At 41.2% G+C, this 144179-nt stretch overlaps 2 protein-coding genes across 2 annotated transcripts in view; both read left to right on the top strand.

The window, feature by feature from the left end:
* Window positions 1-53986: 53986 nt before the first annotated feature.
* FIGNL2 (fidgetin like 2) lies at window positions 53987-124829 on the top strand. The gene is made up of 2 exons (XM_070736016.1): window positions 53987-54181; window positions 119893-124829. The coding sequence occupies exon 2, from the start codon at window positions 119904-119906 to the stop codon at window positions 122064-122066; it is 2163 nt and encodes a 720-aa protein (XP_070592117.1). The 5' UTR covers window positions 53987-54181; window positions 119893-119903; the 3' UTR covers window positions 122067-124829.
* Window positions 124830-142748: 17919 nt separating this feature from the next.
* TMDD1 (transmembrane and death domain 1) overlaps window positions 142749-144179 on the top strand; it is a 3467-nt gene continuing 2036 nt past the window's right edge. Inside the window, exon 1 of the mRNA XM_070736014.1 lies at window positions 142749-142804. The gene's annotated coding sequence lies outside the window, so the exon portion shown is untranslated. The remainder of the gene's footprint in view (window positions 142805-144179) is intronic.

Raw genomic sequence — 144179 nt, 5'->3', positions numbered from 1 at the left:
TGACTTGGTTACATTAAATTCATTCACCCATCCTCTACAAATGGAGGCTTTGGTAGTGAGCATAAGATTAATGAATAGGTGCTGGCTAAAATCTTGTGAAACAGGATGATTGATGGCTAGAACCTGAAGTTGCACCAGCCTCCTTGTCATTAAAGCTCAATTTCTGCAGCAAATTAATAATGCCTATTAAAATGGATTGATTGTTCTTGTCAGAGATTTTTCTCCCTTGCTCCCCTCTGCTCCCTTATCAATGGCCCATTAGGTGAACTTCCCAACTCATTTGTGTCAGGGCCAAAGAATCTGCTTCTCTTTCTGGTCTCTGCAGATCCTTAGTTCAAGGGATTGATAACAACCTCGCTCATCAATAGATCTCCATGTGAAAGGGTCTATGGGATTTGCAATAATCAACTATCAATAGTTCTTCTGCCGGTGCCATTACTTATTCCTTACGACAATGAACTCTGTAGTAAGTTAATGCAGCTCTGCTAAAATTATTATTATTATTATTATTATTATTATTATTATTATTATTATTATTATTATTATTATTATTATTTATTAGATTTGTATGCCGCCCCTCTCTGTAGACTCGGGGCGGCTCACAACACAATAAAAACAGTTCATGACAAATCTAATAATCTACAATTTAAAATATTTTTTAAAAACCCATTATTACGCATACATACATACAAACATACCATACATAAATTGTATAAAATCCACAGGGCTGTATGAATTTGCAATCTACTTTTAAATGAATTAAATCTACCATTTGGATTTTACATTTATGCGTATGTGAGTGCACACTCACACTCAACAGAATGAATTGCTGCTCATTCGTGTGATTTTAATTTTAATCTATCTCGGATTTGAGTTGAAAATCATTGTGGGCTGGCTTAAAAAAAATAATAAAACATCCATAGCAGAAGCTATGAACAAAATGAACTTTTCAGCTAAAACAGTTTAGGACAACTGGATTTACTCTCTGCCTGCCAGGAAGCTCTTGTTGACTTTTATGAGAGGAACAAAGATGCAAAGTCAACATCTGGGATCCAAAATCTTTCTCTCCTATCTGTGCTTGTAAAAATAATTAGGTTAGACAAAGACGGTTCTAAAAAAAGATGTGAAACTAAAGTCCCTTTTGAGTTGGTCCTTAACTAATTCTGGCAATTAACAATTGGCAGCTGAAAACAATCCCAAAGGCGAATGTAATGCTATCCTCTTTGTGCTCATAGATAAAATACTATATGCCTGTACAAGAGTGTTAGATTCTTGAGTTCTAGAGACGTCATGGTAGATTGGATCTGATTGTACAATGCTGGGTTTGTCAAATACATGTTCACTGGATGTCCTTTGGCAAGTCTCTCCTCTTTTGTTCAGTGTTCCCCCTTTACACACACTCATTTTCTTCTTATCTTTCATTTCCTCGTTTTTCCTTTTGTTGCTTTGTACTCCACACACCCTTCCTTTACTGTGTGTTGTGTTGAAGTTGAGATTTTGAGATGCTCCAGACAGGAATTTGCCTTAAGTGGTATAATGAGAATTGTGATTTCTCCACTCCAAAATGAGTAGCCAAATTGCCTACATGCATTTGGTCAAATATTAATTGAAATCACACATTGTACAATGATTTGTGGGGGTTTTGTGAGGTGTTGACTAGTGATGGGCGAACCGAACCCGCACAATTCGGGTCCGTACCGAATGTTGCAGTGTTCGGTATGCCGAACATGAACCCAAATTTTTTCCAAACTTCGGGCAAAGTTCGGGGTCGTGTTCAGCGTTCGGAGCTTTGACGTCACCGGCAGGTTGCTAAGGATGCCAAGGTGATCACTTCCTGGATTCCATGCAATCCAGGAAGTGATCACCTTGGCGTCCTTAGGAACCTGCAGGTGACGTCAAAGCTCCGCCTCCAGAATCTCTTCAAGGGAGGGATTCCCTGTTCGGGTTCGAGTTCGGGTTTGGTTCGGGTTCGGGTGAATTTTGCATAAAATTCGGCCGAACTTGCCGAACCCAAACACCATTGGGTTCGCCCATCACTAGTGTTGACTTAGAATTCTCTGAGAATTCAGTTATTCTAATATTGCTTACTTAATTTTGTGAATTCAGCCAGTTGTGGTCTATTCAACAAATAATAGCTAATCAAACCATTAATCTTAGATGAAATATGTGTACTGACTATTTTCTTAAGTGCAAGTTTTACTGAAAATACTTTTGATATGCCTTTGAAATTGGATAATGAGATTCTCTATTATTCTTAAAATGAGATTCTTGCTTTTTTACAGGAAGAATGATTAGGAAAAAAAAAAGCTTGTAAATTTACTTTATTTTCCTCCTTTAAAATTTCACAAAGCGGAGCCTTGTTCCCTGCGTTTCTGACATTTTCCCAGGAAAAAGGCATGAAAAATTTCAGATATTTAATTAGAATTCCTAACAATCAGATATGCCAACTTTCAGAGTAAAAGAACAAATGTTTCCTGCTTGGAGATAAGATATATGAGCGTGTGCATCTGTAACTCTGCAAGATAAAACAGCCTACTTGATCTTATTTATCATAATAACCCCATTATTCAAAGCCTTAAGATGAAAAGGCTCATTCCACATACAACCCTTTCCCATGGAATGGTTAATGGCTTTTGATATATTTCATACAGTTGATGAATTTATATAATTCTAGTGCAAGTTGGGAACTTTAATTGAATCTATGGGCAATTATTTTATTGAATAACTCTACTGTGATTAGAGAAAGGGAAAATGGATTGTTATCATGTATACAACAATGTGGAATCACAAAAGCCAGTTCTTTATCTCAGGGGTCCCCAACCTTTTGTATCTCAGGGACCACCAAATTCATAATTTTAAATACCATGGACTCTGATTCATAATTTCAAGTCCTGCCGACCAATGGTGAAATCTAAATTTTTTTCCTACCAGTTCTGTGGGTGTAGCTTAGAGGTCAGTTGGGCATGGATTCAGGTGCGCATGGCTTGGTGGTCAGGTGACCAAGTGGACACCGCCAACTTGTAAAATGTGGTGAAACTAACTTAACAAAACTTTTGATTAGGAACCAAAATTTTGGGCTCAATTGTGGTCATAAGTCTTTCTTTCTTTCTTTCTTTCTTCCTTCTTTCTCTCTCTCTTTCCTTTCCTTCCTTCCTTCCTCCCTCCCTTCTTTCTTTCTCTCTCTCTCTCTTTCCTTTCCTTTCCTTCTTTCCTTCTTTCTCTCTCTCTTTCCTTTCCTTTCCTTCCTTCCTTCTTTCTTTCTCTCTCTCTTTCCTTTCCTTTTCTTCCTTCCTTCCTTCTTTCTTTCTCTCTCTCTTTCCTTTCCTTCCTTCTTTCTCTCTATCTCTCTCTTTCCTTTCCTTCCTTCCTTCTTTCTTTCTTTCTTTCTCTCTCTCTCTCTCTTTCCCTTCCTTTCCCTTCCTTCCTTCTTTCTCTCTCTCTCTCTTTCCTTTCCTTCCTTCCTTCTTTCTTTCTCTCTCTCTCTCTCCTTTCCTTTCCTTCCTTCCTTCTTTCTTTCTTTCTTTCTCTCTCTCTCTCTTTCCTTTCCTTTCCCTTCCTTCTTTCTCTCTCTCTCTCTCTTTCCTTTCCTTCCTTCCTTCTTTCTTTCTCTCTCTCTCTCTCCTTTCCTTTCCTTCCTTCCTTTCTTCCTTCTTTCTTTCTTTCTTTCTTTCTCTCTCTCTCTCTTTCCTTTCCCTTCCTTCCTTCCTTCTTTCTTTCTCTCTCTCTCTCTTTCCTTGCCTTCCTTCCTTCTTTCTTTCTTTCTTTCTTTCTCTCTCTCTCTCTCTCTCTCTTTCCTTTCCCTTCCTTCCTTCCTTTCCATTATTTCATTACAGCCACTGAAGGTTGCACTCTTTTTTGCATATTGCACCACCTGCAAAGTTGTACCTTGCAAGTGCCACCCCAGGGCACAGATTTTCAGCACCACCATGGCCGGCCCCGTATCCCCGAGTTGTAGTAGTCACACTCACAGGACTTGCCCATTGCAGCTCCTCCACCCAGGCACACTGTCCATTGCAGATGCCCCCTGCAAACTCGTCTCTCGAGAAGAGCTCACTAAAGCAACGTGGGAAACTTTGGCCGGGCTCCTCAAGAAACAAGAGTTTGCAGGAGACTGATCTATTAAGTGCTTTCTCTTGGCCTCCCATCCAGAGGCCTCACAGAAGGAGAGATGTAGGCCCGGAAGGCAGCTGAACCTTCCCCCACCAGGCAGCCGTTTGGTTGAGCATGGAGAGTTCTTGGTCTTACCTTCCTGTACCAGTTCCTGTGGCTCACACTGCTATACTCAAGGTGAAATTTGCACTCGGCCTTAAGAGTGGTGGCGGGCTTGTGGGCAGGGTGATGTTGGGTGGTGCAGCATTGTGTTCCCATGTGCGGGCTGGATTAATTGCTCTTGGCCACATGCAGCCCAGGGACCCAGATTTCTCCACGGACCACCAAAAGTATCTCGTGACCCACCAGTGGTCTACGGACCACCAGTTGGTGACCTGTGCTTTAGCTGATGCAAGCCTTCTTCCCAAAATCTGAAGTAAACAAATTTATTGTTATTGTTATTGTTGCTGTTGCTGTTGCTGTTGCTGTTGCTGTTGCTGTTGTGTTGTCTTTCTGTCTTTCTGTCTTTCTGTCTTTCTGTCTTTCTGTCTTTCTGTCTTTCTGTCTTTCTGTCTTTCTGTCTTTCTGTCTTTCTGTCTTTCTGTCTTTCTGTCTTTCTGTCTTTCTGTCGTCCTGTCGCCCTGTCGCCCTGTCGCCCTGTCGCCCTGTCGCCCTGTCGCCCTGTCGCCCTGTCGCCCTGTCGCCCTGTCGCCCTGTCGCCCTGTCGCCCTGTCGCCCTGTCGCCCTGTCGCCCTGTCGCCCTGTCGCCCTGTCGCCCTGTCGCCCTGTCGCCCTGTCGCCCTGTCGCCCTGTCGTTCTGTCGTTCTGTCGTTCTGTCGTTCTGTCGTTCTGTCGTTCTGTCGTTCTGTCGTTCTGTCGTTCTGTCGTTCTGTCGTTCTGTCGTTCTGTTTTTGTTGTTGTTTTGTTTATTATTATTGTTATTATTATTATTATTATTATTATTATTATTATTATTGCCATCTTTCTTCATAAACAAGTCAAAGTAGTGAACATGCCTAATTGATTAATTCCTTAATACCTAAACGATTGATTAATTAGGTAAGATCAATTAATTGATCTTATAATTGTATCTTCCTTTGGAAGAAAAAAAGAACTGAAACTGACTGTTACTTTGCTGCAACCTTTCTCATCTGACCCCTTACAGGCCATGGTCTGGATCTCACGGCCTCCTGCTGAGTTACTGGGTCCCCATCAAAATCCGTGTGTGGCCAGTGCCACTCTCTCTTGCTCCTGTTTAAGATTAGGAGAGGAATAAATATCCTTCTGGGGCCATAACTGAGCATCTGGTACTGCACGATCATAGCCTCCAACAGCTGACATAACAGGTAAAGAAATTTATTCTACAGCCAACTGGGCATCTGTCTTTTTTACTGGGGAATGCTGGTGACAGGAGTCTTTCTCATTTGGCCTCAGCAGGTGGGCGAGAGGGGGGGCGCCTCAAATGCATCAGATAACCTTTAAAAGTCTCGTCCCTTCAAGAAGAATTCACATTGCTTTATGCTTATAACAGAGGCCATATTTCTAAAACTTTATTCTGTTAAAATGCATTTCTGAAATAGTCTAGGTAGCTCTCCATGCACTAACTGTTTCAAAGATTGCTAGTTAATTCGTTATGATTTCTTAACACAGGGACATGTTTTTAAAAGGTTGCAAATCAATTTTAAAAGGTACCACTCTGTTTGTTTCACTGGATTCTTTTTTTAATATACCTGGATAAAGATTTTAGAACTGGGAACTGACATGTTGTGCTGAGTCTACGGAGAGGGGCGGCATACAAATCTAATAAATACATAAATAAATAGATAGATAGATAGATAGATAGATAGATAGATAGATAGATAGGTGTAAATCAGTGTAAATCAGTGTAAATCAGTGTAAATCAGTGTAAATAAATAAATAAACGACAGTTTGTAATACTACTAATTAAGGGTTGATTAATCAATTGATTGCTAGTGAATGCTTCTAAGGAAATCAGAAAGAAAAGAAAGGAAAGAAAAAGAAATTAAAGAAAAGAAGGAAAGGAAAGGAAGAACATGTGGCCATTAGAAATTCAATAACAGATGAATATTTCAGTAACAGATGAGTCCTCAGACAGGGACAGCACATAAATCCAATTAATAATAAATTTCAAAATAACAAGTTATGAGGATGTCAAACCTGAATAACAAGAATATTCCAAGATAAAGTCCTTCTTTGATCTGCTTTTAAATAGTATCCTTTGCTTTACACTCTGGTGATGATATGTTGCCATCACACACAGATTCCTAGAGACAGAAAGAATGAGAAACTCCGTTCACATACTTGCTGTGAAAGTAAAACAAATGTAGACCATCAACTCCTTGGAGAATGAATACAGTGGATCAACATGAATTATTAGAACCAAGTAAGGGAGCATGGGAATAAGCATGGTTTTAGAAATACAAACAACACAACACAACACACTGTTGGAATTTGAACATGCATGGAGAATGCTTCCAGTCCTAAGGGCAAAACTAAATTTTCTGGCAGTGCTGCCATTCTGTTGCAGTTCTAATCATTGGTCTTGCCTGCCCATCTTCCATCCCTCACTTCTGTTCACCTGCACATTTCCTGGGCCCCGGCAGTCAGGATTCTTTCATGCACAAGAGATAGTACTTTTTAAAAAACGCACTAGACCTATGCTCAAAAGTAGCCCGACAGCTCACAAGCATAGAATGTCTCTGTGCTGGCAATCTCTGCCTTTCAGGTAACACAGCAATCTCTTCCAAGAGTCCACCAAGATTTGCTGAGTCCCACCCTCCTCTACGTGAAAGTGATAGGCGTTTGTTTGCCTACCCACTGTTGATATTTGGACGGGGAGGGGATGAAGTCTGGTGAATCCACCAATCACTTTCTTTAACTTTCCCCATTTTCAAACAGTAAAGGCAGCACCACTCACCAACTTCACCGGTTTAAAAAGGGACCCGGTCATTGGGGCAGCAAGTTTAATGCCAGTATATATATATTTTTCTCTTGACTCAAAAACTGATTTTGAGGGCACTTTACTATAGCCAGGCTAAGGGCTTAGTTCATAGTAGTTTTAAAACTGGGAAAAAGGAACTTTTGGATTTCTTTCATAACTGCAGAGGCTTGCTTCAATACTGATATTAGCTCAGGTCACCAAGTTTGGCTGGCTCCCAGCCTGTCCCGGGGGTGCTGGGAATGGCAGCCCTCTGCTGCTGTAATACTAACTGTACCTGTATATATTACTGAAGGATAGATATTTTATTTTTATTTTATTTATTTATTTTATTTATTATTAGAGTTGAAAGGGACCTTACAGGTCATCAGATTCAACCGCCTGCCTGAGCAGGAAATCCTACAGCACCCCAGCCAAATGGCAGTCCAATTTCCTTTTGAAAATGTCCAAAGTTGGGGAGTCCACAACCTCCGCTGGCAGGCGGTTCCACTGGTTGATCGCTCTCACTGTCAGGAAATTCTTTCTTATCTCCAGGTTGAATCTTTCCTTGGTCAGTTTCCAACTGTTGTTCCTCGTCCGGCCCTCTGGTGTCCTGGAAAACAGTGTGTCCCCCTCCTCTCCCTGGCAACCCCTTAAGTACCTGTATACAGCTATCATGTCCCCCATAGCCCTTCTTTTTACTAGACTATCCATGCCCAGTTCCAGCAACCTTTCCTCGTATGACCTGGTCTCTAGTCCCCTTATCATTTTAGTTGCTCTTTTCTGCACCCTCTCTAGAGTCTCTATATCTTTTTTGAAGTGTGGTGACCAGAACTGGATGCAATACTCCAGGTGCGGTCTGACCAGGGCCTTATAGAGTGGTATTTATTTATTTATTTATTTATTTATTTATTTATTTATTTATTTATTTATTTATTTATTTATTTATTTATTTATTTATTTATTTATTTATTTATTTATTTATTTATTTATTTATTTATTTATTTATTTATTTATTTATTTATTTATTGATTGATTGATTGATTGATTGATTGATTGATTGATTGATTGATTGATTGATTGATTGATTTGATTTGTATGCCGCCCCTCTCCAGAGACTCGGGGCGGCTAACAGCGACAATAAAACAGTGTACAATAGTAATTTGGTATTGATGATTAAAAATCAATTAATATAAAAACCAAACATACATACATACATACCATGCATAGAATTGTAAAGGCCTAGGGGGAAAGAGGATCTCAATTCCCCCATGCCTGGTGGCAGAGGTGGGTTTTAAGTTGTTTACGAAAGGCAAGGAGGGTGGGGGCAGTTCTAATCTCTGGGGGGAGTTGGTTCCAGAGGGCCGGGGTCTTGGAGTGTATACCCCTGTTCATGCAGCTTAGGATTGTGTTGGCTTTTTTAGCCGCTGCTGCACATTGCTGGCCCATGTTTAGCTGGTTATCCACTAAGACTCCAAGATCCCTTTCACAGTCACTCATGGTGAGTGTGGTTTCGCCTAATTTGTATGCATGTTTTGGGTTTTTTTTGCCTAGGTGCAGGATTTTACTCTTCTCTACATTGAACTTCATTTTGTTCGTTTTGGCCCACTGTACAAGTCTGTCTAGATCTTTCTGAATTCTGTGTCTATCCTGTGGGGTGTTGGCCACTCCTGCCAGCTTGGTGTCATCTGCGAATTTAATTAATTCCCCTTCTATTCCCTCATCTAGGTCGTTGATAAATATGTTGAAGAGTACTGGGTAGATATATAAAATGAGATTGCTTGTATAACTGTCCCTACCTCCTGAGGTATACATTTTCTGAGTTAACTACATCCTGATTGTTCAGTTCCTTCAAGAACTGTCCACTTTCCTGAAGAACCTCAACTAAGTGCAGGCGCTAGGAAATTTACTGCAAATATGTGCCAGCCAGCGGTGAAATCTACTTATCTTTCCTACCGGTTTGGAAGTGCATGCTTTGTGAGCTTGCTTCGCTCATGCGTGTGTGTGTTTTTTCACCCCTGCTTTGTTTGCTCTGATGCTTTTTTCATTCTCTGCGCATGTGCACAAGGCTTTGGCATGTGCAAAGGGTTAAAAAAAAAAGAAAATGGTGGCATCTGGGTGAGTGGGCGGAGCCTCGCACTGACGCAACTACTTCTTCGAACCACCAGTGCCTGCCACTGCCAGTATGCCTGAACTGGTAGCATTTCACCCCTGGTGCCATTCTCCTATCTGCTCACCCTCAATATCAGCAATTGCCAATAGAAGAGGTATAGAAGAGGACTGAAGCATGTTCCTAGTTGGATAGAGTAACTAGCCTCCAAAGGGAAGATACCCGGAATATTGGAACTCTGCAGACACTTATTTTGTGTCTCAGCACGTGTATCTTCGCTGCCCCTTGGGTCAAACATTGACCTAAGCTTTGACTTGGTTAATATTTACTTCTCTGGTCAATCAATATTGATGTTCTCTTTGACAGATGTCAATACTTGTTTAGTGTTTGTCTATTTTCCCCCGTTGCTAATTTTCTTGAAAGGTTTTATTTATTCTCTTAAAGTTGAATTAGCAGAAGAGTTCCTTCTTTTTTATTAGACAGGGTGACCTTCTTCTGCTTCTTAAGATTAAGTGGATGTGTATCATTTTGTGGATGGGGTATATCTTTAAGAAGTTTCTCTACTCTGCCTTTTCTCCTTAAATGTGTTTGCCTGTGTAAAGTCCCACTGACTTTTAACAAAGCCGTAACTTAAAAACATAGGGCACTGTAGCAAGTAAAAGAGTATTACTATTATTTTTCAGCAGTTTATAAAAAATCAGCAAATATGAAGCTTGGTAGAACCAGTTTAATGGTTTTTTTTTTTTTTAAAAAGACATGGTATGCCAATCAGAACTATATACTATATTCTGTGATGAGCATCACAGATTTTTGCAGAGGCATTTTGATATTGGCAGTTATATACTGCTCAAAAAAAATAAAGGGAACACTCAAATAACACATCCTAGATCTGAATGAATGAAATATTCTCATTGAATACTTTGTTCTGTACAAAGTTGAATATACACAACAGCATGTGAAATTGATTGTCAATCAGTGTTGCTTCCTAAGTGGACAGTTTGCTTTCACAGATGTTTGATATACTTGGAGTTATATTGTGTTGTTTAAATATTTCCTTTATTTTTTTTGAGCAGTGTATTTTTCTACCATAGGGATGCTTTGCCCCAATATGCATCATTTTATATCATTTTGATTTGTACAGTAGCAAATATACCATTGGGCTAGCCTTTTATATACTTTTAGAAAGCTTTACAATTCCTGTGTATGGTGTGGCTGAGAAAGGGGGAGGGGAGAGAGAGGGAGGGAAGGAAGGAGGGAGAGAGAGGGAGAGGGAGAGAGAGAGAGAGAGAGAGAGAGAGAGAATTTTAAAACAGTCCCCTTTTAACTGAGTTCAACTGTGATGAATATACATCTTCTTATGAAGCTTCCTTGGCAGCCATGGTGATTTGCTTGATATTCTTCTTTTGAGATAATTGGATGATATTCCAGCCTAGCCTCTCATCCATGTCTTAACTGAACCAACCCTGCTTACATAGCTTTTAAGGCCCCATTAAGTTCATCCTGTGTCACTACCTGTTGGGAAGACGAGGCATTTCAGGTGCCACATGTTTCTAAAGGGAAACATCCAGAGGTGGGTTCCTCCCAGTTCTGACAGTGTCTATGGAAATGGTAGTAATCTGATGGCCTGGGTTGCTAGAACTGGCAGGTTTGCCACGCACCTGAACTATCTTGGCGGAGAAGGGGTAGGAGTGATACATCATAGAAACATAGAAACATAGAAGTCTGACGGCAGAAAAAGACCTCATGGTCCATCTAGTCTACCCTTATACTATTTTCTGTATTTTATCTTAGGATGGATATATGTTTATCCCAGGCATGTTTAAATTCAGTTACTGTGGATTTACCCACCACGTCTGCTGGAACTTTGTTCCAAGGATCTACTACTCTTTCAGTAACATAATATTTTCTCACGTTGCTTTTGATCTTTCCCCCAACTAACTTCAGATTGTGTCCCCTTGTTCTTGTGTTCACTTTCTTGTTAAAAACACTTCCCTCCTGGAAGGCCCATGGCTGTCAGTCTGACAGGCCTGTGTGACTATACAGTATAGGGCAGTGATGGCGAACTTATGGCATAGGTGCCACAGGTGGCACGGAGAGCCATATCTTCTGGCCTGCGAGCTGTTGCCCTAGCTCAGCTCCAAAGTGCATCTGTTTGCCGGCCAGCTGATTTTTGGCTCGCACAGAGGCTCTGGAAGGATGTTTTTGGCTTCCAGAAAGCCTCCAAGGGGAATAGGGGAGGGCATTTTTACCTTCCTCTAGCTCCAGGGAAGCCTTTGGAGCCTGCGGAAGGTGAAACACGAGCCTACTGAGCCCACCAGAAGTTGGGAAAACAGGCTGTTTCTGGCCTCTGGGGGGCAGAGGAAGCTGTTTTCACTCTCCCCAGGCATTGAATTATGGGAGTGGGCACTCATGCTCTTTCAGCACCTGAGGTTAAAAAAGGTTCAACATCACTAGTATAGGGACAAGGTGCAGATATATGCTGGAAGATCTACAGCATTCAATTTTCGTTCATTCAGAATTCCCAGCTGCATTTCATGGATATATAATTGTTCATCAAATGTTAGAATTGTTCATGAAGATTAGAGGTCCATCCATTATTATCATTATTTTGCTTAGTTATTAAAAATTCTCTCCCTTGAAATCCCAATCTGGGCACAATCATAGAAGTTTAATAAATTAATGTATTTATTATATACCCAAATCTGTGAAATCACAGTGCTAGTTCTTTGGATTATTGTTATAATTCTCTTTTCATTCCTTCCTTGATTGTTACACTTTATATAGAAGTAGTTCTTTAAAATTCCAATGACATAAACTTTTCAGAGGAAATTTTAATTCTCTTGAATGTATTTCATCTACCTTTCTGTTCATTTCTTAACTGGAATTAACTTTTCTATTTTGAAGTTAAATTTGACTTTGGATATTAAACTTTATTGGTGTTTGAAACAATTCTGGTTTTTATTTCCAAAAAAACTCAATGGTGTTTCAGTCTTACCCTTAATTTAGAAAGTTAGGGTTAGGATTACCTTTAGATGATGTTCTATCACTTAGAAAAATCTCGGCTCACTTTCCCTCTAGTCCAGGGGTCTCCAACCTTGGTAACTTTAAGCCTGGCAGACTTCAACTCCCAGCAAAGTTGGCTGGGGAATTCTGGGAGTTGAAGTCTGCCAAGCTTAAAGTTGCCAAGGTTGGAGACCTCTACTCTAGTTGGTTGCATGACGAACCATTCCAAATCAGAATCACTCACAGATGATCTGTCAGTAAACGTGCCACCAGTCCAGACTACTTATTTTTTTACAATTCATTTAATTTCAAATACGTTTTCATGAGAAGATAGCATACAGCAAAGCAAAGCATCAGCCTCTCTCATCCTGTTTGTTCTCAAGAATGCTTCTGAGCCCTTGGAAAATATTGGCTGGTTGTAGCCAAAGGTTTTGTTTGGAAATGTCCTGTGTTTCCCCGAACATAAGACCCTGTCTTACATTTTTTAAAACCCTGAAATAAGCGCTTGGTCTTATTACCATGCACTCAAAAGCCCAATTGGGCTTATTATCAGGGGATGTCTTATTTTGGGGTAACAGGCTACAAGATCAAACAAAATGCGAAATGATAGAAGACCACCTTGGATGCCAGAAGGAAAGGCTGGGTCTATTCTCCAGTAACTGCATACGACCCATAGCTGAAACTTATTTTTTTTCTTGAAAAGGTTCCCTGATTTCATTTCCACGCAAAGAAAATACTTTTTTCTGGGTCACCTTCATAAGGTAGAGAGGAGGCAAGTCTTCTGCAAGTATACAAGCCTCTCTGAGAACTGAAAACTGCAGCACCAGAGTATTCAAATACAACACTACCAAGTTGAGTTAAACTTGGTTTGTTTGAGCTCCATAAGAATTGCAACGTCATTTCCTTGTTCTAGCATATCGTGTGCATTTTGGTGAGGAACAAGCTGGAAAGTCCCCAATTCAGGGATGAAATCCAGCAGGTTCTGACAGGTTCTGGAGAACCCGTAGCAGAAATTTCAAGTAGCTTGTGAACTGGTATTGGAAATTTTGAATAGTTCAGAGAACCGGTAGCAGAAATTTTGAGTAGTTCGGAGAACTTGCAAATACTACCTCTGGCTGGCTCCAGGGAAAGGAGGGAATGGGGACTTTGCAATATCCTTTCCCCTTGAGTGGGGAGGGAATGGAGATTTTGCAGTATCTTTCTCCTGCCACGCCCACAAAGCCACGCCCAAGTCAACCCAGCCCCACTAAGCCACGCCCACAGAACCAGTAGTAAAAATAATTGGATTTCAGCACTTCCCCAATATATCGCAATATGCAATTTGATTTATTGATTATGAGTCATTGAGTCAATGTCAAATCGAGATAGATTTTCCTTCAGAGCATCTACCCCTAGCTTTCGGATCTTCCAACAATGCACCCGGGGTTCCTGGAACTGAATCCATTCATCTTTTGCTGGTCGTTGTCTTCTTTTTCTTTCCACTTTCCCCCACTATTAGAGCCTTCTCTGGAGAGCTGGATCTCCGTATAATGTGTCTCCAGTAGGATAATTTGAGCCTGGTCATTTGTGTCTCGGTTGAGAATTCTAGCCCCAAAATCTGCTGAGATATAATATATATTTTTTTTGAGATATAATAAAACGTATCCCAGCATATCATATTTCCTACATTTCAAGAAGGAGACACGATGCTTTTAAACCAATAGAGAGAGCAATTTCTAAATACTTAACACTAAAATTCCCTTAATAAGTTTTAATGTATTCTGGGGAAAGCACACACGCACACCCATGGACGCCTATATCCATCCAGATATCCCACCAGCCTCTTCACCCTCTACAGCGTGCTCAATTAATCTCTGTCAGGGGTTAATCAAAAGAAGAGGGGACATGGGTGAATATAGATGTGTTGGCAATTAATCTAACTCAGCTTAATGGGGAAGGGAGGGTGGGTGGGTGGATTGAGGGCGAACCAGAAGGCACGCCTGGATGGCAAAAGGAGGCTGATTTTATTATGGGGAGAAAAGGCGATTATACAATGCAATAAAAGATACACACCACATTCGACTCTCTGCATGAAACCTTCTGAATTTAGGTTATCTTGAAGGGTCGGGTGTGGAGTAGGGAGATGAAAAAGCACATTGCCTATATTTCGGCCTGCCTGCAAATATTTGAAAATAACAAAAAACATTTAGCCTTTCATTAGCTTTAATGTCTCCCTTTCATGGCTCATATAGTAATTAACTCCTACAGAATTTAAGCAATTATTTTTTATCTTTTCTGGCTTTAAACACAGGTATCTTTGAAACGTAAACTATCTGTATCTTTTCTGGATTCAAGCGTAAGAATTTTTGAAACGTAACCTATTTTTATGTTTTCTGGCTTCAAGCATAAGAATAGTCGAAATATACATTATTTTTATATTCTCTGGCTTCAAACGTAATAATATTGGAAACATAAAAACTGTTGGGTTCCATTCCCTCCTAAAAAAAAAAAAGCTTTAAAATCTTGCATTAAATTGATGCAATTTACACATTTGTTTTATCTATGTAATTTCCTTATGTATTGCCTAGATAATTCACGTTTATTGATTACATTCACTGAATTTAGAGACAGGTTTTGGAAAGAGATTCTTTGCTCTTGACCAGCAGCTGGACAAATTTTTATTTTACTTTTGCTGAGACATCAATCCTAATTACTTTAGTAGCAATCGAAATTATGCAAGTAATTGAGCAAAATATAGAAATCAGACCTTAAAGGTAATGGCAGTACAGTGGTACCTCATCTTACGAATGCCTCTTCTAACGAACTTTTCAAGATATGAACCCGGTGTTTAAGATTTTTTTGCCTCTTCTTCCGAACTATTTTCACCTTACGAACCCAAGCAGCTGCTGCTGGGATGAAGGGGTTTCTTTCCCCCCACTTTTTTGAAGAAAGAAAAGGGAGGGGCTGCTTGGAGTAGGAAAATTTTTGCAGAGAACAATGTGCTTGCAAAGGAGCTGAAAGGGTGTCTTTTTAAGAAAGAAAAGGGAGGAGGGAGGGACAGCTTGGGGGAGGAAAAATTTTGCAGAGAACAACGTGCTTGCAAAGGAGCTGAAAGGGTGTCTTTTTAAGAAAGAAAAGGGAGGAGGGAGGGACAGCTTGGGGGAGGAAAATTTTTGCAGAGAACAACGTGCTTGCAAAGGCACTGAAAGGGTGCCTTTTGAGGAAAGAAAAGGGAGGGGCGCCCCCCTTGCCTTTCTTCCTTCCCACTCACCCTTTAGCCTAGCCTTGCTTCTTCCACCCGCCCCCTTTAGCTGCTCCTCCCTGCCCTCTGTTCACCTCCCTTCTAAAGTTTGGGATTTTCCTGAAGGATTTGCACGCATTATTTGCTTTTACATTGATTCCTATGGGAAACATTGTTTCATCTTACGAACTTTTCACCTTACGAACCTCCTCCTGGAACCAATTAAGTTCGTATGATGAGGTACCACTGTACTTTAGAGTACTGTAGGGTACTCAATTTCATTGAAGGCCGCATCAGGGTTCTGTTTTATTTCGGGGGGGCAGGATGGGTGTGGCCAAGGTGAGCATGGGCATTTTGATGGCACTTGTGTTGCCGGTTGTGGTAGCCCTAGTACTCTGCCAGCAAAAACTGAGCTCTGTTTTTGGCTGTGACGACCTTCTGCAACCCTGTGCTAGTGAAACCAGAACTCAGGAGGGCTGCAGATAGCCCTCACAGACTCTGTTTTTGGCTGTGATAGCCTTTTGCAGCCCTCTGCCAATGAAAATGGGAGCTTGGGAGGGCCACATGCAGCCCTGTCGAGCTCTGTTTTCAGCTGTGATGGCATCCTGCAACCATCTACCAGTGAAAATGAAACTGTGAAAATCAGTTCTGGTCACCACACTTCAAAAGAGACATTGAAACTCTGGAGAAGGTGGAAAAAAGAGCAACCAATATGATTAAGGGGCTGGAAACCAAGACTTACGAAGAGAGATTGAGGGAACTGGGCATGGATAGCCTAGAGAAAAGGAGGGCTAGAGCAGACATGATAGCAGTCTACAAGTATACGAGGGGATGTCACAGAGAGGAGGGAGCCACTCTATTCTCCAGGGCACCAGAGGGCCGGACAAGGAACAACAGCTGGAAGCTGACCAAGGAGAGATTCAACATGGAGATAAGGAGGAACTTCCTGACGGTCAGAGCGATCAACCAATGGAGCAACCTACCAATGGACGTTGTGAACTCCAACACTGGACACTTTTAAGAGAAGATTGAACTGCCACTTGACTGGTGTGCTATAGGGTTCCTGCTTGGGCAGGGGGTTGAACTCGATGGCCTTCATGGTCCCTTTCAACTCTAACAATAAGTAAGTAAGTAAGTAAGTAAGTAAGTAAGTAAGTAAGTAAGTAAGTAAGTAAGTAAGTAAGTAAGTAAGTAGGTAAGTAAACTAACTAACTAACTAACTAACTAACTAACTAACTAACTAACTAACTAACTAACTAACTAAATAACTAAATAACAATTAAATAACTAAATAACTAAATAACTCAGGAGGGCCATGTGTAGCCCTCCCAAGCCCCATTTTTGTTGGCAGAGGCACCACGGGCTGGTCCTTCACTGTTTCCAGGGTGGCCCCCATGCCAGATGTAAGCACCTGGCGGGCTGAGTCCAGCCCATGGTCCTTGAGTTTGACACCCCTGCTGCAGAATGATCCACTTTGTAGGCCTCTGTCTTATCTCACAAAGATCTGTTGTTAGTCGATTTATTTCTACTGCAAGCACATCTTCATGAAGCTGTTTGCTCATTGAAACAAACATCAAATGTTTATTCTGCCAATATGATCAGTAGGTTCTGGAACAAAGCAGAGACAAAAACTTCTAGAATGTTGATTTGTAATTGATTGAGGCAAATCAGATTACATTAAAGTGGCATTTCATCAGCTACATCAGTGGTAGGTTGCTCCCGGTTTGGACCAGTTCTTAGAACTCCACTACCCGCCCCCCCAAGATGCTTTTGCACATGCATTACAAACTGGTAGCAAACTAATTCAGAACCTTCTACCGAGCTACACAAACTTATAAAGCACTCTAAAATATTGTTATAGATCTGCCTTTATTCAGGCCAGCTGAGCTTTTTTGCTAAGTAGTGAAAAATAGGATTTTTTTTCTTACTCACAAGACACAACAAAGATGTTGCATATTCTCCCCAAATGTGCCCCAAATAACTGTGCCAAATAGGCTGTTTGGTCAAGGTCAGAGGTATAACCAGAACTTTTTTCCCCAACATCATGGCTGCCCTCCCAAATTTTTTGACTATACCATGTAGGCATGCCTGGTCAAAGAGGGGCAGGTATGGACAGGGGGGAAGCAGGGGCTCCCTTCAACTTTTACAATCGTCCAGTTTTCAATCTCAGAATAGTTTTGTTTAAATAAATATCTTTTATAAATATTTATTTTCAGCAAATAACTCTTTGGATAATTGCTTCCAAGCTTTTGAACTAACATTTGTGTGTGGGGTGTGTTTGTGAGTGCGTGTGTACAGGTAGTCCTCGATTTACAACAGTTCATTTAGTGACCATTCAAAGTTACAATGAACCTTGAAAAATCTTACCCGAGTCCCCCAGGAATGGGCGGAATACAAATTTAATTAATTAATTAATTAATTAAAGAGCAACTCATGACCAATTTTCACACAATCGTTTCAGCATCCCCATGGTCACGTGATCAGAATTCAGAGGCTTGACAAGTGATTCATATTTATGACGGCTGTAGTGTCCTAGGGTCATGTGATCCCCTTTTGCAACCTTTTGACAAGCAAAGACAATGAGGAAGAAATTCACTTAAGAACTAATGTAACAACCGGGCAAAATCTGCTTACCTTTGCTACCGGTTCCGGAAGTGCGCATGCCGACATTAGATTTTTGATGCACTATGCATGCACAGAAGGCTTTGCGCATGCGCAGAGGATAAAAACCTGAAATAATTGACATCCAGGCTGGTGGTGGAGCCTGGAGCTGCTGCCACTACCACTTCCCCAAACCACATGCCACAGCTAACAGCTTGCGTGTGCCGGACAGAACCAGGAGGACCTCACCACTGGTAACAAGTGTGATGCCTCACTTAACAACTGTGGCAAGAAAGGATGTAAAATGGGGGGGGGAACTAAATAATAAATTTTGGGCTCATTTGTGGTTATAATTCGAGAACTATCTTTATGTCCTTTTTTCTCCTTTGGTCCTTCTATTGGCATGCAAAATGCTTTCATTTACAATGTCAGCATTTTTTATTTGCTTTAGTTCATTTATAAATCTTTGATGCTATTATTCTTGGCCATTATGAGAATGATAGCTAAATGATTCTTCCTTTTATGTTATTATATCAGAAATACTAGCACTTTTATTGCCAGCAATGCAATTCTGTTATGACCTTTGCCCAATCCATTCTTACATTTTTTTTATTATTTCACGCTCTGTATTTAAATCTGAGAATTAGGTGGTTATTATTTGAATATTAAAATCTGAAAAATGTAATAGTGCAGTAAAATGCGAGTCCTTTTTCCAGTGCTTTGACCAGTGGATTTATGTTGCTACCTATCTGTACCTACTTAAAGCAAAAAGCCACAGAGATCAAAGGGGCTTACACAAAGTTTGCTAAACTGTAAAGTCCACATGATTCACGACTGCAGATCCAGATGTCATCTCAACTTCTTTCATGTTTTACAGTAATCTCTTTTTGCCTTAAATGCTAGAAGAGCGCTTTGTGTTATTATGTACATTCAAAGTATGCTGATATTTCAGCTGTATTTGAAATTTGATTTTCTAGATATTTTTCAGGGAGAAATTGTTAGTAATATTTAGTATATATATAAAGTAGCAATAGCAATGACGTTAGTCCTTTGTGTTCGAAGAGGACGTTGACATCTAGCAAGTTGTGGGCTGTTTGTGATGTGTCTGCAGGTCACTGGTGAGGCCTATACGAGCACTGTTGTGGTTGGTTCTGGCCCAGCTCCTGCCCCAGGGAATGTGGAGGTGGATGCAGGGGAAACTTCAACATGTCATAGGCCTGTGTTATTGCCGACAGAGTCAGTTCAGAGTTTAGTTTCCTCGGATGAAGAAGAAGGTGGGAGTGACTTGGAAGAGGGGGGCTTGGCACACAGCCCAGGCAGTCAATCCCCATTATCTTCCATTGATTCGGATGAAGATGTCTTGGACCCATGCAAGCGCAGAATTATGCGTAGAAGAGACTAAGTAAGGACTTATTATAGGAGATAAGAAAGGCCACCTGTGTTTGGGTGGGGCTCCAGTAATTAGGGCTGCTGCTATAAATAGCAGCGTGTAGGTTTGGCCGTTGTGGAAGAGTATCTGATCGCAGTTCTTCAAGAATCCTGTGTTGCTGTTTTCTGGACTTTGTTTGTTGATTTTTCATGCCTTTGAAACCAAAGCAGAGCAACGTGTGTGTGTGTGTGTCTCACTTCGTTGGAAGAAGAAGGGGTGTGAAGTTTCTTCACAGCTGCTAGCTAAGTACTTAATGACTGCTTAAGGGAAATTGTACAGACTACCTGGTTGTTTTGGGACGAGTGCTCTTTGCAATACAAAAAGAGTGCTTAGTTTATTTTAAATTTTGTGATAAAGAACATTGTTTTGAATTTTCAAACGTGTGTGTGTGTCTAAAATTTGTACCCCTGAATTTTTGGGAGGCTCTTACCAGAGAGCCCGGCAGAACAGGCACGAAATGTTCTGCCACATGTTGGGCAGACATGTGTGGGCACCATCGTTGCAGCATTTGCAGCTCTGGCTATGTCAAGACTTGCGCGTGAATTGGATTAAAGTGAGGGGCAGGCGCACATAGTCATCCCCACTCTCTCTTCCCATATTCCATCTTGCTCTAATAGCAGGACAAGAGTCGAGACAGTTGGAGATGGTCTGGGTGCAATGGTTGACCAGGGCGTCTTTTGTGTCTTGCCGTGCTCTTAGCCTACCACATTGCTTGCAGAGACTGCCTTCATGATCATTGTCCTAATCTGTTGTGATTCAGCCTGAGGCTCCTCAGGGACCAGCTGGAGCTCTGCCGGCTCCATGCCCAGAGGAGGAGGACAGTGACCAGGAGGGGGAGGACCAGGCAGACAGGGGAGAGGAACGTCAGGAAGAGGAGGAGGGAGAGCAGCCTGAGACCCCCGGGGGAAGCCTCTCCCCAGCTAGTAGCCTGGATTCATGGATGAAGACGCACAGGCAATAATAGACATGAGGCAGAGACGTGCAGCTCAAAGGAGGGGCCAATTAGAAAGGTATTTCCATCCCTGAATTGGCAACAGCTGGGTTTGGGTGTGGTTCTCCTCAGCAGGGTTGAAAAGGCAGGCCCGCCCTTACAGTCTTGTGGAAAGTTATCAACTGGGAGTCCTGCGACCTTGCTTCGATTCTTGGCGTCCCTGATCTTGGCTTGTGTCCTAAAAGGCTGAAAGACTTGGGGGAGGCGTGGGTTTTATTATCTCCAGTGTTGTTTTTGCCAACAAGAATCCTGTTTTATTGCCTGGCCTTCGTGAAACCTCTGTGAAGCTTCATCGTGTTCCTGTCTGTAAGAACAGTTTTTGTTACCTGTGTTTGCTTTCCAGTATATAAACTGCCTTTTCTTTTTACCAGTGTGTCTGGATACTCTTTTTGGTTGGTGTTGGCATCTGGGGGGACCCAGACAGAACATAATCTAGTACATTTCATCCTCTCAGTCCGCTAGAATCTGTCTTCACATGCTCAGGATGGACAAGTCTCTATCTCACTAAAGGTTGATGACCCAACGGCTACTTTCAACCTGGTTTGGCCAGCCTGAAGCTGTTGCCTGGGGTGTGGCCGCTGCACATGCTACAGCTACTAGGAGCCACAGGTGAGAGCTGAGTGACAGGTGGGGACCAAAGGTGAATAAGCTGCCCTAAAATGAGCTGCTGTAAAAGGACACAACATCAATAACCCACCCGTAACAATAGCACTTAGGCTTATATGCCTCTTTACAGTGCTTTACAGCCCTCTGTAAGCAGTTTGAAGAGTCAGCCTATTGCCCCCAACAATCTGGCTCCTCATTTTACCCACCCACCAGGTTGGAAGGCTGAGCCAACCTTGAGCTTGATGAAACCCAGCCACCCAGCAGTCAGCAGAAGTAGCTTCAATACTGCATTCTAACCACTGTCACAACATGGCTAATAGTATGCTAATAGTAACCCTGAATGACCAGGATGCAATTGGATAGAGTGGGAGAGAGAGAGAGAAAGAGAGAGAGAGAGAGAAAGAGAGTGAGAGAGAGTGAGAGAGAGATAGATGAGGGCAAAACTTTCAATTCAAAGTCTACCATTTACATAGTTTGGAGATGTGAACAGGTGGTTGAGTGGAAGTGGAAGTGTTTATTTTTTTATGTGAAATGTTTGTCCCTCTCTCCCTCTCATGATATTCAGTACAGAGGCTGGCAGTAGCACGGAGGAGAAGTGATTACCTTGACTGGACAGTAGAGAGAATTTAGTAACATAGTTTGCACAGGTTTTCGATGTGATGGCCTGGTTACATAAAACCATTATTTATTTATTTATATTTATATATTTATTTATTTATTCGTTTATCCGTTTATTTATTTATTTATTTATTTATTTATCCATCCATTCATTCATTCATTCATTTATTTATTTATTCGATTTGTATGCCGCCCCTCTCCGCAGATTTGGGGCGGCTAACAACAATGATAAAAAACAACATGTAACAATCCAATTTAATAAAACAACTATTTTTTTAACCTTATTATAAAAACCAAACATACACACAAACATACCATACATAACTTGTAATGGCCTAGGGGAAGGAATATCCTAACTCCGCCATGCCTGGCGTTAAAGGTGGGTCTTGAGTAATTTGCGAAAGACATGGAGGGTGGGGGCCATTCTAATCTCTGGGGGGAGTTGATTCCAGAGGGCCGGGGCCACCACAGAGAAGGCTCTTCCCCTGGGGCCCGCCAAACGGCATTGTTTGGTCGACGGGACCCGGAGAAGGCCAACTCTGTGAGACCTTATCGGCCGCTGGGATTTGTGCGGTAGAAGGCGGTTCTGGATATATTCTGGCCCAATGCCATGTAGGGCTTTAAAGGTCATTACCAACAATGCTTTCAGTATCATATTGTGGCCTAACAATATCATTACATGCCTACACACTGAAGGGGGGTGAAACAGATGAGCAGTGATGGTAATCATGATAATTTAAAATAGAAAAGCTATGTGTAGGTGTACTGTATATCTAACCAGTATCAGAAGATACCTCAGAGACAGTTGTTTCTATTCAAGCAGTGGTTAATCTCTTGATCTGCATAGGGCTAAGGTGGAGAAAATGTGGGTTGTTACCTATACCAGTGTTTCCCAACCTTGGCAATTTGAAGATATTTGGACTTCAACTCCCAGAATTCCCCATTCTGGCTGGGGAATTCTGGGAGTTGAAGTCCAGATATCTCCAAGTTGCCAAGTTTGGGAAACACTGATCTATGCCACAACCACCTTATTTGACCCGAATTATTTTGCTTTTAAGTATGGAGATGGAGACTGGCAGACTAATATTTCTTGCCACAAATGCAAAATCTTTTTATAGATATTATCTTTTCCGACATAAAAAATCTCTCCAGAGCAGGATAATATTCTCATGTCTGTTTCTGAAATGCCAACAAATGTTGTCACTGGGCATTGATGATCACCAGCTCTGAGTTTAACTGTTAAATTAAGAGGTGGGAATTTCCTACCTCTTTCCCATTTTGCAGAATACCTCTTCCCCCTCCACCCCACTCTTCGCTTGCTGCTTTCCAGGAAGGTTGCAATAATCCTAGTCTCCCCCTTCACACACACACACACACACACACACACACACACACACACACACACACACACACAAAGAAGTTTGCCAAAGAAGCAAGATTTAGCTCCAATCTCTGAGCTTCTGACTTGGACTTTTAATATTTTAATTGAGTGAATTGGCCCAGAGTAGTCTATTGAACTCTACCTGACCCTTTAAATAACAGGTCAAGGATTTAGCTTTTGTGGCTTTGACCCCTTCCCTTATCTGCTAAGGCTGCTCCTCTCTCAATTAGCTGCCTGCCCCTCACTTGGCAAAAGTTTGAATCTCTTTGCAGGCGCCTGAATGGCTTCCCATCATATGCCACGTGGGCTGCATACAACTGTGACCAGTGCAACACCCATGATTTACAGGGGCCTGAGAGGTTTGCTGCTGCTGTTTCCTAGGCTCCAGTGATGGAACCCACCCATTTCAGGTCTTATCAATGTTCTAGCTTTGCTGCAGTAATGCACACCAGAAGATATAGAGGAAGCCAAACCTGTTCACTTAACTGAGCCCATAATCTTTGGTGTGCAACCACATTAAGTTCCACGCTCTTGTTCAACAGGTTCTTAACTACAATTTATTTCATTTGCAGCCCATCAACAAACCAAAATGAGCTAAAGTGCCAGCCCTGCACCCATGCCCATCACAGTGCCAGCATGCATGGCAATTCAGTAACACGTCCAGCCGCCACTGTCGGTGCCTCCGCCCTGGAGCTCCCGCTCGCAGCCGCCTGCCCCGCTGCCGCTCTGCCACCGCCCCGCAGCTACTACCTGGTGCCGCTGCTGCCGGCACCCTCCCACTCCTACTTCGGCCCCTGTACGTAGTGTACGAGAGAGAAAGAGAAAGAGAGAGCGAGAGCAAGAGAGAGCGAGAGAGCAAGAGAGTGAGAGAGAGAGAGCAAAAGAGAGGGGGGAGAGAGAGAAAGGGAGAAAAGAAGAGATAGAAAAAAGGAGAGGAAGGAAGAGAGAGAGAACAAGAGAGAGAGATAGCAAGAGAGAGAGAGAAAGAGAGAGATAGCAAGAGAGAGAGAGAGAAAGAGAGGGGGAGACAGAAAGAGAGAAAGGGAGGAAGGAAAAGAGAGAGGAAAAAAGGGAGAGGGAGAAAGAGAGAGATAAAAAGACGGAGAGGGAGGGAAGGAGGGAGAGAGGAAGAAAGAGGTAAGGAGGAAGGAAGGAAGAGAAAGAGAGAGAGAAAAGAGGGAGGAAGTGATGAAGAGAGTAAGAAAGAGAGAGAGAGAGAGAGAGAGAGAGAGAGAGAAATATTTTTTGCTAATTTATTTTTAACCCTAACACACAATGGTGTCCCTCTTTCCCAATCTTAAAATCTGGTCACTTTAAGCTAATTTCCAGTGTCTGTACTGCTCCCACCCTACTGGCCTTCTAAAATCCATGAAGACCTGGCTTCTTGCTATTTATATTTGACTTTTTAGCATTGTATTATATAATTATTGTTGTAAGCTGCCATGAGTCCCATGGGATTGCATGGCATAAAAGTCACATACATATACACATACACATAGTTTAATCTGCCTTCTCCTCTGAATACAATTGTGGGTATGTGTGCAGTGCATCTTCTCAGGAAAGCGTTGAGCTCTTGGTAGCAGAAAATGAGATTTTCATAAAATATTAATCAGATTTGCTGGGGGTTTTTTGGTACTGTTATTACAAGTTTTAAAAACAACCAAACTAATACCAACTAATAAAAAGTAAAAAGAGAAACAACAAAGAAAGCTAAAAGTCTGATTTAGAATTTAAATGAAATGTTTAAGAGACAATCATTTCTTATTCACAGCAACATTGCTATCTTCCATGTGTAACCCTCCCATATTTCTGTTATAGGCTTGTCAGAGTCTGGAAAAGGGTAAAACAGTTTGCTAAAATTACTGCCTTGGAACATTTACATGAGAATGAGGACATCTCAAGAAAAAAAGAAATCATTAGAAAACATCTTTCAGCTGTGGCGAGGGGGGCGTTTGCCCAGGTTCGTCTGGTGCACCAGTTGCGGCCCTATTTGGAACGGGAGTCACTGCTCATAGTCACTCGTGCCCTCATCACCTCGAGGCTCGACTACTGTAATGCTCTCTACATGGGGCTACCTTTGAAAAGTGTTCGGAAACTTCAGATCGTGCAGAATGCAGCTGCGAGAGCAATCATGGGCTTCCCTAAATATGCCCATATCACACCAACACTCCGCAGTCTGCATTGGTTGCCGATCAGTTTCCGGTCACAATTCAAAGTGTTGGTTATGACCTATGAAGCCCTTCATGGCACTGGACCAGAATATCTCCGAGACCGCCTTCTGCTGCACGAATCCCAGCGACCAGTTAGGTCCCACAGAGTGGGTCTTCTCCAGGTCCCGTCAACTAAACAATGCCATTTGGTGGGACCCAGGGGAAGAGCCTTCTCTGTGGCGGCCCCGACCCTCTGGAACCAACTCCCCCCAGAGATTAGAATAGCCCCCACCCTCCTTGCCTTTCATAAGCTCCTCAAAACCCACCTCTGCCGTCAGGCATGGGGGAATTAAGATAATCTTTTCCCCTAGGCTTCTACAATTTATGCATGGTATGTATGATTGGTTTTATAACAAGGGTTTTTAGCTGTTGTAGTATTGGATTTTTACATTCTGTTTTTTGTCACTGTTGTTAGCCGCCCCGAGTCCACGGAGAGGGGCGGCATACAAATCCAATAAAATAAATAAATAAATAAGAAATAGAAAAGAAAGAAAAGGGATACAAAGAAGGGGCTTCTGATCTCTTTTTTTTACTGCAGTTGTAAATATGATTATAAATTTATCTCTTTATCTAAAGTCAGGTCATGACTCTCTTTCTATAATATATTCTGTCTGATCATTGGAACCATTAATCCTAAATTTATAATTTTACTGTTTTATGCAAAAAGTCCTTAAGAGGTTTTCAGCAAGAACAATAAATCTCGATTTTATCTTTTCTCTAATCAAACAAATTGATTTGGCCATCTCAACAAGTTTCATCTTCACCAATCATTCCTCTGTTGTAGGTATTGCAAAATCTTTGTGCCTGCTGCACAAAGTAATCTCGCTGAAGTGACACTATACAAAACCAAAATTATTAAGCTGCTTCTTGAAGAACCAGTCAACTTCCCTCTCTCTCTCTGCTGCCCCTCCCCTTCCCCACACCACCCATCGCCACCAAGAAACTCTAAGGATATGTCCTTGAAGTCAAGGTTGACTATAAGGAGACTTCATCTTTTACAATGCACCCCACTCCCAATATTCCTAAAGTATCCATGGCACCAAAAATGCTTCAAAACGTCTAACCCAACTGATGGTGCCTATGACAACATGGTTGGAGCCACCCAATACTTTCTGGTTTGAGGGCATTCCCCGTTTCAGTGGCTTTTTTGTGCTTTGTCAGCCAAGACCCCTCCCACCAATACTGATAGGGAAAGCCACCAGAACAGTGATGGCGAACCTTTTTTTGCTCAGGCGCCCAAAGGGCTTGGGTATCAAAAAGGCTTGGGTGTGGGGCCTCCGGAGGCTCCAAAGCCTGTGGGTGGCAAAAAACAGGCCCAATGGGCCTATCAGATGTTCGTTTCCAAACTTCCGGTAGGTCCACTGGGCATTTTTTTTGCCTTTCGCAGGCTCCAGAGGATTTCCTGAAGCCTGGGGAGGGTGATAATAATAATAATAATAATAATAATAATAATAATAATAATAATAATAATAATAATTTATTAGATTTGTATGCCGCCCCTCTCCGAAGACTCGGGGTGGCTCACAACACGATAAAAACAGTATTATACAGGCACAAATCTAATATTAAAAAAACTAAAAACCCTATCATAATTAAAAACCAAACAGCACATACATACCAAACATAAATTATAATAAACCTGGGGGAAAGGTGTCTCAAATCCCCCATGCCTGGTGGTATAGGGGGTCTTAAGTAGTTTATGGAAGACAAGGAGGGTGGGCGCAATTCTAATCTCCGGGGGGAGTTGATTCCAGATGGCCGGGGCCGCCACAGAGAAGGCTCTTCCCCTGGGGCCCGCCAGACTCCCCCCACCTTCCACAAGGCCGAAAATCAGCTGACCAGAACACACATGTGCACTGGAGCTGACATAGGTTAATGCCTCACGTGCCCTCAGATATGGCTCTGTGTACCACTAGTGGCACACGTGCTATAAGTTCATCATCACGGCACTAGAATGTATAAAATAAGAGCAAGCCTCTCTCTATACTAGCACTGATTATATTCCCTAGTTTGGATAATGAAATGTCTGCAAAAAACCAACCAAGCTCAGGGAGCACCAAGAAGGCCTCATTGTCAGAGACAGTATTGGTTTTGAAGGATGACTCAAAAGAGAGAATTGCCTTCTTGCCACTGCTAAACAGGCCCGACTGCAATTTTTGAACATTATTTCAAAACCCTGCCAATCTTCTTCTTTTTTTTAATACTGTATCTGAAATGGGTCTAGAAAAAGTAAGCCTCACTTAACCACTTCCCTCAGCATAATCTCCCACATGCTGCGTTTCTCTCTTGTGCATTTTATAATCTGACAGTGAGCATAAGCGCACCAGAGTGCCTTCCGTCCCCTGTCCTAATGTTTCTCTTTTACTAGTATCATGTATATAAATATTATTATATCTCTGTATACCAGTGTTTCCAAACCTTGGCAACTTGAAGATATTTGGACTTCAACTCCCAGAAGTCCCCAGCCAGAATTTCTAGCTGGGGACTTCTGGGAGTTGAAGTCCAAATATCTTCAAGTTGCCAAGGTTGGGAAACACTGCTGTATAGAATAGAATAGAATAGAATAGAATTTTATTGGCCAAGTGTGATTGGACACACAAGGAATTTGTCTTGGTGCATATGCTCTCAGCATACATAAAATAAAATATACATTTGTCAGGAATCATGTGGTACGACACTTAATGATTGTCATAGGGGTCAAATAAGCAATGAAGAAGCAATATTAATAAAAATCTTATATATATATATATTATATACCACCAATAGCTACATGAAAAAACAAGCAAACAAATAAAAATAAAATAAATTGTTTCCTAGTCTTCACGCAATGCTCATTTCAAAAGTTGAAGCACCCAGAGGCACGAAAGCTACCCTGATCTTTTAATACATCACATCTACAGTTTATAGATCCATTTAAAAAAAGAAGAAAAAAAAAGAAAACCAAACAAGCTTTGTGAATATCACTTATAAGACTCAGGGGCTGTTCGACTGTAAGCAATTATCACTGCCTTTTTGGTTCACATCTGGAAAACGTAAGAAAATAATAATAAAAAGTGGAGGAGGGGGGGAGCACATCAATGTTCCTCTTAGTTGCGGCTCCTGTGACAAGCTGTAATAATAAATGCTGTGTGCTGATATCCATGACATCTGGGCACCTCTGTTCATCTAGCTGAGATTTTTTTTCCATCAAGGCAACAACAGACCTACTGTGCTGCAAAATAAGCACAGGGGTACGTCTGCTGCAGGAGGATGGGGTGGAGGGAGGGAGGGCGGGCGGGAGGAGAAATCTTTCTCTCCCTTGCCTTGGGCTTTCCAGTCATGCTGCAACACTTCCAATTTTGTCTCCATCGCATTTCTCATTACCGGCAGCTGGCCTGTCCATTCAAGTGGTCAGTGAATTTCCAGGGATTGTCAATTCAGCCTTTTACAGGGGGCGGGAGGGAGAGAGAAGGGGACAGATGCCAGGGGTTTGTAAGCTCCATAAACCTCGCCTGTTCCAGTTTTATCTCTGTGTCAAGCCAGCGAGGAGAGTAGCTCTCGGTCACCCAGGGCCTATTAAATTAGCACCGGGGCCTGCATTCCACAGTATAAATATATGCCATTGTAATGCTCAGGAATGCAAGTGTGTTGGAGTCTAAAATTAAAGAGCCAAGAATAACGCTTCTCGAGTTACCAGAAACAAGACTCCATTGTGTCCCCCTTGGGCTCTGCTGGCCTGATGCGGGAGCGTAGCCTGTTTGAGTTTGGAGACCACTCCAGCTTAGAAGCAGGACACACAACTTTAATTGAAACCCTCTTGGCGGCCATAGTTGTGCTGCTGCAAGAACTGTGTTGCCATTTTGGAAAGCTTGCTCTCAAGCCTGCCATTTCTCACGGTGCGTTCATGAACGGCCATGGAAATGGTGGGTGGATGGATGGTTAAATTAGATAAGGTGCTGGGTGTATTTATTTTATCTCATGCATCTTGCGATTTATATTAATATTGTTTCCTGATTGTTTATTTGGGTTATGACAATCATTAAGTGTTGTACCTCATGATTCTTGACAAATGTATCTTTTCTTTCATGTATACTGAGAACATATGCACCAAAGACAAATTCCTAAAGAATTCTATTCCTATTCCTATTCCTACTCCTATTCCTGCTCCTGCTCCTGCTCCTATTCCTGCTCCTACTCCTGCTCCTATTCCTACTCCTACTCCTGCTCCTACTCCTGCTCCTATTCCTACTCCTACTCCTATTCCTATTCCTACTCCTACTTCTAATCCTATTCCTACTCCTATTCCTACTCCTATTCCTATTCCTACTCCTACTCCTATTCCTGCTGCTACTCCTGCTCCTATTCCTATTCCTACTCCTACTCCTACTCCTATTCCTATTCCTATTCCTACTCCTACTTCTAATCCTATTCCTACTCCAACTCCGACTCCTATTCCTACTCCTACTCCTATTCCTACTCCTACTTCTAATCCTATTCCTACTCCTATTCCTATTCCTATTCCTACTCCTATTCCTACTCCTATTCCTATTCCTATTCCTACTCCTATTCCTATTCCTATTCCTACTCCTATTCCTGCTCTTGCTCCTATTCCTGCTCCTATTCCTGCTCCTACTCCTGCTCCTATTCCTACCCCTACTCCTGCTCCTATTCCTACTCCTACTTCTATTCCTATTCCTACTCCTACTTCTAATCCTATTCCTACTCCTATTCCTACTCCGACTCCTATTCCTATTCCTACTCCTATTTCTATTCTTACTTCTACTCCTATTCCTGCTCCTACTCCTGCTCCTATTCCTACTCCTACTCCTACTCCTATTCCTACTCCTACTTCTAATCCTATTCCTACTTCGACTCCAACTCCTATTCCTATTCCTACTCCTATTCCTATTCCTACTCCTACTTATAATCCTATTCCTACTCCTATTCCTATTCCTACTCCTACTCCTATTCCTACTCCTATTCCTACTCCTACTTATAATCCTATTCCTACTCCTACTCCTATTCCTACTCCTACTTCTAATCCTATTCCTATTCCTACTCCTACTCCTACTCCTACTCCTACTCCTATTCCTACTCCTATTCCTACTCCTATTCCTACTCCTACTCCTACTTCTAATCCTACTCCTACTCCTACTCCTACTCCTACTTATAATCCTATTCCTACTCCTACTCCTACTCCTATTCCTACTCCTATTCCTATTCCTACTCCTACTTATAATCCTATTCCTACTCCTACTCCTATTCCTACTCCTACTTATAATCCTATTCCTACTCCTATTCCTATTCCTACTCATACTCCTACTTCTAATCCTACTCCTACTCCTACTCCTATTCCTACTCCTACTCCTATTCCTACTCCTACTTCTAATTCTATTCCTACTCCTATTCCTACTCCTATTCCTACTCCTACTTCTAATCCTATTCCTACTCCTACTCCTATTCCTACTCCTATTCTAATGCAGGTTGGCGGGGCCGAGGGGGAGGGCCTTCTCTGTGGCTACCCCAGCTCTATGGAGCCAACTCCCCCAATGTTCGCACTTCTCCCACCCTACTGGCCTTCTGAAAAGCTAGAAAGACCTGACTTTGCCATGAAATTGACATCTGCCATGGCCAAATTATACTAAATGATATGCATATGTATTGTCTGGATTGTTTGAGTTGTGGGTTTTTAACTGGGGTTTATAGGTTTAGATTTATATTTGACTTCTTTTTATTGTATATTGTATCTTTTATACTGTTGTACGCCGCCCTGATTCCTTCGGGGTTGGGTGCCATAGAAGTAAAAATAAAATAAAATAAAATAAATAAAAAATAAAATAAAATAAAATAAAATAAAATAAAATAAAATAAAATAAAATAAAATAAAATAAAATAAAATAAAATAAAATAAAATAAAATAAAATAAAATAAAATAATAAAATAAAATAAAATAAAATAAAATACAAGAAAAGAATGAAATGAAATAAATATTCCTATCCCTACTCTATCTTGTAAGAACCTCAATCTTCCAGAAGTAGAATCAAGAAAGCTTCATATCCAAATAATGAAGAGCGCTTAGAGTCTTTATGAAACTGATGGACTATTGTATTTGGCTCCTTTTCTCCATTCTGCGACTTATCTCTGGAAGAGGTGGGGGCTTTTCTTCAGTGCACAAAACTAGCTGAGCTCCGTGCTAATTCTGTGTCTCGTGTTGAAATGGCTTTCCTCCTGTGGCTGGTAGCGAGATAAAATCATGAGATCAGTGGCTACTGAATAGCAACCAACGGAGATCAGCTTCAAGGATGACAAAGTGATGGGTCAGCTCATCCTTGGCCCATGCTATGCAAGCCCTGCTATCACTGTGCTGGCCAGAAGGGCAGCCAAATAATTAGGTCAGTTGACATGTAACTCTGCAGGTCAGCTCAGTTGGTTCCTGTCTGAGCCCATCCAGTGTTTGAAGGGGGACATAAAGTTAAAGGAATCCTTAATCTGTAAATTCTGTTCCTTCACTCTTTCCATTTTCAACCTATTTGTATATGTATTTCAACCCCTTCATCGTAGCTTTGTAAGCATAGTAATTTAGAGAACAGGGGGACTGACACAAAAGGTTACTACTGATTCTTCTGTTGCAAATTGTTGAAGATTAATACCCACTTATAAACACCATAGCACTTGACCCCGCAAGCATCCTTAACTATAAGTGTATGTGTGTATGTGTGTGTCCCTGTGTGCATACATGGATCACTAATTGTCAAATCCACTCACTTAATAATTGCTTAGGTTAACAAATTAGCTTAAGCAGAATGCTTTTATAGAGGGTCAAGGACCACCTCCTTAATTAACACACTCTGCCCTTTAATAAAGAAGGATTCTTTGCCTGCTTGTCCATAATTCTCTCTCTCAGTTCAGTTTGGGAAAAGGCTGGCTGTGTGCATTCTTAACTTTTCCCCATGTGGACCATTCAGGGTCCACATAAATCCTTATTTAGATGCCCAGCGGTGTCTGAAGAACCATCTTGGTTGTCTGGATTTTGCTGCCCAGATTTGATAGTCCTGTTAGAAATCCAAAGAGCTCAGCCATATAGAAGCTGCTGGGGGATTCTAGTGCTCCATCCTGAACATGTACATTTATAAACACCGTGAGCATTCCCAGCACTTCGATTGTCCTAGCTTGTTTCTTCGCACCTCAAGATACCGGGGAATTTTGTTGCAAGTTTATTAATGGTGTAAATTATTATTATTATTTATTATTATTTATTAGATTTGTATGCCGCCCCTCTCTGTAGACTCGGGACAGCTCACAACAATAACAAAGACAATGTAAGAACAAATCTAATAATTTAAACAACACTAAAAACCCCATTATTAAAAGCAAACATACACACAAACATACCATATATAAACTGTATAGGCCCGGGGGAGATGTCTCAGTTCCCCCATACCTGACGGCAGAAGTGGGTCTTAAGAACTTTGCAAAAGGCAAGGAGGGTGGGAGCAGTTCTAATCTCCGGGGGGAGTTGGTTCCAGAGGGTCGGGGCTGCCACAGAGAAGGCTCTTCCCCTGGGTCCTGCCAAACAACATTGTTTAGTCAACAGGACCCAGAGAAGGCCAACTCTGTGGGACCTTATCGGTCACTGAGATTCGTGCGGCAGAAGGCAGTCCCGGAGATTAAAAAGCCATTTGATTGCAATCCCCTGGAATTTGATGGAAATAGACTAGATTCATGCAGGATGGTTAATACAGGTTTGTCCTTAAAGTACGACCACAGTATGAGCCCAAATTGGAGGTTGCTAAGTGAGGAACGTGTTAAGTGACTTTTGTGACTTTTCTTGTCACATTTGTTAAGGGAATTGAGGTGGTTGTTAAATTAGTACGAAAGTGAATCTGGCTTTCCCATCGACTTGGCTTGTCAGGCAGTTGCAAAAGGTGATCAAATAAGCCCTGGAGGCTGCAATAAATATGAGTCAATTGCCAAGCATCATCTAAGTGAGCCAAGGTGGCACAGTGGGTAGAGTGCAGTACTGCAGACCACTAAAGCTGACTGCTAGATCTGCAGGTCAGCGGTTCAAATCTCACCACCGGCTCAAGGTTGACTCAGCCTTCCATCCTTCCGAGGTGGGTAAAATGAGGACCCGGATTGTGGGGGCAAAATGCTGTCTCTGTTAAAAAGTGCTATTGCTAACATGTTGTAAGCCGCCCTGAGCCTAAGGAGAAGGGCGGCATAAAAAAAAAATTGAATGAATAAAAATTGAATAAATAAATCGGCATTTTGATCATGTGACCCTGGGGATGCTGCAATGACCGTAAGTATGAAAAATGGTCAGAAGCCACTTTTTTTCAGTGCTGTTGTAACTTCAAACTGTCATAAGTTGAGGACTACTTGTAATGGTCCATAAGGGTGTGTGTGTGTGTGTGTATGTGTGTGTATATGTGTGACAGAGTCCATGGAGAGGGGCAGCATATTAGTCTAATTAATAAATAATAAATAGATATATACCCTCAAATATATGCATACATATTATGAATCTATATCTGCCGGCTCACAATCCATTGCCCTATCTTAGCTTAGCTGATTTTCAGCTCATGTGGAGGCTCTGGGAGGGCGTTTTCAGCTTCCGGAGGGCCTCGGAGGGACAGGGGGGCATTTTTGTTTTCCCCAGGCTCTAGGGAAGCATCTAGCACCCTGGTTCCCAACGTGGGGCCTATGCAATTAGATTTTTAATAGGGGAAATTGGAACCTTGTTAAAACCACGTTAATGGCGTTTTAGGCTTCCTCCCCATGAATAGGAGTTCACTTTTTGAATAGTAAGAATTATATGTCCTGGGGGATGCCATCAAGATTTTAGAGAAGTTTAGGTCAGTCATGGGCAAAAAAAGGTTGGGAACCACTGCTCTAGAGCAGGCGTAGGCAAAGTTGGCTCTTGTATGACATGCGGACTTCAACTCCCAGGATTCCTGAGCTAGCATCATTGGCTCAGGAATCCTGGGAGCTGAAGTCCACAAGTCATACAAGAGCCAACTTTGCCTATCCCTGTTCTAGAGCCTTGGAAGAGTAAAAAACGGACCTACTGGGCCCATCGGAAGTCAGGAAATGGTCCATTTCCAGCTTCTAGAGGGCCTCCGGGAGGGTGTAGAAAGCCATTTCCACCCTCCCCATTGAATTATGGGTGTAGGCTCTCGTGGCGGGTGCAATAGTGCATGCGCATGCACTTTCCGCACCTGGGGAAAAAAAGGTTCACCATCCCTGATCTGTACTATATGGTTAGCAAGTTCTGCTTTTGAGCCTTTCATGAATTCCTCGGGTATTGGAAGCAAATGTGTAGAGGAATCGTTATTAAATGTACCATTTGAAATACAGTGGTACTGCGTCTTACATTCACCTGTTATAATGAACTTTTTGAGATATGAACCTGGTGTTTAAGATTTTTTTGCCTCTTCTTCCAAATTATTTTCACCTTACGAACCCAAGCCGCCGCCCTGAGATGTCACACTTCCAGACTTCCATTGTCAGCTGAAGCACCGGGATTCCCCTGAGCCTCCTTTCACTAGGAACCCTCACTCCAGACTTCCGTTGCCAGCCAAAGCTCCCGTTCTTGCACTGCTGGGATTTCCCTGAGGCTCCCCTCGCTGGGAAACCCCACCTCTGGACTTCTGTTGCCAGCTGAAGTGCCCGTTCTTGCGCTGCTGGGATTCCCCTGAGGCTTCCCTTGCTGGGATTCCCTTCATTTTTGCCAGTGGTACTTTGAATCCCAGCAAGGGGAGCCTCAGGGGAATCCCATCAGTGCAAGAACGTGCGCTTCAGCTGGCAACGGAAGTCCGGAGGCATGGATTCCCAGTAGCGCAAGGCAAAAGGGGTGAATTTTGGGACTGCACGCATTATTCACTTTTCACATTGTTTCCTATGGGAAACATTGTTTCATCTTACGAACTTTTCTACTTACGAACCTCATCACGGAACGAATGAAGTTCGTAAGTAGAGGTACCACTGTACATGAAATCAGATCAGGCCAGCCTGCTTCCTTCTTCTGGCAGTTTGTTTTGTTTTGTTTTATTATTTTATTTATTATTTTATTATTTTACCAGTGTGCCTTCCGTCCCCTGTCCAATTGTCTCTCCTTATCTCATTTATCTTTCCTTCCTTTCAAATATGTTCACCTATACTTTTATATCTTTTCTTCTATTCTTTTCTTTATTTATATTATTACATGTCTATTCTCTTCAATATGTATTATGTATTGGACAAAATAAATAAATAAATTATTTTTTTAGTCAAGTATGCTTTGATGGTATACAAAGATATAATAATGTTTATAGACATGATACTAATAAGAAAGAAACATTAGGACCGGGACGGAAGGCACGCTGGTGCACTTCTATTTTACATTGTACAATTAGACCTTTAGTCATAAAGTCCTAAACCCAAGTTGGTCATGTGCATTCCGGAAAGGTTCTTGGGCCCTACCAACAATTTTTTGGGGGAGGTGGGGGGACATTTGTTTGTCTGTTTCCCAAAGGCTGCCATTTCTTGGGGATGCATCTGTTCTTCCAGGGCTTCTAGCTTCAGCATTCTGCTCTTTCAGTGTACTGAGAGGTTTATTTCCCTCTTCTCCCCCTCCCCTCCTTATCTGCAAAGGCAGCGCATCCTCCCCCACGAGCTACATGCATTTTAAACACAACCAGATGTGTGAGGTGAGGCCGATGAACCCCACCACTTTCTTGCCTGCTCTCTAAGGAGATTCTTAGGGTCTCAAAATTCTCTTCTTTTGCTTTTCTTTTTCTGGGATAGGCGAGGTGGGGAGGTGGAGGTGTTTAAAATCAGATACTTTATTCATTCCAGAAGGCAATGAAGCCGGGGTGTATATATTGCCCTGACAGGAACAGAATTGGTTCAGGATGTTTTTTAAAAAAAAATGGCTGTGGGAAAAGTGATGGTTTTGGCAATTGCAATAGATACATTTTTAAAAAAAATGAGTTGAAAAGCTCAAACATTTGTTTTATGTACATATTAGAATGTTCCACCAGAGTAAAAATATACCAAACCAAATCAAAATAGAAAGTAAGAAAAAGAAAAGAATATAAAGGAGAAGAAAACATATAGTCATGCTTTCTGAACCTTCTTTCTATCAAATAATTATTTTATTCCTACCCCCATCATCTTTGGTCATTTTAAATGCCCAAATCAAGACATCATTAATTCAGAATAACAACATACATTGATAATGCAGGGGATTTATTCACAACCTTTTGTTTTGCCTCCCCTATTTCAAACTCAACAGCATAGTTTTATTAATGGAAATTCCTTATAATGAAAGGACTACTGAACTATTTTTTTCTTAAAGTCCCCATTGAAAGCTAGCATCTTCGGAGAGGGGCGGCATACAAGTCCAACTAATAAATAAATAAATATATTAGTGGATTGAAATCACACTTGTAAAATCACTCAATATATAAGGTTATTTTTAATCACTATTGCATATTTATAAAGTCGTGTCCATCTTGGGGGGGACGGGACAGAGCTCATCTCCATTTCTTAGCTGAGGGAGCTAAGTGTAGTCCGAAGCCAATTTTGTGGTCATTATTATATGCCAAGGGGCACAGAGCACTGCTACCTTCCCACTGAAATGGTACCTATTTATCTACATGCACTTGCATGCTTTCAAACTGTTAGGTGGGCTAGAGTTGGGACAAGTAATGGGAGCTCACCCTGTCTTGCAGCGTCCGGGTCTCAAACCCGTGCTGTTAGCTTTCCAGCTGACAAGCTCAGCATCTTTAACTGCTAAGCCATCATGCCCACACTTATAATTATATATCTATTTTCATATCAACCACAGTATTATCTATCTATCTATCTATCTATCTATCTATCTATCTATCTATCTATCTAGTTAGTCATTCATTCAATTTTTTAATGCCGCCCTTCTCCTTAGACTCAGGGCGGCTTACAACATGTTAGCAATAGCACTTTTTAACAGAGCCAGTCTAATTGCCCCCACAATCCGGGTCCTCATTTTACCCACCTCGGAAGGATGGAAGGCTGAGTCAACCTTGAGCCGGTGATGAGATTTGAACCGCTGACCTGCAGATCTAGCAGTCAGCTTTAGTGGCCTGCAGTACCCACTGTGCCACAATTTATTTATTTAATTGGATTTGTATGCCGCCCCTTTCCGAGGACTCAGGGCGGCTCACAGCATATACAAAGACACAATAGTACAATTAATCCAATTAATAAACATAAAAAATCTTTAAAAATTCTAACTTTAAAAACTTTCATTAAAAAACTTTCACTAATTTATTAGGTTGTGTTAATACAATCTCTTTGCTTCATTTTTCTAATTTAACCAGCATCATTTAACCATCCCCTAATCCAGGACTGTAAATTTTGCAGCCCACGGACCAGATGCATCACACACTGGCCATGCCCACATCCGGTTTAGCAAAGGAGAGAAAAAAAGTCCCCGCATGTCACGTGACAACGCCATGACACCGTGAATTTGACACCCCTGCCCTAATCTAAGGGGAACTTCACTCAAATCTTTGATGAAATGTGGCACCCTATAAAGATTTGCACAGTTCTCCCAGTTTTTTTTAAACTCCCTGTACAGTGGAACCCCGACATAAGAGCTGCTCTACTTAAGAGCAACTCGAGATAAGAGCTGGGAGGGGAGAGATATTTTTGTTCTACTTACAAGCCCAAATTCGAGATACAAGCGCCAAGGAGCTGTCTCCTGAAGCCAAACGCTAACTTCCGCGTTCGGCTTCAGGAGACAGCTGCGAAGCGGCGCACGTGTTTTAAAAGGTTGCAGCCGGCCTGGGGGGCTCGGGGGGGGGCTTGCAGCTTTCTTTCTTGCTCTTTTTCTTTCTCTCTTTTACCTTCCCTTCCTCTATTTCTTCTTTTCTTTCTCCTTCCCACCTTCTTCCCTCCCTCCCTCCCTTCACTCATTCCTCTCTTACTCTCCCCTTTCATAAGTTTCCTTGCTTCCTTCCTCTGTTCCTGTCCCTTCCCCCTTTCTTTCTTTCTTTCTTTCTTTCTTTCTTTCTTTCTTGCTCTTTTTCTTTCTCTCTTTTACCTTCCCTTCCTCTATTTCTTCTTTTCTTTCTCCTTCCCACCTTCTTCCCTCCCTCCCTCCCTTCACTCATTCCTCTCTTACTCTCCCCTTTCATAAGTTTCCTTGCTTCCTTCCTCTGTTTCTGTCCCTTCCCTCTTTCTTTCCTTCCTTCCTTCCCACCCTCCGTCCATTCATTCACCCATTCCTCTCTTGATCGCTTAAAGCCGGTCCCTGGTGCAAAAAGGGTTGGGGACCTCTGTCCTACAGGATTGGGTGGCAGAGAAGTTGAACATATGTAAATTTAAAAGTTTAAGAAAGTTTACAAGTTAAGTGAAAGAAACTTCATTATTCATTTATATGTACATGTACATTTCTTCATTAAAAACATGTCTTTCTGCATAATTTAGACTAACTTTGTGAGTTTTTTGAGAGCTGGAACCAATTAAAATTATTTACATTAATTCCTATGGGGAAAAGTCGTTCGAGATAAGAGCTGCTCGACTTAAGAGCCCAGGTCCGGAACGAATTAAACTCGTATCTCGAGGTACCACTGTATTATTTATGCCACTTCAATTCTAGGCAATGATAGTATAATAGCAGTTACCGTCCTGTTGTTAGAACATGTTTAATCTTTAAAGGGTGTCCAAAATGTACATACCAAAATTTCCAGTTCTAATTTGGGGGTTTTATTTAGTAGTTAAAATTACTACATTTAGAATGGTGGTGGGATTTGCACCTGATACACAACAATGTAATTTATCTGCTTTTGTCTTAAGAAGTTATGCTTAATTCAATAAAAGATGGTTAAACACTGCTGTGATGTGCAATTCAGCTCAAACATGCTGCCCATGTCATTTCACCCTCTGCAGTCACTTATCCGCAGTTCACTTGTGCATGTAAGAAATAGCCCACTGCAACATCAGTGTTGAAATAAAATTATTTTTTCCAAAGGCAAATTATTTTGCTTGTAATTGTAATGTTGCATTTTACAGGATGCACAATTTATGAATCTCCTTGCATCATTTAAGCATTTTCTGAAGTTTGGAATCATACCAGCTTGGCTTTAATCAAACACAAATGTTGAGCTTGCTGTCAATTTGCACTGGAATGACAGCTGAGTTTCATTTGATTTAGAGAGAAAGGTAATACGAACTTCTTTGCCTGTGAAATGCAGAAGAGTATCAAAATGCGCTTTAAAAAGGGTGAAGGGAAGAGCACATAGTTTAGAACCAGTACTATAATTTCAAAGTCTTTGAATCAGGAGCTCGGCTTCATCAGGCCCATATGTTAACTATTGCTGACGTTGTCAAAAACATGGAAATAAACGTATCCAATCAAATTTGAACGGAGGCAAGATTAAGGAGGCTTTACCCAACCAACCAACTCTTCTTCCATTCTCTCCTTTTTAGAGTCCCATTTGTTTGCTCCAACTTCACCTCACCTACAAAAAGATATTGACAAAATTGAACGGGTCCAAAGACGGGCTACAAGAATGGTGGAAGGTCTTAAGTATAAAACGTATCAGGAAAGACTTAATGAACTCAATCTGTATAGTCTGGAGGACAGAAGGAAAAGGGGGGACATGATCGAAACATTTAAATATATTAAAGGGTTAAATAAGGTCCAGGAGGGAAGTGTTTTTAATAGGAAAGTGAACACAAGAACAAGGGGACACAATCTGAGGTTAGTTGGGGGAAAGATCAAAAGCAACATGAGAAAATATTATTTTACTGAAAGAGTAGTAGATCCTTGGAACAAACTTCCAGCAGACGTGGTAGATAAATCCACAGTAACTGAATTTAAACATGCCTGGGATAAACATATATCCATCCTAAGATAAAATACAGAAAATAGTATAAGGGCAGACTAGATGGACCATGGGGTCTTTTTCTGCCGCCAGACTTCTATGTTTCTATGTTTCTAACTTCCTCGCCTCTCTAGATGGATTTTCCCCCCTTGCTAAATGATATGGAAGGTATGGGAGGGAACGTAAAGCTGAGACTGAGGAAAATGGATTTGCTTTCATAACATGTTCCTGCAGGGATAATCCTTCGGCCCTTCAGGATTTATTCCCATGCATTAAGCCCCAAGTGGCATTCCACAGCATCGTGTCTACCGAAGCTGCGGTAGGGGCAACAGCAATATAATATAATCCCAGCTAGTACAGGACCAACTCCTTTTCATCTTTGCTTTTGGACAGAATTCCAGAATGAAAGACCAAGCCCTCTTTGAGATGTTGGGTGAAGTTTTGAAATGGGAATTTCCCCAAAAGGCCCTGTTATGCCGATTAATATGACAAAACAGGAATAAAACATGGCGGGTTTTAATTTATTCCTATTTTACCTCAAGAATGTGTTTCCTTTCCAAATCATCATTTTGCCATCACACAGCATTCCATTGTGGTTTTTGAATTAGTGCCCAAACATATTTGTCCCCTCTTTAGCAAGTGTTTGATGGTGCAATGCAGGGGTGAGTTCTACTTATCTTTGTCATTGGTTCCCATCACGACGTTTCATGTGCTAGTGCTTGCTTCACTGTCACTCTCACATACGTCCCCTCATGTATTTTCATTTCCACACATGCTCAGTAGCAGGATTCAGCCCAAAACACACCTAAGGAGCTGATCAGCTGTGCTTTAGGCAAAGAAATAAAGGTCAGTATGAACCCAGGGACAGGCGGGAGGGCTCTTTTTCAAGCCGAGAAGCCATCCAAAGATGGAAAAATTCATGGATTTTTTAAAAAAAAGATGGCGGAATCCTTGGACCAGCACCGACTGAACTAGATCTTTGACACCATCGTCATATCATCAGTGGGTCACTAATGGTTCAGGCAAACTGGTCCTAACTGGGAAGAACCCACCTTGGTGCAATGTATTGCCAAACTGGGCTTTTAGAAAGTTGGTGGCCCTCCAAATGTTGGTGATCTATAGCTCCCTGCACCCATCATTACTGGCCATGCTGGCTTGACTGAAGACTCGGGAGTCCTAATATCTGGACCCTAAAGGAGTTTCTCCTCCTCTTCCTTTCTTTTTCCTTCTGGAGCATCCAAGAAAATTAGACATATGCTGTGAACTACCTACATCTCAGCCTGGACCTATTTGTCTATTTGTCTTGCAGGCAACATGAACAAGTTATCACCTTTTGTTTTCTTAAAAACCCTGCTGTTCTGTTTTTAAAAAGTTACAAATCTTCTGTTCCCGGGTCACCCTGACCCGGACCGAAAACTCTTCATTTGCAGTGCTTATGTTTGGTCAATTTGAATACTTTTTTCACTTGGAAAGTAGTCTGAACATTTCTGCACACAATGATATGAAAATTGAACTGAAGAAATTAATCCTTATTGGTTTATTTTGCACATAAATATGCCTCCCCCCCCCGTTTTTGTGATTTTTTTTTAGGTTTATTGATAATTATGCCTGCAAAATGCATTCTATTTTACTAAAGTTGGTGTGGGGTTGGTAGCTTGAACATTTCTGAACATAATGATATGAAAATTGAACTGGAAAAATTGATGCATATTGGTTTATTTTGTTGATGAAATGCACGCCCCCCCTTTTTAAATAGTCTTCATTTTATGGATAGTTTTGTTAGCAAAATACATTCTATTTTACTAAAGTTGGTGTGGGATTGGTAGCTTGAACATTTCTGAACATAATGATATGAAAATTGAACTGGAGAAATTGATGCATATTGGTTTATTTTGCACATAAATGTATGCCTCCCCCGTGTTCAATTATTTCAATTTATATAAAAATTATGCTGTTAATTTCAAACTTACATACTTTTTTTTAGTAAAATGGATTTGTTTCATAAAATTAGTTCTCAGGCTACAATGTGGTTGATTTTCAAAAGGATATTCCAAATATTTCTAGCCAAATATGTATAAAAAGTGACAATAATGGCACACAGCAAGGCCGGGGGGGGGTGGCTCTTTTGTGGCAAAAATAAACCAATAAGAACCATTTTTTCCAGTTCATTTATATTTTTATTATATTCAGAAATGTTCAATTTAGTATATCAAATCTTTTGGGGGGAAATTCCTTAGGGATTTGTAGCCTTAAAAGATAGAAATTGACACGAAATTCAGAAAGGATGGGGGGAGGGGCTTCTTGATCAAAATAAAAATATAAGTCTCAATTTTTCCAGTTCAATTTTCATATCATTATGTTCATAAATGTTCAAACTAGTTTTCCAGTTGAAAAAGTTTTCAAAAAGATCAAATTCAAGTACCTAAAAAAATTATTTTTGGTCCGGTCACATACGAACAGAAACAGACTCGAAGTGATGATTTTTTTTTGCCCAGAAAACAATTAGCCACCACCCCAAAAATATTTTTTGATGATCAGCATTGTTAAATTGAGTAAATGAATGCCTAAGATTTTAAAGAATATTTCGGATTTGGAGCATAAAAAAATAAAAAGTGAAAATGGTTGCAAGCAGCTGAGGGGGGGCCTTATTTCTGATGTTAAAAAACCAGTAAGAATCATTTTTTTCAGTTCCTTTATATTTTTCTTATATTCAGAAATGTTCAAGCTACCAATCCCACACCAACTTCAGTAAAATAGAATGCATTTTGCAAGCAAAACTATCCATAAATTGAAAAAACTTTCACAAAAATGGGGGGCGTGCATTATATCAGCAAAATAAACCAATAAGAATTACTTTTTTCATTTCAATTTTCATATCATTGTGTGCAGAAATGTTCAGACTACTTTCCAAGTGAAAAAAGCTTTCAAAAAGACCAAACATAAGCACTGCAAATGAAGAGTTTTCGGTCCGGGTCAGGGTGACCCGGGAACAGAAGATTTGTAACTTTTTTTGCCCAGCAAAAACTAAGCCCCCCACCCCCCCAAAAAAAATTATCATAGAGAGAACCCCTGAAATGATGAACAGTCATGAAATTTCAAGTTTCAGATATGCAGGGAAAATCTTTTACAGGGACTCAAACGTGGCTTCGGAGCAAATAGACCCGAAACAGAACAGCAGGGTTTTAAAGGGACAGTTTGTAAACTAATGCCTGACCACTAATTTGATGTGAAAAAGTGAGGAGGTCTTGGGTAATTAAGATAAAACCTATTGAAAGCTTGAAAAAGGTGATGTTGCTTTTAAGGAATCTTTTTGTCAAAGACATGGAATTCTTAGCAACCATCTCTCTTTCTCTCTTTTTTTCCTAAACTTGGGAGTAAGCTGAGAAAAACCAAGCTGCTGTAATGAACAGTAGAGAAGTGTTATATTTACATATAAATGACAACAAAAGCAATTTTCTGAACAATCTTTTAAGCAGGCAAGGCATTATTAATTAAACATACTACTGCTGCTGCTACTACTGTATTACCACTACTATTAATAATAGCTAAGGCAGTCTGGCTGGACAATAGTTCCCAAAACAGCAACCTTTTCTACAGGGGGGCAAAACAAGGAGATGTTTCTTAAGAGTTGGTAGCTGCAGCCCCTTTCTTTTTGCAAAGGCTTGTTCATGAAAACAATGTTTAAAATGTTTAAAATCTGCTCTACATTATCTAGGGGTACCTTGTAAGTTAACTAGGCGATTAAATCTGTTAATAGATCAAACTGAGCATTCCTGATGTACAGAAATGGAACGGTCTTGGATTCTTCCAAAGGACCTTGACAGTGGCATCTGTTACCAATCCCAAGGCTGTCCTCCCCCCCTTGAACTCTTGATTCCCAGAATTCCACAACAGACGCATCTGAACCACTTTGAGTTTCATCTCCTCCCCACCCCCCACCCCCCACGCCTGAATAAAAATCAACTTGCAGAAAGGTAATTGATGACAGGTTGGATTCCCACATTGTCATATGCTAAGAAGGTAAATCTATGCATTTTGGGCTTGGGGAAAACAGGCAAATTCTATTGACTGTGCGCCTCATAAAATAAGGATGTGTGATTCAATTGCAAGGAACCCAACCTAGTCTCCTAAATTGCAAGCATCTGGACAGTGGAACATCTAATTTATGAAAATAAGCTGAATGCTTTGGAAGGGTTAAGTGCTTTGTTAAACTGGGGTGGTGCAGTGGTTAGAGTGCCGCACTGCAGGCTACTTCAGCTAACCGCTAGCTGTAGTTCAGCAGTTCAAATCTCACCACCGGCTCAAGGTTGACTCAGCCTTCCATCCTTCCGAGGTGGGTAAAATGAGGACCCATTGTTGGAGGGAGTGTGCTGATTCTGTAAACCGCTTAGAGAGGGCTGTGAAAAGCACTATGAAGCGGTATATAAGTCTAAGTGCTATTGCTATTGCTATTTATGATCAAATGTCACTTTGTAGATGGGAAAAGGTAATAACACATGTTGAATCGGGACTGGAAGTGTCAAACAGGAATCTATATCTGTCTGTCTGTCTGTCTGTCCATCTGCCCCGAGTCTACGGAGAGGGGCGGCATACGAATCAAATAAATAAATAAATAAACAAACAAACAAACAAACAAACAAATAAAATAAAATAAAATAAAATAAAATAAAATAAAAAACAAAAAATAAAAAAATAAAAAACAAACAAACAAACCCATCCATCCATCCATCCATCCATCCATCCATCCATCCATCCATCCATCCTCTACTTATCTACCTGACTATGCACCCTGCCTTTTAAATTACTTTTTATAAACAACTTAAGGCATGAACATATATAATACTCCTACTTCCTCTTCTTTCTCCATAACAACAACCCTGTGAGGTTGTGTTGAGAAAGGGACCGGCCCTAGGCCACATTCCTGGATTTCATCCATTGGCTTTCATCTAGGGCTTTGTCAGGATTAGAACTCATACCTTCCCTGTTTCTAGCCTGGTGCCTTAACCACTAAATGAAAATGTCTCTCTCTACAAGTCTGGTGGAATCACAGTGCTTTGTGTCCATTTGGATGGATGAGATTAAGAACTACAATGGATAAATCCTAAGAGTCTCCTCTATCCTGAATTTTTTTTTAAAAAACCAGAGAGTAAGCTTGCTTTAGGATTTACAGTGCAATTTTGGTCTGTCGCCTATCTCAAAATATTGGGGAAATGTTAATACCATTGTTCAGCAAAAATGTGTGTAGAGGGTGTGGTCTCTTGAGTCAGCAAAATAAGGGGGCTAAGTTGAGAAGCAGGCTATTCATACGCTTACTCAGACTGTGAGGTGTAGATCCGCCCTCACTGATTCTCCATGAACAGAGAAGTCCAAAGTGGAATGGACAGATTTGAGCATATTCCGTTTTTCTAACAGAGAATTCCCAATTCCTCTTAAAAGGCTGTGATGGAACATGGTGGTGGTCGTGATGTCTTTGGCAGGATGCAGGTTGTTTAAAATCTTCTGGGACAAATGCTTTTGGGTTTATTGGAATACGGCTTCTGATCCCCACTTCAGTGTGTTGAGCACAACCCCCCCTTTTTTTGGGGGGGGGGGTAAACTATAAGCAGTTACTCAAGGCCTGTTCTCTGAATAGCTGCACAGCTATAAAGCAAGTCTTAATAGGCCCATCAATTAGCAGAAATGAGTGTTAAGTGTGACCGGTCTTTGACCAACATGTTAGGGACCTCCTGAGCTAAAAGCACTAATGTTTGCAGTTCGAACAGAGGAGTCAGAGGCTGTGAGAATCAAAACAATACGTCATCCTCTTTCAAGCCCTTGTTGTCACTGATTCCGGTGCCCTCTATATGAATAAAGGAGACCCATACTTGTACACGATGCTGTATAAGCAAGGAAAAACAGGATTCTTGACAACTGCGGCCTCATTTTTGCAGGGCTGTCTCGGGCTTTGTTGTGTTTTATTTCCCCTAAGGAGCAAAGATGTTCCTGTCTTACACCCACTACTTGTAGAAATGTAATTTTAAGTTGTTGATGGGACAATCCCATGTAAATCAACATACAGAAAAAGAATTGGTAGTGAGGGGAGAGAATTATTTTACATATGTTTTACTTTCTCTAAAAAGGAAAAAAAATGCCATGTTTTTAAAACCCTGGGTCTAAGATTATCAAATAATTTTACAGTTAAGCCACTAATGGGCTTAGAGGAATGTCAACTTCCCAGTGGGATCAAGTGACAGGTACTCTAACACAGTGTTTCCCAATCTTGACAACTTGAAGATATTTGGACTTCAACTCCCAGAATTCCCCAGCCAGCGAATGATGGCTGGGGAATTCTGAGAGTTGAAGTCCAAATATCTTCAAGTTGCCAAGGTTGGGAAACACTGAAGTAGAAGACCCGGCTAGTTTGCCCAACTGGTTAATGTGCAAAAGGTGAGGCACCAAGATTGTCTCCCCATTATAATTAATCTTAACAACTGCTGGTGACTTGGTGGATATGAGGTTGTAAGCCCACAATCTGTGATGCTAAGTCACAATGGAGTTGCTGGTTCCCGCTTTGGTTGTTAAGTGAGGATTATCTGCATAATGGAGAGATCAGGGGGGAAAATGTAGATGTGATGTATTAAAAGATCAGGGTAGCTTTCGTGCCTCTGGGTACGTTACCTTTTGAAATGAACATTGCATGAAGACTAGGTAACAATTTATTTTATTTTTATTTATTTGTTTGTTTTTTCATGTAGCTATTGGTGGTAAACAGCAGTGTTTCCCAACCTTGGCAACTTGAAGATATTTGGACTTAAACTCAAATGCTGGCTGGGGAATTCTGGGAGTTGAAGTCCAGATATCTTCAAGTTGCCAAGGTTGGGAAACACTGCTCTAACAGGAAGGTGCCAGCCAGATTTCTGCTGATGGTTTCTATCCCTGATCCAGTAGAGAGTAATTAAAGCCCTACATGGCATCGGACCAGATTACTTATGGGACCGCCTTCTGCTGCATGAGCCCCAGTGACCGGTTGGGTCGTACAGTGTTGTCCTTCTCCAGATCTCATCTACTAGACAATGTTGCTTGGCGGGGCCTTGGGGAAGAGCCTTCTCTGTGGGGGCTCCGGCCCCCTGGAATCAGCTACCCCCAGAGATTTGGACCGCTCCCACCCTCCTTGCCTTCTGCAAAAGTCTGAAGACCCACTTGTGCCGACAGTCCTAGGGACATTAGACATCAGCCCCTGCTGATGAATGGAATGTATGTTTTTTTTGTTAGAATGAGAGTGGTTTTGTAATAAATTGCGGTGTTAGATTGTTAGTTTTAGTTTTAAAATTGGATTTGGGATGTTTTGTATTGGTTTTTTTTAATATGCTATAAGCTGCCCCAAGTCCCCAGAGAGGGGTGGCATATAAATCTAATAAATAAATAAAACAAACAAATAAATAAATAAACTAGGAGAAATGTTTTAGTCATTGTTTTGCTTTTGAAGCTGATCGGGGAGAGGAGAAAGCTTTTGCAAATAGAGACACTTCATTCCCTGTGCTATAATGAAATGTTTAAGTGAATTGGCCTTAGTTTAGTCTTACATTGCCATATAGCTACTGACTGTTACCCTCATCTGCAAATTTAAGAACAATATCCCATTCACGTGTAATATGAAAATGAACCATCATTATACCAACTTTTGAACCAGGCCATATTTTAATGCTGTTCTACCATCTTTATGACATTTTCTGTCCTGCTCCCTGCAAATGTCACTTTGCAGTCATTTAAGGAGTCCAGAATGAGACATCCATGGTCCTTTTGGGACTCTTGCCGAATTCAAGATCCCAGAATCAATGCATTACCTTTTTTATTTCATCAGCTTTTAGAGTTGCCAACTATCCCATATCCTGGGAGCTCAGACCAGCAGTTGCCAAGAGCCAGTTCAACATTTAATTCTTTCCATGGGAAGAAGCACCAAAGCTTCGATTCAATACATAAGAGTCAAATAATGATTCATGTTTTGATTGTTTGGGAGAGGATTTCAACAGATCATAAAAGTGACTATGCAAACCTCTGCTTCTTTATGAGTTCTTTCTGGGATATCCTGCTTTTGTACTTTGTCCTCTTACCAGCAATTCCCCATCTTCCACTTCCAGACTATTTTAGACATGCTGCATGCTGTGTCTTTGTTAAATCTCCAGCCAAAGTTTGCTAAGATGCAGATAAAATAGGGAACATTTGGGCTGTGGGGTGAAGGACTGGGATAGAGCGAGATGGGAGTTTGAAGATGGTGGGGTTGGCTGCATTGGAAGAATGGCTGAGGTTTAGCTTGTGCTCTCCTGCATTTTGGTTGGCTTGTTGTTGTTGTTTGTTGTTGGTTTTTTAATGTTCTGAACCAGTTAGAATTGTGCTTCTTAAGATGTATGTCAATAAAATAATAAAAAACAATAATAAAATAAATAAAAAATTGTGATCCCGTTGTATAGAATGCTGGTGAGACCACATTTGGAATATTGTGTTGAGTTCTGGAGACCTCACTTACAAAAAGATGTTCATAAACTTGAACAGGTCCAAAGACGGGCTACAAAAATGGTGGAAGGCCTTAAGCATAAAACCTATCAGGAAAGACTTAATGAACTCAATCTGTATAATCTGGAGGGCAGAAGGAAAGTGGGGACATGATCGAAACATTTAAATACGTTGAACGGTTAAATAAGGTTCAGGAGGGAAGTGTTTTTCATAGGAAAGTGAACAGAAGAACAAGGGGACACAATCTGAGGTTAGTTGTGGGAAAGATTAGAAGTAATGTGAGAAAATATTATTTTACTGAAAGAGTAGTAGATATTAATAATAATAATAATAATAATAATAATTTATTAGATTTATTAGATTTATCAGATTTATCAGATTTATCAGATTTATCAGATTTATCAGATTTATCAGATTTATCAGATTTATCAGATTTATCAGATTTATCAGATTTATTAGATTTATTAGATTTATTAGATTTATTAGATTTCAGGGCGGCTCACAATAATAATAAAACAATATTACAGTGAAACAAATCTAATATTAAAAACATATAAAACCCCATCATTTAAAACCATGCAGCACACCCATACCAAACATGAAATATAAAAGCCTGGGGGAGATGCTTGGAACAAACTTCCAGCAGATGTGGTTGGTAAATCCACAGTGACTGAATTTAAACATGCCTGGGATAAACATATATCCATCCTAAGATAAAATACAGGGAATAGTATAAGGGCAGACTAGATGGACCATGAGGGTCTTTTTCTGCCGTCAGACTTCTATGTTTCTATAAAAATAAGCTAAAAATCTTCCCAGTCCAGCTAGTGGTTAGAAATCTGGCAAAACCATGAATAGGCCACTTAGAAACAGTCCTTCAGGGGGTATCACTCCAATTGCTCTGTTCTATGGCTTCTTCGTGAAATGTAAAATTCCTGTACTTTCTGATCATTATCGGAAATGCTACCCTCAGTATCAATGGGCTCTCAGATTAGGAGTACCCTGTGTCGATTAAGGAACAACTCTTTGCAAATTGTTTGATATCGGTATACAGTGTTCCCTCGATTTTCGCGGGTTCGAACTTCGCGGAAAGTCTATATAGTACCACGGTTTTTCAAAAATATTAATTAAAAAATACTTAATTAAAAAATATGTCATCGCCAAACTTTTGTCTGCCTTTAATAAATATATATTTTAATAAACTTTAATAAATAAACATGGTGAGTAATAATCTAAATGACTGCTAAGGGAATGGAAAATTGCAATTTAGGGGTTTAAAGTGTTAAGGGAAAGCTTGTGATACTGTTCATAGCCAAAAATAGTGTATTTACTTCCGCATCTCTACTTTGCAGAAATTCAACTTTCGCGAGCGGTCTCGGAACACATTCCCCGCGAAAAGCGAGGGAACACTGTACTTGTTTGGCAACTGCTCATGAAACCAGCCCATCTTCTTCCTTATCATGGTCTGTGCTGCTTCATGGATGTCTTCCAGTTTTGCAATATTTTACCCCTTGCTGCTGTTGTATAGTTATTCTGATGATTTCCCCCTTGGCATAATCCTTCCATGCTCTCTCCCCCTGCCTCTCCTTCTGGGGACCCAGTCCTGTTTCTATGGAGACAACCCATAAATATCAAGTCTTATCCTTCATCCATTGAGGCCAGAGGCAAAGCTGCTTCTAATTTTGACTGCAGCAGCATATTACAATCTTTATTGGTGTCCTTCTATGGATATAAAGATGGTTTCCATAAAATACAACACTGATGGTTTCCACGAGCATCATGGACAGTTCACAAAAAAACACAGATGAAATCCAAAGTGTTATTTCACAGTCTATAATACTATCAGTTTCTGAATTGCTCTTTTATAGGATAGTGCAGTAAAAATATTTAGTCCAGTTCTTTCTTTAATCATTTCTATATTTAACACGATTGGTGGGCATGCTAAATGAAAGGAGGGTTGTTGGGGTTTTTTAAATCCCTTGAGGGATTAGCAGATACCCACTTCTTGTATTGCTGTGAAGGGTGGTTAAAAGAGGGATTTGCTTTAGCTTCAGAGGTTACTTTTTCAATCCTTATTCATTAGGCTCCTAAGCATGTGAGTTGTGTGTGCAGTGCAAGCTATAGCCAGCAATGGGGGAGGGGAACTGGAACCAGGGAAAGAGTAAGGAAATAGCACAAGCTTAAACGGCCATCCGTTAAATACTGTATGTTTAAGCAAGCCTAGTTAATACTATATAGTACATGATAATCAGCATTGTAATAAAAAAAATTAAATGATGCAAATACCATTGTTTTTTTGGGGGGGAAGAATACTGCTGGTGGGTTTAAAGTTTGTTAGGGAATCTTTTTTTTAAAAAAATCTATTTTTAATTGGTTTTGCACATAAAGTTACATAAAACAAACATAAAACAGTGCACAGTGCATGTGCCCATCACCCGACTGACAATCCCACCACCACCACCACCAATTGCAGGGGGTTCAAATATTTACTAGGTTTTTTAAATTTCCTTAGCTCTACTTTGCATTTGTTATTATTAAAAGAGTGATTGGAATTTATTTTTCACATTTTCGTCACAGATTCTACTCAGCATATAACCTTTCACCTTATTCCATTGTACCATCAGCTTCTCCAATTTATTTTCATCAAAGTTGTTTAAATCTTATTTCCATGTTAGGGAATCATGGCACAGACTATAGAATAGAATAGAATAGAATAGAATTTTTATTGGCCAAGTGTGATTGGACACACAAGGAATTTGTCTATAGACTATAAACATATTTTTTTGGTGAAATCTCTGTTAAAGAAAAGTCATTTTACAAAATCAACATTTAAAATCATGGGTTGGAACAAGGTTATCCCATCACTGGCTACCCTGGGAATTAGCAGAAGAAAACGGAGCCAAAGGTAATACTGCAATTAATTCCAACTGCGAGTGAGGTATAAATTTTATGTTCCATTCCACCGGGGATATTTAATAGAGGCCTTTTCATCTGGCGCAGCAGATGCTCTGCTAAATGTCATCCATGGCAAGGAATCTCGCCTGATGCAAAGAAAGGAGAAAGGACTCCATTCCTCCCCCACCCTCAATTCCACTTGAACAGATACTGTCTGAGATGATGGCTGGCTTGTCTCCCTTCTTAGAAGCACAACACCTGGAATATTATTGAAGTGGGTACAGAAACCCTTTAATTAACACTCACTAACTGCCCGAGTAACTATCTTTAGCCCTGTGGATTTGACCCCTCTTGAATACATTGGTTAGTCCATAGTAAGCTATATTGGTCATGGACCATCCTGAAGAGGAGGCTTAAAAAAAGTTAAATTATTTTTTTTAAAGGAAGAAAGACATGGATGGATGGATGGATGGATGGACACAGGAAAAAATGAAAAAAAAAAACCATGTCGCTGACGATATACAGTTTTATTAATAGTCTTTATCAATATTTCAATGTATCAATGAAGACAGCAACCAGGATGATAAGGGGACTGGAAACTAAAACATACAAAGAGTGGTTGTAGGAACTGAGCATGGCCAGTCTGGCGAAGAGAAGGACCAGGGGAGACATGATAGCAGTGTCCCAATGCTTGAGGGGCTGCCACAGAAAGGAAGGGGTCAAGCTGTTTTCCAAAAGCACCAGAAGGCCGGACAAGGAATAATGGGTGGAAGCTGACCAAGGAGAGACTCAACCTGGAAATAAGGAGTAACTTTCTGATGGTGAGAGCAATCAACCAGTGGAATAACCTGCCTGCAGAGGTTGTGAGAGCTCCAACACTTGAGACTTTCAAGGGGAGATTGGACTGCCATTTGTCCGGAATGGTTTAGGGACTCTTGCTTGAGCTGGAAGGGGTTTGGACTAGTCCCTTCCAATTCTAATAATACAATAAATTCTCAGGGTGGGCCCTTTGTTTTCCCAGATGGCTGTGCTATATTTCTAGGGGACCACCATAACTTTCAAAGAGGTTATCCATATTTAACTGCCAGGCATAGGATCACTTTGCTGTAATCCTCAAATCTCATCCTCTGTGCTAATGTGAGCAGCATAAAACATGGAACATTGCTAATTCACAGTAAATAACATTGCCTATGCTGAGGTCACAGAAAGTAATAAGGCTCAGAAGGGGGGCATGAGTAAAGAACCAGCAAGAGCCCTGATCTGTAGGGAAGAGCTACAAGATGCAAAACGTAAGGCAATCTTGACTCTAGGGCTGTTTCTGCAGTCAGAAGGAAACCATCATCTCGACTGCGTGCGTGAAGTCTGAATATATTTATTGAAATCATCTTGTTTTAACTGACCAATTTACAGTACACACCCCTAAGAAAAGAGCATGTCAGGGCTGTGGTCAGTATGTATCTCCAATCTGAAGAAGTATAGCGGTGGCTATTTCTTGGTAACTATTTAAGTATAACGCCCTGGTTCCCAACTTGGGGCCCATGCCCCACAGGGGGGCAATTTCATTTTTAATGTAGGGCAATTGGAACCTTGTTTAAACCTAATTAATGGCCTTTTAGGTTTCCTCCGCAGGAGTAGTTCAATTTTTGAATAATAAGAATTAGATGTCATTGTTGGGGAGGTCTGTGGATTTTAGAGTTGCTTAGGTGGTGCATGGCCAAAAAAAAAGGTTGGGAACCACTGGTATAACTTAAAGCACCACAACCCACCTAAACTGGAAATGGAAATTTAAGGACAAGAAGAGTTCTTAAGTTCTTTCTTGGTTCCCGAATGGAGATGTAAACAAGTTGAAAGAATGAAAGGCAGCATCCTGCTAGAAAATGTCCTTTTTGGATGGATCACAACCCCTTCCTTCCCCATACCAAAAGCAGCCGGCAGGAATTCGCGATTTGGGGGGGGGGCGCTCTTTTTGCTTTTAAAGCGCTGACTCAAAATAGCCAGAAGTTTTGAAGGACTTTTTTTTTCTTTTTTCCATGCTTCTGCACAACCCAGAACAATCGGGAGGGTGAATTTAAAAGCGCAGCATTGTTTTCACGGCTCCTTGGGAAGAAATCCGCATCCCCGAGGCGGCCCACATTCGTCACGCGTGGGAGGCTTGGACCAAGTTTCGCGCGTGATAGTGAATTTGGGCTTTCTCCCTTGGGTCCGGCCTTTCGACTTAGGAGGGTCTGACTTCAAACTCAGCGCCTCGGCAGAAGGTTTCCACAAGGGCTCTTCTTCACTAATAAGACCTGGGACGCATTATGGGGGGGATTCAAGGACCCCTCTCTTCGCCGGGAATTGCGAGGGGATGAAGCGGCGCCTCCAGGGAGCGGGGCCAGTGCAAAGGCTTAGCTCACCGAAGGCGGGGAAGGTCAGAGCGGCAGCAAAAACAAGGACCCGAGAGCCGAGGCGGAGGGAAGGGGAGGGAGGTGGGCAGGGCGCTGGAGACAGGGGGAGGATCCGGGGCGGAGGGGAAGGGAAGGGGAGGCAGCGAGGGGGCGGCGCGCAGCCTGGAACTTGCTCGCTCGACCGGCCGAGGGAGCAGCGAGCGATCCCGACGGCTACGCTTGCTTCGTCGGTCGTCCCAGCCAGCCGGGTGGCAAAAGAGGATGCGGAATCCCGCGGCCGCCCACAGCGCCTCAGCGCCCGGCTCCGCAGCTGAAGCGCCCCGGCCACGCGGACCAGGTGGCCGCGCCGGGTTCCGCTAGGGGGACAGGCAGGGATGAGTAGGTGAGTGGCCGCGGAAGCGCTGTCAGGGGGCCGCCCGAGGAGGGAGCGGGGCTGGGTTGTGGGCTGGAAGCCAGCTCGGAGGCGGTGCGGGGATGCGCGCCTGCCCGCCCGGCCGAGGAGGCCCTTCCGCGGGACGGGAACCTTCAGCGTTGGGGCATTTGCCAGGGGAACAAGGCTGCGGGGTTTGGCTTGGATTTGCCAAAAGCGACGGATAAGGAGGGGACAGTCGCGATTGTCTGGAAGGGGCTGCCCGAAATGCCGCTTCCCGCGGTCCCCCGACCCCCTCCACGGGCAGTTCATCGAAGTGGAAACGAGCCGGTCGCGGCGGGGCGGGAGAGATCGGGATGGGTTTTCCGCGGGAGAACGCGGGGATAGACACGGGCATTAGGGAGGGAGGAAAGCGAGGCTTCGGCTGCCAAAGGGCCCACGGGGCTGATTCCTTCGGGTTGGGGAGGGTCTCTGAGATCAGCGTTGAGGAATGCCAGGAGGGGAGAGAGTAATAGGAGCTGAGGTATTGTGTGTGTGTGTGCGCGCGTGTGTGTAGGAAGCTCGGCCGTGTCCGTAGCGTGTGGAAAGCGGGCTGAGGAAACCTCACGCTCTTCTTAAACCGCCCCCCCCCCGTTCCCGAAAGCATAACCGTTATGTGGTAGGGAGACGGGGGCGCGGGACTAAAAGCGTCTCCGGTCCTCGGGAACCCCCACGGGATTCCCTATTGTGCTCCCGTGGAGCTTTTATTTTGGTTCCTCCAAGGCTTTTTTTTTTTCCTTCGGCGCTGGCACGGGCGGTCTTGAAGGGTGGGGGGTTGCGTTCCTGGAGGGAGGGGCCTGCCTGCCTGCCTGCCGCTGAGGCGTAAATCCTGCCCCGCGAGAGCAAAGGTCGCGAGTCCCCTTGCCTGCCGGTACTTTGAAAGGCAGCGCGCGCGTGTGTGTGAGGGCTTCGGGGTGGGTTGGGTGCCTGCCTCCTGCGGGGGGGGGGGGGGGCGGCGGGGCGGAAAGGAGGTTGGGGTGGGAAGCCTACCCCACCCTCTGGAAAAAAAGTTTTACATGAGGGGAGTTCCGCAGGCAGGCGAAGCGGCTTTGGAAAGGGGCAGGCGAGGAAAGCTGGCGTAGCTCCTTTTGCCCGCGCTTGAACTGAGGCTGAGGCGATTATATATATATCGAGGGGGACAACCCGAAAGCGGTAGCCTTTGTTTGATGCGGTGACCCCTGGGGGGCCGGAGGAGCAGCCTCTCTTGAGGAATTTTGATTCGGCGTGGCAATGGCTCTCGCCTTTTCTATGGCCTGTCCGTGGGGGGGTGGGGGGTCTCTATTTTGGAGGCGCAGCGGAGGAGAGGGAGGGAGGGAGGAGGGGCGTTTAAAAGTGGTAGCACCCGCTCCGCGCATACGTTTCCTATTGATCACCTTGCGGAAGGGGCAAAAAAAAAATCCCCCCTCGGGTTGTCGGTTTAGTGAGCTGTCAATTAGCCAAACTCACAGCGGCTTCGGTCCAACCTTGTCAGTTTGAGGCAGCTTCAACCGTGGGGTTTTATTTTGCACGCTCCAGAAATGCAAACTCCCGGCTAAGGAGGACGGGTAGGAAGGAAGGAAAGAAACTTGCTGGGCTCTTGGCCCGGGAATGGGGCTTCTTTGGCCCATTACTCCGCCTCCCCGTGCATAATAAGCCTTCGGAAATATGAGCAAGGTTGATCCATTCACTCTTCAAGATAGGGCGCAAAAGCACCAGGAGGTGAAGTTCAAACTTTTTAAGGGCTTGTGAGAAGAATCCCCAAGAAAACCTTGGTTTGTTTCAGTCCGTAGAAGTCTTCAAACTTGGCAACTTTAAGACTTGTGGACTTCAACTCCCAGAATTCTCCAGCCAGCATAGTTGGCTGTAGAGTTGAAGTCCACAAATCTTAAAGTTGCTAAGTTTAGAAGACTCTGCTAAAGCACAAAATGCACTAGCTTTGCTTTGAATTGGAGGACAGACAGTTCCTCATGTTGTAATAATAATAACAATAATAATAATAATAATAATAATAATAATAATAATAATAATAATAATAATTTATTAGATTTGTATGCCGCCCCTCTCTGAAGACTCAGGGTGGCTCACAACACAATACACAATGTACAAATCCAATATTAAAAAAACAGGTTAAAAACCCTTATCATAAAAATTAATCACTCAACCCAAGCAAACCATACATAAATCATAGTAGCTAAGGAGAATATCAATTTCCCCAAGCCTGGTGACATAGGTGGGTTTTTAGGAGCTTGAGAAAGGCAAGGAGCATGGGGGCAGTCCTGATCTCGGGGGGGGGGGAGTTGATTCCAGAGGGCTGGGGCCACCACAGAGAAGGCTCTTCCCCTTCCTCCCGTCAGATGGCATTGCTTAGTCGATGGGACCCGGAGAAGGCCAACTCTGTGGGACCTAACCGGTCGCTGGGATTTGTGTGGCAGAAGGCGGTCCCGAAGATATTCTGGTTCTGGTTATCATCCTCTTCTAACTGCAGATTAACATGACTGGCGTTTATAAGCGCACCTGTATTCTTAGCAGTTTTCATCTTGACATCTGCCGGGTGCCTTTGAACTAATACTTCTCCCATCATCTTTTAGTGACAGGATGGCCCAAAGACAGAGTTGTTGCAATGTAGCTCAGATTGGCCAGCGCTTTGCTGGGGGTGGGGGGCAACTACATATGGCATCTACTCGGATCTCTAATTCCTTTCTTGGTGAGGTGAGATAAAGAGGGAGCATGAAAGCCAACCTTTAGCATCAAAATGTCTTCTCAAAACAATGTCCAATCTATTTAACATGGGTGTTCCCTGCCACTTGTCTTAGCCATGCCTTCCTGCTTCCCTCCAAAAGGATGGAGAGTACTGAATAATTGAGGGTTGTTAGGGTTTTTTTTTTGTTTAGCAAATTCAACCCACCTCATATTGGGTTAGGTTAGTCCTTGGCTTAAAACCACAAGTGAACCCAACATTTCTATTGCTAAGTGAGATGTTTGCTAAGTGAATGTTGCCCCATTTTATTACCTTTCTTGCCATAGTTAAGTAAATCGCTGCAGTTATTAAGTTAGTAACAGTTGTTAAATGAATCTGCCTGCCTCACTGACTTTACTTTTTGCAAAAGGTGATCTCATGGCTCTAGGTCTCTGCAATTGTCATAAATATGAGTCAGTTGCCATACATCCAAATTTTTATTATGTGACTAAGGGATGCTGCACCAGTTCTAAGTGTGAAAAACGGTCGTAAGTCACTTTCAGTGTTGTCATAACTTTGGTCACTAAACAAACTGTTGGGGACTGAGTATATAGAACTGCTCTGAAATTAAGAGGGATTGGACAGTAGATTCAATCAGAGATTTACCTCCTTTCGCTGTCAGCATCCTTAAAGCACATAATTCCGGAGCAGTTTCTTCCTTTGTTTCTGGGAAAGATAATTACAACTCCAGTCAACATCAAAATCCAGGTTTTCTTCCTGTTCCTGACATGCATTTCTCCAAAGCAAGGAACACTTACCCTTTTGGTACCTTGGTCATTTTCTTGAGGTCATAGCCTAACCCAAAGCAAAATGAAATAAAAGTGATGCAATAAAGTTATAGTGATATAATATAAAATAACAATGATCATGAATAAAAGTGATGCAATAAAGTTATAGTGATATAATATAAAATAACAGTGATCATGAAGCCAATCAAACATGATTAATTTTAAAGTCCATTATTGCAAGTGTTGTAAATGCCCAAGTGAATAACATCATGATTTAAATCACTATTGGATTTATTTTCAAAATTGAGAATCGATAAACATTTAGAGGATAAGTCTCTACAATAGTTACTTAAGACTATCTAATATTATAACAGCAGTTCTGTTGTAACAGCAATCATATCACAATTTGGATTGTTAAATTATGGAACCATTCAGTTAGCTAGCCTACTGATTCAGATTCCACTGGTGGAATCTCTTTAGATTGCTTTCAATACGACCTGTGAATGCGGAATATTTAAAATTTAGGCTGCAAGCTTTAATTCCTTTAATCAGTAGATTGATCCATAAAAGTGTTTTAGTTGATTTATTGGTGGGACCAATTGTAATCAGTGAGACTCGGGGTTAAGGTCACAATTGCCCATTTTTTGAAGTGGCTTGCCTCTGATGCATTACAATTGTGTAATATAAAAATAGTTGAAGATGAATGAAATCGTCCACTGTATATATTAAGTTGAAAATATTAAGTATACCCCAGTCCTTTAAACACATTACAATTATATTTAAAATCAGATTGTTGAAAAGGAGACAAAATATTCAGTTAAAAAACAAATCTTAAAATGACAGAAACATTTTCTTTGAAAACATAGGTAGTTGTGGGCACTCTTACTTGGAAATACATTCCATTGATCTGAGTAGGATTTATGACTGAATAAGCATCCTTAAAATTGTGTTATGAAAGGTGCCCTCTTTTTTCTTTTAGTTTTCTAGAGCGAGAGAGATGGAAGGAATTCTAAAGGACTAGTCAAAAGAAATTAGGCTAAGGATTTACATTTTGAAGAATGTATATCCCAGAGCTTTTGCAGAAAAGATTTCCTGCAATTGGCCCTTTGTTTCTTCAACCCAAAGCATTTTGGGGGGGGGAACATAAATGGAAGCATTTCCCCCATTTTCACATTTCTCTGAATTCAGCAGTGATCAGTATAGTGATACATAGAATGCAGACTATCCTTTAAACTGTATTTAGCTTATATTGTATTCAGCAACGAAGACATTCATCCTTTCTTGTGTGGCTCTTCGATTGTAAGTGGCGACAAATATAGGCTTTGCATATTTTGAAAAGATGTGTGGGCCCTATCTTTCTCCTTGCATGAACACACATGCCTGTGTGTGCCTATGTGTTCACATCCTTGGGGGCAGAAGGAGGGCAAGCATTCCTCTCATGTTGTGGATATTTTAAGACTGTGGTCACACAGTCAAAAGTTGCTCAGTTTGTACTCTTTTTTGGTGAGTTCCATAAAAAATCTTGTGTTTGTCGATATTTTTACATAGGCAAAATTATTTGGGAGGGAGGGGATGTTCACCCTTGGATGTTCCATTGAGAGGGAAAGGGGGACACGCAGCTGTTGTTTGTGCAGCATAAACAGTGAAGAAACAGAACAGGGCAACTCCTTCCGTGTGACTTTAAACTCCACTCTACAGAAATCTTTACTAGCCGTCTTTGTCCTGGCTCCCATTCTCTGTTGGGGACCCCAACCACTGTCCTGCTCCTTCCCCTTGCATTTTCCCCATCCCCCACTATCATTTTGGTTAAACAGAATGGCAAGTTGTGTACCATATGGATCGTGTTAACAACGGCTTATCTAGGAGCCCTCGGGTTTTCTGCCCCTCCCCAGCAGTTCCTTACAGCCTGTCCTTTTCCGAAGAGCATCTTCGGTTGTTGCCTGCGGAGCCAGTTTGGCCAAAGACCTGGAAGAGACAGAAGAGGCGCTCAGGCTTAACTGCTTTCTCCCTGTCTGTGTTTTCTGCCTCTTTCTAGTGGGAGAGATTTGTTTTCTGCTCCTCTGCTTCGCTTTCCATGTGGATTAGCAGAGAATTAGTCTGCTAAAGCGTTCAATTCATCTGGAAGAGAATTGGGGCACCCTAGCATTTTCTTTACTTAGTGCTACATTTTCGGCTCAGAAAACAGCGCAGGACTCTAAAAGTGCAATGTTTAAAAGGAAGTTTAGATTTACAAATGTCACCAGCAGTTCCTGGAAAGGGACAGACTTGGCAGCTCCTGGTGGTCTTCTACTTGTTACCAAGTTTACTGTGTTTTCCCGAAAATAAGACCCTGTCTTATATTTTTTTGAACCCTGAAATAAGCGCTTGGTCTTATTGCCATGCACTCAAAAGCCCGGTTGGGCTTATTATCAGGGGATGTCTTATTTAGTATAAAATAAGTTAAGCCTGCGCACCTCTTCTGTCTCTTCCAGTATGGGAGGGATGCCTTATGCAAAAAGCAAAACATGTCCCATTTTTGAAAAAAAGAGAGAAAAAGACAGGGATTATTTTGTAGGTGGTGCCTCCTAGGGAAAAGGATTTGGAGAAATTTCCCCAAAACACTAACTCACTCAGCTGTGAGTGTGAAAACATTGAAGAACAAGGCAGGAGAATAGAGTATCCGGTGTCATGATTAGACACAGCATGATTGCGTTTAGAACATTTTGCTGCTAATCTCTGCCTGCAACAAAAAAGAGAGAGCGAGAACCTTAAGAGTTAAGAGAGAAAAAATATATACAAAATGCAACTCCAATATCTTAACCCTAGAATTAAAAGAAACAACAGCAACAAAAATGCAGCTGAAATGTCCGTCCACCTGCTTGTTTTTCTTCTTTAAGCTGAAATTTGGAAGGGCTGCTTGCCATCTCGCCAGAGAAGGCTTTTGACAGATGACCAAATCTCATGCTTTCCTCTGCTCCACTCCTAGCTTCTTCCAGCTTGCTTTCTCCCTAGTGATGACGTATGCTTCCCATGCTCAATAGCCCAGTCCTTGCAGCCTCATTCTAGGGCCTTCCTCCCATTGTGATGCTGAGCTCTCCCTCCCTATTCCACAGAACATGTGTTCCTCTCTCATTCGGCCAATGTTCTGTTGTGCAACTCTACTTTGCCCAGATGTTTGATAACAAATGGGAATCCTGGAGAATCTTACTGGCATAGATGTGATATTTGATTCAGTAGCAACTGTCTTGAAGTAGGGTTTTTTAATAGGAAAGTGAACACAAGAAAAAGGGGACACAATCTGAAGGTAGTTGGGGGAAAGATCAAAAGCAACATGAGAAAATATTATTTTACTGAAAGAGTAGTAGATGCTTGGAACAAACTTCCAGCAGACGTGGTTGGTAAATCCACAGTAACTGAATTTAAACATGCCTGGGATAAACATATATCCATCCTAAGATAAAATACAGGAAATAGTATAAGGGCAGACTAGATGGATCATGAGGTCTTTTTATGCCGTCAATCTTCTATGTTTCTAGGGTCTGATTAAGATTGTGTGGCTAAAGGGAATGCAAAGCTGACTGAAGACAACTTAGCCTCAAATTGCCCCATCCTCCTTGCTCTCTTTTCTAACTGCAGCACTGTTACAGATACCCTTGGTTTAACCAGGATGCGGCTTCGCTGATGTGACTAGGTTAATGAATGGGCAAGCCTTGTTTGTTGCACAGTTCATCCTTAAGCAGATGGAGCTGTGACTGCAGCTGCAAAGGGAGCTTTGTTCTCTCCTTTGCAGTGTCATGATCTGAAGTTATTCTGGGTGGCAAAGGGCCTGGAATATCTGGGATGTCCCTCCTACACACACACACATACACACACACATACACGAGCCAGAGATAAGTCCTGTCTCCTGTGATGGAATGAAGCTGCTCTTTGAGGATGGCTCAGTTTAATTGTATCGGTTTTGCTCATGATCTGTGTCTTCCCTGCACTCATCTGAGGGTTGGGGACTGTGGGTACCCCTCCCTGGGATGATGGAGGCTTCAACTTTTCCTACATGGTAAAAATCAATTTAGAAAAACTGATTAGAACAGTTTAGGACTCTACTTGTGGTGGCAATCAGGATTCTCAAAGGAAGGGCTGACTGAGGAATTCTGGGAGTTATCCCATCCTTCGTAAAGTAGTAGAAGTTGAGAGACACTGGTTCAGACAATGGAAGCCCTATGGCTGTGATGGCAAACCTAAGGCACATGTGCCACAGGTGGTACACAGAGCCAAAGCTGAGGGCACGCGAGGCACTGTTATATCAGCTCCAGCCAACTGATTTTCGGACTTGGGGAAAGTTGTTTTTTGCCCTCCCCAGGCTTCAGGAGGCTTTCCTGAAACATAGAAACATAGAAGACTGGTTAGGTCCCACAGAATGGGTCTTCTCTGGGTCCCGTCAACTAAACAATGCCGCTTGGCAGGACCCAGGGGAAGAGCCTTCTCTGTGGCGGCCCCGGCCCTCTGGAACCAACTCCCCCCAGAGATTAGAATTGCCCCCACCCTCCTTGCCTTTCGTAAGCTACTTAAAACCCACCTCTGCCACCAGGCATGTGGGAATTGAGATGCTCTTTCCCCCTGGGCCTTTACAATTTCATGTATGGTATGTCTGTATGTATGTTTGGTTTTTTATATTAATGGGTTTTTAAATCATTTTTAGTATTTATTGGATTATTATTGTATGTTGCTTTATTACTGTTGTTAGCCGCCCCGAGTCTCCGTAGAGGGGCGGCATACAAATCCAATAAATATAAATATATAAAATATATATTATATTAAATACAATATATATTTAAATATATATAAATATAAGACTGACGGCAGAAAAAGATCTCATGATCCATCTAGTCTGCCCTTATACTATTTCCTGTATTTTATCTTAGGACGGATATATGTTTATCCCAGGCATGTTTAAATTCAGTCACTATGGATTTACCAACCACGTCTGCTGGAGGTTTGTTCCAAGCATCTACTACTCTTTCAGTAAAATAATATTTTCTCATGTTGCTTTTGATCTTTCCCCCAACTAACTTCAGATTGTGCCCCCTTGTTCTTGTGTTCACTTTCCTATTAAAAACACTTTCCTCCTGGACCTTATTTAACCCTTTAACATATTTAAATGTTTCGATCATGTCCCCCCTTTTCCTTCTGTCCTCCAGACTATACAGATTGAGTTCATTAAGTCTTTCCTGATACGTTTTACGCTTAAGACCTTCCACCATTCCTGTAGCCCGTCTTTGGACCCATTCAATTTTATCAATATCTTTTTGTAGGTGAGGTCTCCAGAACTGAACACAGTATTCCAAATGTGGTCTCACCAGCGCTCTATATAGCGGGATCACAATCTGAAGCCTCTGGAGTGCAAAAAACAGCCCTATGGGCAAACTGGATGTTTGGAAAAACAGACTTCCAGTTTGCCTGTTGGGCCTTTTTTTGCACTCTGGAGGCTTCAGGGAAGCCTAAGGGTGAAAAATGGACCAACAGAGGCATGCATGCATGGGGATATAGGCAGGCACAATGTGGTGCATGTGGAAGGGTGTCTTGTGCATGCGCATGCTTCCTGTTTTGGCGCACAAGAAAAAAAAGATTCCCCATCCCTGCCCTGTGTCGTGACCATTTCAAAACAGAGATGCCTTTCTCAATTTGGTTCCTGCCCACCCCCCATCCCAGCTATTTAAGCTGATAAGTTGGACTTTAATTCCTACAATTCACAGCCAGAGAGGCCAAAGCTCATGCTGGCTTTGTTGGGCTCTTGCTTGCTTGTCTGAGCCTTTTTCAGGTTGTGTTCCACTTGCTTCTTTCTAGCCATAGGGGAAGTAACTTTCTGGAATTCAGGTTGGGGAAAGGAGGCGTAGTCTTCCTTTTGGTCCTGTTTAAATCTTCTCTCGATCATCTCCCAAAAGCTGCTCTTCATCGAGTGGATGAAACACTTAAGGTACCCAGGAGGAGAATGGATTACTCTTCCCCAGCCCCAGGCCCCTGGTGGGATTCTTCTTTCCGGCTTTTAAATTTCAACCTCCAGGCAGGAAATCTGATAGTGGGTTTCCTGTCATTGGTCCTGAGTTTGTCCAGTAAAAATGCCTCTTGCATGCAGCTAAAAGTCTCTATCCTATGACTGTTCCCATTTATTTCCCCTCTTTTGAGCATGCCATCCTATGGATGATATATTTTACATTTGTTTGTTTTTTAAAATTTATTTTTTATTTTATATTCTTTAATTTTTATAATACCAATATACCAATAAAACATGCACACAACATATAACAATGTGCCCAGTGTTCCAAGTGCCCGCCACCAGACAACATTCATACCCCTCCACCAAAATGGGGGCATATTTTCTATATACCATTTTAACTCAAGAGCAACATATCTATTTAAATATTCTACATTTGTTCCATCTCCATTCTCAGGGCCAGCATTTTTTTTTGTTTTTAACGACATCTGATTTGCTAGCCTAGGTGTTGCTTTATTTACTTTAATTCACTCATTAGGCATATTTCCTCCACTTTATTCACTGGCAAACTTCCTTAGAGGGCATTATAAAAAGAGCCAAATGGCATTAAAAGCTAAAGTAAAAGCCATGCTGATTTCATCAGTGATCAATGGGCAATGGGTTCGTATGGACCCATTTAATTAGCTAACCTAGGAGAGGGGCGGCATACAAATCTAATAAACAAACAAACAAACAAACAAACAAACAAACAAATAACCTACTTTGGATTGGGATCTCTTGGTCAGGAATTCCGGGACCAATCTGAACTCATATTTGTTTATGGGGTTTTTTTAATCAAAAGAAACAACATGTGGTAGTAGTTATGATCTTGCAAAGGGTTGATTAGGTGGAAATCGAGTCAGCCATGAGAGGTCACTTTATGACTTTGGCTAGTTATTACCTCTTAACTCAGCCTACCACACTGGGTTGTGATAGAAGAGAAAATAAGCACTTTTATCACCATGGGCTCCTTAAAGAAAAGCAGAGTATATAAACAGAACTGTTTTGTAATGTGTGTAAGAGTTCTGAGTTCTTCCAAAATTAGAGGATTGCAGGGGTCTTCTTTTCCTGAAACAAGCGTGTGACTGAATCTGGTTCTTTCTTTGAGAACTAATTGATGAACACCGGCAATCACTGTGTGCTTGCAGAGGGAGGAAGAGATACGATGCTAAGACAGGCCTAGTCAAAAATACAGATCTCCCCTCGCCACTTCCCCAAGATGCTCTCTCCTGATTTGGAGACCACATTCTTAAACAACATCCTGGGCCTTGCACAGATTGAGTCTGTTTTCTGAGAGTGTCCCCATGCCTAGAAAGGACCTGGTAGAAAGAAGTCTAATGCTTGGTCACAGCTTTGTGGCAGCCTCTAAAACCAAGAGTCTCTTCAGCTCAGAAGCCTTCAAACTTGGCAACTGTAAGACTTGTGAACATCATAGCTGGCTGGAGAATTCTGGCAGTCAAAGTCCACAAGTCTTACAGTTGCCCTGCTTCAGCTCATCGACCCATTCATGAAGTTTTAAGATTATTCATTGACAAACACCCCCCCTCCCAAATATTTCTTTGTTAACAATTTAACATTTAACTACTAGCATGGATGATGTTATCTAGTTAGGGTAATGAAACATCTGCAAACTTTGGCAAAAAAAAAACCAGAAAAGCTCAGCGAGCACCAAGGACCCCTCGTTTCAATCCAGAGCTACAAATATACTCCTTTTATTGATAACATTTATTGTATGAAAATAATTGAATAAGTACTACCTTAACTAATATCTATATCTGTCTATCTATCTATCTATCTATCTATCTATCTATCTATCTATCTATCTATCTATCTATCTATCTATCTATCATCTATCTATCTATCTATCTATCTATCTATCTATCTATCTATCTATCTATCTATCTATCTATCTATCTATCTATCTGTCACTCACTCCAAAATGGACTCTGAGCAGCAGAGGTGGGTTTCAGCAAGTTCTGACCCAGTGATGGTGAACCTATGACACAGGTGACACAGGTGGCAAGTGGAGCCATATCTGCTGGCACGCCAACCGTTGCCCTAGCTCAGCTCCAATGTGCATGTGTGTGCTAGCCTGCTGATTTTTGCCTCACACAGAGGCTCTGGGAGAGCGTTTTCGGCTTCCAGAAAGCCTCCGGGGAGATGGGGGAAGGCATTTTGACCTTATTCCGGCTCCAGGGAAGCCTTTGGACCCTGGGGAGGGCGAAACATGAGCCTACTGGGCCCACCAGAAGTTGGGAAACAGACTGTTTCTGGCCTGCAGAGGGCCTCCAGGGGGCGGGGAAGCTGTTTTCACCCTCCCAAGACATTGAATTATGGGTGTGGACACGTGTGTGCACAATAGCACATGCTCATGCTTTTTTGGTACCCAAGTAAAAAAAGTTTTGCCATCACTGTTCTGACCAGTTCTGGAGAACTGTTAGCAGAAATTTTGAGTAGTTTGGAGAACCGGTAAATACCATCTCTGACTGGCCCAACATTTTGTTTCTAATTGTGGCCAGCTAGACACTGTTGCGAACTGTACAATCACAGTGTGAAGATGGTAACCCTCACCCACTGTATACCCTCAGCATCTGTAATTTTAGCAGTAGACTGCAGCTGACTATGGTGATTGGATTTTGCTATCGTGGTTAATAGGTATTTGTCGTGTTCTGCCACACCACAAGACCTTTGGTTCCCAATTACTCTTCTGTTTCTGAGTGGCTTACAAAGCCTGAGACTAAAACCCCTAAGACCAGTGTGCAATAAACCTGACTGTTGAAAGAACTAAATGAGCCCACAGCTGCTGTCAACCAGGTCTAAATGATTCTTTAAAGAAGGTGGTTTTCATCAGGGACAGTGAAGATGAGTCGCAAGAGGCATAAAACCTAGTTTCCTCTTATCAGGAGACACTGATCTTTATTGCCTGGCTTACACACACAGACACACACACACACACACACACACACACACACACCTTATCTACATAGACATGGGCTGAATGCATTTTTTCTCAGTTCCCAAACTATAAAGGTTGCCTTTCCTCCTCTTTAAAAAGGCAGCTGTTTCCTTATGCGGACTAGCCTAGGTTTTTTTTTTAAAATCCAGTTCATCTTCTCTTTTGCATGCTTTCTTTCCCTTTTGCTTCCTGCCAATCAAGCATTGCTTCTCCCCCCCCTTACTGTATTTTGGCCCCAAAGCCACTTAATGGCATTACAATCCTCCACATTATTTACTCCAAAGTAAGGCATGCTAGGTTCAACAAGGGCTTAATCCTACAGCACTGGTCTGCAAAAAAACCCCCAAACATTCAAGGTAAGTGCAAAGGAAGTGGCTCTTACGTCTGAATAAACATGTGCATCTCTGTCTCAACAGGACATATACTATGAGTCAGGGGTGAAGTGCTCGTGCCTGTCGGTTGTCAGAGAGCCTGTGGCAAAGGCAATGTGAGACTCTGCCTATTCTCCTGAATGCCGCCATTTGGGATCTTTTACCCTCTGTGCATCCCCAAAGTGTTCTGTGCATGCGCAGAGGATAAAATAACCCAAATGGTGGCATCTGTATAGGTGGAGCATCATGCTACCTTCGTGACTGGCTCTTTGACAACCAACAGGCATGAGCATTTCACCCCTGCTATGAATAAACCTGATCCATCCTGCATGGATCTAGGAGTCTTCCTCCCTCTCCCTCCTTCTCCATTTCTCTTTCTGTGTTTTTCTTTCTCTCTTACGTTTCTCTCTGTTTCTCTCTATTTCCTTCCTTCCTTCCTTTTTTCCTTCCTTCCTTTTTTCTTTCCTTCCTTCTTTCCTTCCTTCCTTTTTTCCTTCCTTCCTTCTTTCCTTCTTTCCTTCCTTCCTTTTTTCCTTCCTTCCTTCTTTCTTTCTCCCCCCCTCTCTCTCCCTCTCCCTCCCTCTTCCCCTCCCCCTCTCTAAAAAATGTACTTTTGAGACTTTTCTTTGGTCCCACTGACAATTTTCACTCATGCTGTTCTTGATGTTTGATCAGTCCCAGAACATGCCTCTGTTTTTTTTCCTGTCAGGGGCATTTTCTTTCCTTTTTTAACTGTTTGTTTACATGCTTAGCAGAAGAAAAGCAAACATTAAACGGCCTTCTGGCCTGTGTTTGTCTGTGTGTGGGGGGGGGGGGGGTAGGGTGTAAGGAACTCTTTAACCATGCCCCTCCCCCTTTCTCTTGGGACAAAGGCCGTTTTCTGGAAAGACCATTGCACCAGTAACCTGGGTAAATCTGGAAAGCCTGGCAGCTGAAGGCCTGGCCCTGCTTTGGATCAGGAAAGAAATTGCGGAAAGAAAATTCTCTCTTGAAAAATAGTGGGATGACAATGCTCCGAGTCCTCAGAGAGGGGCGGCATACAAATCTAATAAATAATAATAAAATAATAATAATAATAATCCCCCACCTCCATAAGCCTTTTGCTCTTTCTAATCATACAACATAAGAAACAAATTGAAGGAAAACTACATTTCTGCCCAATCAGGCTGTCTCTTTCTTTTTAAAGTGAAAATAGGTGACCGCTCCCTCGTGTTTCATTTCTTTATCGATACGTGAATTGAAACTATAGTTCAGTGATGGTAAACCTTTTTTTGCTCAGATGCCAAAAGGGCGTGTGTGTGCGTGATAGCATACACGCATGTGCCCACACCCCTAATGCAATGCCCTCCCCCCTGCACATGTGTGGATACACCACACACACTCCCCCCTGTGTGCATGCGTGCAGGCCTCACTGAACTTCCGGTAGGCCCATTGGGACATTTCCTAAAGCCTGTGGATGGCAAAAAACAAACCCAACAGGCCTACTGGAAGTTTGTTTCTGAACTTCCGGTAGGCCCATTGGGTCCGTTTTTCACCATCCACAGACTCTGGAGGCTTTCCTGAAGCCTGGGGAGAATCAAAACAGCCTTCACACACACACCGCCCTCCGGAAAGCCAAAAATCAGCTGGCCAGCACACACATGTGTCCTGGAGCTGACTCGCATGCCCTCAGATATGGCTCTGTGTGCCACCTGGGGCCCTTGTGCCATAGGTTTGCCATCATGGCTATAGATGCTGGAGTTAAAATTTTGAAATAGGTATTTTTTTCATCAACAGGGAAATAAATTTAAGCAGCAGCTATTCTAAAACATAGACAGTGTAATTGTTAAAAGTGTCCAGAATGATTTTGTCTAAGTGTTTTTTCCTCCCTGACAAATCATGAAAACTAATGATGGGTGAACCGAACTCGCACAATTCGGGTCCGTACCGAATTTTGCGGTGTTCGGTATGCTGAACACAAACCCGAAATTTTTTGAAACTTCAGGCAAAGTTCGGGGTCATGTTTAGCGTTCGGAGCTTTGATGTCACCGGCAGGTTGCTAAGGACGCCAAGGTGATCACTTCCTGAATTCCAAAGAATCCATGAAATGATCACCTTGGTGTCCTTAGCAACCTGCCGATGACATCAAAGCTCTGCCCCCGGAATCTCTTCGTGGGAGGGATTCCCCGTTCGGGTTCGAGTTCGGGTTCGGTTCGGGTTCGGCTGAATTTTGCGTAAAGTTTGTCCAAACTTGCTGAACCCGAACACTGTTAGGTTCGCCCATCACTAATTAAAACTAGAAATGGTCTTGTTTAAATTAAAAAGAATGGAATAGTCTCGACATACTGTTCAAAATATTTACTTATTCAATTTCTATAGCTCCCATCTCAATAACCATGTGGCTTACAACTCAAAAAATTATTTATTTATTTAATTGGATTTGTATGCCACCCCTCTCTGAGGACTCAGGGCGGCTCACAGCATATATAGAAAACATAATAATACAATTGATCCAATTAATAATTAAAAATCTTTTTAAAAAACCTAAAACATTTAAAAACATACATTGTCATTCACTCAATGAATCACGCTAAAAACACTCGTTGGTCAGGGGGAGAGATCTGGTGCCCCCAGGCCTGGCGACAAAGATGAGTTTTTAAACTCTTTCGGAAGGCAAGGAGGGTAGGGGCAGTGCGAATCTCCCAAGGGAGTTGATTCCAAAATATGCTATGGTTAAAACAATAAAAATATTTAGAAACTAAAAAATATTTAAAAATCCAAAATATATATCGCTAGGCATGGAGGAACTAAGACTTTTCCCCCAGGCTTTCTTATATTTTATGTTTGGTATGTATGTGTTGTATGGTTTTTTAACAGTTGGGTTTTTTTATACAATTCTTCTTATTAGATTTGTTCTATTGTTTATACTGTTTTTTATTATTGTTGTGAGCCGCCCCGAGTCTTCAGAGAGGGGCGGCATACAAATCTAATAAAATAAATACATAAATAAATAAATGTGCAACAGCACTAGGAAGTATTCTCAGATCTTCAGGGTTTGTGGCAGAATCATCTTGCTGTGTGGTGAAACCTTAAGTGTTCAATTCACAATCCCACGACCTCATTCATTTTCCCCAAACTCTGGGGGAATGCCCAGAGCCACCAATGATCTCAAATGAATTCCTGTGATTTCTGTCCATGACATGGTTGCATTCGTACATACATTCTGCTCCCTGAATGCAATTAGACAACCCAGAGCCAGCCAAGGAAGATTTGGAAGATTTTTGGAAGATTTTCTCTCTCCTGAGTGAAGGAAGAGATGGATGGACCCTCTTTGCTTCTCACCGCTGACCACTGATTCTCTATTAGTTCAAGAGTTGCCACCCACTTCAATGCACAAAAGCTAAAATCTATTGGAATAAAATCGGAACCTGGATTGACGAAATCCTTAATTTGACAATAGAAAAAACCCCTGAATGTTTTCTTCTGGGCATTATTACCGGTAGACAAAAACTACCTAAATCCCAAATACATCTAATTGTCCATTTAACAACAGCAGCCAGATTAACTTTTGCGCAGTGGTGGAAGAACGAGGAGATACCTCCGAATGACGCAATAATAAATAGTAATATAGCAAAAGAGTTAGTTCAAGAATAATAATGGAATGAAGCAACGTTAGTATATTTCCCTGGGAGATACTAAGTCCTGTTATCTTCAGTAGCCAAGTAGAGGGAAGATCTGTCCAACTCTCGTCAAATGACAGGTGAAGGAGAGAAGGCTTAAGTGCTTACTAGCCTCCTAAAACCTTTTTATTTTTTTCCCGCTCTCCCTCCCTCTTTGAGGGAATGGGATAAAGCTCCAGTAATTGATGGCAGCAGGATTAATGGTTGCAAAGATGTGTAATTAAAGGGCCAGGGGTGATGCACTGCTAACCCGATCAGTGCAAAGGAGGTTATGGAGGTTGAGTGTTTCAAGGGTGATGTGTCTTCTCTAGAGTCGTAGCTTCGATGGGATGTTGGGAGGGCTTGTTCCAGTCCCCTGCTTCTGTTCAGGGCTGGAGGATGGGCTTAAATATACAGCCACAAAATAGCCGAGTTGAAAAAGTGAGATAACTGATTCTCTATGGTTCTTTTGTAAAGGCGGGCTTTATGCCAAGGTTTTTTTTTAAAATCATTACATAAAAGCCAGCTCTTGGTTTTCTTGTTAAGTTACCATATTTGAGAGTGGGAATTTATAAGGGAGCTTTCTTATCGCAGTGTGGTTGGAGGGTCTGGGTGTGTGTCAATTTTGCATAAGGAGAAGAATCTTCGCAGAGTCAATGTATGGATTGGGTGTTAACAGGTCTCCCATCAGGTGGATTAGACTCCCAGATAGAAAAGTAGGAAAGTTGTGCAGCATTTAGAGCTCAGAGCATTTTTTTCTAAGATAACATTGCAGCCAATACAGGAGAATATTTGTAGCTCAGGATTGAAATGTGGGGTCTTTGGCTTGCTCTCTGAGCTTGCTCTTTTCTTGCAGAAATTTCATTGCCCTAAATAGGCAACAATATCAGTGCTAGTGACTAGCACTGATGATGTTGACCAGTTAGGGCAGTGCTTCTCAATTATTTTCTGTTATGCCTCCCCCAATAAAAAAGTAAACATTTTGTGCCCCCTGAACTCTCCGCTGGGATGATTGTTTGCAACATTTGGCAGGTTTTTGCTGAAAAAACGCAAACACAAGTGTAATGTGTTTAAGTAACTCCTTAATTTATTTCACTTCATGCTGTCCAGTGCCAACATTTTTAGACACAGTAAACATACTGGTCTTTACAGGTCTCCCATGGTAGTCACAGTGAAGCCAAGCGCTACATACACTTCATCTTATTTCCTTGCATTAGCTTTCAGGACACTTACGTTTGTCTCATTATCTCCGTTCTCTCTCCTCCTTTCTTTTCATCCCTGTTAAATATTTTCCATGGTGTCTCTTAAGGGTTTGTTATCTGTACTTCATATCTCCTCCTCTGTGTATGTGTGCTATTGTTCAGTACAAAAAATGCCTACTCCCTGCGGCAAAACCCCCCACATTCCCTGGGGTCACATGTATCTCCTGGCATTGTTCCACGTGTCCTCCCAAGGTGGCCCGCCCCACTCTTTGAGAAGCACTGAGTTAGGGTAATGAAACATCTGCAAGAAAACAAGCAAGCTCAGAGACCACCAAGGACCCCTCACTAGTGTTGGGCGAACCGAACCCGCAAAGTTTGGACTCGTACTGAACTTTGTGTGGTTCGGCATACCGAACCCGAATTTTTTAAAAAGTTTGGCAAAAGTTCGGGTTTGGGTTCGTGTTTGGGAGAGTGCCAGGAAGCGCCACCGCCCAGCTGTCACCTTCCAGAACAGCCAGGGTGCTTCCCGCACTGTCCCAAACCTGAACCTGAACTTTTGCTGAACTTCCGAGTTTGGCATTCGGGAGATCTCCGAGAAGCGCCCCGGCTGTTTCTGAAGGTGACAGCTGGGCGGCGGCACTTCCCAGAACAGCCGGGGAGCTGTCGGCCGGTCGGGAGGCGCAAAAGGTGGTGGGGAATCTCACAAGGGGATTCCAGGGGCGGAGGTTTGACGGCACTGAGACGTCCTTCCTGGAGTCCCCGTTTCAGCTGGCCAGGAAGGACGTCTCAGTGATGTCAAAGCTCCACCCCTGGAATCTCCTCATGGGATTCCCCACCTCCTTTTTCGCCTCCCAACTGGCCGACAGCTCCCCAGCTGTCCTGGGAAGCGCCACCACCCAACTGTCACCTTCAGAAACAACCTGGGCGCTTCTCGGCGTTCTCCCGAACACCAAATTAGGAAGTTCGGCAAAAATTCGGGTTTGGGTTCGGGAGAGCGCCAGGAAGCACCCCGGCTGTTCCGGAAGGTGACAGCTGGGCGGTGGTGGTTCCTGGTACTTTCCCAAGAACCGAACTTGAAAGTTTGGCAAACGTTCGGGTTCGGGTGCTGAACCCAAACTTTTTTAAAAATTCGGGTGCCGAACCTGAACCTGAACTTCGTTGGGTTTTCCCAACACTACCCCTCACAAGATTACAGCATATGGATTCTCATGTAGTAGCATTCAGGATTTTTCTATATGAAACTGCTCTGGATTATTTATTTATTATTTATTTTTTAAAATTACCACTTTGGTCATACTTTTTTTGTCTGGAAGCTCAAGGTGGCCAATAGGAGCCGTAGTGGTGCAGTTGTTAGGATGCAGTACTGCAAGCTACTTTCTGCTGGCTGCTGGCTGCCAGAAGTTGGACAGTTCGATTCTCACCAGGTTCAAGATTGACTCAGCCTTCCATCTTTCCGAGGTGGGTAAAAGGAGGACCCAGATAGTTGGGGGCAATAGGCTGACACTGTAAACTGGTTAGAGATGACTATAAAGCCCTGTGAAGTGATATATAAATCTAAGTGCTATTTCTACACTGCTCAAAAAAATAAAGAACACAATATATATAACTCCACGTAAATCAAACTTCTGCAAAATCAAACTGTCCACTTAGGAAGCAACACTGATTGACAATCAATTTCACATGCTGTTGTGCACATTCTACTTTGTACAGAACAAAGTATTCAATGAGAATATTTCATTCATTCAGATCTAGGATGTGTTCTTTGAGTGTTCCCTTTATTTTTTTTTTGAGCAGTATATATCGGGTGCTTTGCTGATTTAGTCCTCACGGAAGCATACCCCTGAAGGAGGCTGGGCTGAATGTGACTGGCCCATAGGGTAGTGAGCTCAGTGATTAACTGAATCTGGGTCTCCTTGACCCAGGCCTAGCACTGCCTTAAAATGGGTGTAATAAATAGACCTAACCCCCCCCCCCTTAATTTGCTCTCTGTTGTTCTGCTACTTTATTTATTTGTTAGATTGATGCCTCACTTTTCCTTCGAGAATTGAAGGCAGTCCGCTCCCTCCTCCAAGTAGTATTCTCCACAACGAAGTTCAGGTAGGCAGGCCTAAGCAATAGTTATTGGCAAAAGTCACACGGTGAATTTATGTGGTTAATGGGTGGCTATGAACTTGTTTCTTCTTCCGGGAGACAGGAGTAAGGAGACTATTCTCCCCCTCCCAAATTTCTCTGTTACCCATTCTCAGCAGCTTTTGCAGAATCATACCATTGCAGAATCAGCAGCAGCGGGTTGCACTTATGCACATACCGGTGTGTTGCACACACATCCTCCTGATTTGGGCATGTGTGCCTTTCATGTGATTTTGCTTCCATGTATGCGCAGGAAGCAAACATGCGCAAGGGGATGCTTGCATGTGATTTCGGCAATTTTTTGCTTCTGTGCATGCGTGGAAGTCAAAAATCTCCAAAATCTCACGTGCGTATCCCCTTGCGAGACTTTGCTTTTGGGCATGCACAGGAAGCAAAAAAAGCTGCCAAAATTCAGAAAAAAAGATGGTGCTGCCCAATGGACCAGTGAGGATGGCATCGGACAAGTCACACGTAAATTGCGCAATCTGGCAGCCACAACCGGAAGGGAGTCATCTAGCGTACTGGTAGGAACCCACCACTGATTGGGATACATTTTTAAAAAATCATCCAGCCAAGATCTCTGTTAGTGCTGGATCTTCTACCATATCTCTCTACAACGCACACAGATGAACAGAATAGACCAATTTCATAAAGAAATAATACTGTGTCTAAATAAGAATAACCTTATTTTGAATCCGTGGCATTCAAAATTATATTTCTGCACAGAATCTGCAACTCCCCAAAATTTAATATCTTCAATTTTCCTGCGCAGTTCCAACTTGTCTGATTAGTCTGGACAGTCATCCTGATTTTTTCTTCTTCTACCTATATGGTGAATTTACTTTTTTATTTTGTCGGTAGCCTGGCACAGATGTTACACAGAGGTGGGGGAAACAGTTTAAGCACAGCTATTTCTTCACAGATTGCATTGAAAATGACACTTATTTGAATGCAAACTCTAATCCAATGTCAGTATTGAACCACACATAGTTTCATAAAAGCCAGCTCTTGGTTTTCTTGTTAAGTTACCATATTTGGGAGTGGGAATTTATAAGGGAGCTTTCTTATCGCAGTGTGTGTCAATTTTGCGTAAGGAGAAGAATCTTCACAGAGTCGATGTATGGATTGGGTGTTAACAGGTCTCCCATCAGGTGGATTAGATTCCCAGATAGAAAAGTAGGAAAGTTGTGCAGCATTTAGAGCTCAGAGCATTTTTTCTAAGATAACATTGCAGCCAATACAGGAGAATATTTGTAGCTCAGGATTGAAAAGTCTTTGGTGCTCTCTGAGCTTGCTACACAGATGTGGGGGAAACAGTTTAAGTACAGTTTAAGCACAGCTATTTCTTGACAGATTGCATTGAAAATGACACTTATTTGAATTCAAACTCTAATCCAATGTCAGTATCCAACCACACATAGTTTCATGTATCCTGGACTTGAGCACATATAGAAGCAAAATATGCCTCTATAAGCAAGCAGAAAAAAAGGATCATTGCTTGGTTTCAACAGCTGGCATTTTCACAATAGTCTTTGATTTTCTGTTCTCAAATTGTTCAGATATTTGAACTTCCAGGCAAGCAGCAACACTGATTTGAAACTGTTGTGGTGGTTATAAGTGTGTGTAAAGAAAACGTGCTTTGTTTCAGGGTGAACTAATCAAGGAATCCTTGTGTATTCTTCAGAATAAGAACACAATGCATGTTAACTTCTCCACAGATATTTGAGAGCACAGGAAGCAGAAAGAAAAGACTTTAGAGTCCTGCAGAAGGATGTTATCAGAATGGGGAAATGGGAGTTAAATTCAATCCTTAAAATATCTACTATATTGAACATATCTCTGATCTGCTGATAATATTAGAAAAGTGAATATGAAGCTCTCGATATCATAGTATTGTTTCTATAAAACACTACAATGTTTGTCTAACAAATGACTTCATTAATCAGAATCCTAATTTTATTCATATAAAAATCTGATTTTTTGAAATTTTATTTATTTAGATTATTAGTTTTATAACCTTGTCTTTCCCAAACTGTTGTCTTCCAGTTATGTTGTACTAACATAATCATAATGTTATACTCATAATCATAATCTCAAGTTAATATAGAATAAATAAATATAGTCTGGGCTTAGAGGAAAACAGATTGAGGTAGGTAATGATAGCGAAAATATGCAGTGATGCGCACGCATGCACATGCACGCACACACACACACAATATATACATAAATACATATACAGTATACATAAACATACATATATATAGCTAGCTAGCTGACGAGGCCAGAACAAGGGCAAAATAGTGCTATCCTAGTCTCCCTTAATTTTAAAAAATTCAGCAAAAATATGATACATACATACATACATACATACATACATACATACATACATACATACATACATACATACCATGGTACCTCTACTTAAGAACTCTAGGATAGATCTTATATATATGTATATATATATATACACACACACACATACATGTACATATTATACACACAGACATATATATGAATGATACATTCAATAAATAAAATTAAATAAGAGCAATAAAATGGTGCTTATTAAACAGACAATAATTATAAAAGATGACAACTACAAAATCTTTATACAGAAGCTTCGGGAAAAAGGGAATTCTAGAACAAAAATTAGACATACAGTGGTACCTCGAGATACGAGTTTAATTCGTTCCGGACCTGGGCTCTTAAGTCGAGCAGCTCTTATCTCGAACGACTTTTCCCCATAGGAATTAATGTAAATAATTTTAATTGGTTCCAGCCCTCAAAAAACTCACAAAGTTAGTCTAAATTATGCAGAAAGACAAGTTTTTAATGAAGAAATGTACATGTACATATAAATGAATAATGAAGTTCCTTTCACTTAACTTGTAAACTTTCTTAAACTTTTAAATTTACATATGTTCAACTTCTCTGCCACCCAATCCTGTAGGACAGAGGTCCCCAACCCTTTTTGCACCAGGGACCGGCTTTAAGCGATCAAGAGAGGAATGGGATAAATGAATGGACGGAGGGTGGGAAGGAAGGAAGGAAAGAGGGAAGGGACAGGAACAGAGGAAGGAAGCAAGGAAACTTATGAAAGGGGAGAGTAAGAGAGGAATGAGTGAAGGGAGGGAGGGAGGGAAGAAGGTGGGAAGGAGAAAGAAAAGAAGAAATAGAGGAAGGGAAGGTAAAAGAGAGAAAGAAAAAGAGCTAACTTCCGCGTTCAGCTTCAGGAGACAGCTGCGAAGCCGCGCGCGTGTTTTAAAAGGTTGCAGCCGGCCTGGGGGGCTCGGGGGGGTGCTGGAAAGCCCCCCAGGCCGGCTGCAAGCACCCCCCGAGCCCCCCAGGCCGGCTGCAACCTTTTAAAACACGCGCGCCGCTTCGCAGCTGTCTCCTGAAGCCGAACGCGGAAGTTAGCGTTCGGCTTCAGGAGACAGCTCCTTGGCGCTCGTATCTCGAATTTGGGCTTGTAAGTAGAACAAAAATATCTCTCCCCTCCCAGCTCTTATCTCGAGTTGCTCGTAAGTAGAGCAGCTGTTATGTCGGGGTTCCACTGTATAACTAAGGTCATCAGATGTGGGCTGCAGAATTCAGACAACTCATAGATGCTAATAAAGTGATGAAACAGCTAGTGATCCTCTGGATTTCTGCAGACCAGATCTGGTAGCTCTAATATAAGTGGGCGCTAAAACACTGAAGAAGCTAAGAGCGCTGGAAGAATGAAAAAAGATCTCATTCTGGTCCTGAAAGGTTAACAATGAAGAATCCAATTGGCCTTTACAAGGAGGGTGTATACAATTGAGAAGTCAGTGGAAAGAGTAGTAAATAATTAAAAACAAAGCCTGCAGAATCTGAAGCCTATTGACACCACAAAAGCTCTTGGCTGAAATGATACAAGTGAACCACTTTAGGCAAATTAAATCTTGCAAAGTGGCAGCTCTTTAATGAGCAGCTGCTGAAATAGATGAAATGCATGTAAATATATGGTATTCTGGAGAATTTAAGCAGGGAAGGGAAGGGAAGGGAAAGGAAATATTGGGGGTAAGATGAATTTTGCAACCAGTGCTTCATCCTGGAAATATTTTATGGTCTTTTAAAATCATTATGTCTGCAGAAACATTATGACTAATTATGAATAATAATTTGAAATTCATAATTATGAATATGTAAAGAAAGAATCACAGTTTATTTACAATATGTATTTTATATTTGATGTCTATTGCCACAGATGATAAATGTATATGGTATACCATCATTTTTAGACCAACAGAAGGAGCAATTAATTGCTCAGTAGATTCTCCAGGGTTTGCTTCTGAATAATTTTAGTTTTAGTTGGAAATATAACAGCAGGTCCTGCGTACTACATTGGATTTAGGCTCTTAAAAATGTTTCTGAATATACAGGATCATGAACTTAGGACTTGTCTGCAATACATGAAGCAGCTGCTTTAAGGCAATGCAGATAGATGTTCAATTTGTGCTCCACAACATTGTTCAGAGATTGAATCCAAAGCGCTGCACTGCATCTACCAAACAGACTTGGCTAAATCAGATTAAACCGCAACCCAAATGAGCGATTATAAAGTCTAATAAAGCACACATTATGGAAAGTTTGCAATTATTTTGAACAGTGACTATAAGGGCTTGTGGTGCCAGATAATGAGCAGAGGACTGCATAAGTAAGCCTGTATTCAAAACCACATTGACTGGTTGATTGATTGATTGTGTTTACATGTCACTGCAATCAATTTGACTCTTTATTTGTAACAAAGTATATTATCCTGCCTTCCTGTGAAACCTGGACACAATGTGGCAAACACTTAACAAAATAAAACAGTGTATCAACAAGATAATTGCAAATGCAATTTACATTTAGTTGAAGATTATATAGTGAGACAATAAAAAGAGGAGCAGTATACCTCTTCGGCTAAAAATGCCTGGGCAAGAACATCCAATGAAATAGCCTTTTAAACATATATATAAAAGCAGGAAAATGGACCAAAAGTAGTATCTCTGGGGTGGTCAGTAATCTGGATAACACACACACACACACACCTCCTTTGTTCCCACTAAGCAAATCTCTGTAGCAACCATCAACCAACGAGCTGAAACTTAAATTCTGCTAACAGGGGATGATGCGATCTGGGCTGCCAAAATCTGGACAACCAAGAAAGATTGTGTTGCGTTTGTGTTTTTGTTACTACCTAGTGGATCTCTGGGTTTTTGCAGCCCGGATGAATTTGCCTTACCTAATAATACGGTACCTAAAATAAAAGAACTGTATTAGTAAAAATGCTGCTTGGGTAGCAGCCTATCCTCCATACTAACCTACCCAGGCTTCATGGGCTGGGGAATCCAGAGCATGATACCATGGTCTTTCGAGACTGAAGGATGCCAATGTAAAAATAAAAACACGGAGAAAACGCATCCAGATTAACGTATATTGGTGCCAGGGAGGAGATAAGTGCGACTCACTGGAGGAAGGGAAGTTGGAGAAAGGACATCCTGCCAAATTCTTTGCAATATTTTAAGCCGATTCTGTGTTGGACCAATGGAAAGCGGCAGGGGCGGACAGTAAGATGGACCTCCTAACGGAGCTAAGAAAGGGAAAAAAGTCAGGGAGGGAAAAAAACACATCAACAAATGGAGCAGAGCGGCACTGAAGGCCTTTCAGCTCATAGAGGTGGCATTTAGAAAAGAGCTGTCAGTCAGGGAACAAAGGCAGCCTGGCGAGGCCTAAACAGCCCTAACATGAGCCAGATTGAACACGTTATGCTGGGAGGCACTCGGAAGGGGGGTGGCGGCACTGGAGGCTGAAAGCTTCCCCCTCTTCAAGGGGAAGGCCTGGAGCTTTGGGAATATGAGATTGCTTTTGAACTCCTTCTTCTGTGGAAAGACTGATCTGGGGAGGGGGCAGGCGGGGAGGGGCATCCTCTTCGCAGAGGCTGGTCCCCCAGGCAGGCAGTATCCCAAAGTAGAGGGCTTTGTGGAGGATCTGGAGTGGGGCTTCTTTGGGCCACCCTCAGCTGCGGATGTTTTGGGGCGGTGGATCTTATGAGTAAGGTAGAAGGAAGAGGGCAAAGAGAGCAAGGTTGATTTATCCCATTGCAACAGCAAGGAGGTCCTGCAGCTGCTTTGTTCGTGAATGGGAACATTCTTCAGATCTGTGCTCTTTTGCTCCAGGCACATTCGTATCGTGCTTTAACCATAGCGTAACTTTTATTTTATTTATTTATTTTTTAATTTATTCTTTGTCCAAAATACAATACATATGGAAGAAAATAGGCATTAAGTAATATATATAACAATAGAAAGTAAAAGAAGAGTAGATGAGAGGGAGATAATATATATGATATAAGAGATAAGGAGAGAATATATATGATATATGAGTTAAGGAAAGACAATTGGACAGGGGACGATAGGCACATCAGTGCACTTATATACGCCCCTTACTGGCCTCTTAGGAACCGGGAGAGGTCAATTGTGGAGAGTCTAAGGGAGAAGTGTTGGGGGTTGGGAGTTGACACTATTGAGTCCGGTAATGAGTTCCACGCTTCAACAACTCGATTGTTAAAGTCATATTTTTTACAGTCAAGTTTGGAGTGGTTAATATTAAGTTTGAATCTGTTGTGTGCTCTTGTGTTGTTGCGGTTGAAGCTGAAGTAGTCGTTGACCGGAAGGACGTTGCAGCATATGATCTTGTGGGCAATACTTAAATCGTGTTTTAGGCGCCGCAGTTCTAAGCTTTCAAGACCCAGGATAGATAGTCTATTTTCGTAGGGTATTCTGTTTCGAGTGGAGGAGTGAAGGGCTCTTCTGGTGAAATATCTTGGGACATTTTCGAGAGTGTTGATGTCCGAGATGTGGTATGGGTTCCAGACAGATGAGCTGTATTCGAGAATGGGTCTGGCACAGGTTTTGTAGGCTCTAGTCAGTAGTGTGAGAAGCTACGTAGGATCAGGTTTACAACTCTGGAAGTCTTTTTGGCGATATAGTTGCAGTGGGCTTTAGCACTTAGGTTGTTTGATATTAGTATTCCAAGGTCTTTTACTGAGTGTGGGTTGGCTGCGAGAATTTGTTTATTCAGTTCATAAGCGAGGTTTGGATTCTTTTTGCCGATGTGGATATTGTAATTGTTTCTATTTTATTCTTGTAAGCCACCCCGAGTCCATGAGGAGAAGGGCGACCTATAAATCTAATAAACCTAAATCTATATTAAAATAACATTTTTAAGGTGATTTGATTGAATTGATTTCATAATGAAGCGACAAATCCCAGCTCCTATGAAATTATAAGGGGGCAACTTTAAGAAAAACAATGATTGGCTTAATTGTCATGATGTTCATCCAGCGTGTTTGAAGAGGACCTTGTCATCTTCATGGGAATTGGAGGGGGGGATGTCAAGACTTGCATGTGAATTGGATTAAAGTGAGGGAGGGGTGTGCATAATCAGCTCCACTCTCTCTTCCCAGACTCCATCCTGCTCCAATAGCAGGACAAGAGTCGAGACAGTTTATTTATTTATTTTTTATTTTATTTATTTATTTTGTCCAATACACAATACATATTGAAGAGGATAGACATGAAGTATTATATATAAAGAAAAGATATAAAAGTAGAGGAGAAGATATATGAAGGAGAAAAGATATATGAGATATGAAATAAGGAGAGACAATTGGATAGGGGATAAAAGGCAGGCTAGTGCACTTATGTACGCCCTTTAGTTGGAGATGGTCTGGGCGCAGGGGTTGACCAGGGCATCTTTCGTGCCTTGCCGTGCTCTTAGCCTACCACATCACTTGCAGAATCTGCTTTCATGTCTATTGTCCTATTCTAGTAGATTTCATCTGCTCAGTCCGCTGGAATCTGTCTTCACATGCTCAGGATAGACAAGGCCCTATCTCACTGAAAGTCAATGACCCATCAGCTACTCTGATTTGGCCAGCTTGTCAGAGCTGTTGTCCGAGGTGTGGCTGCTGCACATGCTATAACTACTAGAAGTGAGGTGAGAGCTCACAGGTGAGAGCTGAATGACAGGTGGGGACCAAAGGTGAATGAGTTGCCCTAAAAGCTGCCCTAAAATGAGCTGCCATACAAGGACGTTCTGCAATTCTTCTCAGAGAGATGAAAAAAGGGAAAACTTCAAGAGAAGGCAGTGGAAAACAACTTCTGTGCTATTGTCAAGAAAATTACACATGCACATCTCGCCATCATCATAGACAGCATCAAGCTCAACTCTAGAGCCTCTTCCACCTCCTCAACTGCTGAATCCTGGGCAGAATTCTGCAGTGGCCCTTTCATTTTACTTTGTGAACAGATGAGAAGAAGTGACTGATAGCACATAGACTTAATATACCACTTCACAGTGCTTTTGCAGCCTTCTCTAAGCAGTTTACAGAGAGTTAGCATATTGCCTTCAACAATCTGGGTCCTCATTTTACCGATCTTGGAAGGATGGAAAGCTGAGTCAACCTTGAACTGCTCAGAATCGAACTGCTGGAGTGAGTAATGAGTTAGCCCTGCAGTACTGCGTTCTAACTACTGCGTCACCACAGCTTTTACTTTTCTAAGGACTGTCTGAAGCTACAAGCGTAGAAGACCTTGTCTCTCAGGGCAGCTGTATTTCAAAACTGCTTGCGAAATTTGCTTCAGAATAATGAAGCTTCCTGCATCGGTTCCTTAATTTCGCAGCCTCCACTGCTGTTTGGTCCAGATCTTCTGATTCTCAGCCTGCCAAAAACTTGCTGTTGGTGATTTCTAAGTTGTAGTCCCAACACCCCTGGACAGCACCAAATTTGGGAAGATTATTTTTAAACCTTCTTGCAACAAAACAGGAAAGTTACCATTTAATACATTTATTTGGATATTTATTTATTTATTTTATTTATTTATTTATTTTTATTTATTTATTTATTTATTTATTTATTTATTTATTTATTTAGTTAGTTAGTTAGTTAGTTAGTTAGTTAGTTAGTTAGTTAGTTAGTTAGTTAGTCCAATACATAATAATACACAATGAAGGTTATAGTGGATTGTTCTGCCGGCATGTCTCAACTGCCCGTAATTACAGGGTAATTAGTCCAGGGAGACACACACCACACAATAAAACGAAAACCCAAAAGTTTTTATAAACAGAAAAACAGAAACAGCTCCCTTTTTAAATGTCAAAGGGATTTTTTGGTACACACAAGACACAGGTTAAATGCAGTCCAATTGCTCACCCAATAGCTGGGAAATTGAGTCCAATTCTAAAGTCCAGAGAGTCCACACACACAATCCTGAACAGCAAAAACCACGATCTTGACGAAACAATGAATCAGATAAACTGCCATGAGGCTAAAACACCAGGCTGCACTTTTATCTATAGCACTAATTATAGCAGCCCCACCCAACCCCAGGTGGCTTCATTTTTTCTTGTAATAATCCTTCAGTTGTTGTCTCCTATGCATCACTACGCATGCATGGATGTGTCATTAATTCTTGTCTAGAATCCAGGGATGATACAGATGATTGATCTCCTCCTGGGCTATCTGCCAAACTCCCCTCTTCCCTGTCATTCACGCTTCCTTGGTCAGAGGAGACTTCATCGGCAGATTCTCCTGGGAGCAAAACAGGCCTGCGTCATGTGGATGTCTCCTCCACCTCCACCTCCACATTCCTTGGGGCAGGAGCTGGGCCAGAGCTAACCACAACAGTGGATATACTCGAAGTGAAATATATCAAGGAGAGAATAGAGGATAAAATATAGAAATAAAATATATCAATGAGAGCATAGAAGAATAGATATAGGGATAGAAGTGATATGAGATACAGGAGAGACAATTGGACAGGGGACGGAAGGCAATAGGACTGGGGAGGGTTGGTTGACATGTCACTACATCATCATCATAATCATTTATTAGATTTGTACGGCGCCCCTCTCTGAAGACTTTAGTTGGCATAGTATTCTATAAACCCACTTACGTCATCTTTTTAGGGGAGTATATGATAAAAGGGTCTTGGTATCTACTTCAGTGTGTATTGATTTCCTCCAGCTTAGTTCACACATGATATTAAACTGGTTTACTAAACTTTATTGTTGAAGACGGACTAGTGACTGAGTTCACATTAGCTAGTAATCTATGCTGTGTAAAATATAATGACTGAAGGCAAAATCAAATAAACCACATTATTACCTGGTTCCGTTTTGATTCCAGCTGTTTCCTTCCTCCTTTTTTCAAATACATGTACCACCACATTGTCTGTGTTCCAACATTTGTTTGTAGTTGAACATATCCTATGGGAGAATATATGTATATCAATCAGAATAGAATAGAATAGAATAGAATTCTATTGGCCAAGTGTGATTGGACATACAAGGAATTTGTCATGGTGCATATGCTCTCATGGTGGTATGTTCAAGATTTGGAGCTTTTTCACAAGTATATGGTTCTTCTGCCCCCGCCCCCCCTTGTTGTTTAATGTTGTTTTCTTAACTCTTTCAGACTTTATTATTTCAGGTTTGGTGCTAAAATGGATGCATTCTTTCTCTCTCTTAGAATCAATGCAGTAAGCAGTAAATTTTCTAAAGCCTAGCTCTTGTACGATTTGTATGTGAGTGTATGTGTGAGTGTGTGTGCATCTACACTGAGCACAAAGAGCTTCTTTGCTCCTTGGAGACCCTACCCACAGTGGTCGTTGATTCATTTCAGTCACATGAACATCTACAGAGATGTTTTTCTTTCTTTGATCTGCTTGAACACTCCTGGGTTAATTTACTCACTACTGGCTCCTATTGGGAGGTAGGCTGTCGATATTTGATGTGATTTGTGACTTTCTGCTGGAATTTTAGTCAGACTCAGGCAGTTGGACAGAAGAAAGATCGACAGATTTCAATATTGGTATTTGCCTTCCCTTGTTTTATGAGCAATGCTATATGTGCCATCATTCGTTGGGCTTTTGAGTTTTCTCAATTTTCCATGGTTGATTTGGCATCCTGTTGCTTTTAAATCTTGCCTTTTGTCTTGAGTCATTGTCTCAGTTTCATTCATGGGAGAGAGTGGTCTTCCATAATTTTATTCTCAAAATAGTCCCATAAAATAGTTGTGTGGGAGAGAGAGTGACTGGCTCAGAGACATCTGGTGAATTCTGGTCAAATGCTTGCTATTCATATGTTTCAGGAGGATCTGTATGTCACCTTGGTTGGAATTCTGTTGCTTCCTCGTTTTCAAACTGAAATTTGGTGTGACAGAGGTTTTTTCTTCTTCTAGTGTATCAGTTGTGAGAGGGCACAGTGGGGTGTAAAAGAGACATCTGCTTAATGAAGAATGCCTATTGTACAAGGGTTGCCCAGAAAGTAATGCACCACATTTTTTTCCTTTAACAATTATTTATTGAACACAATGAAACTTACACACAAGAAATAATGATGTTTCTTCTACACTCCCTATTTTTCCACGTCATCTCCGTCCCGTTCTATGGTCTTCTTCCAGCGAGACACAAGGGTGTGTATGCCCTGTCGGTACCACTCCTTGTTCTGTTCACGAAGCCATTTCTGCACTCTGCGAATCACCTCTTCATTATCCTCAAAATGTCTTCCACGAATGGCATCCTTTAATGGCCCAAACATCAGCTGCATCTTGTCAGGTGTGACAGCTGTGGCTGGCCGCCCCGAACACTGCAAATCTTGGAGCTCTGTCGAACCATCTTCTAATGGCCTTATCCTCTGGGCCCAGTGACTAACCATACTTCGGTTGACTGCAGATTGTCCACAAACCGTACACAAACATTTGTAAATGTTCCCAACCGTTTCTTTCCCTGCAGTGAGAAATTCAATGATGATACGCTGCTTGTAACATACATCACTTACAGGCGCTATTCTGAAACACTGCTGCAGCTATGCTATCTGTCTGAAGAAACGCAAAATTTACACACCCACTCCTGACAATTCAAATAACGTATATCTAAAGTTTGGCATTCGTACCATTAGTGTAGGCTGAGAAAAAAAATGTGATGTATTACTTTCTCGGCAATCCTCATAGCATTAGCAATGGATGGGTGTGGAGAGGGTCTATATTAAACCACAGAACGGTGATAGGCTATGTTAAATTTGCCCTTTGGAAAATTTTCAGATTTGAGAGAATTACTGGAAAGCTGAGATGAAAACATGGAATTATGTTTCCACCGGCTGAGAACACTTTCTTTTTCACTCTATTGATCGGCTTAACAATATTTGTAGGCCTCCCTAAATCTGTACAGATTCTGGGCAGCAAACAGCAACAGACAATACAATCAAAACAATAATAATCTACCCATGACAGTCATCACTAAGCTTGCTACAGAACTAATTTTGTTTGTTCTCATAAAGCAAGGAGGGTGGAGAGTCCTATACCTCCAGGTGTTGCATTGAGTGGGGGCTTGTCACTACTGTGTAAAGAAGGGGTTTTTGAACAGGTGCTCTCAAGAATTGCCCCCACCCTCCTTGCCTTTCGTAACCTGCTTAAAACCCACCTCTGCCGCCAGGCATGGGGGAATTGAGATACTCTTTCCCCCTAGGCCTTTACAATTTTATGCATGATTGGTTTTTTTATAATAATGGGTTTTTAACTGTTTTTAGTATTGGATTATTGTTATATGATGTTTCATGTTGCTGTTAGCTGCCCCGAATTTCTGGCGAGGGGCAGCATACAAATCCAATAAATGAATGAATGAATGAATGAATGAATGAATGAATAAATAAATAAATAAATAAATAAATAAATAAATAAATAAATCTGGTCTGGATAAAAAAATTCTGCTTTGGCAACGTGTTGCCCAATGTAACCCATTGGTTTGATGGAATCTGACTTTTTTCTGCACTAAAACATTATTTAATGCAGAATTATTTACTTTAAGCCTAGCTTGTTGAATAAACCCAGCTGGAAAATTTCTGCTTTTATTTCCCGCCCAATAAAGTTTATGTAAATAATTATGTAGTCTATAAACCATGGCTGAAGATTCACAGTACCTAGCTTCTCACAGCCTCCTGGTCCAAAAACAATCTCATCCCATTATGGATTAGTGCAATACATGGCTCTAGTTATAATGATTTAGCATCACTTTATTTATGGAGGACCTGTTGGGAGAGTTTTGCGCATGCAGAAGGTAACCCACCAACTAGCCACAGTACACAACTATACCTAAGTGAAGTCTTCAATGAAAAACACTGCAGCAGGCTTTCTTGTAAAATATATTTTACTTTTCTTCTTATCAAAATGCTTCTCTAAATAAACTATCACTTTTATATGTAACCACTATAACAAATTATTCACAATACTATCATATAATTCTTATCCGCATCCACCACTGCAATCACTAAGCACTAATCACAAACTACAAACCACACAGCACAAAATACTCTATAATAAACCACTCACTATAACAAACCACACCCATGCAAGGGTGTTACTCCTGTTATATAGATTACAGCCAATCAGGTTGCAGCACAATTAACAAACCCATGATTACATGCTGATTATGGCTTCCTATGGTTACAAATCATTTACTTGCATGTAACATTACCTCCAGAAATAAACCTATTTCTGACAGTACCAAGTAGTTCTGAGCTGGAAATCAACAGGGGGGAGCAAACCCAAAACTTGAGGATAGTTTTTAATACAAAGAGCTTTTCACTCTGCAAGCATGGATGAAGACATTGGTTGAAATGGTTGAATGATAAATTCTTCAGATTTTGCTTGAGGTTCTTAGTTCTATGGTTTGAAAATGTAACTGTGATACAGGACCAAAAAGTACATAATAAAACAGAATAATAGCTTGGGACGTTCTCAGAGAGGGACTGCATATAAATCAAATGAATGAATGAATGAAAGAAAGAAAGAAAGAAAGAAAGAAAGAAAGAAAGAAAGATGATACAAGACACAAAACAAATATTGCCCACTGCCCAAACTATACTTTCTTAGTTTGGCCCAGAGTGACTGCTAGCTTCAGTGAGATCGATCTAAAAGAGTTCCTTGCACATCCATCTAGATTCGGGAGAGAAAAGGTTAATTCTTACTGAAAGCTAGCACAGCCTGCGAGTCAGGTTTTACAGGTAGGATGGGTCTGTCAAATTATCCTGTCTTCAAAAGGAGTAGCCAATGCCCTGAGGTGGAGCTGCCAGATGTCCTTGTTTTTAAATGTTGTCAATTATTTTAGAAGAATTTTCCTTTTTTTAAAAAAAAAAAAAACCTCCAGAGTATAAACCCTTCAGAGAATCCTGTTCAATGTATATAGCAAGTTGCTTTTCATGGTGAAGCTCGGAGCTTCCTATTGGCTGAATTGCTGGGACTGTCCTGGAATGCTCCTGCCTGTACCAATCGGAAGGGTAAAGAGACAGTCCAAGGATTGGAACCTTTTATGAGTTCTGAAAGGGGTGAAGAACTTTAAACGGTGTTATACCGAAGGATATACAGTATTCAGTCCAGTGGTGAGGAACGGAGGGTATATACACCAACACTCCGCAGTCTGCATTGGTTGCCGATCAGTTTCCGGTCACAATTCAAAGTGTTGGTTATGACCTATAAAGCTCTTCATGACACCGGACCAGAATATCTCTGGGACCGCCTTCTGCCGCACGAATCCCAGTGACCAGCTAGGTTCCACAGAGTGGGCCTTCTCCGGGTCCCGCCAACTAAACAATGTCATTTGGCGGGACCCAGGGGAAGAGCCTTCTCTGTGGCGGCCCCAGCCCTTTGGAACCAATTCCCCCCAGAGATTAGAATTGCCACCACCCTCCTCGCATTTCGTAAGCTCCTTAAAACCCACCTTTGCCATCAGGCATGGGGGAACTGAGATATTCTTTCCCCCTAGGCCTTTACAATTTACGCATGGTATGTCTGTATGTATGTTTGGTTTTTATAATAAGGGTTTTTTTTAGTTATTTTAGTATTGGATTGGATTGTTACATGCTGTTTTTATCATTGTTGTTAGCCGCCCCGAGTCTGCGGAGAGGGGCGGCATACAAATCCAATAAGTAAGTAAGTAAGTAAGTAAGTAAGTAAGTAAGTAAGTAAGTAAGTAAGTAAGTAAGTAAGTAAGTAAGTAAGTAAGTAAGTAAAGAAAGAAAGAAAGAAAGAAAGAAAGAAAGAAAGAAAGAAAGAAATCAAGCATAGGTGCAGTGAAGGGCTACCAACATTTTTACTGCCACACTGTGGGCGTGGCTTATGCATTTTCTTTCAACATCTTTCAGTGCAAATTGGGTGCTTTGGGGTGGAGCTCCATTTTTGCTAACCCACTGCATTTCCCCCCCTGTCCGGGCAGCAGGCCACTCCTGCACAGGTGGCACGCAGAGTTATAATTGAGGGCACGTGAGGCATGCATGCTCTCACCGGACAGCTGATTTTTCAGCCTTCTTTTTGCCCATTTTTGCTCTCCCCAACCTTCAGGAAAGCCTCCTGAACCCTGGGGATGGCGAAAAACGGCCCAACCGGCCTACCAGAAGTCCAGAACTTTCAATGAGGCTTGTGCGCATGCTCAGGGTGTGTGTGTTAGCAGCAGGGGTTGTGCGCATGTGTGGGAGGGGCAGTGCAGGGGTTGTGCACATTGGTGGAGGGCATTGCATTGTGGATGTGGGCACAAACATGCTATCTCTCTTGAGCACACCATTTGGCACCTGAACCAAAAAATGTTCACCACCACTGGTATAGTCATGGGTGCAGTCATGGGCTTGCCCAGACATGTACATATCTCTCCAACACTCCGCGATCTGCATTGGCTGCAAATTGGTTTCCAGACACAATTCAAAGTGTTGGTTATGACCTATGAACCCTTACATGGCATCGGGCCAGAATACCTACGGGACTGCCTCCTGCCGCACGAATTCTAGCGACTAGTCAGGTCCCACAGAGTCATCCTTCTTCAGGTCCCGTCAACTAGACAGTTTCGCTTGGCAGGTCCTAGGGGAAGAGCCTTCTCTGCAGGGGCCCTGGCTTTCTGGAATCAGCTCCCCTCCGGAGATTCATATTGCCCTCACCCTCCTTGCCTTCTGCAAGAGTTTCAAGACTCATTTATGCTGCCAGGCTTGGGGCTATTGGATTCTTGACCCCTGGCCGATGAATGTGCTGAGAGAAAGTTGATTGAATGGGAAAGACTACCTCGATAAGGTCCCACAGAGTTGGCCTTCTCCGGGTCCCGTCAACCAAACAATGTTGCTTGGCAGGCCCCAGGGAAAGAGCCTTCTCTGTGGTGGCCCCGGCCCTCTGGAATCAACTCCCCCGGAGATTAGAATGGCCCCCACCCTCCTTGCAAATTACTCAAGACCCACCTTTATTGCCAGGCATGGCGGAACTGAGATTCTTCCCCCAGGCTTTTATATTTTATGTTTGGTATGTATGTGCTGTATGGTTTTTTAATTGTTGGGGTTTTATATATCTTTTTTATTATTAGAGTTGTTCTATTGTTCTATTACCTTTTTATTACTGTTGTGAGCCGCCCCGAGTCTTCGGAGAGGGGCGACATACAAATCTAATAAATTATTATTATTATTATTATTATTATTATTATTATTATTATTATTATTATTAATGGCTTGGCTTTTTTATATTTTATATGTAATTAATTGGATCTAAAATGTTATACATGGTTTTATTATATGTTGTAAGCCGCCCCGAGAGGGGCGGCATTAAGTCAAACAAACAAACAAACAAACAAACAAACAAACAGGGAAACAAGGAAACAAGGAAACAAGGAAACAAGGAAACAAGGAAACAAGGAAACAAGGAAACAAGGAAACAAGGAAACAAGGAAACAAGGAAACAAGGAAACAGTCACTGATAAAATTAGTTGAATAAGACAGTAGAAATTATGAGTTAAAAAGTTTGCCTAGCTACTTGGGTCTTGGGTTCAAAGGTTTATACTGAAATTATTTTTAAAGGTTCATAGAGCTATACATTTTAGAGGCATCCCACTCCGCTGTCTGAATACCCCACATTTATTTCTTTTCCATTGCATGTGTATTTTGTTATGACTTAGGAATCTATTTTAGGAGAGAGCTGCAGGTATGTGAAGCTGTAACTGGAGACCCAGAGCAGAAGTCCTGAATTGCTTAGGACCCAGCTATACACGCCCATGTTATAAATCTGCCTATGCATTAAGGTCAATAAGAAAACGTCTTCCACAGGATGCTTTTGCATTCAGGAGTCCGCTGATTAGGCAAGCAAGAGAGGCATCGCTTCCCTTCTCTTGCATCACTTCCAAGGTATGCACTGCACAGCTTTGGGGGTTATATTTGCATTTGCTGCTCATTGAACCCTTAAGAAAAAAACAAAGTCCTTTCTTTTTAGGGAGGAATAAAGTTAAGTTGAAATAATCAAATCAACTAACGCAGAGCTATGCCCCCCCCCCCACTCCCGGGCTGTGGCCCAATACTGGACTCCAGCTCATTTGGGAACCGGTCCATGCAAGAGGCCGGCGAGAGGGCAAGTGTGAAAAACTCCATTTGCACAAGCAGCAGGTGTACATGCTCGTGTGTGAAGCTCCATTTGCACTGAACCATTCCCTCTCTCCCACCACCACCACCATCACTGACAATGGTCCCCAGAGACAAAAAGGTTGGGGACCATTGAATTAAAGGATGTAGGAGGCAGTCAAGTGGGATAGATTATTTTTTGGGGGGGATACAATTACAGTTTACATCAAACTGTTTCCCAGAAAGCTTCTCTTATCATAGCATCATGATGCTGTTGATATATACTGCTTAAAAAAAATAAAGGGAACACTCAAATAACACATCCTAGATCTGAATGAATGAAATATTCTCATTGAATACTTCGTTCTATATAAATTTGAATGTGCACAACAGCATGTGAAATTGATTGTCAATCAGTGTTGCTTCCTAAGTGGACAGTTTGATTTCACAGAGGTTTGATTTACTTGGAGTTATGTTGTGTTGTTTAAGTGTTCCCTTTATTTTTTTGAGCAGAGTATAAGATCTATGTAAGAATCTTATTGTTCTGAGGTCCTTGAAGGAGGGGACAAGACCTTGAAAAATATATGCCAAAGTTTAAATGAATTGGACTAACTTATTAATCTTAAGGTAAGGTTGTGGTGGAAGCTAGGTAATTCTGATGACTTGTCCATTACCTTTGTCCCGTGCCTCTCTCAGACCCCCCACCACCATATTTACCCTTTAGCCAAAAACTGACACTAAGCAACCCCCAACGTCAATTAGTCTGGTGCTGTAAAGAAGAAACCCAACTGATTTGGTGCAGTTTTCTTCTTCACCAATATCTTTGAGCCCTTCCCTAATAACACAAGTGTTCTAGGAAGGTTGAGGAGAGTTCTCTTTATAGGGGTTGACTTTAAAAAAAAAAAAAAATTAAAACTTCACAGAAGGAAAGATAGTTTCAGTTGCAATCGGAACTCATTCCATAATTGTGGCAGTATCTCCTAGCTCAGGGGTCTCCAACCTTGGCAACTTTAAGACTTGTGGACTTCAACTCCCAGAATTCCTCAGCCAGTAAAGCTGGCTGAGGAATTCTGGGAATTGAAGTCCACAAGTCTTAAAGTTGTCAAAGTTGGAGACCCCTGTCCTAGTTGACTAGTGGGCTGATGTCCCCCTACTCCCAAGCCAAGAAGCAGAGTTGAAAATGGCCTTGTAAAATCACCACGAGTCCCAGGGCTGTAGCTTAGACCAGGCAAACAAAAATTAGACTGGAATAAGACATGTCTGCTGGATATCAAGAAAATGATGAACGTATTGACAAGGAGCTTTGCTCAAATGGAAGGAGTTTTTACCTTTATTAAGTCCTACCTCAAAATAGCTTAAAATTAAGAAGTTATGTTGGCCCAGAAAGTTTGTATTTTTTGAATTAGAAGTATGGGAATAAGAAAATGAGTTATGGGCTAATTTTCTTCACTGTGAATGAAGGAAAGTGTTTGTGGTTTAATTTCATAGGTTTCTTCACCCTCCTCCCCCAATATATTAATTAGCATGAATAAATACACTTTTAATGAATGGAATGGAATGAAATAGAATGGAATAGAATAGAATAGAATAGAATTCTTTATTGGCCATGTGTGATTGGACACACAATGAATTTGTCTTGGGTGTATATGCTCTGAGTACATAAAATAAAATATACATTTGTCAAGAATCATGAGGTACAATACTTAATGATTGTCACAGAGTACAAATAAGCAATCAGGAAACGGTCAATATGAATATAAATCATAAGGATGCACGCAACAAGTTACAGTCATACATAATAATGGAAGCCATATATTTTCTTTATTCTTGCATGTGCAAATCCTTGTGGAGGGTTAAGATGTTAGTCCAAGTATTACCACAGCTCTACAGAAGATAATTCCATCTGTTTAATCTGACACCAGTTTTAACTGTGATTTTTTAAAAAACTTCTAGAATAAAAATGACAGGATTTCAGCTTTCATGGCAGAAAGATGTTACTGGTAAATGTGGAATTATTGGGATATCCCAGCAGAAGCTCCAGCTTCTATGAGAAGTTGCAAACAGGTTGATGTCCTTTGGGGCTCTTTCCCACCTTTGATTCTCAGCTTAGAATAGCCCCTTACTCACTATAAAACTCACTATTACTTTATGGCAAATGCTATGCAAGCATCTGATTTTAAAATACAACGATTCTGTCTTTTCGGATTAAGACTCATAGGCAGGCAGGCTTGATGGGAAATCCATTAAATTGATAGCGGGGAGGTCTGCAGTTCCTGATAGTTAGCATTTTTCTCATTCTTTAGCATTCTTTCTGTTGCACATCAGCAAGGTTAGCTGCACCTCACTCGCATCTGACATTCTTCAATTCGAGGTCTGGATTGTTCTTTTATTTCTTTTTGAAAGATGCTCTGTATTCTTGGCTCATTGCTCTGGAAACATTATATTCTTTATTCTTTCTTAGGCTGTGGGGTGTTTTTTCCTTGACTATAAGTATTTTCCATGATTTCCTCTTGGAAATAAGAATAATTTTCCTTCTGCAAATAGGGAAAGAGGTTGACTAGTCTTAAGAAAGACTTATTGCAGTAAATGAGTCAATCCTTGGGTTTGGTGCAATATATAGACAGCTAAAATATATTAAACAAGAGAAAAGCCATATAAATATTTTGCTGGAAAACAACAATCTACAGGCTTTCCAGTTTTATCCTATACCATTTGAACTATCATGGTGTTGGGGAGCCCACTTTTGAATGAGCAGGAATCAACATGTGTGCCTTTCATTTTGCATTTCTGGAAAGCTTTATTTTGAAATATCAATACTGACAAACCCACCTTAGTTATTATTTGCATAATAGGAAGATATGGTGTAGCCCTGCAGATAGTTGATTGCTACTTACTTACATCATGTTTGTTTTTGATGTAATTACTCACATAGAGGAAAGGAAAGACAGGGAAAGGGAAAGGAAACAAGATTTTGTGGAAGTGGACAAATTCAACATTTATTCTGTACAAAGGGAGGTTGTTTCTAAGCATTCTACATGTCCATGTTTCAACATTTTCCTTTATATGTTTCCCCCTGGTGAAATTCCTAAAATTCAAATTCTTTTTTTCAGAAGCATAGCACAATTTCCTGGCATCCTGCAATAACACAAGCCTAGTTTGTTACCTACATACCAGATGATAATGCAATCCTATATCTCGTAAATCTATACCTCTTCAGAGACAAGTCAAAGGAAATTTCATGGCTGCGTGGAATTTTTAAAAAAGACTTGCATATAGGAAAAAATATATACCGTATGTGCAAGAATGTAAAAAACTGGTGTCCGAAGGATGTTATCCTGAAACAAATTTACTATTTTCCTGCTATTAGAGAAAACTGATTAAGCTTTTAATAAACAAGTTTTTCTTTCTCAAATCTAGCTAAGGCTCTATTGATTTTGTTACTTATGGCTTCTATTACAGGTATTTCCCAACATACAACAATTCTTTTAGTGAATGTTCAAAGTTAACAACCATGTCCCTACCTTAACAATTGTAGTGATTCACTTAACAACTGCGGCAAAAAAGATCGTGCAATGTCACTTAACAAATGTCTCACGTAGCGACAGGAACTTTGGTCTCAGTTTGATTATAAGTTGAGGACTACCTTTTTTTAAATAGTGCAAAGACTTTCAGAGGGTGGGCTGTGAGACTGGCCAGTTACAGGAAACCTTCCGTTGGATTCTCAATTCTCATTCCGAACTGTGGAGATCATGGAAATTTAGTATGGGATACTTGACTTTTGTTTTGCTAATGTATCTCACTAAAATAGATTCATGTTTGTCTTGGGTTGGATTTTTTCTCCTCGGCTTCAGAGATGTCTGATATATCTGCTATGGTCAGAGAACGAACAATCTTCAGGTTTTGTTTTTTCATTGAACCGTTGTGACTTTGAAATTAATTATAGTGTTTGAGACAGCTTGGGGAAGGGTAGGATTCTAGCAAAATAATAGGAAGGAAGGAAGGAAGGAAGGAAGAAGAAAGAAAGAAAGAAAGAAAGAAAGAAAGAAAGAAAGAAAGAAAGAAAGAAAGAAAGAAAGAAAGGGATAGACCAGTGTTTCCCAACCTTGGGAACTTGAAGATATTTGGACTTCAATTCCCAGAATTCCCCAACCAGCGAGTGCTAGCTGGGGAATTCTGGGAGTTGAAGTCCAGGTATCTTTAAGCTGCCAAGGTTGGGAAACACTGGGATAGATAATATGAAAACCAGAAGCTGTGAACAGCATGTATATGTGTTTCTTCTTGCTTTTAAGTACCTTCTAAGGAGATTTTGAAAGCTGTACACTACAAGGTCTTCTTCCTGGCCATGCCAAAATCTATCTTACAGAAAAAAGGCAGTTCTCCTCTTTATAGATCTGTGGAATCTCCCAAGTGCAGCATCCATTGATAAAACAGAAGAGGGAATCTGAGCTGCAGGGATGGCTTTTTTCTTCCCACTTGATCTGTACCTTGCTTGACAGGGATTCCCTCCCAAAGCCTTCATTTTAGCTTTTTAAATAGCTGCTTGCCATCTGAGCTTTGGCAGGCAAGGCTTTAAGCTTTCATCCAAGTCACAGATTATTTATTTATTTATTCATTCATTCATTCATTTCTCATTTTGTCAAGTATGTATTGGTAGTATACATAAGATATAACACTGTTTATATACATGAGATGGGTAGTAATAAGAGGGAAACATTTGGACAGGGACGGTAGGCACCCTGATGCACTTATGCACACCCCTTACTGACCTCTTAGGAATTGGGTGAGGTCAACAGTGGATAGTCTAAGGGTAAAGTTTTGTGGGTTTGATGATGAAACTACAGAGTCAGATAGTGAGTTCCAGGAATTAACTACTCAATTGCTGAAGTCGTATTTTCTACAGTCAGGTTTGGAGCGGTTTACTTTGAGTTTGTATCTGTTGTGTGCTCATGTATTGTGGTTGAAGATGATGAAGTAGTTGTTGACAGGAAGGACATTGTAGCAGATGATTTTATGAGCTATGCTTAGGTTGTGTTGAAGGCGACATAATTCTAAGCTTTCTAAGCCTAGGATTTGAAGTCTGGTTGCGTAAGATATTGTGTTGCGAGTAGAGAAGTGAAAGGCTCTTCTGGTAAAGTATCTCTGGACACTTTCTAATGTATTTATGTCCGAAATGCAATGTGGGTTCCAGGCAGATGAGCTGTATTCAAGGATTGGTCTGGTGAAAGTTTTGTATGCCCTGGTTAGTAGTGTGATATTACTGGAGAAGCTACATAGGATTAGGTTAACAACTCTTGAAGCGTTTTTGGCAATGTTGCAGTGAGCTTTGGCACTTAGGTAATTTGATATAAGTATTCCAAGGTCTTTTACAGAGTGAGGGCTGTCTGCAAGGTCTTGTCTATTCAGTTTGTATGTGGTATTCTGATTCTTTTTGCCAATGTGTAGGACAGAGTATTTGTTGGTTGAAATTTGGAATTGCCAGATGTTTGACCATTCTGATACAAAATCAAGGTCTTTTTGGAGGGTAACAATGTTATCAGTGGTGTTGAAGAGTTTTACATCATTGGTGAAGAGAATGCAGTTACTTGTAATGTGATTGCAAAGGTCATTTATATAGAGTATGAAGAGTGTTGATCCTAGTATGCTGCTTTGGGGTACACCACTGTTAACAGGAACAAGATTAGATGGGGTGCTCCCTATTTTGACTACTTGTTGTCTGTTTGATGGGAATACAGTTATACAGTCATGTAGTGGTCCAGAGATGCCATATGATTTCAATTTTAGAAGTAGTTTATTATGAACTACTGAGTCGAAGTCTATGTAAATTGCATCTATTGATTTGCCCTGATCGAGATTTGGAGTTCACATGTTTTTGCAGTGTAGGAGTTGCAGGTTACAGAATATTTTTTTCTGAAACCAAATTGTTTGTTTGGGAATAGGTTATTAGTTTCTAGGTGGAGGGTAATGGATTGGTTTATGATTGAGTCCATGACTTTGCATGTGACGCAGCATAGAGAGATTGGTCTGTAGTTTTCTACTAAACTGGGATCTCCTTTTTTGAAGATGGGGATGATCATGGCTAGTGACCATAGGTTTGGCAGGGAACTGGTCCTGAAGGATTTTTCAAAGATTATGCTTAGTGGTTCAGCTATGGCTGTGGAAAGCTTTTTAAGGAAGTATGCACATAGCCCATCAGGACCAATAGATAGAGAAGGTTTTAGGTCAGGTAGTGCTTTTTCAACATTTTCTTCAGTGATGTCTATTTGTGTTAAATCGTTGTGAGTATTTATAGTACTACTAGGGAATTTTGGGCATGAGCAATTGCTGTTTACAAATACCGAGCTAAAGAATGTGTTGTAGAGGTTAGCTTTGCCTGTTTCATCATAGCATTCTTTGTTGTTGGGTCCTTTTAGTGGTGGGATGGGTCTTGAGTCCTTCAGTTTGTTATTTACAAGGTTGTAAGAGGTGTGGTTAGATTTGGTGTGCAGAAGGTTTTCCTATTGTTTGCTGTGATAGTTGAAGCATTCCATCTTTATTTGATGGCATATATTTTTGTCGCGGTTTTTGAAGTTCGCTACATAGCCTGTTTTGTTTTTTCACCAGAGAGATTTTTTTTAAATTGTAGCTTCCTTATTGATATAGGTAGTTCGTTTTTCTTGGTTATAGTGGTAATTAGTGATACCTGTAGTCCGATAGTTCTTTTGACTTTGAGCAAGAAGATGTTATAGAGGTCACCAGCAGTGTTGCAGCCAGATAATAGAGTTTGCTAGTCAAAAGTTGACAGGTCGGCATCTATGAGTTCATAGCTGGCTTTTTAAAAGTTGTACTTGGGTGTCCCATTATTAAGGTGATTCTTGCATTGGTATAGATTGAGGCTGAAGTCTATCATGCTGTGGTCACTGTTAGAAAAGAGTTCTTTTATTTGTACTCCATAAACTGCGCTTTTGCTGTTGCAGAATATGAGGTCGAGGCAGTTGTTGAATCTAGTATTATTCGTTACTAGTTGGTCAAGTCCCAGATTGGTAACAGCATTGTATAGGGTTTTATGGATGGGCTCAGTCGTGCATTCATTTAGGGTCCAGTTAATGTGAAGTAGATTAAGGTTTCCAAGAATAATAAGGGGGTATGGGCAGGAGGCGGCCCACGTTAGCAGTGAGGTTAATTTGTTCGTGTGTGATGTCATAATCTGGGGTTCTGTAACAAAGTAGAAAGTGAAGTGTGGCATTTAAAGATAGGTCACTGACGATGATCGGGAAGGGTAAGATCATGTATAACTTGGATATTCCTTAGGTTTAGTGTCTTTGTAGAATATAGCTACTCTTATTTTTACAATATTAATGTTTATTATATTCACCTGTGCTGCTGCTGTAGATTTCAGTGGTTTGTACTTTCAGTGATTGCTTTCCACATTCAAGTGAAGTAGCTTGTGCAGGTGTTGGGAAATTACTGTGTCTGCCCCCAAAAATATACATTAGAAAACCAGGAAGATTTCTCTTTGTCCATCTGTTGCTAGGAGATGGCTAGTATTGTATGCCAGCTTCACTGCCAATCCTGATCTCACAAAAGAGCAACTGTGGTAAAGCCTCCAAGGGATGTCAGAGCTTTGTGAACTTCCTTAAAAATGATTCTCTGCTTGCATTATAGTAAAGGAATAAGAAGGGTAGATATACACAGTGTACTTTAATAGACTACACGTAGCCTGCACTGGACCTGTGGAACCTGTCCAGTTGGTCTGTGGGACTCTGTCCCTTCACCCCCTGCCCTCATTATTTCTAGGCTTTGATATTTATGGCAGTTGCTAGAGCCCTCTACCAGGCCACAGTGACCTTATAATTAGGCATTTATAAAAAAAACAGGGCAACAGATATATGGGATTAATGTGTTGAATGTCAGGCCAAAACTGGACTGAGCCCCTTTGCAGCATGTATTCTAATGCTGGGGGGGGGGGGGGAACCCCATAGTCCTCTCTTCCATGTAATAGAAAGTTTGCTTAGGAACTGTTGTCCTCTGACTTATGCCGTTCCCAAAAGCCATGCCACCTGCATAATGTTGCTGATTGGCTAAAATGTGAGCAGCTGGCAGGCGGGCAAATAAATGCCGCTATTGGTCTAACCGTCTGACAGCTCCTATATAAAGGAGCTGTCAACCTGGCACATGTTGTTGTTGCCTTTCTGAGTTGTCTTATATCTTGGTTAGCAATAAAGGCTGTTTATTCAGCACAACCTGCCTTGCATCAGTTCCTACCCACTCCGATTCTCTATACGGAACACTGGCGATGATGGTGGGATCAGAATGAGGCCACAGCGAGCTGGGGTCACTGACAGAGCTGAAACACACTATTTATTTATTTTATTAATGTATTTATTAGATTTGTATGCCAAACCTCTCCAAAGGCTCACAACAACAATACAATACACAGAATACAAATCCAATATTAGATAAAAACAAAATTCAAAATCCATAAATATTAAAAACAATCATTACTGCACAATCACACCATTCTCATGTATCACAGTCAGGAAAAAAGTGATGGTGAGGGAAGAGATAGTTATTCCCCCCATGACTGGTGACATAGATAGGTCCTCAACATCTTGCGGAAGGCGGGAAGAGTAGGGACAATTTGAATCTCTGGGGGGAGTTGGTTCCAGAGGGCCGGGGCTGCCACAGAGAAGGCTCTTCCCCTGGGTCCCGCCAAATGGCATTGTTTAGTCGATGGGACCCGGAGAAGGCCAACTCTGTGGGACCTAATTGGCTGCTGGGATTCGTGCGGCAGAAGGTGGTCCCGCAGGTATTCTGGTCCGATGCCATATAAGGCTTTATAGGTCATTACCAACACTGAGCTGAGCATTGCCTTCAGTCCTTTGTGTTAAATCATGTAAGGACGAGACTGGTAGCAAGGAACTTTATTGTAGAACAAGCAGGAACAATGACCACTGGAGTAACTAGAACTGAACAACGACAACAACTGGCCATGCTTGGCAGCTATATATATCTCCCGCTGCCAGGCTGAGCCAACCAATCCAGGCTCTGGGATTTTCCTGCCAAGGAAAAGGAACTCCCAGAGATACATCCAGAGGAACATCCCGGCAACAGCCGGGTATCTCTGGGCATTCCTTTCCCTTGGTGGGAAAATCCCAGAGATATCCGGCTGGTTTTGGAACATAACACCTAGGCAGGCAACAAGAAGTCGCACTAATAGTCCCCCCAAGCTTCATCCTTATAAGGATGGCTACTCTGCCCGTGTTCGCACTCTTTGAGGCAGCCTCTGAGACATGGGACAACTACCTTGCATGGTTCAAGTGTGTCCTGCAGGCGAATGCCCCACAGAGCTGTCCAGCACTCTCAAGGGGAGCTATTTCTTCAGCTCCTGTGGCAGAGAGATGTTTGTGATGGCTCGAGCCCTGACTGCACCTCAGCCAGTATACACTGTGCCGTGGGAGATCCTGCTGGAAAAACTGAGGAACCACTATTCCCCAGCTCCCTCACGTATCACCGGACAGCATGCATTCCATCAGAGGACACAGAATGGGAGTCCATTAACAAATACATGGCCTCCCTTCGGACAGCCACCCTAAATTGTGACTTCCGCAATTTTGATGACATTTTGCTGGACTAACTGGTCTGCAGGATGAGAGACATGCGACTTCAGTGTCATTTGTTGGCCCACACTGAGCTGAATCTTCAGACTGCGCTGGACGAAGACAGGGCATCAGAAATGTCAGACAAATCATCCATGGGGATCCAGTGGTTCTAGTCTTCGACCACATTATTTATTATTTATTTATTATTTGGATTTCTATGCCGCCCTTCTCCAGGGGACTCAGGGCGGCTCACAGCATAAATATTAGCTGGCAGAAGTCAAGCTGTCCATTATGAAGAGGTTGATGACAATAACAACCCATCAGATAAGGAGAATATTCTATATTCTATATTAATATATAGAATGGAGCATTTTGGGATATTAACTTAGGCTGTGAAAATAGCAAGGAACACTTTAGATTTTTGCCTTTGAGTAGGTCATTATTTTGTGAGTGGCCATTATCATGAAAGCAGCTTTATGACAATGCTCAAAATGTGCTTTCAAAATTCTAAGTGAGATGTTGCTGTCATTTCACTATTCTATAGCTGCTCACTTCTAGGATGTGGGTGAATTCACTGACCTGCTTATTTTGAGTCCATTGATATGGGTATTGTTTTGAGTTTCTTGGAAAATCCTTGGTCAAGTCACATGATCATCAAGCTACTCCCACCTGGTCACATGACTGGCAAGCCACTCCTACCTGGTCACATGACCAGCAAGCCACACCCACAAAATAAGTCACACCCACAGTGTGGTAGTAAAAAGTTTGGTAGCCCTTCACTGCCCATAGATAACCACCCTAGGGTCATGCCACGCTCCTTGCTTTTCCCTTTTAAAAGATTTTTGTTTAAAAAAAAAAGGAAGCTGACTTAGTGCAAAACAAACAACCATCCTCTCCCATGGTCCCATCCTCTCCCCAACTGTCTCTATGCCCTAAATGAGTCCAGGGATGTCTAAAAAAATACAACACATACCCCAATGTTTGTTTAAAAGCGGGTCAATCTGTCCAGAAAAAGAACATTGCAGAAGATAAAGACAACTATCAGTTTGGTAAACCAACATTACAGCCTTTGAAGCAGCCATTTTGTAAATTAGTATCCTCCTAGCAGCCATTTTGCAAGAATTGCTCCAAGGCATTTTCAAAATTTGAAGTGCATTCTCACAAAAAGATCTATGTTGTTCTATTTTTGATATATTGTTATCGTTCTAGATAGTATTGCAAGCTGAAATTTTCTGCATTTGTCCCTTCAGTGAAAAAAGTTCCATGACCAATTTATCAGCCTTCTCTTATGTGTCCCTGGTAAAAATTATCTTTCCGTTTCAACTACTGATTTCTAGTCAGTCAGAAGAATGAAACAATTGACTTTTCTCCATGAGAAAATAAGATAGAATTTACATGCAAATGATGCAGCAGGGTTTTTAAAATTTGTTTTGTTTTTGTTTTTAAGTAATATTTATAGTTCAGGGTTGAATTGTGAAATTCTTGGTACTCTCTACCTTTGATTGCTTTCTTGTAAACCTTTCATTACCAAACTAGGTAATGGCATCAGAACATTGATGATGTTGCCTAGTTTGGTAGTTTGGTAATGAAATACAGTGTTCCCTCGATTTTGCGGGTTCGAAATTCGCAAATAGCCTATACCACGGTTTTTAAAAAAATATTAATTAAAAAATACATTGCGGGTTTTTTTTCTATACCACGTTTTTTCCCTCCCAATGACGTCATACGTCATCGGTAAACTAATAAGTTTTGCAAATAAATAACAAAAAATAATTATTATTGTTAATAATTATGTTTATAAATGTCAGGATCACTAAGTGTCTTATTCAATGGTGAGTACCAGTAATAATGGTGAGTAAATGGTTGTTAAAGGAATGGGTAATGGTAATTTAGGGGTTTAAAGTGTTAAGGGATGACTTGTGATACTGTTCATAGCCAAAAATGGTGTATTTACTTCCGCATCTCTACTTCGTGGAAATTCAACTTTCACGGGCGGTCTCGAAACGCATCCCCTGCAAAAATCAAGGGAACACTGTATCTCCAAGAAAATAATTTGACTCAAAACACCAAGAACAAGGTTTTTGGGGGTTTTTCAGGGATTGGTGTGTGTGTGTGTGTGTGTGTTGTGTTGTGTTTCATGCAGCAATTTTCAGAATGGAAACTGACAGTGGGACCAGTTTCATAACAGCAGGATTGTAACCATTTCATTTGTTTGTTTGAAAAGTGTACAATCCCCACTTTCCCCTCTATGGGTTCCTACTTTCATGTCCATATTGTCTCTTAGGTCAGCAATGATGGACAAGCATCCCTGAAGTACAGCTAACTTTCTCATCAATTCGTGCTGAATGCTTGCCCTATGCCAAGGGGCCATAGTTTATTACTGCTCTTAGACTTGTAGGAGTTCAGAATTTGAGATTTCATGAATACCCACAAAGACACAAGACATTCACCAAAAATGCTGAGTCCTGCCACATCTATGCTGCAGCAATGCAGCCTTGTCAGAGACTGTTAATCTTGAATTCATGACCATTCACAAAATATGCAATCTTATCCAGTGTCTCCTAACCCAAGATTTGTTAGGAGAAAAATGCATTTTAGATAAGCTATTTTACTTCAGAATGGTTATTTCTTTGGGCCAGCATATTTTGATTCCATTGGCTGTCAGAAGTCACTGCAGATGGGAAGAATGGTCCTGCTGATTAAAACCTGGAGCCCCCATTTGCCTACATAATGCTTAAGAGTTATAAATTTCTTTCAGAAAATTTATATGGTCCCGAATAGGAACCATTGACTGGATTTCTGGATTTCACACATCGGGCTGAGCTCCCGTACAATTTATTTAGTCTTAGTTCCACGCAATGTGCAAACCTAGACTTTGAAGTTTGTAAACCGTGCTTTGCGGTTTAGTCATGCATATATCTAGCCAATTTCAGTTCCTCCAAGGGATAAGCCAAAGTAAATGTTTGATGTGGAGTGTGAATTTTTTTAATGTGCTACATTGGGAGTGTCCAGCTTGACCCTGCAAGGCAAATATTTTGCTCAGTGTCGTCTTTCTCCTGCTCACTCTCTCTTGCTTGTGTTTGGCCAAGATTATCTGCTGTCAGGCTGACAGATGGGTAATGCTCAGCTGCTGGCCAAATATAAATGGATACATATTAATTTTTTAGTTGCCGGACAGATACAAAACCGGCACAGATGGGGAATGGCCTACTGGTCACTCAAGTGCCCAGCTGCTGTGCCCTTGTTATATGAGTGGACAGGGAGTGGACATGAGAGGGCCACAGAAGCAAAACGGACAGGAAGAAAAAGAGTTGAAATCTGATTCCAGGCAGGGGTGGCTCCAGACATGGAATATGGGCTCCATTGAAGTTAGCCTCAATCCTTTTAGCATATGTACATTGACCCTGCTTTGATTGCAAAACCATCCTTCCTTTTGTCAACAAGAATCACGAGGATGTGCATTGTGCGGTGCACCAACTGGGCAAAGCAAGCACCGCTTGTTTGTTTTTCGCCTCCAACTCCTGCAGCGTGAGACTTGGGAGGTTTTAATTTTAAAATATCGCCTTCCTGCCCAGCAATAATCACCATGACCTGGGAGTTGGGAGAACTGAAGAGGCTGTGCATGCATGTACTTGTGTGTTCCTGGTTCAAGCTGGTGAGGTGATGAGGAGGGACAGTCTGTGGATTTTAGGGCATGTCCTATGCTGGTATTTGGACAATACAGTGCACCGCTAAAAAGTGGAGAAAAATCCCTTGGAAATGCAAGTATTGTTTTTTCCTCCTGGAATGTCTTCATTCTGAGAGCAGAAAGATGATTTTCTAAGATCTGGGATGGTCAGGGATGTGCCCAGCCCTTCTTTCTGATATTCTTTATCTATTATTATTATTATTATTATTTATTATTATTATTATTATTATTATTATTATTATTATTATTATTATTATTATTTATTAGATTTGTATGCCACCCTTCTCCGTAGACTTGGGGCGGCTCACAACAGTGATAAAAACAATACATAATGACAAATCTAATAAATAGAATCTAAATAGCAATTATGCATATAAAAAATCTAAAAGAGAAACCCCAGTAAATAAAAACATACATACAGTCTATATTGTGCACAGAAACTACATAGGCAAGGGGAAAGTGTCTCAGTTCCCCCAAGCTTGACGACAGAGATGGGTTTTGAGGAGTTTACGAAAGGCAAGGAGGTTGGGGGCAGTCCTAATCTCCAGGGGGAGCTGATTCCAGAGGGCCGGGGCCGCCACAGAGAAGGCTCTTCCCCTGGGTCCCACCAGACGGCATTGTTTAGTCGACGGGACCCGGAGAAGACCAACTCTGTGGGCCCTAACCGGTCGCTGGGATTCGTGCAGCAGAAGGCAGTCTCATAGATACCCTGGTCCGGTGCCATGAAGGGCTTTATAGGTCATAACCAACACTTTGAATTGTGACCGGAAACTGATCGGCAACCAATGCAGACTGCGGAGTGTTGGAGTAACATGAGCATATTTAGGGAAGCCCATGATTGCTCTCGCAGCTGCATTCTGCACGATCTGAAGTTTCCGAACACTTTGCCCATGTATAGAGCGTTACAGTAGATGAACCTCGAGGTGATGAGGGCATGAGTGACTTTGAGCAGTGACCCCCGGTCCAAATAGGGCCGCAACTGGTGCACCAGGCGATACCAGGATATTGCATTCAAAATGGTAGGTTTGTTTTGAATGGAATATTTACACCGTTACAAATCAGAATGACATTAGATGTACTGTAATTTAATTCTTATCGGGGTTGGGCCGGGGTCAGATTCACAGAGTGAAAGCATTCTGTACGCCCAAAGGTTCCTCAAATATTATTTGCTGCACTGTTCATTGTTTCAAACAAGGCTGTGTGATTAAATAGGTAAAAAAGAGGTTGACAGCTAAAAGCAAATGGCTACTTAAATATAGCGTTGTTAAGCAGCTCACTGCAGCTGTTAAGTGAATCACATGGTCAGTAAAGGAATCCGACTTCCTCCATTGACTTTATTTATTATTTATTATTATTATTATTTATTAGATTTGTATGCCGCCCCTCTCCGCAGACTTTGCCAGCTGGGAGAGTTGCAAATGCCAATCACATGACTAACTGTCATAAATGTTGAGTGCCAAGTGCTTGGATTTTAATCATGTGACCTCTGGTGATGGCCATAAGTACGAAGACTTATCATAAGTGGCTTTTTCCAGTGCTGTTGTAACTTTGAATGGGCGCTAAACGAATGGCTGTAAATTAAGGACCTACCTGGGAAAAATGAGAGAATAAAGAGGACAGTATTTTTTTTCTTTTTTCTTTTACAACCATCTATATACATATAGGAATGTATATTCAGAAGTATAAAATACAGAAATGCAACACACCTCACGGAAGGAAAAATTGTAACTAGGTAATCTTGGATATGTTGAATCATTATGAATAGCTCTAAATTCCTTTGCCTTTTATTTTATTTATTTATTATTAGAGTTGTAGGTCATTTAGTCCAAACCCCTGCTAGTGCAGGAGACCCTATGCCACTCTAGATAAATGGCAATCCAATCTCTTCTTGAATGGCTCTAGTGTTGGAGCGTTCACAAACTCTGCAGACAAGCCATTCCACTGGTTGATTGCTTATGGCACCACAGATCCTGAATCCGCCACTGTCTGCTCCTGTTTAAAAGGGGAAACAATTCAGTTTTGAAAAACAACATTTTGGTGAGGCTGGCATGCCCCTCAAATCAAGGAACAGGGTCTCCCTGAACTCAGACTGAAGTCCACTTCTGTCTTTCCTGCAAATATTATTCCTTTAAGCATTATTAATTTGGGTGGTGCAATGATGGGCAAGAAAATCGTATTACTGTTTTTATCAAAGTTTTGCTCTTCCATTGTTGATCATACAGATATCTACTAGATTGACCTTTTTTTTGTTTCCCTATGGTGCAAATATTCCTTTAAGCAGCATTAATTTGGGTGGTGCAATGATGGATAAGAAAATCCTATTACTGCTGTTGTCAAAGTTTTGCTCTTTTCCATTGTTGATCATGCAGATATCTACTAGAAAGACTTCCTCCCCCCCCCCTCCCAAACAATGCCTATTGGTACAGCAGGCAATAAGTGCTAAAACTTTCCTGACTGGGCAATTGTAGCTGAGGTCTGGATTCAGCTTCATCCTTACATGATCTCCTACTAAGGTCTGTGTTTGGGAACATTGCCACTTATTTCCAGCTCAGCTGTGATCTGTCTGGAATTGCAACAGAGCTCTGCAGGGGTTTCTAGGGTATTCTCCCACCTCCTGAGCTCAGGCCAGCTTCTCCACTTCCTGACAGAGATTCAACAAGCACAAGAAAGTGAAAGTATCTTGACTGGTTTTCATCTTCCCCTCTAGCAACCACTCACTTTTGGAGAGTTGGGGGAAGGGCTTTCATTGACTGTTTCTTATTGGCAGTTGGATAAAAGAACTGATGAGCTCATGCCATTCTGAATGTAAGACTTCTTATCTTGGTGAGAAGGGTGGCAAATAAACCTGTCTGTCTGTCTGTCTGTCTGTCTGTCTGTCTGTCTGTCTGTCTGTCTATCATCTATCTATCTATCTATCTATCTATCTATCTATCTATCTATCTATCTATCTATCTATCATCTATCTATATATCTATCTATCAATCTATCATCTATCTATCTATCTATCTATCTATCATGTCTATCTATCTATCTATCATCTATCTATCTATCTATCTATCATCTATCTATCTATCTATCTATCTATCTATCTATCTATCTATCTATCTATCTATCATCTATCTATCATGTCTATCTATCTATCTATCTATCTATCTATCTATCTATCTATCTATCTATCTATCTATCTATCTATCATCTATCTATCATCTATCTATCAATCTATCATCTATCTATCTATCTATCTATCTATCTATCTATCTATCATGTCTATCTATCTATCTATCTATCATCTATCTATCTATCTATCATCTATCTATCATCTATCTATCTATCATCTATCTATCTATCTATCTATCTATCTATCTATCTATCATCTATCTATCAATCTATCTATCATCTATCTATCTATCATCTATCAATCTATCTATCTATCTATCTATCTATCTATCTATCTATCTATCATCTATCTATCTATCTATCTATCTATCTATCATCTATCTATCATCTATCTATCTATCTATCTATCTATCTATCTATCATGTCTATCTATCTATCTATCATCTATCTATCTATCTATCTATCATCTATCTATCTATCTATCATCTATCTATCTATCATGTCTATCTATCTATCTATCTATCTATCTATCTATCTATCTATCATCTATCTATCATCTATCTATCATCTATCTATCTATCTATCTATCTATCTATCTATCTATCTATCATGTCTATCTATCTATCATCTATCTATCTATCTATCTATCTATCTATCTATCTATCATGTCTATCTATCTATCATCTATCTATCTATCTATCTATCTATCTATCTATCTATCATCTATCTATCTATCCATCCTCTATCTATCTATCTATCTATCTATCTATCTATCTATCATCTATTTATCTGTCTATCATCTATCTATCATCTATCTATCTATCTATCTATCTATCATTCATCTGTCTATCATCTATCTATCTATCATCTATCTATCATCTATCTATCTATCTATCATCTATCTATCTATCTATCTATCTATCTATCTATCTATCTATCTATCTACTTACCTACCTACCTACTTACATAGATAGATAGATAGATAGATAGATAGATAGATAGATAGATAGATAGATGATAGATAGATGATAGACAGACAGACAGACAGACAGACATACAGACAGACAGACAGACAGACTCCATACCAACAGACTTTCAACATCTGAAGCATCAGTTGAATACCACTGGCATTGAGAATGTCACCACTGGTCAACTGTAAAAGGCAGCTTTACTTGGAACAGCTTACATTCTGCATCTATAACTTTTTACACCATCAAACAACAGCATCTGCTTATCCCGGGTACTTGGCAAGGATGCAATAGGTGGATAGAAATTTCCAAGTGTAATCTAAACGTCTGGCTGACTGTATGACCAACTATAACAATGTATTAATAAATATATCTGCTATCTGACTCCCAGTGTCTCTGGGCAGCTTACAATTGTTAAAACACCTAAAGAAAAGAAAAACAATACCACAAAAACAGACAAATTATGACCAAAAAAGCAACAAGGCCAGAAAAGAAGAAAGGGACACTAGTCATCACAGAATATGGCATATAGCTGAGTTTATTATGCCATTTAAGTTACAGCTTATCATGGAATAGGTTTTCTTGAATTAAAGGAATCTTGACTTTTGTACCTATTAGTGTTTCCATTTCTATATTGTGTATGGTTAATCAGTTAAAAGACTAAATAGTAAACCAGCCTGTGAAATAAATAAAGCTATTATCCACTTCCAAACTCAGAGTTTTAAAGTTGATGGCTGGGGTGGGGGTGTTCACATTGGGACATAAATGAAGAGGCTTGGGGGTCTTCAGGTGGCTCCAAAATAAACAATAACACATATGTGTTGTATGCTTTGTACAAAGAAGTAGATATCACTTAATGAGAAAAACGTGTTCATTCTTCTTTTTTTAAGTATGGGTGGGGGAGATAACATTAAGGCTACGGGGGGGGGGGGGGGGGAGAGCATTTTTAGCCCATTGACAGCCGTGCTTTATACCGAACTAAAGGGGATGTCCAATGAACCAGCTAGGGATTTTATGCATTTGTACAGCTTTCCTTTTTTCCTTGTCAGTGGTAGTTCTGGGGCAGCCTTAGTCCAGAATGTTTTTAGAAAGATAAGCTGGTCTCCTTACTCTAAGCGAGGCATCCCTATTGTTAAGCAGCCGAGCAGCAACATGCCAGGGCTATAGGCAGCAAAATTTTGTATCCCCACCCCCAATGCTATCTGACTTCCTGGGGTGCCTTCCTCATTCCGTGAGTGTGTTTGTTGTATGCACACATGCTGATCTTCCTCTGTATCTGTTCCTCCAGACAAGAGCATTTTATAACATTTATGCATGCAGATTTAAGAGGGACAATGGGCACATAATGCCTGTGTGGCATCTGTGAGCCGCAGAATGTGGGTTGCCTGCAGAATACAACGGCTCTGGGGGAGTGGATGGGTGATGGTGTCCCAAAATGGCTGGCTGTTGACACCAGAGGATGTTAAAGGCAGCTGATGACTCGGTTTGGAATTGATGACCAGGTCTTGTTTTTTAAAAGGTGGCAGGGGGAATAAGAGAAAAGATTTTTTTTGCTTTGTTTTGTTTTACTGTGGAAGAAGAGACAGCCAGGATCTGGGGAACAGCAGGGGTAGGAGCTGGGGGAGAGAGGGCATCTGCTTAAAACTCTGAATAGTTGGAAAACCTTTTCTGCAAGCTTTGGCCAAAGAGTCTCCGCTACCGTCACCACTCCCCGGCAGCAAACCCAGTCCAGTCCATAGTTGCTCCTGAATAGATTAACCAGATTTCCATAATTAGAGTGCAAGGGGACAATGGGATTCTCTCCTCGGTAGCAGCCCCCCCTCCTTACTTTTGTCTTGGGCTTTAGATAATGGGCGAGCTGAGAGGGTGGGAAACTGACAGGCTATTTGGTCACTGGACAGTAATTTTCTCACACTGCCAAGGGAGCGCATTGAAACATCTGCCTTCTTTGGGAATGCTCATTCATGTTCCATTTCAAATGCCTGACAACTTCTCTCTCTCTCTCTTCCTCCTCCCACCTCCCAATTTCTTTTCTTCCTTTCCTTTTTTTAAAACGAAAGGTAAGAGATTGGTTTAGCTATGTTGCCTTTTGTCCCTAGCAATTTATACAACATAAACACGGCTATGCGGTCCCCCCCCCCCTTACTTTGAGATAGGGCTTTCTTTCCTAAAATTTTAATTTAATGGAGAGTCAGATACCATTTATACCTGGCTATCCAGCAAAAGTCCGATGGCTAAATTCAAAATAATCTCTAAAGATTTGTGTTCAATCTAAAAGCAAAGCAATAAGACATGTTGTATTTGGAACAGTGCAGATGATTCAGAATTTACCCTTACAGTTAAATGTTGATATTTGAGTTTCTGCTTTGATTATTCTCTTCATTACTTAAGTGCTTGACGTAAATTTGCTTTTTGGGGGGAGATTTTTTCCAAATGTCTTCCTCAGTTCTCTGCATGTGGATATGGCATTCAGTGGGATGCATTCTCTGACAATGTCCATAAGATTGAATACTGATTTAATATTCATTGCTAGCTGGGGAATTCTAGAAGTTGAAGTCCATACCTCAGAAACACTGGGTTATTAAGTAATTTCTCCATTTAAAATAACTTAAGCTCTGAGGATACAATAAAGGCAGTCCCCAAAGCCTTAGCCACAGCCCCTGGAGTAAGGGGTGTTTGCAATAAAAGAGAATAAAATAAACCAAGATGGTGGCCTTTCCTGTGCAACTGAAGCCCCGCCCCTTTCATGATGGATGCAAAAGGAGGTGTGGTTTCAATCTTTTCCTCAGCATGTCTGCCTTGAGCATTTTGACCCTCATCTCAGACACCTTTGCTGCAGAACCCTTCCAAAACTCTCATGAAATTGAAGTCAAAAGGAGAAAATTTGTGAAATAATTTGATATATTAAGCATTGTATTTAATTGAAATCCATTTTTTATCTTGATCTCATTGACATTTTTCATCCCAACAAAACTGCTCAGGGGTTTTGGAATTTAGGATTTTAACTGGGCGGAATGTGCACAAGCAGGATTCAGTTTGTTAGATGTCGTAATTTCTTTCTCTCTTAATATTTTGAGTTTTGTAATTCTATTTTTCAAGATCTGACTTAAACACTCTAGAATTTATTTACAAAAACAGGTTTAATCAATTTAAATGGAATTTTCATGGTTGTTTCTTACTAAATGTTCTGCCGGGCTCTATGGTATGAGTCTCTCAAAAATTCAAGGGTACAAATTTCAGACACACACACACTTGAAAGTTCAAAAAAAATGTTCTTTATCACAAAAATTCAAAAGAAACAAAGCACCCTTTTTGTATTGCAAAGAGCACTCATCCCCAAACAACCTGGTAGTCTGTACAATCCCCTTAATCAGTCTTTAAGTACTTAGCTAGCAGCTGTGAAGGAACGTCACAGCCCTCCTTCTTCCACGAAGTGAAACACATACACTTTGCTCTGCTTGGTTTCAAAGTTGTGAAAAATCAACAAAGAAAGTCCGGAACAGCAAGGCACGGTCCTGAAGAACAACGATCAGATAATCTTCCACAACAGCCAAGCCAGCACGCTGCTATTTATATCAGCAGCTCTAATTACTGGAGCCCCACCCAAACACAGGTGGCCCCTCTTATCTCTTGTAATATTTCTTCAATTGGTCTCTTCGATGCATAATTCTGCGCATGCGTGGGTCTAACACTTCCTCATCCGAATTGACCGAAGATAATGGAGATTGGCTTCCTGGGCTGTGTGCCAAGCCCCCCTCTTCCAAGTCACCCCCACCTTCTTCTTCATCTGAGGAAACTGCACTACCTGACTCTGTCGGCAATAAAACAGGCCTATGACATGTTGATGTTTCCCCTGCACATCCACCTCCACATTCCTTGGGGCACTAGCTGGGCCAGAGCCAACCACAACACTAAAGCTATCAAAAAGTTAAATATAAATTTTATGTACTTGCAGTGGAACTGGCCACAATTAATTTTGTCTTGGTTTAACACCTTTGTTTTGGAATTATAATTTTTCTGTGGAATCTTTTGCAGCTGACAGTGCAACCAAGCTACATTTTTTTAAACCCAGAAGACATTAGGCATTGGCAATATACCAAGATAAATAAATAAAAACCAAAGTCAATTATAATTTTTCAAAACACTTATGCCCCATCCTTCCTCTGGAAACTATGTTCCTAGCTGATTTTTAAAAATAATTCTTTTAGGTACTGCTGTCTCTTGAAATCTTAAAATTTTTAAATCATGCAACAAAAAATAATGCTTTGAGGAGTTACTTAAATTGTATTGTAATAGTTGCTCTTGCTGAATTTAGGATGTATTTATTTGATTCACATTCTGCCTTTCATTTAATTCTGTGAGCTGTCAAAAAATTTAATGCACTGAATTTCCAGCAAACTAAAATCAAAGCCACAAAAGCTTTTAAAAATAAAATAAAAATAAAATAAAAGTGGTAGAGTGCGATTCTTAAAAATTATCTTAGACATTTATGGTAGATAAGATATATGTGTGTGTTGTTTTCAGAACATTTGGATAAATACTAGATATCACTCAGTTAGTCTAGAGATAATTTATTCCGTTTTATGGATTTTCACCATTTTAGAATGGTTTAATTTGTGCTTTTCTTCATAATGTCTTATAAGAAGAAAATAGCTGTAGTTTGTTAACAAACGGTTCAGGCAATATTTGGACAGTTGCTGCACAAAACACAAAAGATCTGTTTTCTTCCCACCCAACTGTCTCTTTCATATGTATTTATTTTCCTTTGGTGTTTCTCCTGTTTTCTCCATAATGTCCCCTCCTCCCCACATAATTTGGTAAAGTGCTGAGGTAATCACTCCAAGAATCATCAGTTGTTTGACAGCCTAATAGGTATAGGAAAAATATCATCTGCATAATTTATGTTTGTGTGCTCTGTGGCCTCAAAGCTTTAGGGTAAAATTTAGCTAGATGCAGAGGTGGATAGAAGAGGATTGCCACCTCTGGATAGATCTCGAGGTGAAATACAATTGCAATTGTTTAACAGAAAAAGCAAAATAGCTCCCCAGCTAAACAAAGTGAAGAATACTGACATGTGAAGGACAGTCAGAAAAGGAATTTTGCCCATGTCACTGTGGGAGCATAATTCAGTTTGGCAACAGAGAAAATATTCCCGATTTTAGAATTTATTAATTGTAAGTGATATTGGGATTTTTTTAAAAAAAATGTGACTTTAGTTTACGCACACACAAAATATATACCAAAGCTGAACATTTGTGCTCTTCTGAAAAACATAATGATTTCAGTAAGATGCTATGACTAAGTTCCAAGTATTAATGAGTTCACTCTGAGGCTTGAAAATTCAAATGATTAAAATTTATTGAGCACAACTTGGCAAATGGGTGCCCATGTAAACTGAATAAAGATTATAAGAAAAAATAACCTTCCTTCCTTCCTTCCTTCCTTCCTTCCTTCCTTCCTTCCTTCCTTCCTTCCTTCCTTCCTTCCAGCACATATTTTGGGAAAAGCCAGAAAAGGCAGCAGTTTCTTCTTTTTAAGGCCAGTTACCTCATCATTCTTTGAATTTAGCAAAATAAATTTAAATTATTTGAATTTTCTGGTGCCAGAGTGAACTCATTAATACTTGAACCATAGCCACCATGAACTGAAGCATCTTATACTGGGTTCCTTTTGCTGATTTAAAGGAACAACCACATTTTTCCTGATACTCCAGAGATGCCTTTTCCTTTAATAATTGACCTCTGCTGTTAATACAGGACAAAAGTCTCTGCTGCTATTTCAGCAAGTGTCATCATTCTCTCCCCCTGCCCAAAAATACACCATTCCCGCTCCACATATAGCTTGGAACCAAATGTTTAAAAGGAGTGCTTCCTAGGAGGTTTCTCTTCTTTTGTCTTCCTCTTTCCAAAGCTCTCCCTGCGGAGTGCCTTCTTTCAATTCTCTATTATTCCTTTATTCCTTTATTTATTTATGTATGTATTTATTTATTTTTTGGCTGGGAGTTATGCATGGGACTCATCAACAGAGGTATCTATGGAAAGAATACCCCCACTCCGTGGACTTTGCCTCCCTGTGTACCTTTTAATATAATAGTGAGCAAATGCAGGCAGGATGCTGAAGAAAGCCACGTTAAACCTGCCATTTAAATCCTCTTGTGTAAGTTTGATATCCAAAGTGGAAGGACAAATGCCATATAAGTCAATTAAAGCATTAGGTAATCTAATTGTGCTGTGGTCACCAAGTAGCTTAAAGGCTGAATGGAGGCCGTGCTCCCCGGCCACCCCCTCCCCACCCCAGCCTTCCCTGAGGCCCTTGCAAATGAAGAGAGGGGGAGAAACCCTGCCCGGGGAAGGGGGGGGGGCAAGAACACACACACACATACACACAACCACGGACCAACAATAGAAATGAAAGACCCAGCGCTGGAAAGCTAGGGTTGCAATCACAAAGCCACCAGAGAGGGTTGGAATAGGTTATAAATATTACAAAATAATTCAGTAAAGTAAAGAGAGTGGCAGGAAAGGAGATATTTGCCTGCGTAATGTGGAAGATGTTGGGAGGCCTCAGCCTCTCACTCCAGCGCTCCGTTTTTTCCCACCTTCTGTAGCCTGGAAGGTTTTTGGAATTTGCTTGGGCCCTCAGCAAGGCTTCTGAAATGTCTTTGCTCATTAGGCTAGGAGGATGAGAAATCCACAGGCCGGGAGTTAAAAACAACAACAACAACAACAAAAAAGCCCCGGACGAGTTGGAAGGGGGGGGGGGGCGCAGCTAGGGAGAAAAGAACGCCCAAACCAGCCCACAGCAATTAGAGTTACTTAAGTCAGGACGAATGATGTGCTGCTAGCATTCCTCCAGCTTGGCGCTTGATTGCTTCATTGTGTGCATTCCTCTGCCGAGTTGTGATGGAGCAGCTGAGCCCAGAGGAGGAGGGAAGGGCCGGGGGTGGGCTTCTTGGCGTCGCTCTGCCAGGTTAAAAGCGCTCTGGCTGGCTTGCCTGCAGGCTTCCTCAACCAGGAAGCTTCCAGATGGGTCGGACTCTATCTCCCATTATGCCCAAATGAGGCTGTGCTAGATGATCAAATAGGAATCCAACCCAATTAGTGGCCGCTGGTTTAAGAATAGGCTGCCCAGTGGGTGGGTGGAGTATAAAAAGCAGCTCTTTTAGGCAGGGACAATACTGTTAAGTGGGCTAGGCTATATTTTTCTCATAATTTAAGGTAGGCACGCATGCTTCAGGACATACTTACCAGTAATCATCAGCTTAACAACCGCAGTTGGGACCTGGATTTCCATGGCTAAGCAATGTGGTCATTGAAGAAGTCCCTTCCAATTTTATTACCTTTTTTTTTTTTTGCATGGTCATTAACCAAATTTGGCTTCCCCTATTGACTGCTTGTCAGAAGCTCCTTGGGAAGGTCATAAAAGGTGATCACGTGACCCTGGGATGCGGCAACCATTGTAAATATATGCTAGGTTGCCAAGAATTTGGATTTTGATCATCTGATTGTGAGAATGTTGTAAGTGTAAGGACCACTTGTGAGTTATTTTTTTCCCCCATTGTATCTTCAAACTTCGATTGTTAAACGAATAGTCAGAACAAGTCGGGGACTATCTATACATACATATGCTGACTCTGTAAAATCGCTTAGAGAGGACTGTAAAGCACTCTGAAGCAGTATATCAGTCTAAGGACATTGCTATTGCTATCTACACCACCTCTATCTATAAAGAGGGTAGACAGTGATAATAATGGGGCTCCTTCTCTGCTTGATGTACCTTGATGGATATCTGAATCACTTCTGGATGGAAATCGTGCAAGGGGCTCTCCTGGAAATCAGTTCAGGAACTGTCCTGAGTACCTACTGCTGCCTCAAATTAATTCTGAAACAACTTGGCCTGTTTTATCATGTATGTGAATTAGTTCACGATGCTGAATTTTACATTAATAGCGTACAATAATTTGACCTTCCAAATGACTCCAGCTTCCCTATAAATCCCATCCCCTCCAATTTTAAAAATCAGAGTTCCCTAATATTTTCGGCTTTGCGGATCAGCAGAGAGAGGAGAGGGGATGGTTTCGCGTGGTAGCGGGCAAGGCTCAAGTCCCAGGGGTTGGGGGCTCTGGTTTAAATGACCTTTCCAAGGTCAGGTTTCTTTATACACACAGAGAGAGAGCGAGAGAGCGCAGTGGTAGCACAGTCCCTGGATCTTGATATGGTGGAAAGGGATACATAAAGTTTTAAACTGAAATAGATACTTTTGTTGTTATAAATTATGTTCTATTCTTGTTAGGAAATACTGCCTCCGTATTAATTGTTGTAAATCATGATTTATAAGCTGCAGTTTTATGTATATGAACGTTCTAAATTAATGACAAATCCTTGCAAAAGAAAACATCTCATATATATATTTAGATCATTCTGTCTATGTATAAATCTTTAAAGAAAGGATCCTGGGTTGCAAGCTACTAGGGATTGGAAACATCTTTAGAATAGATAGAATAGAATAGAAATAGAATAGAATTTTTATTGGCCAAGTGTGATTTAGGTACTAGGCTTTATGTACTAGGCTCCATCACCTGATTGTGTGCATGACAAAGGAATCAAGATGCGCTATACAAATAATACCAAGAATTTGGATGAAGATGATCTTTACAACTATATGGGCATCATTCAAACTGACAACATCCAAGCGCAGAAGATTAGAAGTGAATACATAATAAGAATGAAGATCTTAAAATTCAGACACAGTGGAGGAAATACCATCAAGGCAATTCACTTCAGCAATTCCAGTCATTAGATGCATAGCTGCAGTAGTGGACTGCACTCAAGCAGAACTCAAAGCCATGGATAAGAAGCCAAGAAAATTGGCAGTGATATATCATGCCTTTCATCCACACACCAATGTTGACAGACTCTGTTAACCAAGGAAAATAGGTGAGATGGTATTATTTCCATAGAGCATCTTGATTTCTTCAGTTTTCAGCCCCCCCCCCCTCTATTTTTTGTAAGTGTGACTGTTTGTCCAGTGCAAACTCCATAAAAGTATCTTGGCAATATATAAGGACAGTGTTGAGCGATGATTTTATTTGAAATGGTATTTTTCCATATAACTTCAGATCATCCACATAAAGGAGGTAGGATAGTTTGTTAGATATTTTTGCTTTTTGATAGCCATGGCCTGAATTATTCAGCATTGTTGATAGAGGAATCAGTGCAATAACAAACATAAGTAGTGATAGTGTGTGTCTTTGAAAGATAGAACATAGATTCCTGTTTCGATATTAACTTCTCCTAGTCTAACATCATTGACCAACAATTGTCTCTTCATAGTATCATTAATCATGGCACAAAGCTTCTGTTATTCTGTTATTTCTAGGCATGTGATTCATGTGGCACAGTCGAATGCCTTTTGTAGTCAATCCATTCTACATTCAAATTGGTCTTCCTTCTCTTACAGTTTTTCAAAATAATTTTGTCAATTAAGGGTTGATCTTTTGTTCCTCTGATGTTTCCTTGGTTTCTTTCCTGTTCTGGTGGAAAGAGCTTGTTTTCAACTAAATGCTATTGGAGTGTGTCAGTTAGCAATTTGAAAATTGTTGGTAAGCAGGTAATTGGTCTGTGGTTGCCAGATGCTGCCCTTTTTGTTGGATTTTTCATTATCAGGTTGGTTTTGCCAGATGTTAACCAATCTTCAGTTTCACCTTCTTGTTATTAAACTGTTTGGCAATGAGTGAATATAGCTTCTGTTCTGTTATTTCAGATTCTGGATGTTCTTTCTAGAACTGGTGTATTTTTTCCAGATATCCTCTTCTTGTTGGGCTTGAACAGAGGTCTTCAAAACTTTGTTGAAGAGGTTCAAAGTAGTACTGGCTGGAGAACTCTGAAAGTTGAAATCCACAAGTCTTAAAGTTGCCAAGTTTGGGGACCTCTGGGTTTGAAGATTAGGGATTATTATTCTCTGCCATTGCAGTCTAATTTTGAGCCACGCTTCAACAGAATGAAAGTTCAGCTATTCTATGTTGTGGATTTTCCTCCTATTGTGACATGGGGTATCTGATTTAGTTTTCAGAGTTCCATGATGCATGTATATTTATCTATTAATCTATCAATTTGTTCAATATATATATGCAATAAAAATTGGTGACTAAAAACAGGTGAAGATTCTGAATTATGCAGAATCCCTTCAATTATGCACATTGAGTTGTTGGCTCTGTGGCCAGAGTGCCTAGAATTATTTAGGAACATAAATAAATATACTATACTTGGGATGTACATTACATTAAGTACATGATGTTTCAAAAGGCTACTGATTCATTGCCAAAGCCTTCTAAAAAAACTTCTTTCCTTGATTGGAAACTATCTAAAATTTGGAAATACAGTGAATGAATGCATGGTTATTTTTTACAATATAAAAAAAAAACAAGCAAGGTGGATCCAAATATTGCAACTAATATTTATTAATATTCATATAGGATCTGGAGTTCAAATACTTGATGTATTACAAATGAAGGTGATTATACGTGTCCCAGGATAATGTTGCAAGATCCAATCTGGGCTGGTCACCGGGACTGGAGGTTTTGTCTTCCGAGCTCTCAGACTCTGCTAGAGAGGTTCCATAAAGATGGGCTCCAGCATGAGTCCAAAAGCTCAGAAGACAAAATCTCTAGTCCCAGTGACCAACCCAGATTGTATTCTACAGCCTGATGAACTGTTGAATATCCAATTGTTCAGATAGTATAGTTTTAACCTGATGGCTTCAAAAAGAATCTTTCATGGGAGGAAGAGCAAATAAAAGTCTATGAAATAAGCGTAACATTGCAGTCGCTGCTTATCCATACAGTCTATGTTTGGTTATGTTTTGTTGTCTAAGAATAGCCAAGGTTGACTGGCTATTGACACACCATAAGGCTGATCCAGGCTTTCACATAGCAGGTTCAGAGTACATTCTTGGTTTAGACACTCCCAGGTTTTTCTTTTCTTCAAATTTTATTTTTCCAGCTTATTCTACCTCTCCTGGTTGTTATGAAAATATATATAAATGTCTCTGTATTTTGGGCAGTAATAGCAGTAGGTAATTCTCCAATGAGCCTCTGGGTTTGTTTTAGAATACATTTCCTTTTAAATCTGAATCTAATTCTGGTTCCTTTGTCCTTTCCTTCTAGCTCTGTCAAAGATGCACTGGACACCAGAGCATGCTCAGCCCCTGAATCAGTGGCCAGAGCAGCACCTCGATGTCTCTTCTACCACCTCCTCACCTGCTCACAAATCTGATCTCTACCATAGCAGTCGGCAGCGCTTCAATTATGCCTGGGCCAATGACGACATCTCTGCTCTGACTGCTTCCAACCTGCTTAAGAGGTATGCGGAGAAGTACTCAGGGGTCCTCGACTCCCCTTATGACCGGCCATCAGCACTCAACACCTATGGGGATGGTGCCTTTGGACCCCTCAATGGACAGAAGGTGGAGGTGGAGCCTTGGTCGATGGCCCACAGTGCCGAAGGAGTTTACCCTCTGACCCCAATGCATGATGGACTGTCCAGCTCAAAGGGGATTGTCCCTCCTCCTGTCGCACCGGGTAACGGTCTTGGTACCTCTCCTGTGGTTTCCACTAACCTATCTGACTCCATTTATTCCAGTAACACTTGTGGGGGACCCACCACATCTGGCAGCCTCGGGGCATCTCAGGAGTATCCGTCAGGCTACAGTGGAGCCTACCTGCCCTCAGGCTATTGCAGCCAGCCCTCTTCAGCACTTCCCCCTCCACACCCATCGACCCACCTGCATAGCTCTGGCCTCTTGCAGCCCAGCCATCCTTCAACCACCCTTGTCCCCGGATATACTTCTTCAGGACCCATGTACAATTACGCTTCAGGGAGTTACCCAGCCCAGCCCAGCTATGGTGCCATCCACCCTCCCCATCCTTCAGCTTCCTATTTGCCCTCAGGCATTGCTGCCCCCACACCGATCCCCCCTTCCTCTCGTCCTCCTGTGGTCCCTGGTTACAGCTACCAGAGTCCTCTCTCTGTAACACCCTTGAGTGGCGAATCAGGGAGCTCTTTGAAAAGGAAGGCCTTTGACATCGTTGGCGGGGAGGACGATGGCGAAGGCAGGTATCGCAAATACAGCTATGAGCAACCAAAGTCCCCATATCAGATGTCCGACAACGGTGAATGTAGAGGGAATGGATTCAACCGGAGCTCAGAGGTGCCTTTCAAAGGGGGGAAAAGGCCAAGTGGAGCAGGAGTGGTGGCAACCACAGTGGCTTCTGAGGACTCCATTGGGAAGTTCAGCAACCAGACTATGAAAGGATTGGTCTCTCCAGCTTACAGTGTTAGTGAAGCCCCACTGAGGGCTAGCGAGAGCTTTGAGAAATTCACGCCTCCGGCTGCCAATGGGGAGCATGAGGGAGACTCCTTTGCTCTAAGGATGCAGCCCAAAACAACAGCATTCAATGGTGACAACAGCAGCCAGACTGTAGAAGAACAGCTGAAAACCATGGACCCTTTTATTTTGGAGTTGGTGAACAACAAAGTAATTGACTGTGGCCCTCCGGTCCAGTGGACAGACATTGCAGGGCAAGTCTCTGTCAAGGCTGCCATTGAAGAAGAGCTCGTGTGGCCCATCCTGAGGCCTGGTGCATATACTGGCGCAAACCAGCCACCCAGAACCATCCTGCTCTTTGGGCCTCGTGGTGTAGGGAAGACCCTGCTGAGCAGGTGCATTTCCACCCAGCTGGGATCTACCCTGTTAAAGCTCAGCGGGACAGCCTTGGTCTCCAAGTGGAAGGCCGAGGCTGAGAAAATCCTGCAGACCACTTTCTTCATCTCCAACTGCCGGCAGCCTGCTGTCATTCTCCTCACCGATGTGGAGTCTGTCTTAGAAGACGCTGCCATCTCCAAGTCCCAGTTGCTCACCTACCTGGACAAGCTTGCTACCTCCGCTGAGCAGAATGTGGTTGTCATAGCAACCACCACCAGGCCCGGTACCCTGGATGAAGCCATCCAGAGAAGGTTTGCCAAACGCTTTTACATCTCCCCGCCAGACAGCATTGCCAGGCGGCAGATCCTGCACCACGCTCTAGCTCAGCAAAACTACTGTCTCAGCGAGAGGGAGATGGCCTCCATTGTCCAGCTTACTGAAAGCTACTCGGGCAGTGAGCTCCTCCAGCTGTGTCAGCAGGCAGGGACCAACAAACTGCACAGCTTGCCAGGCCAACTTCAACCCACCTCCTACAAGGATTTTGAAAGCGTTTTCTGCAAGGTCCACCCCGCCGTCTCTCAGAAGGAGCTGGACCTGTATGTGGAATGGGATAAAATGTATGGGTCTCACAATTAGTGGGGGAGCTCCTGTTCCTCTTTCCAAATAATCTTTAATTTGTTTGAGAGGAAGCCACTGGAATTATCAGTTTGCTCTTTTAAGGTTTTGGGGCACCACGGGTTCCAGTTTCTGAAAGTCTCATAGCTCCTTCCATATGAAAATGGAGGAAAGGGTGAGACATAGTTTTCATCTCTTAAAAAAAAAAGCCCCACCAATTGGATGCACATCCTCCTCTAGACTGACTGACATGCAGCTTGGGTTGGTTTTTTTGTTTTTTAAAATGAAAATGTCTGAAAGTTTGTGTGGTGGTTGTCAGGTCTCTATGTTAAGGAAAAGTAGTTGCTCAATGAACTCAGGATAACCTATTTATTATTGATCTGTTTTTTCTAATCAACCCTTTCCAGCCAGCATTGTAAAATATTCTGCCAGGTATTATCCCTTTCCCAGCTCCTTTTTAATGCTGCACACCTCAAATACTTCTGTCTGACTCGTCCCATTTCTATTGCAGCCTCTCTCCATCTTTTTACCCCGGAGAAACCCTTGAAGCAATGTTCAGGTCTCAGGGAAGCCTTTCAAAAAATAGCCCAAAAAAAATTACCTCACAGTTCAGTTCACTTCTAACTTACATAATCCACGTTTTATAATATTTACAACAACAAAATAGCAGGCTGGCAGCTACATCGTGGTGTATAAACATTCCCACCACTGTCAGTCCTGGCATTGTCTGGTTCACATATTTTTGGGAACAATTCTTGTCATGCCTGGGATAAACATATATCCATCCTAAGATAAAATACAGAAAATAGTATAAGGGCAGACTAGATGGATCATGAGGTCTTTTTCTGCCGTCAGTCTTCTATGTTTCTATGTAATATTGTTCCCAAAAAAACAGTATTTGATTTTTTTCAAATGATGTCTGGCAAAATCCCATGGTTCTGTCAAACTCTTAATTAGGGAAGGTTGTCCTATAGGTAACAACCTATGCATCATTCACTTAATATTTCTCAACAGACTCATTTTCATAGGCAGATCTTACCATAAAACAGACGGCATCAGGACATTTTGAGAAAGGGGGTTGGGATTTTTTAAAATGTAGATTGTTGAATAAGCTAGGCGTTTTTTATTTTTCTAATGTATGTAGTAGTGGTTCCCCCCCCCTTTTTTTTAACTACTCAGGAAAAAATAATTTACCTCAAAAAAGAAAGAATGTTTGCATTTTTTTTAACTCAAGGAAAATAAAAATGATTTGGAGGGATTACAAATGTGCTTTATAGGGTGCACAGGAGGGGGGAAAAAGCAAGAATAAACTTGAAGTTGTTACAAAGATGAAAGTTGAATGTATTTCAGGGGTGTTTCACAATATATAATGCCATAATTTTCTTCTTTTTGTTTAAAGAAAGCATTTTTGCCATAGCATTTAGGTGGAGTAATGTTTTCAAAGAATAAGAAGTATTAGTATTGAAGTTTCAAAGCCATGGCTAGTACCACTTTTTAAAGGAATCTTTCTATTACATTTTCAAATTCCAAATGTCTAAGTTGTGTTTCCTTTTCCCATGCTTTTTATAGGACCTCCTATAGTTCTGCAATCAAAGAAAATGTCCATTTGAGCTTCCCAAAGTATTTTGAGGGAAAACTAAACAAAAGATGGACCTGTGGTTCTTGTCAAGGTATCCCAAGGGCCATGGCATCTTCCCCAGCTTGGTTGCACCCAAATTCCTCCTGATAGAACCTTCCAGAATTCTTCAGCCAACATGGCCACTTCTGAGAATTCTAGGAACCAGACTGGGGTAACCTGGCCTGTAGGATTCCATGAGTGTCTGCATGCAGAGAAGGAAGTTAGTAGATGAATAAATAGTGCCCTTTTAGGCTCTTCATTGAAGGTTGAGAAGCCTCTACTCAATCTAGTCCCCTGGTCCACCCCAGAGCAGGGGAGAGAAACATCAGCCATGAAGCTGGAACATTTATTTCCAACCATCCTGCACATTTTGTGTGTTTTTTTGCCTCTTGCATTTTTGTCCCCTGACCTGGGAGTCACAATTCAAGAAGTAAATCTATGTAGGTTTGTACACTGTACTGTTCCATTTATAGGTGTGCGTGTGTAGGTAAAGGGAGGGCATGTCTTATAAATGTTTGTGTAAATGAATAATGTTTCCCTCCGTGTAAGGATATAAGAAATCCTGCATTTATAAAAAAAAAAAATACGGTTGAAAATGGAGTCATGTGCACTTAGGAGAGACTTGTACTATCTCAAGCAGGTGATACATGGCAGGAGACTCTCGTGTGCCCTATCTGCATCGTCTTTTGGTTGTTGCCATTGTTGTTGCAGTATACAGTATTGTCATTCTGAACCATTCTAATAGGGTGGTGTGTTTCTCAACTTCAGCAGCTTTAAGGTGTGTAGACTTCAACTCCCAGAATTCCCCAACAAACATGCAACTAAAGGTGCAGAGATTGAGAAACACTGAGATAGAACTTGTTGGTTGAGTGTATATACCCAGACTGAGCATAATGTGAGACCTCAATCGATAAACATGCAGAGTTAAAGTCATATTTTGTTTCTCATCTCCCCTCAAAATCCTTCAAACTCCAAGCTTATGTTTGGAGAAGAAACTCACAGTTCTTGCATCTAAATATTCCCATTTTGTAAAGGTTGACAAAAAACGCTTCTTGGAAAATGGACAGACATTGATCAAGGGAAAATCTCCAAATATTAAACTTACTATAATAGATAGGAACCATCTGACTATACTGGCACAATAAATTATAAAACAGTTTACAAAAGGTTTCATTTGTTTATTCATAGTGCAGTTAGTCAAACCTACGTTCCCTGTTTAGGAGCAGGCTGAATTCCCATGACGCCCAGACTCTTTCTATGATCCCTAGAATTCTACCTTCCCCTCAAGACTGCCCTGTCAAAATGTGGTGGCAAACGACTAATTTATTTTCATTTTCCACAAATAGAGAGTAAAAATACAGTGAAGTTGTTAGGTTCCAGAGATACCACACTTGTTTAACCATGACTGAAGATCTCCAAAAGGTGGAGGCTTCACTCTCATGTGAGATATACTTATTTTGCCAAAGTACTGGTTTATAAACCGTAACGCCTTCGAGCAGTACCAAATATTATGGCTTAATGCAAATTCTGTTACCAGCAGGTGGGGATACATCAGTATCTATTCTACTCTGTTTCGAATATAGCTCAACCTAGATCTATCTCAAATCTATGTGGACAGAACCAGAGAAATGTATTTGGATAACAAATGTTAGGGAGATGGGTGACATCTTTAAATAGGTACTTTTAAAAGATAATTCCATATTACACAGTTATAAGAATACATTTAGCAGTCAGTGACAGGCCCCTTTGCAATATCGTACTGATGATTTCACACCTCTTCTTTATTACTGCTAATTAATTAGCCAAAGTACATAATAAAGCCATATGGTTTAGAAGACAGATGGGGAACTATGGCCTCCTTATAACTTCATGGACTTCAACTTCCAGAATTCTCGAGCCAGCCATGCTGGCTCGGGAATTCTAGGAGTTGAAGTCCACAGGTCATAAAAGGGCCATAGTTCCCCATCCCTTTAGTTTAGAAGAAGCCAAAATTTCTGCATAACATCCCTAAAGACCATCTCTTCCTTAATCAAGAGATGGATTCCTTTGTAAGTCTAGCCATCAAATTAGGAACTTAAATTATATAAGGGATCTAGATTTTATGAGTTGTTTAAGGATCACAGGTGAGATAATGCAGAGACAAAACCAAAGCAAAAATTACATGATTCCATTTAGGATTCCCATCCCCTGTATATTTTGAAATGAAAGCAAACATTGCTGAATTAAAAGCTAGCTGAAAGTTATAACCTCTACTTAGTTGTGGCACAAGCAGTCAATTGCCATTTAGGTTTCTGCTAAAGCAAAGCACTTAATATCAGAAAAACCGGAGCGGATCCAAAAGACTCACAAATTCAGGTGTGGATTTAATATTTGCCTTTGGATAAGTCACAATCTCCTAACCTAATATTTCTCATTTAGTAATGGAAGTCTGTCGCTTGCAAACTTAAAGAGGATTTCATTAGGCACTTTGAATACAATAAGTACTATATTTTAAAAAGACCAACTTAAATACCTCTTCATCCATTGATCACTGAATGGAACCATTCAATAAAAGTCCTCTAAATGTTGATTTAAGAGCTGATGCTTTGCCCTTCTATCAGGTCAGTCCTTGATGATATATAACTGGACAGTGTTACCATCTGCTTGGAAAGTATTGCATTTTGAAGAATTTGTATAACAGAAAAGTAAAGGTTAAACTTCCAGCTTTCCCATTCTTTTTTTTTCTTTCCAACTTTTAGTCTCTTTGCTTCTTCCTATGAAAACCAAAAATGTGAGGATCTTTCATTAAGTCTATGCATATTAATAGTCCATTGTACAGTTATTTAGCATGCAAAACTGAAGTTGTAAAACCCAGAAAAAGAGCTTGTTATGATAAATTTAGAAAAATCAAGCCCATGGTATACATTCTCGCAGCTATGGGTCTTGTTGATTCATAGCCATCTTTTGCCCTATCTTCTCTTAATGCCTAATAAATGAAATAAATCAATTGCTATCAATGTTAAAACCTGCTATAGGTTGAATAGTAATGGGAGGGAGAGGGTTGATTTTCTCAGTAAGAAAATTCCATTTGATCAGTTAGCACTTTATTTTGGAATTAATGAAACGTTATTGTGACCGTGGTTTATTTTTTTCTTATATTTATATTTTCCTGCCGTTATTATTTCTTTGTGCAAACCTCTCCCTCTTTTGCATATTCTGTCTCTCTTTTTATTCATTATAAGGTCTGTTCATTTTCCCTTTCTGGTTCACATTGCTCCTATTTTTATTGTATTCTCTCAAAATCCCGTAGCAATTTATAAGTCTTTGTGAGCCTAGTGATTGATAAACATTTGTAGGGAATTTTCTGATTCTTTTTTCTAATTGAGGAAGCAACCTGAAATGTTGTGTTTCCCAAAAATCAGAGGTCCAGCTGCACATTAACTTGGCAGTCATTTTTCCTGAACGTTTTTTTAAATGAAGGATGGGAACCAAGAACCAAGAAGCTATTCTTCCTTCTGTCTGCCCCGGCTAGATCCTGGAACTACTTCCACAAGCTGAATCACATTACTGAAATGGAGAAAAAAAAACTGCCAGGAAACTAAAAGAAATAGCTGGAATGGAAGATTTCTAGAGGAAGAGAACTGGAATTTCTAGAACTGGAATTTCTAGAACTGGAATTTCTAGAACTGGAAGAAGAGTTAAGTACTTCTGTTCTGTAGTAGATGCTTGGAACAAACTTCCAGCAGACGTGGTCGGTAAATCCACAGTAACTGAATTTAAACATGCCTGGGATAAACATAAGACAAAATACAAGAAATAGTATAAGGGCAGACTAGATGGACCGTGAGGTCTTTTTCTGCCGTCAATCTTCTATGTTTCTATGTTTCTGCTGCAAGTAGTCCTCAACTTACAATCGTTCATTTAGTGAATGTTGAAATTACACTCGCACTTACAAGCATTGCAGCATGCATCCCCATGGCCATGTGATCAAAATTTAGGCACTTGGCAGCCGGTATGATTTACAATGCTTGCAGCCTCCTGGGGCCATGCGGTCACCATTTGCGACCTTCCTAGCCAGCTTCCAACAAGCAAATCAATGCCGGAAGCCTGATTTGCTTCGTGGCTGCATAACTCACTTAACTGCAATGATTCGCTTAACAACATGGTAAAAAAAAGCTAATAAAATCTGGCGCAACTCAGTTAGCTGCATTGCTTAGCCCTGGAAATTATGGTCCCAGATTCTGGTTATAAGTTGAGGACTACCTGAACATCCCCAGGAGAGTAGGTATTTGCCTCCTTGTTTCTTCTTCTATTGAAAGATCACTGACTTCTGAAGGACTGTGAAGGACATTGTCATTATTTGGGTCAAAGGATTGCCTCTTTTTCCTCTTTCAGAGGAATGGGAAGAGATTTCATCCTAGACCACTCCATGTTGATCATGGTCAAATTATCTCTTCCCCAGGTGGAACATCTCAAATTCTTCTTTCTTCTCTGGCTCTTTCTTTGGCTTTTTTTCTGTCTACCTTTAGTAGCTCTCATTATACAAGATAGTGGCTTTCTCTGTTCCTGGTCATCTGTTTCACTTGCCTGGGATGATCATTTGTAGATGTGACATCAACTATTTTTTAAAAAGTTTAATAGGAAAGAGGAAGGGGGAAACTAGTCAAGATCTCAGCACTGGAAAGCACAGGTTGATTCCATCTCCCCCTACCATGCATTTCATTTGGTTGATGATCTTTCCTCCTCCCTTGGCAAGCGTGGGAACAAACAACATTAAAGGAGATCAGAAGTTAAACTAGCACTTTCTTAATAGGTTTGAATGGAAATACGTGTATTTCCCAAGACATAAATAAACATCAGGAAAGAATCATATGCATAACAAGATCAGATCTTGTTTGGAGATGAAGGGCCTCCCAATGCAGGGATGAAATTAAGCAGGTTCTGATAGGTTCTGGAGAACCTGTAACAGAAATTTTGAGTAGTTCAGAGAACCAGGAAATGCCACCTGTGTCTCGCCCCAGAGTAGAGTGGGAATGGTGATTTTGCAGTATCCTTCCCCCAGGGGTAGGGAGGGAATGGGTATTTTGTAGTATCCTTCCCCTGGCACGCCCACTAAGCCACACCACACCCACCAAGCCACACCCACAGAACCGGTAGTAAAAAAAAAAGGATTTTCACCATTTTCTCAATGTAACACTTTCCAAGGCTTGCAGTGTTACCATGGAATAGTGTGATGGCACAATACATTTTTTCCCTGCCAGTTATTATAATGAACAATTGCCAGTGTATTCTATTTTTTTTTTAAATTCAGCAACTTTTCTCACTTAGCTAAAGTTTGCTGCAGTGTACCTTTTCTATAACACCAAGTATAGTACATAGCATGGAACATTTTTCTGAAAATGATAACATTTTGTGATAAAATAACATTCTTAACTCTTCAATATTGCGTGTTTGAAGATGGAACAGGAAATACCTTTCCTGATCTCATCAATAAATTAGAATTGGCTTGCTTTTATTTTGCTGATGCATACTGGGTTCCTTCTCTTTGCTTATTCTCTTTTCACACTAAATAAATCTGTTTCAATATAAATCGTGGCAAATGCATTTAGGACTATACATTTGAGCACTGAACTCAAATTTCTTTGCACGCAATACAGATTGTGTAAATAGTGCTTGGCTCTGTTATAGAATGTTCTCTATTAGACATTCAATGGAATTTCTGCTAGAAATATAATGTGTGACACTGATTCTGTTCAGGCTCAAGGACTACTTAGGCACCAAAGATTTAATAACCTCCTTGACCTTTGACTGTCCAGTGTGAGAAGAGTCATTCACAGGCCTCTTCCTCTTGAAGCATTTTGTGGTGGTAGATTGTAGAGTATTAAGATAAGATGCAGTGGGCAGACTTTTCACCCGGTGCACTTGTACATTGTAGCTTCATAAGAATGTTGAATTATTCTTTTTGCCAATAAGATGAGAATTATGTAAAAAGAAATTTGCAGGAGCTGCATCTAGTCTGGTCCTAGCTATTGGGATGGGGTGATGTGTGAATGTGTATACTTTGAGCGCATGGATCAAGGAAGACGGAAGGAGGCTGGCTTATAATGGGCAAGTATTAGCTAGCTTTCCAGATTATTTTCTTTTGAAACAAAGCAAATTTTCTTTAGTTTTCTTCTACCACCTTGGAAAAAGAGGCAAGTAAAGCTGATCTAGTCTGTTTCATTAGCATGGGTGAGGTTTAAAAAACCATGTCTATTTTTTGCCTTTTCTGAGGTGCAGCATGAAAACCCATAATAGCAGAGGGTTTTTGGAAGGACAACTTTTGAGATTCTGAGATTAGGGAATTAATTTGTAGGAAATAACCAAAAAATATTTGGAGTGGCTGGTGTTTGAAGTTTAAGACTCACTTCGATTGGGTGTCTAGCTTTCAATCTTGGAGATGTTAACTTTCTGTTAATCTCGCTGGTTTGCCTTCCAAGAAAGTGAACACCGGGCTTCAAATGTAGAAGTAAATCAGACATCCAGTTTGCAATTCAGAGCCCAGATTTGAGTTGATAAAAACGTTCTAGTTATAGTGCAATTATCCATCAGTGACTATATCCAGCCATACATCTTCAGGAACTATATACATGCAACATCCTTTCCTAGTTGTTTCCCATCAGCACACTGGCATATACAGTAGTACCTCTAGATACGAGCTGCTCCACATGCGAGTATTCCAAGTTACGAGCTGAGACGCGAGCAAAATTTCTGCTCGACACCCGAGCTTAAATTCGGGATACGAGCTGAGCGTCCACTAGGTGGCACAAGAATTCCACTTTTTCCAGTTATCTCGGCGCGAAAAACCAAATCTAAATGTATTTATTCGAGATACGAATTGATCGACATACGAGCTCGGCTCTGGCATGAATTAAACTCATATGTCGAGGTGCCACTGTACTGGATATGATGCCTCTGAGGTTTAGTCTTCATTTAGCTGCTCCCATTGATACAGAAGGTTTCCATGCATCAATTTAAAATCAGAACCAGGAAAATTGAGATCAAGTGTAGGGGTAGCAGTGATTCACCAGATTGTAGAGGGTTTAGTCCTATTTTTTGTGTGGGGGGGGGCACAGAAGCATTTGCTATATAATTTTGCATGTGCTCATGAGAAAGAGGAAAAATATTATGCTGCTTCCATTCCTCCTCCCACCAAATTCATGTGTTCGGTGATATTTGTTTCCCTTTTGCTTCAGTTACCATTAATAACATCAGTTCTATTTTTATAAGCTTCGGATCCAGCTAAATGGAATGATTGAAAGCTAGAAGATACTTATGCAGGCTCCAGAGGCAGCAGCTCTTTGCCCATCATCACAGCTAAATACTTTCAAAGACCCTACAGTGTGAGTGTTTGCACACACATATACGAGTGCATGCATGCGTATATGTGGCTGCAATTTACCACACATTATAAACACAACAGCTCCTTTAGCTTTAGACAGAATGTATCGTTTTGGGGCTATAGTAAAAGTAATTCATGCTTGTTGATCGGTGTTTGGGTTTAAATGTTAGCCACTAAAAACATTACTTTCAATTTTTTTCCGAAGCAGTGTCTTTTTCTCATTTTCCTCCCCTTTCCTCCACCCAAGAGATAATGTTTAATCAGGTTTATCAAACCACCCTCTTTATAAGCAGCATGCATGTAGGAATCAGTTGGCAAACTGTGGTTCGGTCATGAATTGTAAACCTTCTATCAAAAGATGCCCCTTCGAACGTATACTTTTGTATATCTGGTCGAGAGCACAAAAGATCAATAAGGCACAGAACGTTCCCTGAGCCAAATCGAAGATTTATCAGTGCTTCATCCCTCTTCCGTTGTCTTCGGGAGAATCACCTTCTGCCAGAGATGATGGGAGTGGAAAAATCACTTTCTTGGTTCTAGCTTTTCAATGGAATTCTGCTCGGGAGATTCAATTCAGCATATTAGCTTCATGCATGAGGATTCTATTAGTTAATTCTGGTAGATTATATGCCTTTAACCTACTTTTCCCCCTCTTTCAATAGACCACTGGCTTTCCATATGCTTGGGAAGAACTCTGTAGACCAGGGGTCCCCAAACCTGGCAAGTTTAAGATTTATGGACTTCAACTAATACTGGCTGGAGAATTCTGGGAGTTGTAGTCTACAAGTCTTAAAGTTGCCAAGTTTGAAGACTTCTGCTGTGGACTATAAAACTTAACCGATCTTCTCTTAAAATCAAAGCTCAGGCTTTGCTGTATAGGTAGTCCTCGACTTACAACTGTTCAGTGAATGTTCAAAGTTACAACGGCACTGAAAAAATGTGACTTTTTAATGACCATTTTTCATAATCACGACTGGGGTCACGTGATCGAAATTCAGATGCTTGGCAACTGGTTCATGTTTACGATGGTCACAGCATCTCGGGGTCATGTGACCCCCCTTTTGTGACCCTCTGATGTGGCAAAGTCAATAGGGAAGCCAGATTCACTTAATAACCAGTTTACTAACTTTTCCACTGTAGCGATTCATTTAATAGCAGAGGCAAGAAAAGTCCTAAAGTGGGGCAAAAACTCACTTCACGAATGTCTCACTTAACAATATAAATTCTGGGCACAATTGTGGTCATAAGTCGAGGACCACCTGTAACGTAAAAAACCAGCTTGTCCACAACTTTCCATGTTCCTTGGCAAAACCCAGCTACGGAGAAACCTGAGCTAAGTCCTTAGGTTACTTTTCCCTCCTCCATTCATGCAGGAGAGTAAGAAAGAATTCTGTATGAGTGAACAATGTGGTTTAGTCCTGATCTAGAAACATCTCCCATTAAATGCATCACTAGAAACAGAATTGGGTGGCAATAGCCTATAAAAGCCATTGTAGGAGATAATTGTGAAGCTGATAGTTAGTAAATCAGGATAAATGTCCAGACAGCTATCATCAAGGTCATCAGACTGCAGCTTCTAATGGCCCTGGATATACCAAGTTCTACAGTCTTGGTAAAGATTGTTCAGTTTTTATAACAGGAATCGGTCATAAGCAGCAGGCACAGTCTCTTCATATCATTTTAGTGCCTTCCCTGCAGACTTATCTCCTAGATAACAATGCAATATACCTCAGGAAGATTGCTTATTTTGTCCTCTTGTTTTTTTGTTTCCTCCAAAAAGTGGTACTGGAATTTTGAAGAGGTTTTTGTTTTTTCTAAATCGTCTTTGACTTTGTACATCCTCTGTAACCATTTCTACCTCATTTTGCAACATATTGTACATGAAAGTATTTAATTCATGTCTTATTAATGTCTGAAAAGAAATGCGTTTGAACTGTAATGGTCTACCTCAGAAAATACTGTTATTTTAAAAAGAAAAAATATTTCACAGTATTAAAGAGATTACAAGGAAATGAAAAGGTGTTGACTATTTTTGTTTTCATCAAAATCATTCTGGGAACCATTAGCTTCTCAATAATAGAATTTCGGAATGATAATAGGAGATTTTGCCACCAGAAAAGAGCTCATGTAGTTCCCATCCTCAAAAAATGGAAAAGAAATGGATCCAGGAATCTACAAACCAATCAGTCTGAGATCAATATCTGGGATCAATATCTGTTAGCAAAAACTTCAGAAGAGAAGGATTTAGGGGTAGTGATTTCTGACCGTCTCAAAATGGGTGAGCAGTGTGGTCGGGCGGTAGGAAAAGCAAGTAGGATGCTTGGCTGCATAGCTAGAGGTATAACAAGCAAGAAGAGGAAGATTGTGATCCTCTTATATAGAGCGCTGGTGAGACCACATTTGGAATACTGTGTTCAGTTCTGGAGACCTCACCTACAAAAAGATATTGACAAAATTGAACGGGTCCAAAGTCGGGCTACAAGAATGGTGGAAGGTCTTAAGCATAAAACGTATCAGGAAAGACTTAATGAACTCAATCTGTATAGTCTGGAGGACAGAAGGAAAAGGGAGGACATGATCGAAACATTTAAATATGTTAAAGGGTTAAATAAGGTTCAGGAGGGAAGTGTTTTTAATAGGAAAGTGAACACAAGAACAAGGGGACACAATCTGAAGTTAGTTGGAAAGATCAAAAGCAACGTGAGAAAATATTATTTCACTGAAAGAGTAGTAGATCCTTGGAACAAACTTCCAGCAGACGTGGTTGGTAAATCCACAGTAACTGAATTTAAACATGCCTGGGATAAACATATATCCACTGTAAGATAAAACACAAAAAATAGTATAAGGGCAGACTAGATGGACCATGGTGGGTATTGGATTGTCATTATGTATTGTTTTTGTCTTGCTGTGAGCCGCCCCGAGTTTACGGAGAGGGGCGGCATATAAATCCAATAAATCTAATCTAATCTAATGAGGTCTTTTTCTGCCGTCAGTCTTCTATGTTTCTATGGGAAAATACTGGAAAAGATAAGCAACAGATCTGAGAACACCTATGTAGAAGTAAACAAAGCTATTACTAGAGGTAAAAATGGGTTTGTCACACAGAGATCATGCTGCACAAAATTTATTGTATTTTTTGACACAGTGACTTAAATGAATGGACCAGCAAAATGCTGTGGAAATAGTATACTTGGACCTCAGTAAGGCATTTGACAAAGTAGACACAACATATTTCTTGGTAAGATTAAAAAAAATGTGGGATAGACAGCATCGCCATCAGATTGATTTGTAACTGGCTGACAAACCATCCTCAACGTGTAGTCCCCAATGGAACTGCATCTACTGAGAGGAAAGTATGCAATGGGGTACCCCAAGGTTCTGTCTAAGGTGCAGGACTCAACATCTTTTTAAATGCTTTATGAGGGGATAGATGAGGAACTCATCAAATTTGGAGACGGTACCAAGCTATGGGGAATAACCAACGTTTAAGAACATAGTTCTAAGATCAAGAAGGATCTTAGTGGACTTGAAGACTGGATCTTATCCAATAAAATGCAATTCGGTGATGACAAAAGTAAGGTTTTAAACTTAGGCAAGAAAAACTAAATGCACAGTTATAGAATAAGTGGTACCTTAGTTCAACAGCAGTAACTGAAAGGAATCTAGCAAGTCCTACTGGACAACCACTTAAGTATGAGTCAGCAGTGTGTTACAGCTGCCAAAAGAGCCAATGCAATCTTTGGCTGCATCAGCATAGGAATAATATCAAGATTACATGAATGATTAGTACTGCTCTATTCTGCTTTGGTAACATAACACTTGGAATATTGCATCACATTCTGGTCACCACAATACAAAAATGTTGAAGAGTGCAGGGAAGAGCAACAAAGATGTTCAGGGGTCTGAAGGCTAAAACTTTTGATGAACAGGAACTGGACATGTCTACTACAGTGATGCTGAACCTATGGCATGGGTGCCACAGGTGGCATGTGGAGCCATGTGAGCCGGGGTGGTGCAGCAGGTAGAGTGCTGTACTGCAGGCCACTGAAGCTGACTGTAGATCTGCAGGTCAGCGGTTCAAATCTCATCACCGTCTCAAGGTTGACTCAGCCTTCCATCCTTCCCAGGTGGGTAAAATGAGGACCTGGATTGTGGGGGCAATATGCTGGCTCTGTTAAAAAGTGCTATTGCTAACATGTTGTAAGCCGCCCTGAGTCTCAGGAGAAGGGCGGCATAAAAATCAATCAAACAAGCAAACAAATAAACAAACAAACAAATAAACAAACAAATAAACTAAACAAACAAACAAATAAATATCTGCTGGCACGTGAACCGTTGCCCTAGCTCAGCTCCAATGTACATGTGTGTGCTGGCCAGCTGATTTTTGGCTCCCCCGGAGGCTCTGGGGGGATGGGGAGGGTATTTTTGCCTCTGGAGCCTGGGAGGGCAAAAACAGGCCTACCAGGCCCACCAGATGTTAGGAAATGGGCTGTTTCAGGTCTCCAAAGGGCCTCCGGGAGGGGTAGGGTAGGCCATTTGCATTGAATTATGTGTGTAGGCACTCACACATGCGTGATAGCACACACACTCATGCTTTCGGCAGCCGAGGAAGAAAAGGTTCCCCATCGCTGGTCTAGTCTATTGAAGACAAAACCTAGGGGTGACATAATAGCAGTCTTGTAATATTTGAGAGACTGTCATAAAGAAGAGAGGGGCAACCTATTCTCCAAAGCACTTGAAGGAAGTAATAGATGGAAACATATCAAAGAGAGATCCAACCTAGGACTAAGGAGACATTCCCCAAAAGAACCATTAATGGTTTGTTTCCAGAAGCTGTAGGTGCTCTAACACTGGAGGTTTTTAAGAAGTAGTTGGACAGCCATTTGTCTGGAATGGTTTAGGGTTTCCTGTTTGTTCAGGGAGTTGGACTAGACCTCCAAGGTCCCTTCCAGCTATGTTATTCTCTTCTCTTCTTCTTTATAGCCTCTACTGATGTATTCTGACCTGATGGGGTAAACAAGGCCTTGGCATTCACTACTGTGAATAGCCAGAGAAAAAGAAGAGGTGGAATAATGCTGCTTAATGCTGCCCCCTGGTGGCATTTATTCTCCTGTTGATACAAACCTTCCTGAATTCAAGACCTGGTCAATGAGAGCAACCTTCTCATTGGAAATGCTTGCTTCCCTTGAAAACTGCTGTGCAGTGGGTCCTGATCATAGCCCCACAATGAAAAAGTAGCTTTTGAACAAGATCGGGGAATTTGTAATTCCAAACACTGGGATCATGAGACTCTTAGCCCCACTTGTCTTCCAGCGCTTCTTCCGAGCGAGCCTCTGATGTGAGTGTTTCATTTCTCCTGGTCCCTTGACAATAGTGGATTGACATGCAGGCAGGAAAACGTCATTTAATTAGATGCTATGGGAAAGACTTGGAAGGCAGCAGCCATGGGTTTCCTTATAATAGTACACTCTGCTTTCTCGGCTGATCTTGAAAGTGCAAGTCCCTCGATTTTTGTTTTAAGATTGTTTGAACCCAGCTGCTATTGTTCATAAACCATGAACAGCCAACCTACTCTTTGCACTGTATTACAAGCAGCCTCAGCTTAGCTACATGCCCAAAGTTGTCTCGATTGCACAGAATTAGACGATGGAAATCTGAACCCAACACAATTGCAGCAGCAGGGCGAATAGGACAGCATTTCGGAGTCTCTGGCAGGCATGCCACATCTTATGTGGTGGGTGTTTAAAACCACACCCTCCCTACCTGCAATCGGAAGCACTGTAGTCTCCACTGGGCTGCAGCCTTGGTAGTGTAGTGAATAGCTGTTTCTGCTTTTTTCCCATGGCCTGCATCACTATGCCATCCAGATATCTGGTCCTGCAGGAATACATCCTCTTGGGCCACAAAATACATCCCTATTTCTGAATGTTGTGCATCTGTCTACGGAGAGGGGTGGCATACAAATCTAATTAATAATAATAATGATGATGATGAAAATAATAATAATAATAATAATAATAATAATAATAATAATAATCTCCTAGCGTGGGAGAATTCAAAAGGTGGACCCCTTGAGAGCTTTTGACATCTAAAAACCATTTGCCACCTTGGGGGGAGCTGCAAAATCGGGATCCAACCACTGACAACAAAACCTGTGCTCAGTTTGCCCCACTATTTAACCATCCTTGAGCAAAGATCGTCCCACTGTGAAAGAAGTGGGCAGGGATGAAGGTTTACACTGTTTCACAAGATTTCTATTCTTACTGCCATACGTTATTCAGTTTTCCAACACACGAATCTGTTTCGCGCCCAAGAACTGTTTTAATGGCCTCTATCGATAGGCAACGGTTATGTATTTCTTGCACATCTTCAGTTTCATTCTTCTCTACACCCGGCAGTATTTGCCATCCTCTATCCCAGCTCCGAGATATGTGTGTGCATTCCAGCGTATCTGACAAGCAAACTGTAATTCACAACAGCCTACCGTCTTAAGACATGCCTTCAAGAGGCTACTCCCAATTAACCCTCTGGAAATTAGCCACACTACTTGCAGAAGAACACGGGGAAACTCTACAGAGAATTTGTGACTACTTCAGCTTCAACCACAACAACACAAGAGCACACAACAGATTTAAACTTAATATTGACAGCTCCAAACTTGGCTGTAAAAAATATGACTTCAGTAACCGAGTTGTCGAAGCGTGGAACTCATTACCGGACTCCATAGTGTCATCCCCAAACCCCCAACACTTTACCCTTAGATTATCTACGGTTGACCTATCCAGATTCCTAAGAGGTCAGTAAGGGGCGAGTACAAGTGCACTAGAGTGCCTTCCGTCCCCCGTCCTATTGCTCTCCTATATCTCTTATATCTTTCTTCTATTCCTATATCTCTTCTTCTATTCTTTCATTGATATGTTCTATTACTATATCTTCTTTTCTATTATTTCTTAGATATATTTTACTATGAGTATCTCCTCTATAACCTTCATCATGTATTAAATTTTCCAGAGATGGGTGAGTCACGAAGGACGATCTCCTTCCCTGACTCTAGTTGAGGACAAAACATGCTTTCTTGGTCCAGAAACGGAAATGGTCTTTTTGCCCCTTTGGAATCAATGAATGTTAAGGATGAGGAACCCCCTTTGTGGGCCTCCTGCTCAGTCGCCAACTATGGATGATGTGTTTTCATTCCACAGCTAGGCCGTAGCTTCTCCCCCCCCCTTTTAAAGGGTGGGGGGTCGGGGAGGGGTGGTGGGTTAGGGGTATTCCTAACAGGGAACAATGAAAACACTGTGCATTTCTAATGGGCCTGTGGGAGGTTTCAGGGAGAAGGTGTTTCTTTCTAGTTAGTTATTCGCCAGACTTTTCCAGAAGCAGTTGTCCCAAGGCACAATTAGGGAAAGAAGGCAGATTTGAATTTTCAAAAAGTGCAGGGCAAAGGTGAAACTCCAAATATTTTAGGAGCAGGCTGTGTGTTTATGTACAGAGGCAGGAACGGGGATCTCCCTCTTTTTCCTAGGGAGGTTATGCCAATCTGTAGCAAGCACATAAAAAGTGTTGGCCTTTCAAACCTGCAGCACTCCAGTGACAACAACAACAACAACAACAATAATAATAATAAATAAATCTCTGATAGAAGCCTCCCAAAAATTCAAGGATACAAATTTCACACACACGTTTGAAAATTCAAAACAATGTTCTTTATCACAAAAGTCAAAATAAACTAAGCACTCTTTTTGTATTGCAAAGAGCACTCTTCCCAAAACAACCAGGTAGCCTGTACAATGTCCCTTAAGCAGTCATTAAGTACTTAGCCAGCAGCTGTGGAGAAACTTCACACTCCTTCTTCTTCCAACGAAGGGAGACACACACACATGCTGCTCTGCTTTGGTTTCAAAGGCATGAAAAAGCAACAAAGTCCAGTAAACAAGATTCCTGACGAAACTGCAACAGATATTCTTCCACAATGGCCAAACCCACGTGCTGCTATTTATAGCAGCAGCCCTAATTACTGGAGCCCCACCCAAACACAGGTGGCCTCCCTTATTTCCTGTAATATGTTCTTACTTGGTCTCTTCTACGCATAATTCTGTGCTTGCGTGGATCCAAAATGTCATCATCTGAAGCTATAGAAGATAAGGAAGATTGACTGCCTTGGCTGTGTGCCAAGCCCTCCTCTGCCGAGTCACTCCCACCTTCTTCTTCGTCCGAGGAACCTAAACTCTGATCTGATTCTGTCGGCAATAACACAGGCCTGTTTTCCCCTGCACCCATCTCCCCATTCCCTGGGGCAGGAGCTGGGCCAGAGCCAACCACAACAAATACTATTATTACTATTACTATTACTATTACTATTACTATTACTATTACTATTACTATTACTATTACTATTACTATTACTATTACTATTACTATTACTATTACTATTACTATTACTATTACTATTACTATTAATTAGGCTTGCATGCCGCCCCTCTCCGAAGACCCACCATCCCAGAGAACAAATCCATGTTGCCTGATTGAACTGTAGTCCAACACATCTGGAAGGCTCCATTTTGAAGAAGGCTACTTTGCTCCTATACATTAAAGGGGACCAATCATACACAGAAGCAAAGAAGACCAATTGGGTTGGATAGAAACAGGAAGAATTCTTTTTCATCTTATTTCACATGGTTATTTATTTATTTCAGAGTCATAAATCCCTTACTCTAAAGAGGGCCCTTGTCATCTAATGCTATCAGGTGATATATCTCCCAGCATAATATTATGCAACACATCTGGATGCCATTACATTAGTGAAAGTTGTTTTAAACATTGGCATTATTGTTAAAAGCACTGAACTGAGCTTGTGTTGCCAGCACAAATCTCTTTGCTTAAAAAAAATGAATTGTGACAGTTTCTCCTATAACCTACTCATTTATTAGGCAACAGAAAAAAGCAGTGGCTTTTAGCCAACCTTTAAATACTGTTTAAAAATACTGCAATAGGCAATTGATGGATTTCTAATTTAATGAACAGATCCATTGCATAAAATAGCACTTAAACACATCCATAGGAAATCCTAGCTACTTGCTAAAACGCAAGCAACAAGGGGAGCAAATCAACGATAGTTTTAATGGAAAGATCCCTGCATCCTTATAAACAGCAAGGCCATAATTTAGCCCAGATGACTGTCAAAAATAAAACACATAATAAAAAAGTCTTACGGGATATTCAACACTTTATATTTTGCTTTAAAATGATCGTTATTTCTGTGCCTTTCATAGTAACTTGACATACAGAAGATCGTAAACTGCTAACTAAATATTTTTTTCTGCATTTGTCTTTCAAAACAATCTGGTTGAACACTATATGGCACTATGCCCCAGCAAGACTAACACAAATTTGTAATAATCTAAGCAGCGACTGTTGGAAGTGTAAAACGCCACATGGCACATACTACCATATGTGGTGGACGTGTCCAGAAGCAGTAAAATTTTGGGCCTTGATTAGAAATTGGTTGAAAGAAATTCTAAATTACGAACTAGAACTAAAACCGGAAATATACCTACTAACTATTATTAGTGGGCATCATAAAAAGGCAAATTTATATCTTATAATCCATGTACTTACAGTGGCAAGATTGAGCTTTGTACAGAATTGGAATAAAGAAAATATACCAACAGAACAAATGATAATCAGAAAGATACCAGAATGCGCAAAAGTGAGTAAAATGACGATGGAATTGCAGAATAAACAGGGAACTGATTATACCATATGGGGAAAATTATACAACTGGATAGAGAAAAAAACAGAAACGAAAAAAACAGACAAAATAAGAGGACAATGTAGAAAAGGCAATGTAAAAATAACTTTATTTCAAAATGCACATGTTTCCGTAAATTACTTGTATGTATTGTATGATGTTTTTACTTTTTGTATGTGTTTGTTTATGTTTTATGCTTCAAAAAATCCAATAAAAAACAAAAAAACAAAAAAAACCAATCTAGTTGAACAATGCTAATTTTAAAAACACAGAGCTTGTTATTCTGCTTTACATCTTTTGGGCTAGTATACTGAAAGCACCGAATTGCCCCTACTTTTCAGCAATTAAGGCTTGCTCTGTATTTAAAGGGGGATCTCTCTTTAGAAAGAGCATTAATTCAGGGCCAGAAGCAATGTTTTTTGGATGTCCCTGAGTGAAAGTGAAGGCTATTGACCAATCACTTTCTAGTTTTAATTCTTGGGGTTATGCTGCCATCTGCTGATCCAGAGCTACAAATGCGAAAAAAGCCGGCTTTCTTCACTTAGCCACATCACGGAAAAGCCTTAGCAACCTCTTTTGTTCCTGTCATGTATCTAATGAGGCTGCCTTCCACTTGTCCCCAACCCATCCCTGAGGCATCTTAAAGTCAGCCTTAGCCATTTAGGGGTGGAGGATATGATTTCCTCTTTAAGCAGGGAAGCCAGGACTGGGAGTATAACCAGCAATGGGCAACCAATTTTTTTTACTGCCACACTGTGGGTATAGCTTATTTTGTGGGTGTGGCTTGATGGTCATGTGACTGGATAGGAGTGGCTTGCCGGCCATGGGACCAGGTGGGAGTGGCTTGAACGATCATCATCATTCAAGTGGACTGTTAAGTCCTTGACTTATAACCTCACCAGTGTCACACTCTGGGGTGACAATTTGCTTCGCGTTTCCCATGCTCTCCTTCCTGGGTAGATACCTGAACAGGTGCCAATCAGAGGTTGAGAAAAGATGGGGAAGGAAATGGCCCCCCTGCAACTGCTGCAGGTGCTGGTCTCCCTGCCACTTTCCAAGGAGGAGGATGGGAGGGGGGGGATGGTCGACTAAACAAACGTCGACTAAACAATGTTGTTTGGCGGGTCCTAGGGGAAGAGTCTTCTCTGTGGCAGCTCCGACCCTCTGGAACCAGCTCCCCCCAGAGATTCGAACTGCCCCCACCCTCCTTGCCTTTCATAAACTCCTTAAAACCCACCTCTGCCATCAGGCATGGGGGAACTGAGATAACTTCCCCAGGCCTATATTGTTTATGTATGGTATGTTGTGTGCATGTTTTTTAAATTATGGGTTTTTAGTTTTAATTATTAGATTTGTAGTAGATAGAAGATATAGATAGATAGATAGATAGATAGATAGATAGATAGATAGATAGATAGATAGATAGATAGATAGATGAAAATAGATAGATAGATGAAAATAGATAGAAGATGGAAATAGATATTGATAGATAGATAGATAGGTAGGTAGGTAGGTAGGGAGAGAGAGATGAGAGAGAGTGAGATGATAGTAGATAGAAGAGATAGATAGATAGATAGATAGATAGATAGATAGATAGATAGATAGATAGATAGATAGCGATATATAGGTGTAGTCTTCTTTCAAAATATCCTGGAAAGCAGCAAATGGTTGATGGGTGTGCAAAATTCTCTTTACCACACAATTCCTCCCTGTACTTGATACTGGTACTGGTCCTCTTTTTCCTGTCACCCTTTATTATCCCATAGCAATGGAGCAGAGACCCTCTTGTTGTTCACCCAGTGGCCCCTGCCACCTCGTGAATCCCGTGTTTGGAGGAATGCTGATCCATAAGTCTAGAGAGCTGTTTCATGTACATTACAGAATCCCATGAATCAGACCTTCTCCAGACAAGAGGAATGGAAGTAGAACCTTTTGCTGACTCTTTCTATGACATCATACGCTCGAGGATTCCGCAGAAAAACACTCTATACTATTTCAAGAAATGCCTCTTGTTCGGGAAGTCACTTCAGGTAACTGGTAACATTTGTTCCTACTTTCAGCGCCATTTCCCCCAACATTTCAGCCTTCAAATCATGAAGACAGGGTTAGATTATTATTTTAGTTTCTGGTATTTTTTTGTTGCTTTGGAGATTCAACGTGAACTTTTCCCCTGATCTAAAAAAGTTGTAAAGTCTGTACATTATTAAATTGGTGAATATCTCAGGCAGTTATTATAGGCAACTCTACAAAATTAGGGAGATCCAGTAGTTGTACTTCACATCCTGTCACCATCTATGGCAGTGATGGTGAACCTACGGTATGGGTGCCACAGATAGCATGCGGAGCCATATCTGTTGGCATGCGAGCTGTTGCCTTAGCTCAGCTCCAATGTGCATGTGTGTGCCAACCAGCTGAGTTTTGGCTCACACAGAGAGCGTTTTTAGCTTCCAGAGAGCCTCCGGGGTGGGGTGGGGAGAGGGTTTTTATCCTCTCCCAGCTCCAGGGAAGCCTTTGGAGCCTGGGGAGGACGAAACACGAGCCTATTGGGCTCACCAGAAGTTTGGAAATAGGGTGTTTCTGGCCTCCAGAGGGACATTGGGGGGTGGGGGAAGCTGTTTTTGCCCTCCTCGGGCATTGAATTACAGGTGTGGGCACTCATGCGTGCACGATAGCGCGAATGCATGCTCTTTCAGCACCCGAGGAAATAAAGGTTCGGCATCACTGCTTTATAGTTACCTGTACTATGATTTCTTTGATTAAATCAATTACCGATAGTCCTTGGTTTACAACAGGTTAGTGTCCGTTCAAAGTTACAATGGCACTGGGAAAAAAGTGACTTATGGCCTTTTTCGTGCTTATGACCACTGTAGCATCCCTATGGTCATATGATCAAAATTCAGATGCTTGGCAATTGGTTCATATTTATGATGGTTGCAGAGTCCTGGGGTGATCTGATGTCCTTTGGCGACCTTCTGATGAAACAAAGTAAATGGGGAATCCAGATTCACTTAACAACCATATTACTAGCTTAAAAAATGCAACGATTAACAATTGGCAAGAAAGGTCATCAATGGGGGCAAAATCACTTAACAAATGTTTCACTTAGCCACGTAAGTTTTGGGCTCAACTGTGGTTGTAACTCAAGGAGTACCTGTATCTGGATTAGCACAATACATCAAACCATCACCTAACTAGGTTTGTCTGACACAAGGGCTCTCAAATTAGGCACAACACATTATAGCCTACTTTGGGGGAGGGAGAGAGAATACAGCCAGGGAATCTGGGGAGATTTACAAGCAAAGGAGGATATTACAAATCAAGCAAAGGTTCCTGTTTAGTCCTTCATTGTTCCAGAGTTTAGGATACTTCTTTCCTCTGGCCGTGAACACAGTGCCATTCTTTTGT

The sequence above is a fragment of the Erythrolamprus reginae genome, chromosome 2 (assembly GCF_031021105.1).
Source record: "Erythrolamprus reginae isolate rEryReg1 chromosome 2, rEryReg1.hap1, whole genome shotgun sequence".
NCBI classification, from domain to species: Eukaryota; Metazoa; Chordata; class Lepidosauria; order Squamata; family Dipsadidae; genus Erythrolamprus; species Erythrolamprus reginae.
This window is presented reverse-complemented; position numbering and strand designations above follow the sequence as displayed.

What these genes read in the sequence shown, in the direction of transcription:
- FIGNL2 (XM_070736016.1), top strand. Translation starts at nt 119,904, where the DNA reads ATGCACTGGACACCAGAGCATGCTCAGCCCCTGAATCAGTGGCCAGAG.